At 52.3% G+C, this 140,094-nt stretch overlaps 7 protein-coding genes and 1 long non-coding RNA gene across 23 annotated transcripts in view; 4 read left to right on the top strand and 4 right to left on the bottom strand.

The window, feature by feature from the left end:
- Positions 1-37,851: 37,851 nt before the first annotated feature.
- On the bottom strand, positions 37,852-40,483 carry NAIF1 (nuclear apoptosis inducing factor 1; the record flags this gene model as incomplete). The annotated part of the gene is made up of 2 exons (XM_079706832.1): positions 37,852-38,324; positions 39,973-40,483. The coding sequence occupies 2 exons, from the start codon at positions 40,481-40,483 to the stop codon at positions 37,852-37,854; spliced, it is 984 nt and encodes a 327-aa protein (XP_079562958.1).
- Positions 40,484-41,677: 1,194 nt separating this feature from the next.
- Positions 41,678-72,121, top strand: SLC25A25 (solute carrier family 25 member 25; the record flags this gene model as incomplete). 6 transcript variants are annotated; one of them, XM_079706573.1, is made up of 11 exons in its annotated part: positions 41,678-41,932; positions 65,860-65,986; positions 66,079-66,166; positions 66,846-66,881; positions 67,143-67,254; positions 68,470-68,628; positions 70,246-70,398; positions 70,739-70,846; positions 70,946-71,113; positions 71,675-71,825; positions 71,937-72,121. In XM_079706573.1, 11 exons carry the CDS (start codon positions 41,678-41,680, stop codon positions 72,119-72,121), a joined length of 1,542 nt encoding a protein of 513 aa, XP_079562699.1. The 6 variants fall into 6 exon arrangements, with proteins under 6 accessions (XP_079562699.1, XP_079562698.1, XP_079562700.1 ...); XM_079706572.1 differs by lacking the exon at positions 66,846-66,881 and adding an exon at positions 63,467-63,553; XM_079706575.1 differs by lacking the exon at positions 41,678-41,932 and adding an exon at positions 56,848-57,066.
- A 9,836-nt stretch (positions 72,122-81,957) lies between these two features.
- Positions 81,958-86,889, bottom strand: PTGES2 (prostaglandin E synthase 2; the record flags this gene model as incomplete). The annotated part of the gene is made up of 7 exons (XM_079706028.1): positions 81,958-82,603; positions 83,069-83,186; positions 83,516-83,716; positions 83,985-84,134; positions 84,506-84,564; positions 85,249-85,446; positions 86,620-86,889. 7 exons carry the CDS (start codon positions 86,887-86,889, stop codon positions 82,481-82,483), a joined length of 1,119 nt encoding a protein of 372 aa, XP_079562154.1. The 3' UTR covers positions 81,958-82,480.
- Positions 86,890-93,417: 6,528 nt separating this feature from the next.
- LCN2 (lipocalin 2) lies at positions 93,418-97,207 on the top strand (the record flags this gene model as incomplete). Its single annotated transcript, XM_079706235.1, has 7 exons — positions 93,418-93,555; positions 94,088-94,224; positions 95,414-95,493; positions 95,689-95,808; positions 96,045-96,146; positions 96,893-96,922; positions 97,035-97,207. 6 exons carry the CDS (start codon positions 93,418-93,420, stop codon positions 96,913-96,915), a joined length of 600 nt encoding a protein of 199 aa, XP_079562361.1. The 3' UTR covers positions 96,916-96,922; positions 97,035-97,207.
- On the bottom strand, positions 95,835-100,473 carry LOC307054504. Its single transcript, XR_013810941.1, has 3 exons — positions 100,336-100,473; positions 99,702-99,849; positions 95,835-96,157 (listed from the first exon to the last, which is right to left on the bottom strand). It is a non-coding gene; the product is annotated as an uncharacterized lncRNA (long non-coding RNA).
- A 274-nt stretch (positions 100,474-100,747) lies between these two features.
- Positions 100,748-104,588, top strand: BBLN (bublin coiled coil protein). The gene is made up of 2 exons (XM_079705713.1): positions 100,748-100,878; positions 103,705-104,588. The coding sequence occupies exons 1-2, from the start codon at positions 100,800-100,802 to the stop codon at positions 103,875-103,877; spliced, it is 252 nt and encodes an 83-aa protein (XP_079561839.1). The 5' UTR covers positions 100,748-100,799; the 3' UTR covers positions 103,878-104,588.
- Positions 104,589-105,270: 682 nt separating this feature from the next.
- On the bottom strand, positions 105,271-119,315 carry CIZ1 (CDKN1A interacting zinc finger protein 1). Of its 2 annotated transcripts, none has more exons than XM_079705711.1 (14): positions 119,246-119,315; positions 117,162-117,388; positions 114,693-114,786; positions 114,404-114,512; positions 113,257-113,903; positions 112,952-113,073; positions 112,124-112,321; positions 111,239-111,363; positions 108,809-108,896; positions 108,251-108,364; positions 107,893-108,042; positions 106,326-106,395; positions 105,981-106,102; positions 105,271-105,611 (listed from the first exon to the last, which is right to left on the bottom strand). In XM_079705711.1, exons 1-14 carry the CDS (start codon positions 119,298-119,300, stop codon positions 105,396-105,398), a joined length of 2,337 nt encoding a protein of 778 aa, XP_079561837.1. In that variant the 5' UTR covers positions 119,301-119,315; the 3' UTR covers positions 105,271-105,395. The 2 variants fall into 2 exon arrangements, with proteins under 2 accessions (XP_079561837.1, XP_079561838.1); XM_079705712.1 differs by having other exon boundaries at positions 114,693-114,771.
- Positions 119,316-130,854: 11,539 nt separating this feature from the next.
- The window catches only part of DNM1 (dynamin 1), a gene marked incomplete at both ends in the record, with an annotated part of 45,955 nt that continues 36,715 nt past the window's right edge, over positions 130,855-140,094 (top strand). For all 10 annotated transcript variants that reach the window (XM_079705991.1, XM_079705992.1, XM_079705984.1 and 7 more), the window contains one exon: positions 130,855-131,015. In XM_079705991.1, the coding sequence (XP_079562117.1) occupies positions 130,855-131,015 (161 nt within the window). The remainder of the gene's footprint in view (positions 131,016-140,094) is intronic.

Here is a 140,094-nt window from a genome sequence, read left to right as displayed (position 1 = left end):
GGGGCAGGGGGAGGAGCCTCCGGGGGTGGGCGGGGCTAGACCCTGCTTAGTCGATTTTCCTCTTGCAAAATGGAAGTTGTTTTATTTATTATAAAATATAAATGCAAACGTGTGGTTGTTAAAAACCGTTACGCAAATGCAGAAAAGTTTAAAGAAAAAAGTCTACTTCACTTCTGATCCCATCACCCAGGAAATACACACAGCAAGCAAACGCCTTTTTTTTTCCCCAGAAAGAAAATCAGACTGTGTATACCTTTGCAACCTGCCCGCCCCCTTTTTAAAATTTATCATTGTATCAAGAGCGCACTTTATTTTCTTCCAGTTTTATTATATAATTGACATACAGCATTGTATAAGCTTAAGGTGTAAAGCATAATATTTGAATTACATACATCGTGGAATGATTGGGGAATTCCCTGGTGGTCTAGTGGTTAGGATTCCGAACCGATCCCTGGTCCGGGAACTAGGATCCTCCCCAGCCAAGCCACGGGGCGCGGCCAAAAAAATAAAATAAAATATACATTTTTTTAAAAGAAATATTATCACAATAAGCTTAGTGAACATCCAGCATCCCTATAGTTACAAAATTAAAGAAATAGAAAAATTTTTTCCTTGTGATGAGAACTCAGGATTTGCTCTCTTAACTTTCATATATACTATACAGCAGTATTAATTATATTTATCATGTTGTACATTACGTCCCTAGTGCTTATTTAAAACCGGAAGGAGGGCATCTTTTCTAAAAAAAATAGCTTTACTGAGTAATTGACATGCAATAAACTACACATATTTAAAGTGTATGATATAAATTTCAACATATGTATACGAGTCCATCACCACATTCAAGGTGATGAACGTATACTCCCCCCCAAAAAAACTTTCCTTGTGCCACTTTGTAATTCCTCCGGCCACTTCCCAGACTCCCCCCTCAACACACACTCCAGCAACCACTGATCCTGCTTTTTGTCATTGCAGATTAGTTTGCATCTTGTAGTATTTTATATAAATGGAATCATACAGTATGTACTCCTTTTTATCCGACTTCTAAATAATTAGCATAATTATCTTCAGATGCATCCATGTTGTATGGGTTCATTTCTTTTTATTGCTAAGTAATATTCCATTGTGTGGCTACACCACAGTTTTCTTATCCATTCATCCGTTGATGGACATTTGAGTTGTTTCCAGTTTGGACCTATTACAAATAAAGCTGTTGTAAACATTTATATATGAGTTTTTGTATGGACCTACACTATTATTTATCTTGGGTATATACCTTAGAATGGAATGGCTGAATCATGTGATAAGTGTATGTTTAACTTTTTAAGAAACTAGCAGGGTGGGACTTCCCTGGTGGTGCAGTGGTTAAGAACCCACCTGCGAATGCAGGGGACATGGGTTCGAACCCTGGTCCAGGAAGATCCCACATGCCATGGAGCAACTAAGCCCATGTGCCACAGCTACTGAGCCCATGTGCCACAACTACTGAAGCCTGGGCACACTAGAGCCTTAGATCCTGTGCTCTGCAGCAAGAGAAGCCACCGCAATGAGAAGCCCGTGCGCCACAACTAGAAAAAGCCCACGTGCAGCAACGAACACCAACGCAGCCAAAATTAAATAAATTTATTTAAAAATAAAAAGAAACTACCAGAGTGTTTTCTAAAATAGTTATACCATTTTACACCCCCACCAGAAGTATATATGATTTCCCGTGACTCTACATCTTTGCCAATATTTGATATGGTGAGTCTTTTTAATTTTAGCTATTCTAATAGGTGTGTAGTAATATCTTGTCATGGCTTTAATTTGTGTTTCCCTGGTGACTATGGAGAAGAGCATATTTTCATGTGCTTATTCAAGGCCATCTTTGTACACCTTTATTGTCATTTTTTCCCTCTCATTTTATTACAATGAAGTTAAACAGTACAGAAAAGTCACATGACCTTGGTGGGTCCTACATTGTTATTTTTATTTATTTATTTTATTTATTTATTTTGGCGTTGGGTCCTCGTTGCGGTGCACGAGCTTGCAGGCTCTAGAGCGCAGGCTCAGTAGCACGGGCTTAGTTGCTCTGCAGCATGTGGGATCTTCACGGACCAGGGCTCGAGCCCGTGTCCCCTGAATTGGCAGGCAGATTCTTAACCACTGCGCCACCAGGGAAGTCCCAGTACATTGTCATTTTTAATCACCATGTGGGAACACAATATTGGATCCATCCTTTTATTTCATCGAGACACTATTGATGGACATCTAGGTTGGCTTTGATTTTTCGCTATTCTCCTTAACGCTGTGATGCACAACCTAGATGTTCATTTCCTTCTGCATTTGTTCATTTCCTTCATGCGACATCATGGGTAAAAGGGATGTACTTTTTTTTTTTTTTTTTTTTTTTTGCGGTACGCGGGCCTCTCACTGTTGTGGCCTCTCCTGTTGCGGAGCACAGGCTCCGGACGCGCAGGCTCAGCGGCCACGGCTCACGCGCCCAGCTGCTCCGCAGCATGTGGGACCCTCCCGGACCAGGGCACGAATCCGTGTCCCCTGCATCGGCAGGTGGACTCTCAACCACTGCGCCACCAGGGAAGCCCGGGATGTACATTTTTAAGGCTTTTGAAACACATTGACAAAAAGCTCCCCTGGAAACCTGCACCCACTACAGCCCTGTTGGCAGTGTGAGGGAAACAGTCTTGCTTCCAGTTCATGCGGAAACCTCCAGAGCCATGACTTGCAGGGTTTGAGGAAGTCTTTCAAGTATGACCCCTTGACTTTTGGCCAACAGCCAGTTATAAGGGTGAATTGGCCACAGGACTCCCTTGGAGCAGCCTTGGAAAATCACTAAGATGGTCTGGGGAGGGTGAGACCATTCAGGGAGGGTTGGGAAAGAAGGGAGGAGCTGGGGTCAGGCCTGGGGGTGAGCCCTGCAATATTCATTTCTTACCGGTGACCTTGGGTCAGCCACTTGACCTTTCTAACCACAGTTTTCTCAGATGTGGAGCAAAACAAATACGACTTACCCCCAAGTATGTGAAAGCTCAGTTACAAACTCAAACACATTCCACAAAGGTGTGCTGTTAAGAGCCTTTGTCTCCTCTCTAGAAATGTAGGGAGCACCCACTCCCTCCTGGGTTCCTACCTGGGGGCAACTGCTTTGGCCACACCTCGGGGCTTGTGGGATCTTAGTTCTCCAACCAGGAATCAAACCCAGGCCCCAGCAGTGAAAACGCCGAGTCCTAACCACTGGACTGCCAGGGAATTTCCACAATGTCCACATTCCAATCCTGTGATTAGTGTGAATACATTAGGTTACCTGGCAAAGTGGAATTAAGGTTGCAAATGGAATTGAAGTTGCTAATCAGCTGACCTTAAAATAGGGAGATTATCCTGGATTATCTGAGTGTTATTACATCCAATGTAATTATAAGGATCCTTCAGTGAGAAAGAGTGAGACGGAAGGAAAAAACAGAGATGGCAGCATGAGAAGGACTCAGCCCTACACAGCTGACTTTGAAGATGGAGGAAGGGGCCATGAACCAAGGAATGCAGGAAACTTCTAGAAGCTGGAACCATCTCCTAGAGCCTCCAGAAGGAATTCAGCCCTGCTGACACCTTGATTTTAGCCCAGTGAGACCCATTTTGGACTTCTAACCTCTATAATTGTAAGGTAATAAATTTGTGTTTATTTTAAGCTACTAAGTGATAATTTGTTACAGCAGCCGTAGGAAACTAATATAGGACAGGTGGGTCCCCATGGGCTGCAGGAATGACCGGGGAAGAGATCGGAGCACCCGCACTCCCCGAATTCCTGGCGGAGGGACAGCACCAGTGAATGTGGGGCAGCAGGCTCTCGGGCGTCCTCTGGGCAACACTGAACAGTGCCCTTCACTTTGGTGCAAGTTCATGTCAGGGAGAGATAACCGCAAGCAGAGGGCCTTGAGTGCCAGGCTGTGGGCTTTCTGGAGGCAGTGGGGAGCCCTTGAGGTTTTCAAGCAGGGCAGGGAGGTGATGAGAACTTGCTTTTGGCAAAAGCACTGGGCGTGGAGTCGAGAACTGGGTTCCCAGCGTTGCCTCCCTGGGTGACCTTGGGGACAAGTCACTGATGCTTTCTGGATTTGGACTCCAATTTCTGAAAACATTAGGGCTATTTCTGGGGTCCTTCCCAGTCAAGGGACACACCTGACCCAGACTAGTCAGGGCCTTTGGGGATGAAAGAGAATTTTCTGGCCTGATACCCCAGAGGGTGGAGAAAGTTAAAATTAATAATAATAACAACAACATTTATTGTGCCCTAACTGTGGGTTAAGAAATTTACAAGATGTTATCTCGTTTAATCTTTTCACCATCAGTCAATGGCTCCCTAGTGTTCTTAGTTTAAAGGTCAACACTGGTCCATAAGGAGAGTGTGATCCTGTTAACCCCTTGGGTCTTATCTGAGTCCTCTCTTCCCTTCACTCTCTGCACTCGAGTTCTTTCAGTCCCAGAAATGAATGTGACATGCCCCTCCCACCTCAGGGCCTTTGCACAAGGCGTTCCAGCCACCAGGAATGCAGTTACCCTGCTCTCCACTCTTTTAGCAGCTTCATCCTATGGTCTCAACTCAATGGCTGTCTCGTTGCCCACCCTCTAGCTAAATCAGGTTCCTGCGTACTTGCACTTGATTTCAGATGACATATTCCCCACATACAAGAACATAAAAATAGATACCTATGCAGTTACCTGGTCTGGCTCTGCCTCCCATTAGACCATGGGGACCAAGAGACCAGGATGCTTCTTTAGGATGTTTTCAGAAGGAAAAGAGAGAGAGAGAGAGAGAGAGAGAGAGGGAAACATTTAGTGAAGGAATAAAGAACAGTACCCAAAGACTGGTATTGTTATCATCCACATTTTTTCTTTCTTTTTTTAAAATATTTATTTATTTATATATTTGGCTTCACCAGGTCTTAGTTGCAGCACGAGGGATCTTCAGTTGCAGCATGCAGGATCTTTAGTTGTGGCATGAGGACCCTTAGTTGTGGCATGTGGGATCTAGTTCCCTGACCAGGATTGAACCTGGGCCCCCTGCACTGGGAGTGCAGAGTCTTAACCACTGGACCACCAGGGAAGTCCCCACATTTTTTCAAAAGCACTTATGGGCTCCGAAAAGATCAGAGGTTTGTCCAAAGTCACAGGCAAACCTGGAAAGCTCCTCTCTTTGCAGGAGGTGGGGACTGGGGCTGGGGGCCTTCTGAGACAGAGGATCTCAGTGAGCAGGGGGTCAAGGCTGGAGGAACTTGAGCCTACCCATGAAGCCCGTCTGTTGGGGAAGTGCCTTCAGGGGCTGCACTGAAAGAGGATGTGCTGAGCACAGCTGCCCCAGCAGAAGAGGAAGGAACTGAGGTGGGGCTGGGCTGGGGCCCCAGACCCTGCTCCCTGCAGCTGCAACAGAATCTTCCCCACGGTCTGGCACCTCACCGCCCTCCCCCCACCACTTCTGTAACACTTTCACGCACTCATGCTTCCTAATGATGCTGTTTAAGTGGCTTTTCAAGCTTGGATAAGGGTTGGGGGCCTGACCCACTTACCCACTGTGAATAGGAACACAAACTGGTACAACCATTCTGGAGGGCAGTTTAACCATATCTGTGAAAACTTTTCAAATGCATACCCTTTGACCTAGCCATTCTGCTTCTGGGAATTTATCCTAAAGACACTCTAGAGACTTCCCTGGTGGCGCAGTGGTTAAGAATCCGCCTGCCAAAGCAGGGGACACGGGTTCAAGCCCTGGTCCGGGAAGATCCCACATGCCGCGGAGCAACCAAGCCCGTGCGCCACAACTACTGAGCCTGTGCTCTAGAGCTCGCGAGCCACAACTACTGAGCCCGTGTGCCACAACTACTGAAGCCCGCGCACCTAGAGCCCGTGCTCTACAGCAAAAGAAGCCACCGCAATGAGAAGCCTGCACACCACAAGGAAGAGTAGCCCCTGCTCGCCACAACTAGAGAAAGCCTGCGCGCCGCAACAAAGACCCAACGCGGCCAAAAATAAAAATTAATTAATTAATTAAGAAAAAAAAAAGAAATGTCACAAAAAAGAATGAGCTGATCTATATGAACCGACCTAGGAGGATGTTCACGATATATATATGTATTGTTAAGATTTTTTAAAAGTTGCAGAACAATCCATGTTTCTATCATCTATTGCTCAGTTACCACTCTGAAAGGGGGCAGTTCTTTAGCCCCATGAGGCATCAGCAGGGCTCACTCATGTGGATGCCTTCAACTGGGAGCTTAGCTGGGCTGGAACTTCCAAGGTGGCCTCTCATCCTCCAGCGCCTCTCTCCACGTATCTGCTAATCATTCTTCAGTCTAGACTGAGCTTTCTTGCAGCATGGCAGCTGGATCCCAAGAATGAGTATTTCAAAAGCACAAGCCTCAAAGTGCAAGCCCTCATCAAGCTCTTGCTTGCACCATGCTTGCTAATGTCCCTTGGACCTGATCATGATGTCACATGATCAGATCCAAATTCGACATGAGAGGGGCCTACCCTAGGGCATGGATGCTGGAAGGCAAGATGCTTTGGGGGCCATTACAATAACAATCTAGCACCATGTACGTAATTAGATAATATTTTAAGAAACTCTGCATGTTCTTAATAAGATACCATCTTACATATGTATTGTTTAACATGTACAGATATGTATATATGTTTATATGTTTGTTTACACATTGATCTAAGTCTGAAAGACAATTTAATAAACTGCTAATAGTGGTTAAGTTTCAAGAGTAGAAATTGGTGAGTAGAGGGAGACCTTTCAGTTTTTATTTTATAATTTTCTTCAGGATTTGAATACTTTAAAAGTGAGATGTGTTATTTTTGCAGTAAAAATTTTTCATAATGTACAATGAAAACCTTTGCATGTCATTAGATGAAAATTTTCAGCACCAGTTTTGATAACATCACGTTCATTTCCCTAATGCAGGACATTTAGGCTGTTTCCAATTTTTCTGCCGTCGCAGGCACATTCTGAAGAACGTCCTCTGAGCCAAATCTTTTCACAAGTCCTAAATTGTTATCTCAGGATAAGTTCTAAGAAAAGGAACTGCTGAGTTGAAGGTTAGGAACATTGTAAGGATGTAATTATACATTAAGCCAGATTGTCCTGCCAACCGGCAGACAGACTCTCCCAGCCCATCAGCAGGCTAGGGGAATGTACATTGTGGTCCAGTCTGGTGTCCACCCTCATAAGAACCCAGTGCCCATTTCACAGATGGAAGAACTGTGACCCAGAAAGAGGAAGCAACCTGCCCAAAGCCAACACAGCAATATGCAGCCTTGGGGGTGGGGCGCCAGCCCAGCTGGGATTTCTTTGCTCCCCACCTAGCCTCTGATGTCCCATCCCAGGCCCTGTCTCCCCTTCTGCTCAGGGCAAAGTCTACCGGCTCCTGAAGGTGAGTGATCTGGGCCCTGCTCACCTGCCTGCTCCCTCCTCCCTCATGACCTCCCGCCCTCACCTTCTCCTTCCACCCAGATTAATCTGCTTTCACTTCCCCGAAGGAATAAAATGCTTCCTGGTCTCCAAACCTTCGTACAGGCTGACTCCTCTGCTTAGAATACCCCCCTCACCACACTCCCACCCCCCGCCACTTCCTCCTGGAAGCCTTCCCTGATCACCTGAGAGGAAGTTCAGTAATGAAGTCACATGCACACTGCTGGATTTTCCATTCATTCATGCCTGCTTGAATTCATTTATTCACCCAGTGCTTACTGGAGGCTAGTTTGTGCCAGGCACCAGGCTGGACAGAGGGGATGTGGGGTGAACGGACCCTCCCTGCCCTGCAGAGCTCAATCTCAGTCGGGGTTGGGGGAGGGGAGAGAATCGGGGATGGGACACACAATGCCAGGCCACACGTGAACAGTGCTGGGCTGGACATGGGCCATACACTCATGGCAGCCCAAACTTCCTCCAGCTCGAATATTATAAACATCCATTTAAAGGGGGAAAACCTCAAGAGCCCCAGAGGTGACAGATTATTTCAGTTATTCTCTTCCCTAAATATCTATGAACTTGATAACTGTACTAGCTCACATTTATCGCGCCCTTGCTCTGTGCCCCTGACATGTATTAACTCACCGAGTTCTTACCACCACCTGTGAGATAGGGATTGTTATTGTCCCCATTATACAGAAGAGAAAACTGAGGCTCAGAGACATCAGTTGTTTGCCCATAATCACCCAGCTGGGAGAACCAGGCTTTGGACATACACAGTCAGGGTCCTGAGTCCTGTATTCTTGGACCCTACACCACACAGCTACAAATCAAGCACAAAACAAACTACAAGAACAACAGCATTCAAGCTACTGGACAAACTGAGTGTGACAGATGATGATGTTTTGTGGAAATGAGGTTGCCCCTCCACCGTGTTGAGTTCAGCCCTTGTGCTCCCCAGGGGCCCTGGCCTGCCCGCTAGATTTTCCTTTCCAAACCACAGGGAAATTGTCAGCTTTTTGTCCTTCACTCGGCATAACAGCAACTTTTTTCTTTTTTTTTTTTTTTTAGCTGCGTTGGGTCTTCGTTGCTGCACGCAGGCTTTCTCTAGTTGTGGCGAGTGGGGGCTACTCTTCGTTGCGGTGCGCGGGCTTCGCATTGCGGTGGCTTCTCTTGTTGCAGAGCATGGGCTCTAGGCGCCCGGGCTTCAGTAGTTGTGGCACGTGGACTTCAGTAGTTGTGGCTTGCGGGCTTCAGTAGTTGTGGCTTGCGGGCTTCAGTAATTGTGGCACGCGGGCTTCAGTAGTTGTGGCACGTGGGCTTCAGTAGTTGTCGCTTGCGGGCTCTAGAGTGCAGGCTCAGTAGTTGTGGCACACGGGCTTAGTTGCTCCGCAGCATGTAGGATCTTCCCGGCCCAGGGCTCGAATCCATGTCCCCTGCATTGGCAGGTGGATTCTTAACCACTGTGCCACCAGGGAAGCCCAAAGCTGGAACTATTTGAGCAACAAAATAAATAACAGTATTGGATTACAACTCAAAGTATAAAAGAAGTATACAAGTCCATACTGATATAAGAAATTGATTGAATAAAGAATAAATGGGAGAGAAGGGACAAATCATCCTTACAGAAGAATTCCAACTAATTTACCATACTCCTCCAGCAGGTGGAGTTTAATTCCCCACTCCTTGAGTATGGGCTGGATTTCGTGACTCACTTCCAAAGAATAGAGTACGAGGAAAGAACGGTACCCTTACAGTGGGGAAACATATCAGAAGCCAGTTTAACCAAGAGAACCAAGAGATGAAGGTTAATCTCCTAGGTGATGTCACATGGGGATCATGAGTCCCCCTAATATAATGTAATGAGGAGGGCACTGTATCTACTTCTGCGGTTTCCTACTCCCAAATCCATAACCCCAACATAATCAAAGGAAAAACAAAGACAAACTCGAATTGAGAGACATTCTACGAAATACTTGGCCAGATCCCCTCAAAACTCAAGGTCATGAAAAGCAAGGAAAGACAGAGGAAACAGACCAGGAGAAATCAAGCAGACTTGACAAAATGCAGTGTGGTATCCTGGATTGGACCCTGGAACAGATCCTGTTCATCAGTGTGAATAGGAGCGAAATCTGAATAAAGGCTGGAATTTTGTTTATAACAATGTACCAAAGCAGATTTCTCTTGACAAACATTCCATGGTAAATTAAGATGATAACGTTAGGGGAAACTGGGTGAGGGATTTACAGAAACCTTCTGTGTAACCTTGGCAGGTTTTTTTTGTAAATTTCACATTATTCCAAAAATTTTAAAGTTTAATAAGAAAATGGGAGTTCCCTGGTGGTCCAGTGGTTAGGACTCTGCACTTTCACTGCCAAGGGCCTGGGTTCGATCCCTGGTCAGGGAACTAGATCCCACATGCTGCAACTAAATTTCCCACACGTGGCAACGAGGATCCGAGTACCGCAACTAAGACCTGGCGCAGCCAAATAAATAAATGTTAAAAAAAGAAAAGAAAAAAAGTGATGGGATGTCACTTCTGAGACTAGGTTATAGAAAGACACAGGCTTGCGGACTTCCCTGGTGGTCCAGTGGTTAAGAATACACCTTCCAGTGCAGGGAACGCGGGTTCAATACCTGGTCAGGGAACTAAGATCCCACATGCCGTGGGGCAACTAAGCCTGTGCTCCGCAACTACTGAGCCCACATGCTCTGGAGCCCATGCAACAAAACAAGGAGCCTGCATGCCACAGCAGAGGATCCCGCGTGCCGCAACTAAGACCCAATGCAGCCAAAAATAAAATAAATAAATAAATATTTAAAAAAATAAAAAGAAAGAAAGACAGAGGCTTCCGTCTTGCTTGCCCTCTCTTGCTTTCTTACTTGCTGGCCCTGATGAAACCACCTGCCATGTTGTGCCGTCCTATGGAGAAGCACACATGACAAGGGACTGAGGGAGGCCCTGGCCAACAGAACACAAGGAACTGAATGCTGCCCATAAGCAGGTGAGTGAGCTCGGAAGCAAATCCTCCTCCAACTGAGCCTTGAGGTGGACCCCCAGCCCCTGCTGATTGCAGTTTTGTAAGGGACCTTGAGTCAAAGATTCCTGACCCACAGAAACTCTGGGATAGTAAATGTTTCTTGTTTTAAGATGTTGCATTTGGGGGGGGGTGATAAGTTACATAGCAGTAGGTAACTAATACAGCTCCCCCCTCTTCTCCGTTATTTTCTCCTTGTCCCTGACATAGCTCTACTTGGCTCAGACACAAGCAGGAATGCTACCACAGGCCAGGCTCCAGCCTCCCCCCCTAGTCCAGTATGGAGGCTGGTGATTTTACTGGATTAGTGAAATAAAAATTAATAACTTGAAAATGCGCAGGGACCACAGTTTGAAAGATACCACTCCGCTGCTTCAGTCCTCTGATATTCTCTCACTGTTCTTCAAGCAGAATCCAAAATCCTTACTGTGGCCTGCAAGGCCCTTGGGGTGTCCCCTACCCACTCTCTGAGCTCACTTTCTATGTTTCCCCCTTGTTTCCTAGGCCCTTGATCACCAGCTTCCCTGTCCCTGTCCATGCCTGCCTCAGGACATTTGCACATCCGTGTTCTCTGCCTGGTATGTCTTTCCCCACAACTTCCCATGGCTTCCATTCAAATGTCACCAACTAGGAGAGACGGACCATGATTGTCCATCTCCCTGTCCCCTGCGTCTCCTGGCACCCTGAACCACATCTCCCTACGTTCCTTGCTTCATAGCACTGATCACTCTCTGAAATTATCTTGCTTATTTATGTGCGTGTTTTCTGTGGGTTTTTTTGTTTTGTTTTCATGAGTGTGCTGGTTAAGAGCCTTGGACTCTGGTTGGAACCCTGCCTCCACCACATCCAAGCTCTGCCTTTGAACAAGTTATCTAGCCTCTCTGGGTCTCAGCTGCCTCGTTGGAGTAACGATAAAAGGACCGTTGGAGGAATTTAAAGAATATGTAAAATGCCTGGCCTGTGCCTGGCACATCGCAAGTGCCCTGCATATAGGTATCCCTCGCTTTTTGAAAGTTCGCTCTACACCACTTTGCTTTGACAAAAGACCTACATTAGTACTTGCTTTCCCTAACTGAAAGAAATCCAAAGAGGATTTTCGTTTTCACAAAAAAGACAAAAGAGAAAATAAAAAATAGCATTCAGTGTTTGTTTTGCAGCAAGCCGCTATAGAGGCAGCACGCACCCCATGCAGCAACAGTGGCACCGCCAAGCTCCTTACCCGAGAAATACACTCAGCACCTCAGCGTCAAGCCACCAAAGATTTGAACTGTGTCTGTGAGCATCTGTGCTTTGTCTCGGTTTATTTTGTGCATCCATTAGCAAGACGTGTCCTAAAGTAATTGCTTCTTTGCTTTATGCCATTTCAGCTTATGAAAGGTTTCATAGGAACACTCTACTTTCTGATAACCTCTTATGTTTGCTATTATTTTTATTGTTATTACTATTCTCTGTCTCCTACCACCCCTGAGCATAAGCTCTATGAGGGAAAGGACTTAGTTTGGAGTTTTGCTCACTACTCTATCCTTAACACAGAGTCTGGCACACAGTAGAGGGATGAATGAATGAATGAATGAATGAAGTGGAGTAAGGACGAGGAAGGAACACTGGGTTTGGAGTCAGCAGACCTGCTTTCACTCTCTTCTCAGCCTCACCCTTAGGAGCTGTGTGACCTTGGGTGAGCGATGTCCCCTCTCTGAGCCTCAGTTTGCCCATCTGGGGCTCCTCAGAGACTTGCGGGGAGGGTCCCTCCCACACACATTCCTGCGGGGCGGGCCCTCAGCACAGGGCCTGGTGTGCGGGCAGGGAACAGGGAACAGGAGCCACATGCTTCTTGACCTTGGCGAGCCTGGTGTTGCCGGCTTGCAGATACGTGCGGATGCACATGGCAGTTTGCAAACAATTCCTGGGGCTCCATGACCCCGGGTTCACCCTCAAACAGCCCCACCCTAGGTGATGGGCCCTGCCCCTGGGAGGGGAGGCAGGAGGGGGCACCAGGTCAGAAGGCTGTGCTCCTGAGTGATGGACCGGACCACACCGGACAGGCTGGGCCCCCCTCAGCGAAGAGGTAAAGTTCTAGAATGTGGCGCATCAGCACTTCCTTCCTCTGGGTGGCCGGTAGCATCTGGGGGCAGCAGGAGGGCCTTGCCCTGATATTCCTGTGGCTGAGGTTCTCGGATGGGACAGCACGATGAAAGTTGACAGTCCTCTTGGGCGGCCGAAGGGTAGATGGTCCTGAGGTCACGCACTTGGAGCCACAGCCAGAGGATAACTGAGTTCTGGCTAAAAGGAATGTGGGCAGGGCTTCCCTGGTGGCACAGTGGTTGAGAGTCTGCCTGCCGATGCAGGGGACACAGGTTCGTGCCCCGGTCCGGGAAGATCCCACATGCCGCGGAGCAGCTGGGCCCGTGAGCCATGGCCACTGAGCCTGCGCGTCTGGAGCCTGTGCTCCGCAACGGGAGAGGCCACAACAGTGAGAGGCCCGCATACCGCAAAAAAAAAAAAAAAAAAAGGAATGTGGTCAGAAGTGACTGAGCATCATTTCCAGATCTGACCCACGAAAAATTCTCCCACTTCATCCTCTGCCCTCTCTTTCCCCGTGAGCCAGCTGGATGTCTGTGCTCAGGGCCGCCTGGGAAGCCACGTGTGAAAACACAGAGCCCCGTGAGCCAGCCAGGTCCCCTGACAGCTACGTGAAGCAAAATCCTTCCTACCCATCCCTCACTGCTGCTGATTGAACTTTACAAAACTAAGAAATTAACTCCTAATCTGTTCAACACTGAGATTTCAAGCGTTATTTGTTATTGAAGCCAATTTACTCTAATATGTTTTCCTACCAGGCTCATTTTAGGCAAATCTTTAAAAATATATTGGTTTTCCACCAGTTTACCAAACTAAGATGGTTACATCATAAAACGTTCAAACATGACGTAAATAATGAGTGAAGGTCTCCTGTGCACCCTCCCTGCTTTTGCAATGAGAGAGAACACCACTATTAGTAGTTTGGATAAATGCCTCCAGATTTTTTGGCTGTGCAATGACAGCATATTTCTATACAAAAAGCATCACATGATACATATTGCTCTGCAAGATTTCCTTTCACTTAGCGGCATACCTTGGATATCTTTCCATGTTTGGACACAGGAATCCACCTCATTCTTTTTAACATTGGTCTAGCCTTCCGTAACACGTGTACACGAAAATGGATCTAATGGGGCCCTGTGTCAAGTTATTTACTGCTGTATAACAAACTACCCCAAAACTCAGCACCTTAGAAAAACAAACATTTAGGGACTTCCCTGGCGGTCCAGTGGTTAAGACACTGCATTTCCACCGCAGGGGGCACGGGTTCATCCCTGGTCAGGGAACTAAGATCCCAGTGTGGCCAAAAAAAAAAAAGAAAAAACAAACATTACTAACTCAGAGGTCCTGGGGGTCAGGAATCCGGGAGTGGCTCAGCTGGATGGTTCTGGTTCCGGGTCGCTGGGGAGTCAAGCTGCCGTCTTCTGTAGGGACTGGAGAATCGGCTTATAGGCTCACTCCTGTGATTGCTGCAGGCGTCCGTTTCTTGCTGGCTGGGCCTGGAGACTTCAGTTCTCCCCATAGGCTGTCTGAGTGTCCCCATGATGTGACAGCTGCTTGCCCCCGAGTGAGTAAGGAGAGAGCCCGAGATGGAAGCCACAGTCTTTTACAACCTCACCTTGGAAGTGGTTATAATACTGCAAGGGCCGGCCACTCTGCCATCTCTGTGACTCAGAGCAACTCTGGCATGTGGGAGGGGCTTCCCAAGGTGGAACCCCAGGAATCCAGGTGCTCTGAGGCTATATGGGAGATGGAACATGGAGATACCCCCCTTCTCTCCATCCCAAATCCTGCTGCCGCGAACCTCCTTGCTTGTTTCCCCTTGCACGCCTGTGGAAGGGAAGCTTTCCATCGGGTAAGATCCGCTGGGCAATTTACACGTATTAACTCACCAAGTTCTCCCCACACGGCAGTTAGGCAGATACTGTCATTGTGCCCATTTCACAGATGAAGGATTCGATGTTCACAGGGGTCCCTCAGCTCGGTCCCATGAGGATTCCCAGCACCCTCGGGAACAGAAGAGTCTTGGGATGAGGTTTCTAGATGGGCTCTTTTGATGCAAGAAGAGGGTCAATGGAGCTGAACAGTGAAGACGACCGTGAACCACAGTACATCAGTCTCACCCCTCGACCTGCTGTAGGTAAATGATGGTGGGAGCAAAGCCGCCACCCCCATCATACAGATGAGGAAACTGAGGCTCAGAGAGGCAGAGACTTGCCTCTGGCTGCACAGCTGGTCAGTGACAGACCCAAGGGTCACACCTATGTCCCCTGACTCCTAGACCCTCCTCCTAGATTCCCACCAGGTGCCGTGCACCACACAGAACACACATCAACCCCTCCAGTCTCTAAAGAAGAACTATGAGGTCAGTTTTACTCTTCCTCCCATTTGACAGAAGAGGAGAATGAGGCTCCGAGACACGAGGTGTGAAAATGCTGCAAAAGCTGCAGGCAGGCCATGGCCATGTGCAGGCTGGGGGCTGCCGGGGTCTGTGCGAAGGGCCAGAGGAGAGAGGAAGGAAAGAGGAGGCAGGGCTTCGCATGAGAGATTAGCTCCTGAGCCACTGTTATCGACAATTCATATCTTTGAGGCAGAACCGGAAACAGGATGTACGTTTCCCTTTAAGAGGCTGGTGCCCCAGATGGATGTATACCATCAGATACACAGAAACACCGTGGGAGAGCCAGTGCTGCTAAGGGTTAGAGCACAGGCTCTGGAGTCAGACAGGCTCCTGGCTGTGTGACTGCAGATGCCTGTCTTGACCTCTCTGGGCCTCTGTTAGGAGGGCTGGTGAGACACTCAGTAAATAGTGACAAGGGCTCTTCTCAGTGTTGGGAGGTGGGAGCAATTTCTTTGCCAAAAGAGGAGGCAAAGCCGAAGGACTGCTTGGCCGGTTTTATTCCCCTCCCCATCGTGAGAACCACCAGCAGCCCTGTGCCCCGGAGACCTTGAACAAGCACACCATTGCCTAAAAAGAGTGAGCTTGCTACAGCATCCAGAGAAGCCCCTGGTCTCCGCCCACAGTGTCCCTCCACATTGGTGCCCCCAGGCTCCTCCCGTGGAACCCCAGGCCTGAGGCCAGCCTGGCCCTTCTGCTGATCCAGGAACTCACTGCTACGTTCATGTGACAAGTTTGTTGAGCCCCTCCAGGAACCAGGCCCTGCCCTGCCCTGCCAGAGTCCACCTCTTAGGGCTCTCCCTGGGCCCCATAAATGGTGCCTGCATTTAGAAGCTGCAATCCAAGCTCTCAGTGGGGTCCTGAGTATCAGGGTAACAGTAAGGGAGAGACCAGGTTCCAGAGAAGGACACTGGACTGGGGGTTAAAGGCCCAGGTCTAGACCCAACTTGGCTTTGTCTTGCTGTGTGATTTTGAGCAAACCCCTGTCTCTCTCTGGGTCTTACAAATGAAGGGACCATAGATGGAGCACTTTCAAACTAATCAAAACAGAGGTAACATACTCAGGAGTCAGTCAGCCCCTAATTTTTTTTTTTTTATTGAAGTATAGTTGATTTACAATGTTGTGTTAGCTTCAGGTGTACAGCAAAGTGATTCAGATATATAGATATAGATAGATATATAGGTATTCTTTTTCAGATTCTTTTCCATTATAGGCTATTACAAGATATTGACTATAATTCCCTGTGCTATACAGTAGGTCCTTGTTGTTTATCTATTTTACATATAGTCGTGTGTATCTGTTAATCCCAAACTCCTAATTTATCCCTCCCCCTGCTTTCCCCTTTGGTAACCATAAGTGTGTTTTCTGTGTCTGTGAGTCTCTTTCTGTTTTGGAAATAAGTTCTTTTTTTTTTTTTTTTTTTTAGATTCCACATATAAGTGATATCATATGATATTTATCTTTCTATGTCTGGCTTACTTCACTTAGTATGATAATTTCACATTCTAACATCTTTAAAATCAAGATGAATCTTTTCACAATCAGTGGTGCACCTGACAGCTATAATTGGCAGTGTTTTTTTCTTGATGGTGCATAAGTAATGGTGCGTGTCACAGTTGGTGATGTCTTAGATTCATTGAAGTATGGCATTATTTTGATAAAATAACAATTATTTTAAATAAAAAAAGCTAATTGGAACAGCTGCTGTTTATTGCACTCCTAGTGTAGGTCAAGAACTGGGCTTCCTGCCCGTGTGCTTACTTAGTATTCTAAACAATTCTGGAGTATTATCACATTTTTTAGGTGAAGAATTTGGGCCTCAGAGAGGCTAAGTGACTTCCTTAATGTCACCCAGCCAGTAAGTGATAGATACAAGATATATATATATCTGAATCACTGTGCTGTACACCTGAAACTAACATGATATTTTAAATCAACTATACTTCAATTTTTGAACATGTGAATAAATGGGCATCTTAGAATTGATGCAATTCTGTCTGGGCGTGGGAAGCAAAACCAACCTGTGCTAAAAGGAAGATAACAACATGCATCGGTTTCCTGTCTGCCCCTCCCTCGTCTCCCCACCCCACCCCACCCCAGAAGCAACCACTTTTGAGTCTTTGAGCTCGTTTTTTTCCTAGCACTTACACGTCTCATATTTCTAAGTAATAAGCACATACCGCTGTCTTTTGATACATTCTTTTAGCCATTATTTACTACCTACCCTGATTACCTGTCTGCCCTGCACTACCTACACTACCTGTTATGATAAAGGAGGAATTAGCTCTCCTGCATCACCACCACCCCATTTCCTGTCCTCCCTCATCTACTGTGGAAGTACATTGCAATTTGCGGTTAAATCACTAGTCACGCTTCAGATTTATACACTTCTCTATGCAACTCACTGAATATATTTAATACGTCAATTTAAAAAAATCACTCTTCAGGGCTTCCCTGGTGGCACAGTGGTTGAGAGTCCGCTTGCCGATGCAGGGGACACGGGTTCGTGCCCCGGTCCGGGAAGATCCCACATGCTGTGGAGCAGCTGGGCCTGTGAGCCATGGCTGCTGAGCTTGCACGTCCGGAGCCTGTGCTCCGCAACGGGAGAGGCCACAACAGTGAGAGGCCCGTGTACCACAAAAAAAAAAAAAAAAAAAAATCACTCTTCAGTGTTTACATGATTTTTTTACTCTAAACATTATTCATAGCTAAGCACTGCTTTACTTTCTTACTGTTTTTCCTGAAGTTAATAATTACTTTTGGGGACTTCCCTGGTGGTCCAGTGGTTAAGACTCCGTGCTCCCAATGCAGGGGGCCTGGGTTTGATTCCAGGTCGGGGAACTACAGTTAGAGTTGCCGCAACTGAGAGTTCGCATGCTGCAACAAAGGGTCCGTGTGTCACAACTAAAAAAAAATCCCACATGCCGGAACTAAGACACTGTACAGTCAAAATAAATAAATTTTTATAATTACTTTTTATTACAGATTTATTGAGATATAATTGATAAACAATAAACTGCACATTTAAAAGGTACAAGTTTCAATATGTGACCACCCGTGAAATCATCACCACAATCCAGACAGTGACTAGATCTGTTCCCCCCATGAGTTCCTCACTCCCCTTGGTAATCCTGTTTTTCCCATCCTCCCTGACGCCCCACCCTGTTAGGCAAACACTGATCTACTTTCTGTCACTATAGATTAGTTTGCATTTTCTGGGATTTTATAAAATGGAATCACACAGTATGGATACTTTTTTGTCTGCCTCCGTCACTCAGCCTCACTATCTTGAGATTCATCCATGTTGTTGCTATGAAGGTCAATGATTCATTCCTTTTTTTATTGCCTAGTATTGTGGGACGGACACACCACATGGCCATTTGAGCCGTTTTTGCCTATGGTGAAGAAAGCTGTTATGAACATTCCCGAACAAGTCTTTAGGTGGACATAAATTTTCATTCCTTTTGTGTAAATAACTAAGAGTGGATTTGCTGGGTGTGCAGTAAGTGTAGGTTTAACTTTACAAGAACTGCAAAATTGTTTTCTAAAGTGGTTTTTCCATTTTCCATTCCTACAGCAGGATATGAGACTTCCAGTGGCTCCCTCACCAGCACTTGGGATTATTGGCCTTTTTAAATTTAGCCATTCCAGTGGGCAAACAGGTTTCAGTTTGTACTTCCCTTCTGACTAATGATGTTGAGTTATCTTTTTATATGTTTATTGGCTATTCATATATCTTCTTTTGTGAAGTAACTTTTCAAATATTTTGCCCATTTTTCAGTTGAGCTGATTGTCTTATTATTGAGTTGTAGACATTGTTTTGTATATTCTGGATACAAGTCCTTTGTCAGAGGTGTGTAGTGCAAATATTTTTCTCTCAGTCTATGGCTTGCCTCTTTATGCCCTTTTTTTTTCTTTTTTTTTTTGTGGTACGCAGGCCTCTCACTGTTGTGGCCTCTCCTGTTGTGGAGCACAGGCTCAGCGGCCATGGTTCACGGGCCCAGCCGCTCCGCGGCATGTGGGATCTTCCCGGACCGGGGCACGAACCTGCGTCCCCCGCATCGGCAGGTGGACTCTCAACCACTGCGCCACCAGGGAAGCCCTCTTTATTCTCTTAATGACAACTTTTGAAGGGCAAAGTTTTTAAATTTTAAAAGTCTAATTTATCAAGTTTATTTATTTATTTGGCTGCGCTGGGTCTTAGTTGTGGCATGAGGGATCTTTGTTGCCACGTGCGGGATCTTTTAGTTGTGGCATGTGAACTCTTAGTTGCTGCATGCAGGATCTAGTTCCCTGACTGGGGATCGAACCCAGGCCCCCTGCATTGGGAGTGCGGAGTCTTAGCCACTGGACCACCAAGGAAGTCCAAGTTTTTCTTTTATAATTTGTGTTTTTCGTGTCTTTTCTTTAAAAAATCAATGGCTTAAAAAAAAATCTCTTTACTGTAGTTTTAGGAGGGAGACAAATTAGGCATGTACAATTAATCCACCATCTTACCAAGGAACTTCTCTTAGCTCATTTTCTTCGATGGGAAGTTCTCTCCCACCCTGTTCTGCATTCCCTTCCATTGCAAGAGGTCAGACAGATATGGTAGAAGGAGCAAACAGATCTACTTTTCACACATGGCTCCAGCCACTCACAGTTCTGTAGCCTTGGGAAAGTCATTTAATCTCCTTGGGCCTCTGTTTCCCAATCCAGGGAGAAAGGGAAACATCTTGACCTCAGGGGCAGGTGGCAAGGTCAGACAAGAAGAGGGATGTCACGGGGCTTGGGGCTCTGCAGGTAAGCCAGTGGCCTTCTGGGCAGCTGGTGGAGGACTTTCAGCCACCTCAGACCTTTAGTGTTAGGGGTCAGATGTGGCAGGCTCTCACGTCCCCACTGCGTGGGAGCAAGACTGGGGCCATAAAGGGAAGGGGAGCCAGAACCACACAGCTTGCCCAGGCGAGGCAGGGCTGCGGACTTCTGTTCCTAGGTTCTCTCCACACCCAGATCTGCCTCTGGGCTAGACGGGCTGGTAGAACTGGCCATGGCTTCTCCCTGGGGAGGCGGAAGAGCCTGTTCCCCTCCAGGATAAGACACGCCTGAGGCCTCCCTCCAGCCTCACCCATCCCCACCCTCCAGCATGGGACTTCCTCTAGGCTGTGCCCAGGGCTGCTCCTGACTGTGGCTGTCTAGTGCCACCTACAGGAAACGCGGAGAACGACATGCCACAAGGCTTCCGGCCCCGATTCCCGACTGGGAAGGCGCCGTGGATAGAGCGCTCCCCTATGGCCTCCCAGAGCTCTGCACCCTACAGGGGTCTCTAGCACTAAGTAAAATATGACACACTTCCTTATCACTTAGAAATTTTATTTTTATACTTATTGAATGCATTTTTTAAAAATAAATTTATTTATTTAATTTTGGCTGTGTTGGGTTCTTCGTTTCTGTGCGAGGACTTTCTCTAGTTGCGGGGAGCCGGGGCCACTCTTCCTCGCGGTGCGCAGGCCTCTCACTGTCGTGGCCTCTCTTGTTGTGGAGCACAAGCTCAAGGCGCTCAGGCTCAGTAGTTGTGGCTCACAGGCCCAGTTGCTCCGCAGCATATGGGATCCTCCCAGATGAGGGCTCGAACCCGTGTCCCCTGCACTGGCAGGCAGATTCTCAACCACTGCGCCACCAGGGAAGCCCCAAAAGCATTCTTTTAAACAGATATTTTAATCATATATCACTATTGGGTGTACATAAAAAGGAAGCTATGATCAAAATAATTTAGTGAAGATATTCCTGAAACTTTTGTACACACAGAATCTGAAATTTTTTTTAGATTTTATTTATTTATTTATTTTTGTTGAAGTATAGTTAATTTAGAATCTAACTTTTCTATGTCACTTTTTTATTGGGAGTCAGAGGTCTGTGTTGTCCCAGGCAATATTGTCCTGTATCATCAAGAGCATGGATGATGCAGCTTTTCTTCAGAGTGTGCCACTCTTGTCTCGGGGATGTCCTTCCAAGCTGCAAGTTTTGATGCACACGTGCAGGTATTGGAGAAGATGTCTCAGTTGCTACCTGGTCACTGCAGTTATAAAATATTTCCTGGGGCTTCCCTGGTGGTGCAGTGGTTGAGAGTCCGCCTGCCGATGCATGGGACACGGGTTCGTGCCGCGGTCCGGGAAGACCCCACATGGCATGGAGCGGCTGGGCCCGTGAGCCATGGCCACTGAGCCTGCGCATCCGGAGCCTGTGCTCCGCAACGGGAGAGGCCACAACAGTGAGAGGCCCGTGTACCGCAAAAAAAAAAAAAAAAAAAAAATTTCTTGATTTCAGTGATATTAAAATGTGGGGTGAAAACACATCTTAGAATGGATGATATAGGGCTTAGCACTACTTGTTCAATAGAGTAACTGGGGTGTCTAATCTCTACCTGGCCCGTGTAAAAGGCAGGAGACACAGTCCCAAACAAGACTGTATCATCCCTGCTCTCAGGGAGCTCCCAGGGCCACAGGGAGACAGGCATCAAACAAATAATCACAGACATCGTTGTTTACTGACCACAGCTGTGCGATGACAGAGATCAACAGCAGGAGTGACTGTGTCTGGGGTCAGGGAAGGCTGACCCCGAGGAAGTGGCATCTGAGCTCTGATGAATGAGTAGAACCAAGCAGGGGAGAGAGGCTGAAGACAGGCAAGGCAGAGGTGAGAGCATATGTAAAGGCCCTGGGGTCAGCGGGGAGGAGTTTAGGGGCTCCACTGTGACCGGAGTGTGATGCATGAGGTGGGGGGCACCGGGAGAGTGGCAGGTGGAGCTGGAGAGGAGGGAAGGGGCAGATCATGAGGGCCTTTTCCCAAAGCAAATTGAGGAGCCATTGCAGGGTTTTAATTTGAGACAGAAACTGAGGTACGTGAATGAAATAATGCCCTTTGCAGCAGCATGGATGGACCTAGAGATGATCACACTCAGTGAAGTAAGTCGGACAGAGAAAGACAAACATCATATGATAGCACTTATATGTGAATCTAAAAAAATGATGCAAATGAACTTATTTACAAAACAGAAATAGACTCACAGACATAGAAAAGAAACTTATGGTTACCAAAGGGGAAAAGTGGGGGGTGGGATAAATTAGGACTTTGGGATTAAAATATATACACTGTTATATATAAAATATATAACCAACAAGGACCTTCTGTATAGCACAGGGAATTCTACCCAATATCTTGTAATGACCTATAGTGGAAAATAATCCAAAAAAGGATAGATAGATAGATAGATAAACTGAGTCACTGTGCTGCACACCCGAAACTAACACAGCATTGTAAATCAACTATATTTCAACAAAAAATTTTAAAAAAGAGAAAAAGAAACTGAGGTATGAAGAGGCTAAATAATATGCCACATCACAGAAAATGATGGAGACAGAAATGGAACTCAAGTCTGGAAGGTTTCCACACCCATGCTTTCAGTCCTCGCTGGAGGGGCCAGAGGGGACTGACTACTTGATCCACCTCTTCCCTATCCAGCAGAGGAGACTGGGCGCTCAGAAGGGGAAAAGACTGGGCCAAGTGGCAGAGGAGGAGACAGGCGCTAATCTAGAACCCTGGTCTCCTGGCTCCCAGCTCCCTTCTCCCGCCCGGCTCCAGCAAGTCCTGGCCTGCCTTGACCAAGACCCCACCTCCCTGTGTCCCAGAGAAACTACTGGTATTTGGAGCAAAGCGCTGTCCTTTCTTAGGTCCCAGGTAGCTGTGTCAGCCAAGTGTCCCCTGTTCCTAGTCTGTACTGGTGGTGGCTGGTTCGAACCTCCGAGGCCAGGCCAGGCTCAGGGTGGACCCAGACCCCTGATGCAGTCGGGCGAGACCTATACTGCACTTTCCTCTGGCCACCCTGCTGGGGACCCGTCAAATTTTAGCCTCACTGACCTCCCAGTCCCTCTGAGCCTTCCACCCAGGGCTCTGAGCTCACAGGGCATAGTATCAAGATCCTGGGGAGGCCAGCCAGGCATGTCTGCAGCCCCCTCCTGTCAGCACAAACCCAGGACCAAAGATCCTGGAACAGACAAATTACTGCTATTGTTTATTTACTTTTGCAGGAAGAATTCCTAGAACAGAACTCGCTGAGTCATAGGAGCCCATATTTAAAGATTTTGATGAACTATCAGCAAATAGTCCTTTTAGGATTTTGCACCAATTTCCACTCCTTCTAACAGAGTATCAGGAGTGTTCCCGCGACTCCCCATCACCAATGCCTGAGGACCCTCCTTTTATTTTTGCCAGTCGGATGGGCCGGCACCTCTTACTGCTGTTTGAATTTGCACTGTTGGTCATTGAAGACAGGTTCTCAGACTCAATGTGTATGAAAGTAATCTAAGGCATTTGTAACAAAAATGAAAAGGCATGCACAGACCGGGAGAAAATATTTGCAAAAATATAGCTGACAAAGGACTTGTATCTAGATAAAGAACTCTCAACACTTATTAATAAGAGGAGAATTTAAATAGAATAGTCACCTCATCAAAGAAGATCTACAGATGGAAAATAACAACACCATTAGTCTTAAGGAAATGCAAATTAAAACCACAATGAGCTACTACTTCCCACCTACTAGAATGGTTAAAATTAAAACCCCAGCAAGGGCTTCCCTGGTGGCGCAGTGGTTGAGGGTCCGCCTGCCGATGCAGGGGACACGGGTTCGTGACCCGGTCCGGGAGGATCCCACATGCCGCGGAGCGGCTGGGCCCGTGAGCCATGGCCACTGAGCCTGCGCGTCCGGAGCCTGTGCTCCGCAACGGGAGAGGCCACAACAGTGAGAGGCCCGCGTACCGCAAAAAAAACAACAACAACAACAACCAGTTTGGCAGTTTCTTAAAATGTTAACCATACACCAGCCATATAATCCAGCCATCCACTCCTAGTATTTATTCAAGGGAATGTAAGCATTGGTACCCACAAAGACTTGTACACAAGGTTCACAGCAGCTTGATCTCTCATAGCTAAATATTGGAACAACTGAAAGGTCCATCAGTATGTGATTGAATAGATAAGCAAATTACAGGGTTTCCCTGGTGGCGCAGTGGTTAAGAATCCGCCTGCCAATGCAAGGGTCACGGGTTTGAGACCTGGTCTGAGAAGATCCCACATGCAGCAGAGCAACTAAGCCTGTGCTGCACCACAACTACTGAAGCCTGTGCGCCTAGAGCCTGTTCTCCACAACAAGAGAAGCCACTGCAAGAAGCCCGTGCACCGCAACGAAGAGTAGCCCCCGCTCACCGCAACTAGAGAAAGCCCTCACGCAGCAACAAAGACCCAACACAGCCAAAAATAAATAAAATAAATAAATTATAAAAAAACGACAAATTACAGTGTATCCTACGTAGCAATAAAAAGTGAACTACTGCATTGATAAACACACCAACATGGGTGCTTCTCAAAATAATTAGGCTTAGTGAAGAAAGCCAGTTAAAAGAACAGTACACGCTGCATGATTTCATTTAGGTAAAATTCTGGAAAATGCAAACTCATCTATAGTGACAGAAAGGAGACCCATGATTGTTTGGGGAGAGGGAGCAGGGAGGGAAGGATGATTTTAAAGGAGAACCAAGAATCTGCAGGATCCAGGAATCTGCATTTTAAACAGATTCCAGGCAATTTCAATGCACATCAAACTCTGAGAAGCAATGTTGCAGTGAAATCCTTCTGCCACCTACACCCCATGTCACCAAGACCTCTCCTGATGGAAGGAGTGGTTTAAGCAGAGGCTCCTCTGTGAGGACCCGCTGCATACCCGGGTAGGGTATTATGTATCATGGCGCCAGTCATTTTACAGATAAGGAAACTGAGGTCTTGAGAAATAAACTGCAGCATAGGTAAAGGTCTTTTGGTTACAAGTAGCAGAAATCACCCGAGTTAGTTACTGCAGAAAGTGGAAGGGGCTGTAAAAATACGGGGTCCCGCAGGCAGTGGGAAGGGGGACTTGCGCAGGGGTGTCAGGGCGGGGAAACTTATGGTACCGTGGTCACTTACATTGAACTCTCCCAGCCCCGCCTCCCCTCCCCTTCCTCTCCCTCCTCTGAGCAACAATTTCTTTTTTTAAAAATTTTTTGGCCGTGCCACGAGGCATGCAGGATCTCAGTTCCCCCACCAGGGATGGAACCATGCCCCCTACAATGGAAGCACACAGCCCTAACCACTGGACTGCCAGGGAATTCCCTGGGCAACCTTTTCTACTTCTTGGAGTGTGAGGTGGAAGAAAGTTCAAACAGCCACAAAAACTGAGCAGGTTTCTGGATCCCAATTCCAAATTTGGGGGAAAGAAAGCCAATTGGCCCAGTTTGGACCAGGTATCCTCTCCTCGTCCAATCAGCTGTGGCCAGGTTGGTGGAATCACGTGATTCAAACGTAGAGGGAGGAGGGTGGAAAAAGGAGGGACAGAGGCCGCCAGTGTTCTCCACCTTGAGGTTTAGTCAGAGTCAAGTGGGAGCTTGCTGAAAATCCACATGCCTACTCCCACTCCAACACCGCCAGTACCTGTTTCGGTTGGTCTGAGGTGGGGCTCAGAAATGTGCATTAACAGCCCAGATGATCCTAAAGGTAAATCTTCTCAGGTTAGAGCATGAGAAACAACTAGTCTAGGCCAGTACTCTGAAGATACTTTGACCTGGAATCTGAATCATAGACCCTTAGGGTTGGCAAAAGCATTAGGACTCTTTCAGCTGCTAATGACAGCTTAAAATGACTGGAGATTTGCAGGTGCTGTAGCTGGTACATCCAGGAGGGTAGATCTAGCTTCAGAAATTGCTGGATTCTTGATACAACCACTATGGAAAACAGTATGGAAGTTCCTTAAAAAACTAAAAATAGAACTACCATATGACCCAGCAATCCCACTACTGGGCATATACCCTGAGAAAACCATAATTCAAAAAAGGACATGTACCACAATGTTCATTGCAGCATTATTTACAATAGCCAGGACATGGAACCAACCTAAATATCCATCGACAGATGAATGGATAAAGAAGATGTGACACATATATACAATAGAATATTACTCAGCCATAAAAAGAAATGAAATTGAGTTATTTGTAGTGAGGTGGATGGACCTAGAGTCTGTCATACAGAGTGAAGTAAGTCAGAAAGAGAAAAACAAATACTGTATGCTAATGCATATATATGGAATCTAAAAAAAAAGAAAGAAAGAAAAAAAAAGGTACTGATGAACCTAGTTGCAGAGCAGGAATAAAGAGGTAGACATAGAAAATGGACTTGAGGACATGGGGTTGGAGGGAGAAGCTGGGACGAAGTGAGAGTAGCATCGACATATATACACTACGGAATGTAAAATAGTTGGCTGGTGGGAAGCAGCAGCATAGCACAGGGAGATCAGCTGGGTGCTTTGCGATGACCTAGAGGGGTGGGATAGGGAGGATGGGAGGGAGGCTCAAGAGGGAGGGGACATAGGGACATGTGTATGCATACGGCTGATTCGTTTTGTTGTGCAACAGAAACTAAGACAGTATTGCAAAGCAATTATACTCCAATAAGGATCTATTAAAAAAGAGAAAAGAAATTGCTGGATTCAAGTACTCAAACCCCAGCTGAAATCTTTCTTAGATTTCAGCTGCTTAGCCTTTCCTTGGTTGGCTTCATTATTAGGTGGGTTTAGGTTAGGTGACCTTCCCAGAGCCTCGGGTTTTCATCCCACCAGCTTGGAAACAGCAATGGAAAGAGCAAAAGTCCCAGGGCAGGCTCCCATAGGTCCAATTGGGTCACATACTCACCCTTAACCAATCACTGTGGACAGAAGAATGCTGTTCCTCTCATGGACCAGTCCTGCACCACATCCTTACCACTGCAGCCAGAATTGAGATCTCTCCCTCAAACTGAATGGACTGAGACTGGAGGAGGGATGGTTCCTCAAAGAAAAACCAGAGTGCCACAGCCAGGAGGAGCCCTGGGTGTTGAGCAGGCACTAAAAACAGCCATAGGAGATCATGGAGGCCTTTTGGCCCAAACTCGCACCTGGACAGGACCCTGTTGGAGGCCTGGCTGGAAACAGTGCTTCTGCCAGCCTCAGCCCTGGTGGGCATTCCCTTCAGTGGCCAGTCCCCGCTTGTGCTTGGTTCCTGACAGGCAGGTGGCACGTGACTATCACCGCCACATGTGTCATGACTGACTCAGCTCGGAACCAAGTAAAGAGCCCAGGCCAGATCCTCCCACTGAATCAGGCCCAGCCTGGGCAAAGGAGGGGTATCCAGGAGGGACCACCTTCCTAGGAACCATTCCAGCTAGGATGGCCCACACCCATCATATGGATGGGGAGACTGAGGCGCAAGAGAAAGAGGGATCTGGTGCCCAGACCTCCTGCCTACCAACCTCTGCCTTCCTCTGGCTCCTCCTGAGGGGTACAGACCAGCCCCCAAAGGGTAACGTACAGCTTGCAACCTGACATCCATGGCTTGACTTTAGCCCACAGGTGTGTTTCATTCGCCTTGCACAGGGTTTACAAGTATTTAGTAGTTGAAATATTTAAACTGGGAGATTTCTCATAAAAGCCCAGATTTCTGGCTGCTTTTGTAAAATGGGACTACCTGGAAGGTCGGGCCCACATTCCTGCCTGTCAGGATTGCCTAAAGCCTAGAGTACAGCCTCTATCTAGCTAACCTCCTGCAGATGCAGGCAGGAACCTGTTATCTGAGCCAAGGGATTCTTATCTGAGTGGCTGTAGGCTGTAGGCCTCAGGGTCAGCAGAATCCTTGGCGATGTGCTGTCAGGAGTCCTCAGGAAGGCCCCTTCCTGCCTCTTCCTCTCTTCATCTCCATTACCTTTTACAGGCCAGGCCCTGTGTGGAGCTCCCGTGTACAGACAGCCCCTGCATCACTACTCTATTTATCTCATTTAATCCTCTCATCAGCTCTCAGCAGAAGGGGGCTGCACGGGAGGGGAAACCCCACAGCCCAGTGGGGAGGTGTGACCTGCCCAAAGTCACAACACTCAGGTGGGGCAGGGCCACTCAGGGTGGGGTTCCTGACACATCTGTCACAGGTCCAGGGTCCAGGCCACAGCTCCAGAAGGCTGATTCATGCTCAGCCTCTCATGAGAGGCCTCCTCATAAGGAGGAGGCTGTGTAGCCAGACACACCTGGGATAGACTCGCAGCTCTGCCTTTTACAAACGATGTGCCACCAGGTGAGTCCTGGCTTTAGTCTCTTCATCTATCAAATGGGGAAATGCAAAACATCTTATGGGAATGCTGTTGACATTTAATTCAACCAACACCGCAATAAAAAGTGGATTAGGGGGCTCCCTGGTGGCGCAGTGGTTGAGAGTCCACCTGCCGATGCAGGGACGCGGGTTCGTGCCCCGGTCTGGGAGGATCCCACATGCCGCAGAGTGGCTGGGCCCGTGAGCCATGGCTGCTGAGCCTGCGCGTCCGGAGCCTGTGCTCCGCAACGGGAGAAGCCACAACAGTGAGAGGCCCGCGTACCGCAAAAAAAAAAAAAAAGTGGATTAGGGAATTCCCTGGTGCCCCAGTAGTTAAGAATCTGCCTGCTAATGCAGGGGACATGGGTTTGTGCCCTGGTCCAGGAAGATCCCTCTTGGTGTGGAGCAACTAAGCCCGTGTGCCACAACTACTGAGCCTGCGCTCTAGAGCCTGTGCTCCGCAACAGGAGAAGCCACTGCAGTAAGAAGCCCATGCATCACAACGAAGAGTAGTCCCCACTCTCCACAACTAGAGAGAAAGCCTGCAAGCAGCAATGAAGACCCAGCGCAGCCAAAACATAAATAAATAGATAGATAAATAAATAAATAAATAAAATTACTTTTTAAAATGTGGATTAAATAGATATCCAGGGACTGTGCCATGTTCTTGACAAGAAACTATGAATAAGACAGATGTTATTGCCGTAGGACAGTTGTTCTTTCTTATTTTTATTTTTTGGTTGTTCCGGGCAGCTTGCAGGATCTTAGTTCCCCAACCAGGGATTGAACACAGGCCATGGCAGTGAAAGTGCCAAGTCCTAACCAATGGACTGCCAGGAAATCCCCAGGACAGCTGTTTTTAACTGGGCGTGATTTTGCTCTCCCCACCATGGGACACTTGGCAATGTCTGGATACATTTCTGATTGTCACGACTGGAGGGGGGGACATGCTACTGGTATCCAGTGTACAGAGGTCAGGATGCCGCTAAATACCTTACAGCGCATAAGGCAGCCTCCCACAACACGGAATCATCCAGCCCAACATGACAATTGTGTTGAGCTTGAGAAACCCTCCTCTAGCAGGACCCAAACATTTAAAAGTGTGAAAGAATTAAAATTAAAATTAAAAAAGGGGGGAGGGGGCTTCCCTGGTGGCGCAGTGGTTGAGAGTCCGCCTGCCGATGCAGGGGACATGGGTTCGTGCCCCGGTCCAGGAAGATCCCACATGCCATTGAGCGGCTGGGCCCGTGAGCCATGGCCGCTGAGCCTGCGCATCCGGAGCCTGTGCTCCGCAACGGGACAGGCCACAACAGTGAAAGGCCCACGTACCACCAAAAAAAAAAAAAATAAAGGGGGGGGGAGGGATAAATTGGGAGATTGGGATTGACATATACACACTACTATACATAAAATAGGTAACTAATAAGAACCTACAGCACAGGGAACTCTACTCAATACTCTGCAGTGACCTATATGGGAAAATAATCTAAAAAAGAGTGGATATATGTATATGTATAACTGATTCACTTTGCTGTACACCTGAAACTAACACAACATTGTAAATCAACTAGACTCCAATAAAAATTAATCTTAAAAAACCCATAAAATTAAATTAAAAAATAAAAGTGCCATTACAGCACAGTGTGAGGGAGGAAACACGGGGTGTGACCGAATAATGCTCCCTGACGCCCAAGCTGGATGGGAAGGATGAATAGGAATTAGGAAAGGGATGAGCAAGAAAGTTGTTCTGAGCAAGAGGAACAGCAAAGACAAAGGTGTGGAGGGTAGAAAGAGCCCAGCATTTTTGAGGAAGTAAATTTTCTTTTGTTTCTGCCCCCGACCATACCCCCAGTTTTATTGAGATATAAATGACAAGGAAGTAAACTTTCAGTGTGGCTGGAAAGGAGTCCAAGGGAGGAAGCAGCATCAGACCATGTCTGTAGGTTACGTTCAAGAGCTTATACTTCAATTCGGGAGTTAAGGAAAGTCATTGAAGGGATAGAACAGGGAGAAGCCTGGTTAGATTTGCTTCAAAAGACCATCCTCAGAAAGGCTTGGAGGCAGGGAGGCCAGTGAAGAGGCTGCTGTGGGTAACCCAGGTGAGAGAGAAGGCAGGGCTGGATTTGGGAAGAGAGAGACAGATTGGACAGATTTTATTTTTGGTTCTTTTTGCAGTACGCGGGCCTCTCACTGTTGTGGCCTCTCCCGTTGCGGAGCACAGGCTCCAGACGCGCAGGCTCAGCGGCCATGGCCCACGGGCCCAGCCGCCCCGCGGCATGTGGGATCTTCCCGGACCGGGGCACGAACCCGTGTCCCCTGCATCAGCAGGCGGACTCTCAACCACTGCGCCACCAGGGAAGCCCCAGATTGGGCAGATTTAAGGAACGTCCGGAGGACTCTTAACAGATAGTGGATGTGAGGGGTGAGGGAGTAGGAGGAGCCAAGGATGTCACCTGGGCAACCAGGGGAGGGCGGTGCCATTCGCAGAGCTGGGCTATAGCTGGGAAAGAAGTCGACAAGGTCGCTGAAGCCAAGAGGCTCCCAGTGAGAGGTCAGTTGGAAAACAAGCAAGTCCACGTGGGATGAGAGTTAGGGAGCCAATGGCAGGGGCTATGGGAGTGCACAGCAGTGGGGAGCCTCCCTGGGGTGGGGAAGTGTCTCTTGAGCTAGTGACACCCAGGCTGAGCCCTGAGGGCTGCCCAGGAAGAGGCGGGCAGAGAGGGTGACCGTCCTGAGTCAGCAGAGAACCAGTACATTGCAGCTCAGCCTCTAGGCCTCTGTCGCTGGACAGGCCATTCTGAGAACCACGTACCCCTTTGTAAATACCACACCAAGTTTAGCTCATCGTCTCTAACCAAGAGAGTGAGTTTGTCCCTGCCTGTTCCTCTCAACAGCCACCTTGCCACCCTCCAAGGCCCTAACCGATTGTCTAGAATTTCTCCAGGGGTCAGGAAGTCTTTTCAGTGAGACTTCCCGGTGGGTCTGCACAGATGGTCCCCACCTTGGCCCCGGACTCCTTTCTAATGTATAAAGATTTCCAGAGTAAAAAGAGTCAAAGTGACCCAGGTCTTGCCAACGTTTTTCTCCTTCTATTTTCTCCTTCTAATATCTTGACTCAAAGCTACAGGAATTGGAATAACTTCAATACGTTCCCTTGCGCTTATTTCCAACGATGGCCACCATCAGGTCCTCCTCTCCCTGTATCAGTAGCCACACCCCCATCAAGAGGTGGAGTCTAGGTACTTCCCTGGTGGTCCAGTGGCTAAGACTCCACGCTCCCAATGCAGAGGGCCTGGGTTCGATCTCTGGTCCGGGAACTAGACCCTGCATGCCGCAACTAAAAAGATCCCGCATGCCACAACGAAGATCCCACATGCGGCAGATGAAGACCCCACATGCCGCAACTAAGACTTGGCCCAGCCAAATAAATAAATAAATAAATAAATTTTTTTTTTTTAAAAGAGAGAGATGGAGTCTATTCCTTCATTTCCCCGAATCTGGGCCAGCCTAGGATTGCATGACCAAGAGAATATTACAAACTGAAGCTGTGCCAGATCTAAGCCTAACCTTTAAGAGGACCAGCAGTTTCCACTTCTTCATTCTCGGAACCCCCAAGCACCATGCTGTGAAGGAGCCCAAGCAGCTGCATGGAGAGGCCCAGGTAGAGGAGAACTGAGGTGCCTACCCCACCCCTGGCCCCAGATGACAGATTCAGCAGAGTGCCTAGCCCTCATATAGCATCAGCTTACAAGACATGAGAGGGAGCCATCTTGAAAGTGGATGGGCCCCCAGGTCCAGTAGAACTGCCCCAGCCGACACTGACAAGACAGTGACAAGCTGTTCTCTCTGAGCCCTGCTCATCCTGAAAAATCATGGGCAAATAAATGATTATTGTTTTATAAGATTTTTTTTTTTTTTGCGGTACGTGGGCCTCTCCCGTTGCAGAGCACAGGCTCCAGACGCGCAGGCTCCGGACGCGCAGGCTCAGCGGCCATGGCCCACGGGCCCAGGTGCTTCGCGGCATGTGGGATCTTCCCAGACCGGGGGCACGAACCTGTGTCCGCTGCATTGGCAGGCAGACTGATTATTGTTTTAAGCCTCTAAGTTTTAGGGTGATTTGTTACACAGCAATAGCTCACTGAAGCAGTTACCATTATTTAGCACCTACTATGTGCCAGGCACTGTGCTAAGTATTCTGTGGGCATTAACTTGTTAACTTCTCACATCAACCTCGTTAGAGAGGGATTTTTAGATATGGAAGCCAAGGCTTAGGGAAAGTAAATGACCTCATGCCAGGGCACACAGCCAGTAAGAAGCAGGCTGACTCCAAAGACCTGGGACACACTTGTGAGGAGTTTAGCTCCTGGCCACAAACCAATGTGTGAGCTTTCAGGCCCAATCACAGGCCATTTCAAAGGCTTTATGTGGAAGGCCTCATGTGCTCTTATGCAAAGCTGCATTCCTAGCCCAGGAGCTTCCATTCTGAGGCCTCAGTTGCCTCAGCCAAGACCTTCATATCAGGAGGAGTGGGGAAACACTTTGCTCTGACTCCGTACTTTTTCATTCCTGGCCCTTCCTGCTCTCATTCTCCCAATACACACACAAGTCCGTAAAGCAGGGGCTTCCCTCAACAGTGAAATGATTCCTCATCTGCAACACATCTGACCCTGCCCAGCACTGTCCCATGGGGAAAAATGCAACACTGAGAGACCTGGCACTTTCTCCTCTTGCTTATATCATCATAGTAAGTGATTAAAAACTTGACTGTTGGGCTTCCCTGGTGGCGTAGTGGTTGAGAATCTGCCTGCCAATGCCGGGGACACGGGTTCGAGCCCTGGTCCGGGAAGATCCCACATGCCGTGGAGCAACTAAGCCTGTGCACCACAACTACTGAGCCTGCGCTCTAGAGCCCGTGAGCCACACCTACTGAGCCCGTGTGCCACAACTACTGAGCCTGCATGCCTAGAGCCTGTGCTCTGCAACGAGAGGCCACTGCAGTGAGAAGCCCGCGCACCACAACGAAGAGTAGCCCCCGCTCACCGCAACTAGAGAAAGCCCACGTGCAGCAATGAAGACCCAACACAGCCAAAAATAAAATAAAACAATAAATAAATAAATTTAAAACAAACAAAAAACTTGACTCTTACTCTCATTTGGGCTTGTTGTCTACTGTGACACACGGCATCCCAGCTCTTTTTTTTGTTTTTGGCTGCGCTGCACGGCTTGCAGGATCTTAGTTCCCCGACCAGGGATTGAACCCCGGCCCTTGGCTGAGAAAGCACCGAGTCCTAACCACTGGACCGCCAGGGAATTCCTGCATCTCAGCTCTGACAACTTGTTCAACCCACCTCTTTCAGAGCCCTTGTAGCCAGAGCCTCCTGTGTGCAGCCCTTCCCCTGCACTGGCCTTGGTTCCCATGTCCCACTCTACCTTCAATCCTTCCTACTCTCTGCTCCCTGTGCATCTTTTGTAATCTGCCCCAGCCACTTTTGACAGAGCTCCCATTGTGATGTCAAGAAAAGACGCACAGGGACTTCCCTGGTGGTCCAGTGGTTAGGGCTCCGAGCTTCCACTGCAGGAGGCATTGGTTCGATCCTTGGTCAGGGAACTAAGATCCCGCATGCCACACAGTGCAGTCAAAGAAAAAGAAGGAAAGAGAGAGAGAGAGAGAAGGAAGGAAGGAAGGAAGGGAGGAAGGAAGAAAGAGAAAGAAAGAAAGAAAGAAAGAAAGAGAGATACACTAGTTAGCCTATGGGGTACCAGATACTGTAATAACAACAGCAGCAGCCGGTATTTATTGGGCACATGCTATGTCCTCCTCGGTTCATGCTAAGTGTTTTACGTACAAGATTTCATGAAATGAGTTAGTACACACAGTACTTAGAACAGTATATGGACATAGTCAGTGCTCAATAAATTATAACACCTCATAACACTCCTGTCAAGTAGGGACTATTATTCATCATCCCCAATTTATTATTTTTTTTCCTCCACAACGTGCCTTTTTTTTTTTTTTTTTTTTTTTTTTGCGGTACGCAGGCCTCTCACTGCTGTGGCCTCTCCCGTTGAGGAGTACAGGCTCCGGATGCGCAGGCTCAGCGGCCATGGCTCACGGGCCTAGCTGCTCCGCAGCATGTGGGATCTTCCCAGACCGGGGCACGAACCCGTGTCCCCTGCATCGGCAGGCGGACTCTCAACCACTGCACCACCAGTGAAGAACCCCTCAATTTATTATTTTTTTAAGTTTTTTTTTTTAGCTTTTTTTTTTTTGGCTGGGCTGCACTGCATGCAGGATCTTAGTTTCCCGACTAGGGATTGAACCCATGCCCCCTGCAGTGGAAGTGCAGAGTCTTAACCACTGGACCACCAGGGAAGTCCTCATCATCCCCATTTTAGAACTGAGAAAACTGAGGCCCAGAAAACTTCAGAGATGCGGTGAATAAGGGGGGAGCTGATCTCGGGCCCAAACCTGCCTGATCACAGGGTCTCTCCACGCAGAAGCACTGAGACTTCCATCAAAAATGTAAAAAGTTTTGGGACTTTCCTGGTGGTCCAATGGTTAAGACTCCATGCTTCCACCGCACGGGGTGTGGGTTCATCCCTGGTTGGGGAACTAAGATTCCACATGTCACGCTAGTGAAGCCCACGTGCCTAGAGCCCATGCTCCGCAACAAGAGAAGCCACTGCAATGAGAAGCACATGCACCGCAACGAAGAGTAGCCCCTGCTCACCGCAACCAGAGAAACCCCGGGCACAGCAACAAAGACCCAATGCAGCCAAAAATAAAAATTTAAAAATAAATTTAAAAAAAAGAACAGCTGTTAAAGAGATGGGCCACCCCAGGGTATAAGATAGCTGTGCGACTTTAGGCAAATTGTTCAACCTCTCTGATCCTCAGTGACCTTATCTGTCAACTGAGAACAGCATTAGTACCTAATTCATGGGGCTGTTGCAAGAAGTCAATAAGGTAATGCCTATAACGCCTGGGCTCGGTAACTGTCAGTTTTTATTATCACTAAATATTGGAGAGAGTGATAACTGTCCAGAAAGGCTGGGCTCCCTCCAGAATGAAGGCCAATCTCAAGTGAGAATCTCTGTTTAGCAGGACCGCTCAACTGTGGAAGAGAAACTCCTGAGAACCAGCCCTCCCTGGGCCATTATCCTGATTCCATCTGAGTTTGTCTTCCAGTCTCTGAGCCTAAGTTCTTAACCTTCAGAAAATATCAGAATCATCCAGAGAACCTGTTTACCATGCATATTCTTAGAGCTCTCCCTCCAGGAGTCTCTTCTAGGTTTTAGATGAGGCCAGGGATTGGTTATATTAAAAACACCCCATGTAATTCTCATCCAGAGTCTGAGACACTGCCCTAAACCAGGGATAGGCAGCCTTTTGTGGAAAGGGCCAGAGAGTAAATACTTCTGGCTTGTGGGCCAGATGCTCTGTCACAACTACTTAACTTTGCTATTGTAGCAGAAAAACAGCCAGACATTAAGCAGAAGAAGGGGTATGGCTGTGTTCCAGTAAAACTTTATTTACAAAGACAGGTGGGGGGGCCGGATTTGACCTGTGAGCCTCTGCTCTCTGCCAGCCCCTATCTCTTCTATATATAACCAATGAAGACACAGGCATGTATATCAAAAAAAGTGGTATTTCTTTAATTTAAAATTATGATCTGGAAAGAACCAGTCAGTTGAAGCGATCCAAGCTTCTTCTTTATACCCAGTTGGAACAGACACAATACTGGCTCAGATTGCCAACCCCAGAGAAAAACCAAACCAAGCTGCAAACCCTCAGGAAGTCCCCGAAGCTACCCTGATGGGGCCATCAGGCTCCATGGAGGGAGGGCACCCAGGCTGCCAGGGGCTGCTGCTTTCCAGCCACACTGAGAAGACCTCTCCTTCTGCAACCCAACTCCCTCACCAGCCTGATTCCTCTCCACTGCTCTGTAGCTGGCACTGCACATGTCCCCCGCAGACAGGATGGTGGTAAAGCAGTCACCTCCCAACCACCTTTGGGGGCATCTTCCCATAATTGCAGCAGTGGAGCTGAGCAATTCTTAACGTGCCCAGAAGGGCAGCACCTTTGTTGTTTAGCTGAGATCTGGAGCCTTGAGTTTTTTTTTTTTTTGCGGTATGCGGGCCTCTCACTGTTGTGGCCTCTCCTGTTGCGGAGCACAGGCTCCGGATGCACAGGCTCAGCGGCCATGGCTCACGGGCCCGGCCGCTCCGCGGCACGTGGGATCTTCCCGGACCAGGGCACGAACCCGTGTCCCCTGCATCGGCAGGTGGACTCTCAACCACCGCGCCACCAGGGAAGCCCTGGAGCCTTGAGCTTTAACCATCAGTCACGTGTGGCCAAGGCCTCGGCAGCAAAATGGCACACTTGGGAAATGATCGGGAAAGATGCAAGGGTCTCGGTAATCGATGGCGATTCTGAAAATGAAACAGACAAATGCCATCTGGGTAAAGTCCTTACAAATGGGGAGGAAGCATCAAGTCAGAACAGTGAACACCACCTCCTTCGGCACTCCGAGGTCGGTCTGCTCTTCCCCGAGCACAGAAGTCCAAGGTCCCACTTCTTAGGTCAGTTTCAATTCTCCCACTGCATACATTCAGGGCCAATCAGGCCTTCAGAGTCACCTAACCAGTCAGTGGGAATCTCACAAGAACACAAGGCGCTGAATACTGTGAGAACGGAGTCCAGGGTGTGATGCTGAGCAGGCTGTTTTCTGCACTGAGTTTTGGAAATGCACAGTCAGTAGAGAGGAAAGGAGGAAGGGCGTGGCCAGAGTTGCCCTCGGAAGCCTTCCCAGAGGGGTTCATGAACAGAATAAATACAACTGGCTTGCAGCAAGCCTTCTGGAAGAAGCCAACAGGTCGCCTCAGACCCACTGCAGTGGGGCAATAAGTAAAATTTACAGCACCCAAAGCCTGATGCTTGACCTGAGTCAAAAGCTGTTGGGACAAACCACCAAAGGGCTGCCCGGGGACGCAGTGGAAGACCAGATGGCGACCAAGCTGTCCCCACCACACACAGAATTCCTGAGCCCGACGGGCTGCAGCCTGGGTGTACGGCAGGGGCAGCCCAGGGCACTAACAGGGCCCCTGCTGTGCCCGGGTGCAGTGGGGTGGGGGGACAGCACGGTACTAACTAGAGTCCCCTGAGAACTGAGGCACAGTGAGAAGGAGAAAAGGGTGGGGTTTCCTCCTCAGGCCCAGCTGTCACTCTGCCTCCCAAGGGGAGGAAGAAGATATTTTTGTGCTACTGCCAGCACCACTGATGTTATCTTACTCCAAAGGATGGCACCTGGGTGGGGGGCGGGTATTTCCGCACAGACCCCCAAGCTGTGAGATGGTCCCCAGTGAGGGCCGACAGTTGTTCTAGTCCAAGTCTGGGTCATGTCACAAGCCCTGGCTCATGACAATATGGGTCCCATCACCAGCACCTGACCCCCACCTATCCAATCTTCAGGTTCTTAGCAGGACAGCTCAAGGGGTAGGGGGAAGAGAGTTTGGGTCCCAGGAACCCAACAAATTCTTTTTCCCAGTCTGCTTCATTTCTAGGAAACCGTGGACCCCTAAATGTCTATCAAACTGGGAGCCGTCCACATGGCCAGGCCTAGACTGAGGCCAACCACACAACCCACTTACAAGACCACGTGGTGTCATCCATTCACAGCAGAAGGCTGGCTCGACCCCTGCCCTCACTGGATGATGCTGTCTGGCTGCCCATTCTGGGCCACCTGTCCAGGGTCAGAGGCAGTGGTGGGGCTGGGCATGTTGCTCTGCAGGTAGCGGCGGAAATCTTTGATCATGGGCCGGAGGACCTGGATGAGGACACTCAGGGCCGCCTGGGTGCCCTCCATGGCCTGAGCCTGGCGCTCTTGGGCACAGGCCTGCACCTCCTGGGAGCGACGGATCATCTGTAGCAAGTCATTCTGCTGCTCCAGGTGCTGGGCAATCTCCTTCACATGCAGGTTGGTAACCCGCTGCTCCTGGATCAGCTTGGCTGAGTTGAGGGCTATGCGGCTCTTGAGCGCCTGCGGCTTGACTGAGGTGTCAGCATGCTGGGCCATCATCTCCACGGGGGCCTCCGCTGGCAGGGGTGGGGGGGCCTCGGCCGTGCAGTACTCTACCACTCCCTCCTCCAGCGTGTGATAGGCGGTCTCTGCGGGGACTGTGGGGAAGAAAGAGCAAAGGCAGTGGCAGGTCACCTTCTAGAAAGAGTGAGGCTGGCCATGTGGGGTGGGGAGGAGGCCATTAAGCCCTCCCCTGGCTTTATAGCCTTTCATATATAAATCTAGAATCTAAGGGGTTTAGAATCTTAATCTACTTAATAACCAAAGGGCCAGCCCCAGAGCTGGCAAAAGCAAAGATGCTAATAGTAAGACCAGCAAAAAATGTAGAGCGCCTACTATGTGCTAACCCTTTGCACTCTTTAGCTCCATGAATCCTCATAATGACACCAAGAGGTAGATACTGTCACATTCATTTTCAGAGAGGAGGTAGACTCAGAAACATGGAATGACTTGCCTAAGGTCAGCGGATTCATCAGGTCCAGGAAGAAATGCAGGTCTCCCCCAGTCAGAGTCTGATGTGTTCATAATCACCCCCACTGAGCTGCTTCTGGCTAATAAAGGCAGAGCCACATGCTCCCCGAAGTGCCCCACTGGTCCAGCCTCCTTCAGTGCTTTCTTGACTTCCATGTCTTTTATGGCTAAGCAGAAAAGGAGGTGGGAGTGGGAAGGCAGTAGCTAAAGTGCCCAATAAATGCCTCCCTGTCTCCTTGACCACCGTGGTCAATGGAATACCTAAAGGTCCTTCCTCTTCCAGAATAGCAACTGATTTAGACCAGTGTTTGATTCCCTTTCCCACCTCCATATCCTTGAGAAATATGACACTGTGGGGTTACGGCACTCACACACACACACACCCAATTCCCCCAAGCCCCATTGAGAATCACTGATCGAAACAGTTCCCAGCCCATCACAAAGAGCACTTAACAGTCATTGGTGCAAACCTTTATCTGAACTAAAAAGTCCAACCAACCAGTTTCGATGTCATTCATAGCCGAGAAACTTTGAAGCCATTCTAGCTGGGCTGTTTGGGCCTCCAAGCACGTGGGAAAGGTCAGTCTTCTCCACCCTTTAATGCCAACATCCACTGTGTGCCCCCAACCCCACCAGGAAGCCCCCTTTCTCTTCTGAGTCCTTAGGTTCTCCCAAATGACAGTGCAGTTATTCATATATTCGTCTTATCTGTCTTACTAGAATATAACCGGCCTATCTCTTAGACACCTTGGTAATCCCAGTGCCGAGCCCAGCGTTTGGCACAGAATTGCCCTAATGGTTGATGAGTGAACAGAAGGGTAGATTAACACCTGGAACCATGAGGTTCCTCAGCAGTGCCTGATGAATGTCCACCACACTGAACACCAGAATGTCTTTGTCCAGAATCGATGTCCACCTACCTATTTATTCAACAAATATGTCCTGACTGCCTACTAGGTGCTAGGCCCTGTGTTAAGTCCTGTGGAGATATAAACATGGTCTCTGTCTTCAAGAACCACACAGTTCAGTCATGGACATAAATGGTGGCAAAACAGTGGAGAGCAAGCCAGCCCGTCAGAAGTCCAGACTGCGTGCTGAGGAAGTCCCAGAGAGAACAGGATCACTTCTGTCTGGGGATCTCTTGGAAGGCCTCAGGGTCTTCCAAGACTCCCATCTGACCTTTGACCCTTGGCAGCCAACCTTCCCTGGGCTGCCCCAGCTCTTGCTGGCCCTTCCCATTTAGGCACGCCAGACTGGGTGGGAGAGGTCACTCACTCTGTGTCAGGGTGACCGTGGCTGCGGCTGCAGTAGCCGTGGGTCCAAGGGCCACGGGGTGGATCTCTGTGGTACTGGGCAGGCTGATGATGGTGGCCTCACCCAGCAGGTTGCAGATGCGCTGTTGCATGGGGGTGAGCAGTACGGGGGCTACAGCTGGGCCACCAGCGCCACTGCCACCACCTGTCCCAGGCCCACCAGCTCCGTCTTCCTCAGTGGGCCCTGGGGCCTCGCCACCCTCCACAGCCGCCCGGACCTGGGCAACCTTGCGACGGACCTCGGTCTTGAGGTCAGACCACTTCTTCTTGACCTCAGGCAGCTCCCTGCGGCAGGTGGCCACGGCGTTGACCCTTCTCAGGATGCCATGCCATGCCGCGCTCTTGGCAGCCAGAGGGACCCCAGCGTTGAAGTGGTTCACCAGCAGGTGCTTCTTCAGTTCCAACTCCTCCACGATGATCTCCACCTCTCGCTCAGAAAAGTTCATCTTCCTTTTCTTGGCTGGGACGGCCATGGTCTCTCCCCACCTTGCTTTTTAAAGAAACTATAATCCCCTAACTGCCCCAATTCCCCTTCTCGCCTTCCTCGGCCTTGCTCCTCACCCACCCCCCCTACAGGGGATAGGCCGGCCTTGTCCAAGGCCAAGTACCAGGCCTTTGGTAACCCCCCTTGCTACGCAAAGTGCGTAGGGCCCAGCCCCGACCGGCCCAGCTGCTGCCAGCCAGCTGCGTAATGGCTTCCTGAATCTGCCTCTTCCGCCGGGATGTGCGGAGATCCGCCCACTTCCCCTCTTCCCGCCTCGCAGCCCTTCTCCAGGGGGACCCGCCCTCCCGGTTGGTCGCGACTCAGATATCACGTCGATCACTAGCTCTTTCGATCTGTCGCTCAGCTAAAGAGCATGCCTACTTACTGGAATTGGCCTGATCATTGGTCTAAAGGTGTGTCTGTCGCTACAGAGCGCTCCACCCAACCTAGCCTTTACTCACTTCCATTGGAAAGTTGTCCTGTCGTTCAATCATCAGTATTACGACTTTTACGCCGTTAAATTAAGCTATTTTATTGGTGGTTTTAGGGAGTTAGATTACCAAAACCCGGCTTCCTGAGGATTCCTAGTGCTTTCGGTCTTGAGCCGTTAGCCAGTTAATTTTCAGTTCCACCCAATGGCGCAAACTCTGCCTTGCAACCGCAGCTCACAATTGCTCCTCACGCAAATCCTACTGCCCACCGGAGAGTGCGATCTCTCCTTACACGACGGCCCCTCCCATCCTTACGATTTCGCCGTCTAAACAGCGTTTCTCAATGGAAATAGGACGCGGGGCCTTCCGCCTGCCAATCACATGACTTATGCCTATCGCACAGTGATTTCCTCTCTCCGGCCCGGCTCAGCCAATCCCCGCCTCCCTCAGTTTGAATGGCCCCAGGCTGAGCCGGGATCGCCCCGCCCTCTCCATTGATTCGGGTAGTCAAGGGCTGCATGGGCAGTCCTCGGTGGGAGGTTCCGCCCCTCCGGGTGGCCCTCCGGGTCTGTGACTGGTCGGCGTCGTGCCTGGGGGAAAGGCCATCCAGGAGGCGCGCGGCGGGGCGGGGCTCCCGGAAGCTGCCCATCCCGCCCGCTTGCCGGCACCTCGGAGCCCGCGCTAGTGGACTGAGGACACCGGCGTGTCTCCCGCGCTCTCCCCGCCGGCCCGTCACCCCTGCCTCGCGCCCGATGGTGAGCAGTGTGTTGTGCCGCTGCGTGGCTTCCCCGCCGCCGGACGCCGCCGCCACCGCCTCGTCGTCCGCCTCATCGCCGGCGTCCGTGGACCCTTGCGGCGGCGCCGTCTGCGGGGGCCCGGACCACCGGCTGCGCCTTTGGAGCCTTTTCCAGACTCTCGACGTCAACCGCGACGGCGGCCTGTGTGTCAACGACCTGGCCGTTGGACTTCGGCGCCTGGGACTGCACCGCACAGAGGGCGAGCTCCAGGTAGGCAACACGCACCGTCCGCATGGGCGGGGAGGGGACCCCTGCACTTCCGGGAGGTCCAGGTGACAGGTCTGGTCTGCACGACCGGCTTCTTTGGCAGTACGTTGGAGCTTGGCAGGCTTGGTGGACGGCCTCTCGGACCGGCTGGGACCTCCTGAGTGACAGACGGACACCCCATTTATGCCCTGTGGGGAGTAGAGCTCCTTCTTGGCCTCTGTGGGCGCTTGGGCCAGGGGGAAAGGCTCTCCCTGGGTACAGGTGGGCACCTTCTGCGCATTCTGATGGTAGAAAAGCCCCTTTTTGCTGGGGCTTTCCCCAAAGTAGAAGGTCAAGTCGCAGGAGTCCGGCTTATGTCACCTTCTGACCTCAGGACTAAGCTTGGATGCTCCCCTCTACCCATCGTTAATGGTTTCATCCATCCTCGTCCAGGAGCACCCCTCTCTCCCCTCTCGTTTCCATGCCCGTGATGGGCCCTGATCTGGTTCCTCTCAGAAGCATGTGGGAGTTGGAAAAAATGGGGACTGAGGTTTCAGGCAGATCGTGACATGTGGGTGGTGAGAACTGACAGTTCTCATGGGTTAGATTCATCCCCATTGACATGCCTATCCAGAAAATGGGATCGTGATCTCTTACAGGGTTGCAGATTAGAATGAAAGAATCTAGGGGAGGGCTTCCCTGGTGGCACAGTGGTTGAGAGTCCGCCTGCCGATGCAGGGGACACGGGTTCGTGCCCCGGTCCGGGAAGATCCCACATGCCACAGTGCGGCTAGGCCCATGAGCCATGGCCGCTGAGCCTGCACATCTGGAGCCTGTGCTCCACAAAGGGAGAGGCCACAACAGTGAAAGGCCCACGTACCGCAAAAAAAAAAAAAAAAAAAAAAAAAAAAGAATCTAGGGGAAAATTCGTCGTAAAAGTGAAAGTGTGGCCCACCTAAGAGGGGATTTTTTCCCCTTGTCCTGGAGTGGGCACCTGGCCAAGGGGGAAGCGGGGACAGAGATGTGCTGTCCTTTCTGTATAAAAACCTCAAGCAGAGGCTGGTTCTTCCCCTTCTGTCTCTCATGGTATGTTTTCCTACCTGACTTTGTAGCTGTAGCTGCCCTTTTCCAGTATTTTATTTATTGTGGCTTAGCCTGATTTATAACCTGGAGGAAGACTACTGAGTATTTTAAGTAAATTGTTTCTCTTCTAAGTTAGTTCCTTTGGTCCATTTGTACATACCGCAATTACAGAATCTCATAGCTAAGTGTGAAAAAATTTTTTGGTAAAACGCCAGTGAGTTAAACCAATTAGTTTGTTTAACTAGGTGTAGGTGTACATAAAATTTTTAATTTTACATTTTACATAAAATTTTACATAAAATTTTTAACTCATGTCCAGAATATCTTGGATCAACATCCAAGCTATGTAACCTACTTAGGATAAGCCTAGGAAGACCAAGGTTAACACTGTGCAAGGTAGAATCATTGGGTTAAGTCCAACAGGCTTAGAGACATGTTTTTTTTTTAAGTCTTTTCAAGTGAGTTTTACACAAAATGGTGTTGTGAGCTGGATATTTTCCAATCCAGAACTGATGAATAAGTCACTTGGAAAGATAGGATGGCTGAACTCAGAGGGTCTGTGTCTTATGGGCTTAGGGAGGTGTGGGCCTAGGAGAGCCCCTTTCTGCTTTTATGAACCTACCCACCTGGCATATGCCACCAGGAGCATCGAAGGTTCTTGGCTACGGGAGTGTATTCAGTGTTTATACCATGCTTTGTGCCTCACCTGGAGTCACAGTGTTTTTTCAGTTCATGGCACATCTGATATTGATCCTAATCCATTTTTTTGGCAGTAAATTTCTAAGGGCAAATAAGGAGAAGGTGATCATTTTTCTTTCCAGTATTGAAAGGAAACCTTTTAGATTAGCCAAAGGGAGCCTAGCCCGTCAGGGTCACATTGGCTCTAAAATGTTTAACTCTGTGGCTAAGTTCTACCATCTGAAACAATTCTTTTTTATCCTTTCGGTGTATGGCTTTAGTATGGACTACTTCTACTTTCAGCTTATGAATGTGAAATTATACAGCTTTGAGAGATTGGGAATGATCCATTTTATTTGTTTATTACCTGTGGCGGAGCACAGGCTAGTCTGTGGCGAATGGTTTAAGTATTAGAGAGAGAACCTGCCTTTTTGTGAATAGCTGGGCAACAGGAAGACACCCTGCCTCATGAACCCCATACTACTTCCTGTTGCAATAGTATCAGTATTAGCTACATGCAGGAAAAGTAGTGCTGCAGTTTTGCAGAAGTAGCAAAGGCAAAAGAGAATTTGGGGGGCCCTTCAGTTCAAAATGGGTTATCTGCCATGGGAATAGGCATTGAAAAACACAACATCAAACTTCGGTAGCTGCTTCATGTAACCCACAGGACCAGTCTGAGGTGCTAGGGTTTGCACGGGAATCAGCTGTGAGGGCTTATCAGTGGGTGATGGGTGAACCAAGGCCTTGTGACTACACACAAAGCCTCCCACTAGCTAACCACCACTGGGTCAAGTTTTCTTTAGAAAAGAACCAGCGATTTTTGGCATCTGCCTTTGTTTCAGAAGGAATTGGGACAGTCGAGAAAAATTTACTTAAAATGGCAGTGGGCAGAGAAACCAATGGCAGCCCGCCAGAGAAATTTTCTTTGTAAAGGGCATGTGAGCAAGAAGCCTGTCCTGGGACAAAAGAAGGGAAGAGTTTATTAATGACAGAAAAAAGATGATGACAACAGTAGCAACTTTAGGAGATGAGACTTCAGCTAGAGCTAATTATAGCATTGCCTATTTAAGGCATTTTCATGTGACCAAACAAAATCTCTGTCTGAAAACAAATTTAAAACATAGGTTAGAACTCAGGCAGCCAATTAGGGAGAGAACACAAGCTGTGTTACATGTCTTCAGTTGTTCCTTCAGCTGAGGCTTGTGGGGCTCTCCTAAGGGGCTGGTGTTTGATGCAGGTGAGGATTCTAGAAGATGGAGGGGTTGAGGTTGCATATGTGCCATCTAGTTTGAGCCTCACAAACTGGGCTTTGGGGAGAACTTGAGGAACAATCCTTTTAGAACCACACCTGTTATTCCCAAAATAGATTTCAGGATTATCCAGAGATTATCCTGTCAAAAATGAGAATCTGCCCTGCCCTAAATCTCTCCTTGACCAGAGCAGTGTATAGGAGGCAGTCTCTGTTGACCTGAAATAATCGAATGGAAGGTCATTAATATCAAGTTGGTATTGCTTAATCAGACAACTGTTGAACTCTATACCTTTTCAGTGTTTGGCCATTTGTGGGGCAGGTATTTGCATAAGTAGCTGGATTTAGGTAAGACAGTCTACAGAAAAAGAGCCTTTTCCGTAGAAAAGGGGCAGACATAATTTGGTATAATAGAATGACACATTAGAAAAAGAAAAATGCTCTTTGCAGACTGGATTGAGTTCACATATTAAACTGATTGTGTTGTATTATAAAATTCCTGGCTTGGAGAAATTATCAAGTCAACTAGAGGATATTTTTAAAAATTAGTTGATATCTGGACTTCCCTGGTGGTCCAGTGGGTAAGACTCCATGCTCCCAATGCAGGGGGCCCGGGTTCGATCCTTGGTCAGGGAACTAGATCCCGCATGCATGCCACAACTAAAAGATCCCGCATACTGCAACTAAGAAGTCTGCATGCCACAACTAAGAATCCCACATGCTGCAACGAGGATCCCACATGCCGCAACTAAGACCCGGCGCAACCAAAATAACTAATAAATAAATATTTTTCAAAAAATTAATTGATATCTGGAAAAGTGGAGCCAAGTACCCTGATCCTAAGACTGAGTAATAAATAAGAATATACCAGAGTGGGCCTGATCTGGACCTTCAGTGGATGAATTCCTTTGATCTTCAAAGAGCCATCAATTGTTGAAGCCTCACAGAAACCACGGGGGAATGAGAAGAACAAATATTTTGCTGGTATTCATTTCTAGCCCAGCTGAGTACACAGCCGCAGGGTGAATTCAGTGAACAAAACTGTACTCAGAGAGGACTAGTCTCATTAAACTAAATCTGAGCAGACTTTTCATTTGTTAACCATTTCTTCTACCAGTGTGAATTTCGCAGAACCGAAGAATTTAGTCTCAGACAGGTCACTGGCCATCATAGGCCAGCCTCCCACCCAGTGTGGGAGGCATTCCTCCTGTGGCATCCTTCACAGAGGGTCACCCAGCCCATTCCTTTGTGGACCTAGTCGGGGCCCTTGTGAGTTCTTTCTTAGATCAGACTGAAGTCCAGTCTGCTTGCATCTGCTACCCATTTGCCCCAAGGGTACCTTCAGGAACAGCCCAGAAACGTGATCCAAGGGTCCTTGAAAACAGCTGTCTTATCTGAAAACAGCTATCCTCCTGTAATCTCTGCTGCTGCTCAAAGCAGTAGATTTCACCATGCACTTCTTCCAAGGTATGCTGTCCACACTCCATGGCCCCTTCCCTGAGGCAGTGTGCCCTGGAGTTAAGACTACAGATTTTCCCTGGAAACATTACACGAAGTGAAGGAAGCCAGTCACAAAAGACCATATATATTACATGATCCATTTTCTATGAAAGTCCAGAATAGGGAAAGCTGTAGAGACAGAAAGTAGATTAATGGTTGCCTAGGCCTGGGAGCGGAGGGGAACGGAGAGCTAGGAAGGGGATAACTAATAATAGGTCTGGGGTTTCTTTTTGGGGGGGGGCGTTCTTTTTTTTTTTTTTTTTCCCAGCCGTGTTGGGTCTTTGATGCTACGCGCGGGCTTTCTCTAGTTGCGGCGAGCAGGGGGCTGCCCTTCATCGCGGTGCGTGGGCTTCTCATCGCGGTGGCTTCTCTTGTTGCGGAGCATGGGTTCTAGGCCCACGGGCTTCAGTAGTTGCAGCACGCGGGCTTCAGTAGTTGTGGCACACAGGCTTAGTTGCTCCGCAGCATGTGGGATCTTCCCGGACCAGGGCTTGAATCCGTGTCCCCTGCATTGGCAGGCGGATTCTTAACCACTGTGCCACCAGGGAAGCCCAAGGGTTCTTTTTGAGGTGATGAAAATGGTCTAAAATTGACCACGGTGGTGGTTGCACATATCTATGAATATACTAAAAGCCATCAAATTGTACACTCAAATGGGTGATTTGTATGGTATGCAAATTATATCTCAATTAGACTTCTTTAAATAACCCAGTACCGTCTTTGTGGTATAATGTTAACCTGGGTTCAAGTATTGTCTGTGCTGCTTGTGAGCTATGTGACCTTGAGCAAGTTACCCAACCTCTCCAAGTCTTATCAGTGCCTCCTTATCTTGGTAGTAGGAATACCTACTTCAGTGGGTTTTTGTGGGATTGAATTAGAAGAAGTACAAAGAACCTGGGACAGGGTTCGATACAAAGTGACATTTTCCCCCATCGAGCCTGAAAATAAGATGCCCACAGTTGGTCGTATGCTCTACGTATTTTCTTAGGTTGCTAAGGTGAAAAGTGGGCTAGAAAGAAGGAGAAGGTCTGGGGGATGTGGGTAATAAAGGGTGTGTCAGTAATAAAGGGTGTGTAGCACCCAGGGAGAGCACAGTCTGCTGTCAGCTGACAGGGCTGCGGAAAGCCTGGGCCCTGTAGCTTTTAGGAAGATTAAAATAGAAAAAGAAAAGAAAAGAAAAAGAAACCCCAGTGGCAGGGGATTTCTAAGAAGTGGTCAAGTCACTCTACACCCAATGATGTCTTTGGCCCAAATGTTTCCCTGGATGGAAATGGGCCCCCTTGAGCACCGCTCTTGTCAGCCTGTTGCCCGTTTCATGAGCCATAGATGGTCTTTTCTCAAATATAGAGTTCACTTTGAGGTTGTGAAAATGGAAGCTTCAAGTAGAGCTTAATTAAAACCTTTGGAGATTATGTCACTCACCTCACTAGTGTGTAGAAGTGGGACTGAGGCTGGTTGAAAGCAAAGGCAGTGGCAGAACCCAGGATTTGGACTCTGCCCAATTTAGCTCAACATACACTGCCTCCTTCCTTCCGTCCCTGGAGGTACTTAACTAATCCTTAAAACTTTGAGGCCTGGGCTTCCCTGGTGGCACAGTGGTTAGGAGTCAGCCTGCCAATGCAGGGGACACGGGTTCCATCCCTGGCCTGGGAAGATCCCACATGCCGTGGAACAACTAAGCCCGTGCGCCACAACTACTGAGCCTGCGTGCCACAACTACTGACGCCTGCGTGCCTAGAGTCCGTGCTCCACAACAAAAGAAGCCACGACAATGAGAAGTCTGTGCACTTCAACGAAGAGTAGCCCCTGCTCACCGAAACTAGAAAAGCCCGCGCACAGCAACGAAGCCTCAACACAGCCAAAAGAAATAAAAAATAAAAATAAATAATAATAATAATAATAATAAAACTTTGAGGCCTTTATTTTCACAGTTTGTGACAAGGAAGTATCTGTGCCATGACACCAACTGAGCGTTTTAAGACCCCCATGGTGCTCAGGAAGCAGGGCCTGAAATGATAGATATGCTCTGGGCTATAAAAGACTCAACACAATACCTAAAAAAAGAATTTGTTGTCTTAAAGTGCGCCTTCCTTTAAAATAAATGAATAACAAAGGTAGGACAGAAGGAGCTTCTTATCTGCTTTAAACTCTTGGCTGGGAAGCTTGAAAAGGAGGTGAGTCATGGCTTATTTTCCCAGGGTCCAGGGGAAACTGGAGCCGGTGGCTGTCCCTGTTCCTGCTGCTGCTTTGTGAAGCTTTCCACATTCCATCTCCCCCTGGCCTCGTGCCTCCTTTCCTCCAGCCCTCCCTCCTCCTGGGCTGGAGTCTGATGTGACTCTTCTTACCAGACACAGGGAAAACCACCTCCATTGTGTGAGAAAACTCGCAAAAAAAAAAAAAAAAAAAAAAAAAAAAGAAATGCCAGTGATGAAAAAAAAGGGGCAGGGAATGGTTTAGATCACCCAGAATGAGCACAAAGTGTTGAATCCTTGTCTTTGGTCTGTAACAGTGAAGATTCCTGTTGGTTAAAACCAACTCGCTACTGTGCCCACCTTCGACCGTCCTGTTGGCCTTTCCCCACCGTCGTTTCTGGTTAAATGACTTGTCCAGGGTCTTACAGAAGCACTACAGGGAGAGATTACATTCTTATAAAAGCCTTCAGTGATGCATTTATGGACGTGGTTCACTTTTTTCCTTTATGTCTTGGATGTATTTTTTTTTTGCTCGAGTCTCTTCTTTAACCTATATAAGCAGTAAAAATAGGATCTAGTAAATAGTTCTACAGCTAAAAAAATGCCTTTTCTGAATTGTTCCGAAGTGCTGACGATATAAACCAGTCCTTCTTGCACAGATGCCCTTCACACCCTGAGCAGCTCTGATGTGTATTTGCTGAAGGCAGCTGTCCATCCGGTGGGCTTCAAGCCTGTGTCTGGGCTCTTCTCTCTGAGGTCCTCCCCCAGGACAGAGTAAGCAGCTGGTGACAGCTCCATTCTCACTCATTCAGATGATCTCAGTTTTAGAGTGTGATCCTGAAATCAGCTTTAAGAAACCACAAACATTTAGTGTTGCTTTAATAATAAATCTGCTAGTTTGCCTTTTCACGTGGGAGCAGAGAAAGAGCGAATAAGGAAGGCGTGGCTGCCACAAGCGGGCTGAACATGAACCAGTGGTTTGGCTCCCACGGGTCAATTTGGGGTTGGTTGGGAAATTCTGATCATTTAAGGTGATTGGATGTTTACATGCCAGCCTCGATACCATATTCTCCCCCTGCCCCCCTTGGCATCTATCTAATCTGAAAGGAGAATCAGACTCCTATAAGAGCAGAAAAAGAAGAGAAATTATGCTGTGTTTCTACATGGTCTCTTGTTTCTACAGATCTTTAATTTATGTGCTACATCTCAAAATCCTATACTTAAAATCAGGTTAATTTTGTACACCCCTAACTTTCTTTTATTTTTAAAAAATTTATTTATTTAATTTATTTATTATTTTCGGCTGCCTTTGGTCTTCGTTGCTGCACACGGGCTTTCTCTAGTTGTGGCGAGCGGGGGCTACTCTTCGTTGCGGTGCGTGGGCTTCTCATTGCAGTGGCTTCTCTGAAGCACGGGCTTCAGTAGTTGTGGCACGCAGGCTTCAGTAGTTGTGGCTCGCGGGCTCTAGAGCGCAGGCTCAGTGGTTGTGGCGCACGGGCTTAGTTGCTCAGCGGCATGTGGGATCTTCCCAGACCAGGACTCGAACCCCTGTTTCCTGCATTGGCAGGCGGATTCTTAACCACTGCGCCACCAGGGAAGCCCCTGACTTTCTTTTAGAGAAAAGAAAAAGGCATCTTTGTTAGCAGGCATTGACCTTGAACTTGGGACCTCAATGGAGACTGGCTTTTCACCAGGAATAAATAAGCGTCCAAGAGACTGTTTTCTCTGTGGGGCACTTCTCTTTTCCACAGTCACAGGAGTCCCCTTCAGGGAGTTTTGGCCAAAGCTAGATTTTCTGGTTTTACTTCCTAAAATGGAAATAGATTAGGGGATTTCACCTTTTTCATTACTGCAGTTTTGTCGTCTTCAGTGCCAAATGAGGCTGGTGCCTGGCTCCTCTTCATTATCTAATTGTGGGCTGAGTCGAGGGCATGAGGCTGTTTAATAGTCCTGCCTGACATCCTGAAACCCCTGCTGCTATGGGACAGCACAGGACAGCACCCAGGATCTAAGTGTTTAAATTCTCCGGTTGACTTATTTCAGAGGATAGTCACCTGCCACAGTGGTGCCTTTGAAATAACAAATCGTTACTACCAACGTATAAAGAGATCCTTCAAACTCTTTTGCTCCTGTACCATCCGAAAAGGATTTTATTATTTTTTTCTTTCTTTTTTTAAAAAATATTTATTTATTTATTTATTTGGCTGCGTCGGGTGTTCGTTGCGGCACACAGGATCTTTGTTGCGGCGCGTGGGCTTAGTTGCCCCACAGCATGTGGGATCTTAGTTCCCCGACCAGGGATCGGACGCGCGTCCCCTGCGTTGGAAGGCAGTTTCTCAACCACTGGACCATCAGGGAAGTCCCCGGAAAGGATTTTAAAAAACAGTGTACCCCGTTGCACATTAAGTTGACATCTAAACGTTTTTGTCATAAGTTTAATAGCTGCAGAGGATATAATTTCTGGCATACTGTGTATCTGCCTTTAAATGTTTTAGTTTGTCGGTTTTGGTTTTGATCAAAACCTTAGAGTTTTGCAGATTTGACTCATCCAATTTATGGAAAATGCCTTCCATATAACCTATTGGCCAAGCCAGTCTTCATTTTCAAATCAAGTCCATTTGGCTCTCTGTCACATAAAATCTGACTTCATTTTTCAGTTAAAAAGGAAAGTCTTAGTGGTCTTCCCTTTGACAACATCTCTTCTGAATGCTAATTGTAATTCTAAGATAGATAGATGGGTAGTAGGTAGTGAAACTTGTAAACAGCGGACATGGGGAGAGCTCTCTGCCCTGTTATAAGACGCCCTCAGGAATCTCCACTTGTCCTTCTGTGTGATGTCCCAGGGGCTTTTATACCCTGGGCAATTCATCAGGATAATTTGGAATGGGTTCCCGCCGGGGGTTCATTCCATTAGAATTTGTTTTCTCTGAAAAGTACGGGAGATCCTGTGACACAGTTTTATCCCCAAGTCTCTATTTTCTAGTTTGGAAGAGTGGGTTTTTTCTGCAGGTGATTACCCTCAGCTTAACCAGGTTCTGTGGATGTTTATAAATCTGCAGTTACTGGAGGGTTATACTTGCCAGCCCTGTCTCTGGATATGGGTGGTCCCTCATACCCAAGAAAGTTAAGTGAGGTGGAGTTGTATTATAGTAATAACAAAAGAAACTAATGATCTCTACCAGATACTGGTGGTTTAGGCGATGCTGTGGTGTAAGGAAAGAGATGTACTGCATTAACCCACAAGGAAATCAAAGGTGCTTTAAAATAAAAATATTGGCAAAGTATGCAAATTTTCATTGATCGCTGTCTTAGGTGCTGGTCAAGGGAGATTTTAGGATAAATAAGTCCTGGTCTCTTCCTCGCCTAGTTATTATTTCTTTTCTTCTGCTGACTTTGGGTTTAATTTTTTCTTTTCTGGTTTCTTGTGGTGGAAACTGAGGTCATTGATTTGATACCTCTCTTTTCTGATGTAGGTATTCCCTTCTAAGTCCTGCTCTGGCTGCATCCCACAAGTTTTGCTGTGTTGTGGTTTCACACCATTCAAAATACTTTCTAATTTCTCTTTTGATTTCTTCTTTGACACATGGATTATTTAGAATTGTGTTATTTCATCTCTAAATATTTAGGAATTTCCCAGATACCTTTCGGTCATTGATTTCTAGGTTAATTTCCACTGTGGTCAAAAAGCATTTTGTACAAGTTGAATCCTTTTAAATTTAATGAGGCTTGTTTCATGGGCCAGAATATGTTCTGTGTGTACTTGAAAAGAATGTGCTTTCTAGTCTTGTTCGGTGAAGTGTTTTATAAAGACCAGTTAGGTCAAGTTGGTAGATAGCTAGTGTTGTTCCAGTCTTCCATGTCCTCACTGATTTTCTGCCTCCTTGCTCCACCATTTACTGAGATGAGGGTGTTAAGATCGGACTATAATTGTGGATTTGTCTCCTTTTCCTTGCAGTTCTGTTGGGTTTTGCTTCCAGTATTTTGAAACTCTGTAATGTGGTCCAAAAACATTTAGGATTGTTATGTCCAGTCTTTTACTTTTAACCTACTTGTATCTTTATATTTAAAGTGTGTTTCTTATAGACAACGTATAGCTAGATCTTGCTTTTTTTTATCCAACCTGACAATCTCTACCTTTGAATTGAGATGTTTAAACCATTTACATCTATTGTTATTGGTTTGGTTGGGTGTAAATCTGCCTTCTCACTGTTTGTTTTCTATGTGCGCCATCTGTTCTGTGTTGCCTTTCTCTTTCTGCCTTCTTTTGGGTCACTTGAATATTATTTATGATTCCATTTTGTCTCTTTTGTTAGCTCACTAGCTATAACTCCCTCTCTGTTTAATGGTAGCTTTCGGAATTATAGTATATACATCTTTAACTTATCACAGCCTACCTCAACTGATATTATACAACTTTATAAATAGTTTAAGAATCTTAAACAGTATGCTTTCATTTCTTTCCTCCCAGCCTTTGTGCAATGGTTCTTATACATTTTTACTTCTACGTATGTTATAAACCCACAATATATTGTTTTATTTTTGCTTTAAACTGTCACTTATCTTTTTTTAAAATAAATTTATTTATTTATGGCTGCGTTGGGTCTTCGTTGCTGCGCGCGGGCTTTCTCTAGTTGCAGCGAGTGGGGGCTACTCTTCATTGTGGTGCACGGGCTTCTCATTGCGGTAGCTTCTCTCGTTGCAGAGCATGGGCTCTAGGCACGCGGGCTTCAGTAGTTGTGGCACGTGGGCTCAGTAGTTGTGGCTCACGGGCTCTAGAGCGCAGGCTCAGTAGTTGTGGCTCATGGGTTTAGTTGCTCCATGGCATGTGGGACCTTCCCAGACCAGGGATCGAACTCAAGTCCCCTGCATTGGCAGGCGGATTCTTAACCACTGCGGGAAGTCCCAACTGTCACTTATCTTTGAAAGAGATTTAAATAATAAGAAAAAAGTTCTTTCTGTCTACCCACACAATTACCATTTCTAGTGCTCTTCATTCCTTTCATTCCATTCTTCATCTGGTTATCATTTTTCTTCTATCTCTGAAGGACTCCTTTAACATTTCTTGTAATGCAGATCTGCTGGTGGTAAATTCTTTCAGCTTTTGTATGTCTGAAAAGTGTTTATTTTGCCTTCCTTTTGGAAGGTATTTTTCTAGGTATAAAATTCTGGATTAACAGTTTCTGATGGAAAGCCCCCTGTCATTCTTGTTTTTGTTCTTCTGTAATGGGTCTTTTTCTTAAGGTGCTTTTAAAATTTTCCTTTTTATCACTGGGTTTCAGAAATTTAATTTGTTTTTTCAGAAATTTAAGTTGTTACAGGCAGGAAGGTGAACTGGTTCCTGTTACTCCATCTTGGCTAGAACCCCCCGAGTTCATAACTCAGTTCCGTGGTACAGAGTAGTCCATTAAATGAAAAGCCAGTAAGCTACTCAATAAGGGATTTATCTCATGTTTGTAGATGGGGGCCTAAAACATCACCATCTCCCCCAACTCACCAGATTTTCAGTGCCTAAAAAAAGATTAATTTTCACTAAAGGATTACTCATTTATATAGGGAGTTTTGCTCTGGACTGGCTCTTCTTTAGTATTAAAGCTATTTATTTCTATGAACTCACAATCATTTTCTGTTTATTTAGTTATTTATTTATTCATGGCTGTGTTGGGTCTTTGTTGCTGCGTATGGGCTTTCTCTAGTTGCTACAAGCAGGGGCTACTCTTCGTTGCAGTGTGCGGGCTTCTCATTGCAGTGGCTTCTCTTGTTGTAGAGCATGGGCTTTAGGTGCCCGGGCTTCAGTAGTTGTGGCACACAGGCTCCGTAGTTGTGGCTCACGGGCTCTAGAGCGCAGGCTCAGTAGTTGTGGCACACTAGCTTAGTTGCTCCGTGGCATGTGGGATCTTCCCGGACCAGGGCTTGAACCCATGTCCCCTGCATTGGCAGGTGGATTCTTAACCAACGTGCCACCAGGGAAGACCCTGAACTCACAATCATTTTCTTTTCTTTTTCTTTCTTTCTTTTTTTTCTGCACCACACAGCATGTGGGATCTTGGTTTCCCCACCAGGCATCAAACCCATACCCCATGCAGTGGAAGCATGGAGTTTTAACCACTGGATCACCAGGGAAGTCCCTCACAATCATTTTCTAGATAAAATAGCTAATATGTGCAGTTCTAAGAGCTTTGTACATTATTTCATTTAGTCTTTAACCGACTCTGAAGTAATGATACGGTTCTGTTACTATCCTCATTTTGCACATGAGGCTATTAAAGCACAGAGAGGTAAAGTAACTTGACCAAGATCACACAGCCAGTAAGTGATGGCCAGGATTGAACCTGGGGTCTGGCTCCAAAGACTAGACATTTAATCAACACACAAAACTGCTTCCAGGTAAAGTTGTTCTGTCTATCCAGTGAGAAGGCAACTGATGCGGGTTCCTCAGCTTTCAAACAAGCATGTCGTCTTGCTTTCCCTTGTCATGTTTTCTTTGTAAATAACGGTTGTATGTATGCACACATGTGTGCCTGGTCATACATGCTCATGATTTGGTTTCACCAGATACAAGAGGATATTCAATGAAAATAAACCTCCCACCTATCTTTCTTCCTTCAAACCCCCAAGTTACCCCCCACCCCACCCCAAACCGTCTCTTCAATTTTAGTTTGTCTTTCCAGAGAGATTCTTCACGTACACAAGCTTAGAAGTAGATGGCAGCAAACTCTCCCCTTTCTTCTGCGCCTTTTTGCTCTTTTCATCTAACAAGATATTTTCAAGTCATTCCATAACAGTAGGTGTAGAGCTGCCTTACTCTTTCTGACAGCTGCCTAGGGCTCCATTGTGGTTGTGCATTAATTTACGACCTACTCCCCTTCTAAAGAATTTTACATTGTTGCCAAACCTGTGCTATTGTAAATCAGGCTGCAAAAAATATCCTTCTATTTTATCACACGTATGTATCCCATATATATCACATATGTATGTGTGATTTCCCACATGTGGACATCTATCTGCAGGATAAATCACTAAATTGGAATTGCTGTGTCAGAGCTTTTGTGCTTTTGATATGTTGGTAGCTGTGACTAAATTGCTCTCCAGAGAGATTATACTGATTTACACTCTCATAGCAGCGTATGAGGGTATATGTTTCTCCATACTCTCCCCAACACAGGCGATTAAGCTTTTTTCATGCTGTGTTTGTTTTCAAAATAATGGCTGTGAACACCGTATCAAAGGGTTACCTTTGTGAGGGATGACCCGGCACTGCATTTGTCTGCCAGTAAATTAAGAAACAAATGACCAAAGATTAATTCCCTTTTATTCATGATCATTTACTCATTTCAGTCCACAGACTTCGTCTGTGCCTGGTTCTGGGTACTAAGGGTAGAAAGATCTGTGACTTGGTCCCTGTCCCCAGAGCGAGACACAGAGAAGTGGCTATGATATGGTGTGCATTGTGTTACTACACACAGTTGCAGAGAATGGGATAATGGAACAAGGGAAAGTGTTGCTAGATGTCTTAGGAAGTGTTGCCAGGATCTCTTGATTGTGCTAAACTTGATGGGGAATGTCATCCCGGAAACAGCTAGGTGGAGAGAAGGAAGTTGGACTCTTGAGGACCAGCCAGCTCAAGGTGGATTCTGCGAGACTGGAAGCTCCTCTGGAGGTGACCGCGGGCACCTCCCTGCAGAACTGCCGGCTGCATGCAGGGAATCGGTCGGCTGTGATTGGAGGGATGTTGCTGGTGGCGATAATGAACTCGGTAGTGTCGGCAGAGGTGATTGGCCGCGCCCTGCTGCAGTGAGAATGCAGGCTGGATGCTCGGGTCCTCACTTGCGTGATGATCATTAGTTGAGCGAGGACAGCGGAATAATTGGGAGCTCGAAGTTGCTTCTGCCTCCGGGAGAGGTCTGTTGGGCTATCGCTTTTTCCTTTTTCCAAAAAGCCAAGCATTTGATCACCGTCCACCTGCAAAAGTGAGTTTTTATTGAAGAAGCTCCAGCTGCTCTCTCGTTGTCAGCGACCCGGCGGGGCTTTCAGAGTGAGCTGCTTCTCAGGCCAGGCACGACAGCAGTGCTAGCAAATTTGAGAAGGCAGGAAACAGCCACTGCATACAGAGCTGCCAGCCTTACAACTCCCCAGGCTAGTCGTCCAAGCAGCTGTGTAGCCAGAGACCCTTGGTATTGTGGTCACGTCCCTCCTCAAAAGTGAACGGTCACCGTCGGCGACGTGGGGAGGAAGCCGTGATGTTGCAGATGCTGTGGCATTTTCTGTCTAGCTTCTTCCCCAGGGCCAGGTGCCAAGGCTCCAGAGAGGGGAGCGGGAATGAAGTCAGAGGCACCCCGGCTCCGGCGCGGGGAGCCCAGATGCCAAGCTTTTTGGGGAAACAGGACGGAAGGGCTGAGGCCACGGAAAAGAGACCCACCATCTTGCTGGTGGTCGGACCCGCAGAGCAGTTTCCAAAGGTAATGGCAATGTCGAGAGGACCTCCTAGGTTAGGGGCTAGCCTAGGATCATTTTCCTGGAAAAAGCTGGAGTGTGGGGGAGGAAGAGAGGACTTATGAATGAATCCGTTTGGTACCGGGGGCCTGGGGAGAAGTGTTAGACAATGAAGAAGCCCAACTCCAATCCAGAATCTCTCTGTGGCCACTGCAAAAGCTTTATTACCCTATTGTGACCACTTCAGTGCGGCCATTTGAAGAAGGAAGGTTGAATGCAATGGAAGATTTACCTTAGGATTTGTCTCTTTGGCCCCAGAAAGCCATTTGAAAGGCAGGGACCAACAATTCACCGTGTCTTAGGTCTTAGCCTGTTTAAACAGCACAGGGAGAACAGAGCTCAGCGGCAACAGAGCAAACCTTCAAAGGTGAACCCGGCTGCCAGGAGCCGGGGAGGACCAGCCTGCCCTGCATCCCAAAGGTCAGACCCTCTGCCTTGGTGGGCAGGGGACCCGTCTTGCCTTTCTTTCTGGAAGAAAGGGAGCGATGAGGCAGAGTGGAGGCTGGAGTCTCAGTGCACGGAGGCCGGCGCTCCTGACGGGTCTGCAGGTCTGCTGAGCGCTGGGGCCTTCCGTCCATTTCGTGCCCTGAGCGTGGGTTATGTCATCTGATCCTCACAAGAACCAGGGTAAGTGGTAGCACCCCCATTTCACAGATGAGGAAACTGAGGTGCAGAAAGGTTAAGTAATTTGCCTGGGATTAAACAGTTAAGAAGGGGTACAGGTGAGATTTCATTTCAGTCTACCTGGAACTTTGCCATGTACTGCCCTCATCTTCCCTTAAGAAAGCCGTTTTTAATGGGACCAGTCGCGTTCTCAGGATTAGAACAGAAAGGCTATTTGGCTGTGATTTCTCCTGCCTGGGGTAGGAGAACCTTGTTCCCCTTCTGAGGCTTGGTTATTTTGAATCTTTTCTCCTTTCTCAGGATAAAAATCAACTGGAAAAAGGAAGGAGAATTTGCCCTGTGTGTGGCACACTGTAGAGTCCAAAAAAGGTTCTGCTGAATTGAACTACTGCATTTAAGAAATGGATGTTCATTTTTCCTTTGCTAAGTGGGAGGGACTTTTGATGCAACAACTTTTGCAGTGGTTTCAGGCTAAGCGTTGAGGAGAATCCTTAGTCTGTGATGGGCTCATCCAGGGCGACATAGGTCTCGGCATCTGTACTGTGCCTGAGATGTGACAGGTGTCGCTTTCTACCTTTTGATCATTTTACAGGAGCTCGGAAATGGCCGTGGCGTTATCTATTATGAGGAACTTTTATCTCCAGAACTGCTTGCCTTATGGCCAAGGGCTTAAGGGACTGGCTGGCTCCTTTTAAATTCACCTACTTTTGACTTTAATAATTAACTGCTCCACTTCCCAGACTCACACCGACTGGCAGCTCTTGCCAGCCCTCCCCCTGGGCTGGCCTGGCATCAGGACTGTTCTGAACGGCTTCTTTCCTGGCCTACAGAATCGGGAGCAAGGCAGGCTGAACCTGAGACCCACACCTCTCACTGACACTTCTCCCCAGAAGGGAGATGGATCAGCTGCCTGGGGGTGTGGGGAGCCCCAAGAGGGAGGTGCGTCAGCTGGTTTGGTTTGAAACAAGCAAGAAAGCACATCTGGGCGGTGTGGACCCTTTAAAGGCAGACAAACTAAGAACTGGAAGAGTGTTTCAGCAGCGTGCGTCCTTTTCCAGCACAGCTGCTCTTGAAGGTAGGGGTTGGAGGTTGGGATCGCGGGCCGGTGGGGCCTGGCTCGCCATTTCTCTCCGGCAGACGCTGCCACAGCCTCATGGAAACCTCGTAGAGACGTTCACTTTGGTTCTCAGCCTTCTCAGTTTCCCAGTGGCGCTACTTTGTTCGACTCTCATTTCTCTCTTAAATATGTCTGCTGGTGAGTCAGGTTCCGGCAAGCTTTTATTCTCGGAACTGTTCCAGTTTCCCCCTTTATCTTTGTCTTACAGTCGATCTGCAGTTGGAGAAGAAAGCCATTAGTCTGGAGTGGGAGGTGCCCTGAGCGGCATTCAAGCTTCCAAATCCTGAGGGGCCGTCTTCTCAGAAGCTCAGAGAATTTTGCTCATTGTGTGTCTAATTGCCAAGTGCAGGCAGGTTTCATTGGAAACCGGCTCCACTGGGCTGTCATGGCAACCCGATCATCAAATGACACTACGGCTACAGCAGCAAATGAGGCTCAAGGGCCTTACGGGTGGGTGGGGCTAGAATAGCTGGATGCTGGCAATATATTAATATTTTTGGCTTGGTCTGAGTCATTGGCGGGGGTGGGGGGGGAGGCGGGGCGGTGGAAATACTGTATGAGCTAATGCCACACTCCCAGAGGTACTCTACCTGCCCTGTTCTTACTCATGGTATTCCGGCACTTACGGGGATCTTTGGCATGAAACAGTGGTAGAACAAGGAAAGCTGGTGGGGTGAGGGCATGCGCAGATCTGAGGGTGAGAAGATGCTTGTGAGAGGAACTGCTACTTAGCAGATTAAGGGAAATCGAATGCTACTGAATTCTAAGGCATCTGGAGTGGCTGCCATTGTTTCTGAGTACTAGTTGTTACAGGAATGGACATTGGAAGAAAGGAAACAAAAGTAGATCTGGGTCACAAAATTAGAACAGGTAAAGATAGCAGAGAAGACGTGTCGATGCCAGGAGTGGGAGAGAGTACTTTACTCAGGCCTCCAGGAGCACCGGGACCTGGTGTGAAACATCAGGAACGGAGCACAAGCCCTACTTTATGAACTTTTTTTTTGGCCACGCCACGTGGCATGCGGGATCTCAGTTCCCCAGCCAGGGATAGAACCCGTGCCCCCTGCAGCGGAAGCGCGGAGTCCTATCCGCTGGACTGCCAGGGAAGTCCTGAGCCCTGCCATATTCTTCTTCCTTATTTGTATTTCTCACGTATGTGTTCAGAGCTGTAACAGATACATTTTTTTGTGTGGTTTTTTTTTTAGCTAAGGCTTACATTACTCCCCCGCATCTGCTGCCTTCCCATGTGAGGTACTGCTCACTGTAATTCTCAGGGTCAGGCTGACAAGTGTTCTTTGGAAGCTGAATTCTAAAATCTCTTTATGGCAGTGTCAGGCTTGGATGCTGTTTTAAGTGGCCATTGTAACAGGAGCCAGGCTCTGGTGAGCCTCCGCCAACTGGCTCTGGGGCCTGGGCAAACCAGGTGGCCTCTCCTGGTCTGTTTCTTCATCTCGGAGATTCAGAGATGATCCCAGGGCCCCTCTGGGGCCCAGTGTCTGTAATTCCAGGGAGAGAGCATTCGCCTTGGACACCAGGTGCCTGGAGATTGGCTCAACTGAGAAGTAGAGGTTTCTGTGTGACAACAGAGTTCTGCATGACCTATGCAACTCAGGAAGATGGGTGGTTTAAATAAATAAGCAAACGCCAGTTTATGTTTGTCCAATGAAGACATTCTGTTGGACTCAAACACAGTTGCAAAATAGAAATACGTTGGAGCCCTTAAAGATTAACATTGGGATACAATTAATGTAAGCGTTGTAAAATAGCATCTTGACAAGCACATGCAGGACTTTTCAGAGAACATTTCCTGGCCCTGTGATACCATTGGTCTGTAGAGTAATGAGCTCTGTTATAATCAAGGACATTCCATTCTGTTTATTCTAGAAGATAGTTGCCCTTGTTTGATAATGCTTTAATAATTGTTTCTTATATATTGAATGTTGATTTCACTTTCATTTGGTATTGTTTTCAAATCTCTTCTCAGATTTGTCTTGTAAATACATCATACGACTCAATGGTACCAAAAAAAAAAAACCCTCAGTGGTACAATTATGTTTACCAACATTATTTGAAAAACATAGTTTAGTAGGAAAGGAACATCTCCAATTGAACAACTTATTTATTCAGTCAAAATATTTGCCATTTTGTATTGGAAGGACTGCAGTTGTCATTGAAATGAGACACTTCAACAGATCTGTGTAATTTGTTTTCGTTTCGGAAGCAGTCATGAATAATTTTAAAAAGGAAGATCAGCATTTAAAATTCAGCTCTTTTATTTATAAATGTGACCTTCCTTTAAAATAAAAATAATAATACAGTATCTTTTTGAGTTGAGGTGGACAAAATACCCTGAGGACTCTGTTTGCTGGCACTTGGGAAACCAAACCTAAGGTCTTCATCAAGAGTGGTCATGTTTGTTTTTTGGGGTCTCAGAGGCCTGCCAAGCACGATTCATTCATTCATTCATTCAGAAACTGCTTGTGTCAGGCACCTCCGTGATCAAGGCAAGGGCTCATCCCAGGCAAGGAGGTACAAAGGCCCTGCCTTCAGGACCCCAGCAGTAGAGATACGATGTACGTAAAAATAGCCCTAAAGCAGAACATTCTGGATTGGGTAGCTTAAGAGACAGCTGAGTATCATGGATTTAGGTGGCGGCTGAGCAGGAATTTGCCTGAATAATCCTGAGCTGCCTCTGGATACCTCATCGGATCCTCCCTAGTGGATGGATGAAACAGCCCAAGACCTGTTTTTACAGACTCACCATCAGATCTCTTTTAGAAGGGCTGAAATATCATATAAGTTATTAAAATCTGTTTCATAATGATGTATATAAGCATCAACATCTTATTTTCAGAACCTTTTTCAAGTTCTTAACAAAAAGCTTTTTAGTGAATTTAAGAAGTTCCTTTTACTTTGGTGGATCCCCAAGTGATATCCATCTGTTTTTAATCCATCCCGGTCGCAAGGTTTCGTCTATATTAGGAAGTGGTGCACTGTAGATGGAACACAGCGAGACGGATTCCTTTTTCATCTCTGTGACGTGGGCTCTTCCTCTGCAGCATGAATCTGACATCTTCCTTGGGAAGGAATGAGGTGGAGGTGGCAGGATGGCCCTTAAATAAAGATCAGATCCTGACTCTCCAAGACCTGAAGTTTCCTCTCTTCCTCACCTAAAAGGGACATTCTAGGGCAGTGTTGCTCACTAGAACTTTCTGTGAGGATGGAAATAATGTGGAAATGAATTTTTAGTTTCATTGAATTTTAGTTTATTTAAAATTGAGGACTTCCCTGGCAGTCCAATGGTTAAGACTCCACGCTTCCAGTTCAGGGGGCGCGGGTTCGATCCCTGGTCGGGGAACTAAGATCCCACATGCTGCGTGGCATGGCAAAATAAAATAAAACACAAGTATTGAGCAGCACAGTTGTAGGCCAGAAAGCTCCGATGCACTGAACTTTAGAGTGTCCTGAATGAATGTGGGCTCTGAAGACCACATCCGTGGATCTTTTTTTTTTTTTTTTTTTTTTTTTTTTGCTGTACGCGGGCCTCTCACTGCTGTGGCCTCTCCCGTTGCGGAGCACAGGCTCCGGACACACAGGCTCCGCGGCCATGGCTCGCGGGCCCAGCCGCTCCGCGGCATGTGGGATCCTCCGGGATCGGGGCACGAACCCGTGTCCCCTGCATCGGCAGGCGGACTCTCAACCACTGCGCCACCAGGGAAGCCCCCATCCGTGGATCTTAAGTGAGGCCCAGGCTGACCCCAGATTGGTGCTGCTGAGGAGTGCCCCGGCACAATGACCTGTGGCCTAGAGTGTCCTCTTCCTGCCCCCATCATTTCAGCCTCTCGGTGCTGTGGGGTCCCCACGCAAAGCCTACAGGGGAGGGGGTGCTCATGTGCAGGGTGGCCTGGGGAAGGTCACTAGAGCCAGCCAGAGCTGTGCCTGGAAGGCCGTGTGGCCCAGGCAGCCGTCTGAGGGGCAGCTCTCCTGCAAGTGAAAGACCCCTCCCCACCCCCCGGGGGCTACTTCCAGGACTACTCCCCCCACCCCCTCCCTGCCACTGACTTCTACCCTCACAGTGCAACGGGGCCATTTCAGGCGAGCATTGATTCATTCTCTACCTCCACTTATTTTTCTGCTGGGAATGATTTACCAAGCAGAGAAACCACTGTACTGTGTGACGCGTTTGGGGACCTTGTGGAAAAACAGGCCAAAGGCTGTTGGTTTGGCGGGATTGGCAGCCAGAGGGCGAAGGTTTCTGGGGCAGATCCCAGGGCAGGACAGAATGCTCTGCCTGTCTCCGAAGGGTTAACCGGGGAGCAGGTGACGTCAGTCCTGATCTTTATCCCTCTGCACTCGGGCCACGCAGGCCTCCTTGCCGGGCTCTGTGCTCATTGGCTGTGGGCGGGAGGTACAGTGAGCAGACTTTTTTCAATTAAGTGAAAGGACAGGGTGGAGGCAGCCAATGACAGCGGCGTCCCAGCATACCTTGTGCAAGTGTGCTGGGCCGGGCAGCATTCTCCAGCCTCCACGCCGCCCGAAACAGCTCCACCAGCATGCTCTGCCTGTGCCTGTACGTGCCCCTCATCGGGGAGGCCCAGACCGAGTTCCAGTACTTCGAGTCCAAGGGGCTTCCCGCCGAGCTGAAGTCCATCTTCAAACTCAGTGTCTTTATCCCCTCCCAGGAGTTCTCCACCTACCGCCAGTGGAAGCAGGTCTGTACCGCGGAAGGCAGCGGGTGTTTCATCAGTGTTGGTTGAGTGAATGGATGAGCTGGTAGAGGGTCCGCATACCTCAAAGGTCCCCACCATTTCTAAGCGTGCCAGTTTTTTCCCCAGCTGTCGCATAACTATAGGCAGCTAAAGGGCTACGTACGTCACGGGAGTGACTGGCTCTCATGTGACTTCCAAGGAAGGCTGGAATTATAGGGAAGGCACTTGTGGGAGATGGAAAGGAATTTTCTTGCGGAGGGCGGGGCTCTAAGCAGTGCAGGGCCAGGAAGTGGGGGCACAGTCTAGCTGCTTTCTCTGAGCTGGGGGGCAGGAGGGGAGGGGAGTGGCCCCTCACTGGAGGCCCAGGAGTTGGAACCGTGGCTGCGGAGGCTGTGCCCTGGGTGAAACAAACCCACGGGCAGGGGTGAGGGAACCTTCCTAGGCGTCTCTTTGGAGCAGGAGGCAGCAGAAATCATTACTATTTTAAATATGGGGAAACAGCTACAGAGTCTGAGGGGGTCGCCTGCCTCCTAAAGGGACACCCCAACTTCTCCGTTAATCAGATCCTGTGCTGTCCTCCAGTGCTCACGATGGCAGTGAAGGTCAGATGGTATGCAGGGGGTGGTGATTTGCATATCCTAGGAAGGAGACCGGACTGAGGTAGAAGCAACGACTCAGAATATTTTGAAATCAGCTGCATGCGCATGTCCTTGAGTTGTCTGTATCACGGGCACCCACCCAGCAAGGCACATGGAGCGCGTTGGTGCCAGAGCAACCCAGATACCAACGAGCTCCGTGCCTGGTGTCCGCCTCCTCTCTAAATGACATGCGGATTCGACTTCCACTCCTCATAAATCTAGGGTGCTAACCTATATGTAATCTGTATTTTGGTGGAGAGCACAAATGTCTGCAGGAAGTTAACATAACTCCAGACAGCTGATAGAACGCGCGCCAGCCTCTGTCTCACATTCCAGCCACACCCTCCCTGCGTTGTTCTTTGGATCATGTTAGGTGACACAGTATCTGGAGAGGACCGGCTAGCCAACGGCCCATCAATTTCCAAACCCGCTGGCTCAGAAGACTTTGAAACCCACATTGGTTTGTGGATAGTGACTGTATTTCTTGCTGAGAGAATTGGGCAACACAGACTATAACCATTTTCCTTAGGAGATTTATGGTCCTAGTTTTGGGGTGTTGCTGGGTTGGAGTGACTCATGCATGTACCCCACCTTCTTGAGATTAACCTTTAGAATGGCAGCAGACTCTATAGAGCGGTGGCTCTGGAGTCCATCAGGCCTGGCTTGAATCCTGCCCACCACTTCCCTAGCTGTGTGACCTTGGATAAATTACTAAACCTCTGTGACCTTCTGTTTCCTTCTCTGGAAAATGGGGGAAATGATAGTACCCACCTCCTAGGTCTGTTTGTGAGGATTCAGTGGGTTACTAGAGGTAAAGCATTTAGCAGGACCCCGGGCACAAACCAAGTGCTTGTGCTTTTGTGGAAAAGTTCCAGTTGCTGAGCATCCAAAACAGACTGCAGCTGCTGAACAGAGCCCATCTCTAAGGACAGGCGCAGATTTTTGGAACCTCACTGCCAAGGAAAGGGTCTCTTAAAGCTTCCTTGGGTCACTGAACTATTCCTAGGTGGAGATGCCCTGCTTTTCAGTGCCTGGTTAAGGGAGCTGAGGTTGGTTATAGCATCTGGCTCCCCTGAGATCAGAGACAGGCAGCGCCATCAAGCACTGGCCCCAGAACAGTTCCCACTGCTCTTACCACTTCTCCATCCTCCAGAGTTCTCTCTGGCAGTATTTCTGCCAAGCAGGCATTGGCAGGGGCCAGCTCTGCCCTGTGCCTTTACCCTGGTCGCCCCCAATTGTTCTTGGGCCAGTGCCGCTTTTAGGGATCAAAAGCGCAAGCTGCAGAGTTTCTGATGGAATCTGGAGCTCCAGGGCCACCTCACATTTGGGCAGAGAGCATGTGGGGCTGAGGCCTGGCACCAGGGACAGTGCTACAGGGGAGCCGGGCAGCTGGCCTGGTGGGAGTACCAAGCCCACCGCCGCCGGCCTCTGTCAGAAGGGCTCCTCGTGCGGGCTCTTTTTCCTCTTTGCTCATGAGGGAAACACGGCGGGCTCTTGGCTGGGTTCTGGCCGGCCCTAGGGGATCCAGGTGGTGGCCCTGGGAGTGGAGGAGGGGAAGCGTCTCGGGTCATGGGGCCACCTCTGTTCACGGTCGAGCAGTTGTTTCCTGGGAACGGGACACCACGAGGGACAGGAAAAGCTGAAGGACAAAACCTTACTTTTGTTTTATAGAAAATTGTACAAGCTGGCGACAAAGACCTCGATGGGCAGCTAGACTTTGAAGAGTTTGTCCATTATCTCCAAGATCATGAGAAGAAACTGAGGCTGGTATTCAAGAGTTTGGACAAGAAGAATGATGGTGAGCGTTGCCCCTGGGGGCCAGCGACGGGCCCAGCGGTCCTGGGCCTCTCCGCAGGGCTGGCTCCCGGCTCACGGCCTTTGTTGTTCCAGGACGGATCGACGCTCAGGAGATCATGCAGTCCCTGCGGGACCTGGGAGTCAAGATATCTGAACAGCAGGCGGAAAAAATCCTCAAGAGGTGAGTGCGTAGCCAGCCCCTGCGTTTGGTTTAACAAAAGTGTGACGAAAGAAAGTTTCTTGGACTCACTCCCTCGTGCCGTTCACTGTATTGACCCTGTTTCCGCGAACTTTGGCTTCTGGTGGTTGGAAGGGATGAATAAGTAACCCCTCCCAGAGAGCAGCCGCTCCCCGGGTTCCTGGTCAGCTCCGGTGGTAGAATCACAGATCACCTGGCAGAGTGCCTGAGCGCCAGCCACCTGCTAAGAGAGAAGACTAGTGGGGGATTTCAGTAGGTGAAAGGCCAGCAAGGAACACCCTTCTCTGCCCGGTCGTGTAAGGGCAGGGCTCACGTGGCCACCCTCCACTGTGGGGAACTTCCTCTTAACACAGCGCTCAGATGTGCTGCCCCGAAAGGCATCCCGCAGGCCAGGGGTGGTCCTGGGGACTGGCATCGTTGCTGTGCTGGGAACTCGCACAGAACAGCCCTAGAGCCACTTCCTGTCCTCCCGAGCCTCCCCAAGTCCCAGGGGCCTGAAGCCGGCTGGTCAGGGACGGCAGCCTCTGCCCCTTGCTCCCCTCCGCGTGGAGGGTGCGTCCTCGTGCTGTGCCGTGGCATGTGCTTGCGTCACTAACCTCCGCTCAGAGCACTTATTTGTGTTGTTTCTCCTCTCTCCTCTGCATCTTTGTCTGTCTGTCAGAATACGAACGGGCCACTTCTGGGGCCCTGTCACCTAGTAAGTATCCGTGTCACTCTCGGGACCACCTCCCTCCTTGACCTCTGTGCCCGATCAGAACGAGGTTCTCGTGGGCCATTAAATCCCGTTTTTGTGCCAGGTGGGATGTGGAGCCACCTGGCCTTTTCTCCTCCGGGGCAGAGGCACCTTCTGTGGTTTCCTGGTGGCCACGCGCCTGCCCTCGGCTCCCCTAGAGGTGGGAAGTGCGGCTGACAGATGGGGCCTGTTTACAGCTGGGCGACCCACGTGTTTGTCTTGCAGCATGGACAAGAATGGCACGATGACCATCGACTGGAACGAGTGGCGAGACTATCACCTCCTGCATCCCGTGGAAAACATCCCTGAGATCATCCTGTACTGGAAGCATTCCACGGTGAGCCCCGTGCTCCCGGGGCCGGAAGGTGGTTTCTTCCTCGTCCGTTCATAGGGTCCCCTTCGCCCAGCATTAGCCCCCATCCTGGTGAGGGTTCCCAGCCCACCTCCCCTTCAGTGGCAGGGCTGTCTACTTCTCTGCCAGCCCTCCACATGCTCCCTCCATCTCCCTCATGCCGGCCAACCTGAACGGCCCGCCCATGCCCCAAACACGGGGCTCCCTCTGCTAGAAACCATGCCCTCCTGTCCCCATGTGCTGCCTGTTCTTCAAGGTCCACTGTAAGCACCCTCTCCCTGAGCCTCCTTGTTCTCCCAAAGCCTCCTGAGGGCTGCTCTGTAGAGATCCAGTAGCAGAGCTGTTCAGTTTCTCCCCCCGGCCACCCCAGTTTTTGTGTCATTTCTCTCTATGGCCAGAGAATACCTCCCCACTGCTCTTCCACCCCCGGTCAGAAACACACAGAGCCCTGCACCCCCACTGGTAGTGGCCCCATTGACCCCTTGCCCGCCAGCCCCCTTCATGCACGAGCATCCCCTTCTGCTGGTCCTGGCTGAGTATCCCCTGGTGGCAGTCTTATCCATCCCGGACCGTCGACCCCAGAAGAGGAGACCACAGGTGCTCCTCCTCCTCTGTCTCCCGAGGTGCCCTCAGGGGACGCCTGGCATCTTCGTTGGGCGAAATTAGGTGGACGCTCTGTGGGTAGGAGCCGCTGCCCCGTGGGTCTGGCCTGCAGCCCCGGGGTTGGAACAGAGCTGGCTCTGCCTGCCGAGCCGGGAGGCCGCCTGGGGGAGAGGGCGTTACACAGGCAGCACAGCCCTCTCGTGTTTGCAGATGTCTTGCATAATGTTTTGCCAACGTGATCCGGTTGCACATCGGGTTTCAGAAGAATTTTTATCCCTGACTTGATCCTTCCAGTACAGCCAACCTGGTGATCCTCAGCTGAAGTGCCTTTGTAAGCTGTTCTTGCAGGAGCCCCTGGCAGTGTCCCGAAGGGCTGTCCGCGTGGTTTTCTACCTGCGTTCTTCCAGCTGCGCTCTCAGTTCTAACCTGGGCCTCTCCAAGGCCACAGACAGCTCAGAGCTTTGCTGCCTCCACATGGCGAAGGGGTAGGGGGGTCCATTCTAGGCGGCAGAAGGCTGTGGACCTCGCTGTCTGCCGGCAGTTGTGCCACAGGCATCGGGAGCCTGCTAGGTTTATCTTTGTTGGTCTTCCTCACAGATCTTTGATGTGGGTGAGAATCTGACGGTCCCCGACGAGTTCACGGTGGAGGAGAGGCAGACGGGGATGTGGTGGAGACACCTGGTGGCTGGCGGTGGGGCGGGGGCCGTATCGAGAACCTGCACGGCCCCCCTGGACAGACTCAAGGTGCTCATGCAGGTACGCAGGAAAACAGGCCCCACGCCACCTGGTTTCCACCTTGGGTTTCTTTGGTGGGTTGGTTTCCCCTCCCTTATCTGGGGCCCTGCTTTGGGCCTATACTTTTCTAACCCAGTAAATCAGATTGGAATTATTTCTCAGACAAGGGGTGACATTAGATCTTGGCCTAGGTGGCCTTTTGCACATTAGATCCTGGCCTAGGTGGCCTGATCTAATTTTATCTGAGGCCCTTAAGCCAGGAGTCACATTACAGGGCCATCCTGGGGGGCAGATGACCCCAGTGAGAACTGGGGTGTGGCAGGAGCCTGTTTCCTTAGGCGCATCTCCCGTAGGCCACCACGTGGTGGGTAGTGTGAGCAGATCCTCACCTGGCCTGGACACCATTCCCTTGGCTGGGCACCCAGCTCCACGTCCACAGGGCAGGTTCAGCTCATGCTGATCCCAAGTCAGGAGCAAGGTTGTGAAATCGAGCTGCCAGAGGACACACCAGTGTCTTTTGAACAGTGGCCAGTCACCCCCTTGTCCCCTGACCTGCGTTCTGGCACTTTTTGTGCCAGGAACCCTGCTCGGAAAAGGTGTCATCCTTTCCTTACCCCCTCAGCGCCTCCTGGGCCTGCCTTGGTTTGAGGTCTATGGATGGAAGAATGAGAACTCCCTTCTGGTGCTGAATCAGGGAGGCCAGTGGTTCGGGGAGACGAGCTCTGGGCCTGGGACCCGACCCGGGGTCCCACCGTCCCAGCTGGGTGACCTCAGGCGAGTCATTTCACCCCCAGGACTTCTATTCCTCTGGAAACTAAGGGGTTCGAACAAATTGCCTCATCAGTTTGTTTTTCTTAGCCGAATCCTCAGGCATGCTGTAGAGATTAAAAGCTGTCCTTGGGTGAAATGACAAAACGCCAGGGATGTGCTTTAAATTAATGGGGGTGGGGGAGGGGAGCAGGGGGAGGGGTCATCAGTTGGCTGGTTTGATGATGGTTGAAGCTCATTATGGGTTCATGGAAGCTCATTATGTAACCCTCTATACTTTTATATATGTTTGAAAATTTTCCATAATAAAAAGCTCAATTTTTTTTTTTTTTAATTTATTTTTTGGCTGCGTTGGGTCTTCGCTGCTACACGCGGGCTTTCTCTAGTTGCAGTGAGCAGGGGCTACTCTTCGTTGTGGTGCGCGGGCTTCTCATTGCGGTGGCTTCTCTTGTTGCGGAGCCCGTGTTCTAGGCGCGCGGGCTTCAGTAGTTGTAGCACGCAGGCTCAGTAGTTGTGGCTCACGGGCTTAGTTGCTCCGCGGCATGTGGGATCTTCCCGGACCAGGGCTGGAACCCATGTCCCCTGCCTTGGCAGGCAGATTCTTAACCACTGTGCCACCAGGGAAGTCCAAAAAGCTCAACTTTTTTAAAAGTAGTCCTCGTGGAGGTGTTTAGCATGGGGTTGGCACCAGCAGGTGCACAGCAGAATCTAGTGGGACCTAGAGCAGCCACATTAGACTCTCAGGGTACCGAGCTGGCCTCAGAGTACCACGAGGGCGGAGCCTGCCTGCCGACCTCGATCTTGGCTCTTTGTCAGGCAACAGTGGCCCTGTGGCTGCTGAGCTCCTGACCGCTTGTCCTTCCCCCCCAGGTCCACGCCTCCCGCAGCAACAACATGTGCATCGTGGGTGGCTTCACCCAGATGATTCGAGAAGGAGGGGCCAAATCACTCTGGCGCGGCAATGGCATCAACGTCCTCAAAATTGCCCCCGAGTCGGCCATCAAGTTCATGGCCTATGAACAGGTGAGGACCCAGCTCCCCAAGGAGAGTCACCCATCAGCAGCTGCTTCCTGAGCTTCCTCTGGAATGAGGTCCTTGCCCTGTTGATTCCCTGGAACCTGGAACCAGTCCTTGTACCTGAGGGACAGCAGGGCCAGGTCGGGGGTGGGAAGGCCTGAGCCTGACCCCAGCTCTGCCACCAACCAGTTCCACTGGGGGCCAGTTCCTTCCATTTCTGGGCAGCATCAAAAGTGCCAGGGACAGCAGGTCTTGGCTAAAGCTGACAGGCTCCGGGAGGAAGGGCGGGGCAGGAGCAGGTATGCTGGTCTCTGGAGGGTATCAGTCTGTTTGCTCCCTGTTCCAGATCAAGCGTCTCATTGGGAGTGACCAGGAGACTCTGAGGATTCACGAGAGGCTTGTGGCAGGGTCCTTGGCAGGGGCCATTGCCCAGAGCAGCATCTACCCGATGGAGGTGAGGGCCACGTTGGTCCTGGGGCGGGCAGTGCGCGTGGAGGTGAGGGTGCGGAGTGGGCTGGGCTCACACTTCTGTCACTTCCGTTGGGCTCTGCAGGTCCTGAAGACCCGGATGGCCCTGCGCAAAACAGGCCAGTACTCAGGCATGCTGGACTGCGCCAGGAAGATCCTGGCCAGAGAGGGCATGGCCGCCTTCTACAAAGGCTATATTCCCAACATGCTGGGGATCATCCCCTACGCTGGGATAGACCTGGCCGTCTACGAGGTGAGGCCCTAGAGGACTCAGGCCCCTTGAGCAGCAGGAGAGATTCAGAAACCCCCTCCTGGCCATGTGTCACCCCTCCGCCCCGCTTTGTCTCCTTCCAGACTCATCTGTTCATTGCAGGGGTGTCCTGTCACACTGCCTGCCCCTGGCAGCCCCCAGGTTCTGTACCCCCAGGGGCTTGGCAGGCAGATATACCGAGCACGATGCCCTGGGGGCTCCCTGGGCCCCCAGCAGACTCTGGAGCACAGGAGTCCGGCTCTCGGGGGAGGGAAGGGAGGGGCTGCCCCTGCGGCATCCCTGCTCCCCATCCTATCCAGAAATCCCCAGTGACAGCAGAAACAAAGGTCAGGCAGGCCGGGAGCCCAGCCAGCCCCAGGCCGGCCCAGGCCAAGTGAATCAGGTTACAGTGGCCTCGCGGATCCCATGTGATGGGGCAACGCCTCCTGTGTGGATCCGATAACTGTCCCCTCAGCGCCCCCAGTCTCTCACTGCCTCACAAGCCCTTCCTTCCTGGGGCCTGCAGGCCCTTTGGCTCATCCCCGCCCCCCTCTGCCCTTTCAGACACTCAAGAATGCCTGGCTGCAGCGCTATGCAGTGAACAGCGCAGACCCCGGCGTGTTTGTGCTCCTGGCCTGTGGCACCATGTCCAGCACCTGTGGCCAGCTGGCCAGCTACCCACTGGCCCTGGTCAGGACCCGGATGCAGGCCCAAGGTAAGGCTGGTCTTAGGCCAGTCAGTCCCCAGGGGCCCATCTCCCCGGGCAGGTTGGGATGTAGGGAGGAGCCGGCGAAAGGCCCCTGACGGGCGACCTCGCTCCCTGCAGCCTCCATTGAGGGCGCCCCAGAGGTGACCATGAGCAGCCTCTTCAAACAGATCCTGCGGACCGAGGGGGCCTTCGGCCTGTACCGGGGGCTGGCCCCCAACTTCATGAAGGTGATTCCGGCTGTGAGCATCAGCTACGTGGTGTACGAGAACCTAAAGATCACCCTGGGCGTGCAGTCGCGGTGACGGGAGGGAGGCCATCCCGCCCGCGGACTCGCTGATCCTGGGCCTGCAGCCCCGGGATGTGTAGCCATCTCATTCTGTGAATGTGCCAACACTAAGCTGACTTAAGCCAAGCTGTGAAAACCCTGGGATGCACCTGCAGGGGTGGGGGCAGAGCCAGCAGGCCCGCTGGGTCTGTCCTGCTGACCCTGGCTGACCCTCGTGTCCATTCCAGGGGAGACCTGTGGGTGTTCCTCAGGGTCCAAGGCTCAGCAGGACACAGGCTCGCGTGCGTGGGGACAGGACATTTCCCGTGCTGCCTGCCGAATAGCTGGGCTGGGAGGCTGGCTTAGTTCTTCCATCGCGTCCTCGCAGCCAGACCATTGGCGCGGGGGGCCTTCGGGCCTGCTGAGCGTCCTCCCCGGGCCCACCTTGCTTCCTTCCTTGCTGCTGTTTTAAATGGTAGGAGGAGGGCCCGCAGCTCACTCCCCCCGCCACGCTGCTCCTCTCCGCCCAGTCCATGGGGAAGGGTGGTTCTACCTGACCTAAGCCCGACTTCCCAACCGGCAGCGCAGCCACTGGCAGGGAAGAGGGAGGAGTCTGGCTTCTGAGCTGCCCCGCAGACGGGCACCTGGATGCCCGTGTGCATGACGAGGGCAAGGCTGCCTGGCGTCCTGGCGCGTGGCTTCGTGGGTCCTGGGACCCAGAGGGCCTCTGTTCCCTGCTGCTCGGGGGCTCATGGGGCTCTGAGCGGGCCCCAGCCTCCGGCAGGATGGACACCAGCTCAGAACTAACTCCCTCTCCCCTCCCGCTGGCATGAGGGCAGTGGGCGTTGTGTTGAAGCAGGAAGGGCAGTTTCTGCCCTGAGTCTGCACGCCCTGGTGAGAGGAGGAAAAGGTGTTCAAGGCCTTAATTATGTATTGTTGCAAAAAGGGTTTTTGTTCAGAAAGACAAGCTGGACAAATGTACAAGTTCTGCTCTTCCAGGGGGAAGACAAAGAGAGCCAATGGCTTGGCTGACCGCGTTAAAGTCTGTTTCTGACGCCCCGGGGATTCGTGTCCAATCCCAACTGGGGCAAAGTGGGACCAGCCTCACATTCCACCGATGCAACGTATCACACTGCTTGGAGCCTATTTATTTTGTATTTATTTGAACAGAGTTATGTCCTACTATTTTTATAGATGTGTTTAATTAATAGCCTGTCATTTTCAATTTCCTTTTTTATTCATATTTATGTTCCTGGTTGACTGCACCTTCCCAACACCTGTGAGGTGGGGTGGGAGGGGGAAGGAGGGGGCCGTGGGAGTGACCCTTGTCGCTGCTGCACCATGTCTGTCCAAAGAAATTCCTTCCGGAACTGGTGACAGAAGAAAGGCAAGAAGGCAGAAGGGCCCTGATCACGGAGAGACGGTCCTTTGGCAGGTCAGGGCGGGGCCAGCACCCAGGAAGCCTTAGGATCTGAGGGTTTGATCAGGGGCCAGGAAGAGGGGAAAATCTCAACCCTGTTCAAGATGGAAGTCCCAATCATTTCTTGGACTGGGAGGGATTTCTTTATTCACCCTTTTTGAAAGACAAGGCAGTGAGGTGCCTATCACTGTGAGTTTGGGGTGGGGGCCAGAGGAGACGGCGGCCGGCTCCCCACCCATACCTGTGAAGCGGGCTCCCTCTGTCCTGGGCCCCCCGCTACCCCTGCTCAGTAATGCTGGTCAGCGTGCAACTGCACAGCCACACTTCCATTCACCAGAACGGCCTGATGAGGACAATTTAAATAGGATGCAAAGATCAATGCAAGATTTATTGTTATATATAAATAGAGTTATAACTGGAATTGGTGACAAAGCAAATTAAGAAAGAATTGGAAGTTGTCATTTAAAACAGCCTTCTAATAAAGTTTCAGAGCTGATGATGGAGCCATGGTTTTCCTGACTTGGGCTTGCGTGGCATGGGGCTGTTTACATGTTAGAATACAAATCCCTTTTTCTCGTGAGAGAACATGAGAAAGCTACCCCTCAGAGTAGCTACCCGCTTTGGGCTTCTGGAGGCACCCCCTCTTTAGAATGGATGTTCATTGGATTTGGGGTGCTCTGACAGGTCTCCAGTGCCCCAGGAGATAGTGAGTCTGGTCCTTCCTCAGCCCTCACCTGGTTCAGCCCGTGTTGAGCAGAGCTGATCCCTGTCTCCTGCTTGAAGCACCTCCAGACACCACTGTGCCTCTCTTCAGTTCACTGGCTGCTCCTCCCCAGCCTCAGATTTGGTTCCTGCCCATCCTTCTGACTTAGAGGTGCTGGAGGGGCCCCCTGGACATTCTTCATTCGCTTTCTGGGAAAAGGGAATGTGTCTGCAGTTGTACCTCTAGCACCTAAGGCAGTGCCCAGTGCACAGAGTGCTCAATGAAATGTTCATTAAGTAACCAACTCGACACCCCAGTCCCCATCCCCCCACTGACAGCCCTTGGTAACACTAGCTGGTGGGGGACTGTATGAAGCAGCCTGGGGAACGTGCCAGGGGGCCCTGGCATTCAGAGGCTGTAGGGAGACACCGAAGTGTGCCCTTGCGTGAAACGCATATACCACTTGTGCTGGGTTGAACAGTGTCTCCCCCAAATTCTTGTCCACTGGGAAGCTCAGATGTTGCTCGATTTGGAAGTAGGGTTTTTGCAGATGTAATCAAGTCAAGATGGGGTCATCCTGGGTGAGGCTGGGCCCAAGTCCAATGACTGGTGTCTATAAAAGAGGGAAATCTGGACAGGCAAGAGAGCACCACGCAGGGAGAAGGCCACGTGAGGACAGAGGCAGAGGTTGGAGTGATGCATCGACATGTCAAAAAATGCCAAGGATTGGGACTTCCCTGGTGGTCCAGTGGTTAAGACTCCATGCTTCCACTGCAGTGGGTGCGGGTTCGAGCCCTGGTCGGGGAACTAAGATCCCGCAAGCCTCGGGTGCGGCCAAAAAAAAAAAGGATTGCAGGCAGCCACCTGAAGCGAGGGGAGAGGCAGGAACCATTTCTCCCTCAGACCCTCCAGAAGGAACCAACCCTGCTGGCACCTGGATTTCTGGCTTGTGGCCTCCTGAACCGTGAGACAATTCATTTCTATTGTTTTCGGCTATCCAAGCTCATGGTGATTTGTTACGGCAGCCGTAGGAAACTAATATTGCCACTTGCGTCAGCCTGTTACCAGGGTAACGGGCATAAACCATTTCCCAACCATTGGTTGCGTCTTGTCAAGTTGGTCGTCCCCCACGCCGCCCCCGTCCTGGCTTCTCCTTGGGACGGTGGCCGGGTCCCAGGTTCCCAGGTCCTCAGTTCCTTCCAGCTGGGAGTGGGGCTTCTCCAGCACAGAAGTTAATTTTGGGAGGTGCTCTGAGGTCGGTGACACTTGATGTGTCACCAAGCCAACCTCCCTCCTTTGTTCCTTCATCCCTCCTTCCAGTCTTTAATTGAATGTCACTTTCTTACAGAGGCTGTCGCTGGCCATCCTATTTCCAATGGCAGTCCTGTTCCACCCCGTTTGTTTTTCTCCCTTGCACTTCTCCCCGCTAACTAGAGGGTGGGTGTACTTGCTGGCTTTCTCACTGCTGTTCCCAGTAGGTGCCCGGCACCCACTACATGCTTAATGAATAGTTACTAATCAGATAAGACCCATCCAAATGTTCTATGGTGTGGGAAGCAGAATTATACCCCCTCCCAAAGACAGCCACGTCCTAATCCCCACCACCTGTGAATTAGGTGGCATGGCAAAGGCTAATTAAGGTCACAGATGGAATTAAGGTTGCGAATCAGCTGACCTTAAAATAGGGAGAGTAGCCTGGATTATCCAGGGGGCCAATGTAGTCACAAGATCCTTCCATGTGGGAGACAGAGGCAGGGAGAGAGGCGGGGAGACAGGCGAGGACTCAGCCCGAGGTCGCTGGCTTTGAAGATGGAGGAAGGAGCCCCGAGTCAAGGAATGCTGCGGCCTCTAGAAACTGGAAAAGGCAAAGACCAAGTCCTGGAGAGCCTGCGGAAGGAATGCTCCCCTGCTGACAACCCTGATTTTAGCCCAGCGAGACGCATTTCAGACCTCCGTCCCAACCTCCAGATGAGCCTGGGAGGGCTGCTGGAAAGTTGAAATGACAGGAAACGGAAATGGCGGGTCCTTAATAGAGAGTTTTACCTCGCACCTCCCCTGCCGCATCCTGGATTCCAAACTCACAGAGTGATTTCCCCTAAATGCTTTTCATTCCAGTCCCCCCTCCCTCCTTCCCCGGGTGAGGAGGCCTGGGATCCCCGGCACGGGATGGGGGTGGGGGCAGCTCTCACCGTGGGATCTGGCCCATCCTCTTCGTGCTTCCTTTCTGAAGCCAGACCTCATCTCTTAGTCATGGGAGCGCCATCGCTGAGTGCCAGCTGGGACTCTGCACACACAGGGCACAAGTGCTGCTGCCGCCATGTCCCCATTTTACAGAGGCAGAAACTGAGACTCCAGGAGGGGAAGGGACTTGCCCAGGGCCTCACCGTGAGCAGGTGACACGGCCTCGAAGGCAGGTCAGAGGACCCCCACTCGTGCTGCATGCTTGGGGGTGAAGATGCCATGGGCTCTGCTGGGGCCCCTGCCCCCAGAGCAGGCCCGGCAGCCTGGAAGCACGCCATGACCCACCTGCAGGGACCTTCACTGAGGGGCAGGTGCTCCTTGCCTCACCTCAGGTAGGTGACACCTGGCGTCTGGCCGCTCTCCTGGCCAGGCCACAGAGAACCAGGGAAAAGTGGGGCAGGCCTGTGCTTCAATCCTGGCACCTGGCAGCGTGATCTTGGGCAAATCTCATGCCTCTCTGAGCCTCAGTTTCCTCACAAGCAAGATGGGCACAATATTTACCTTACAGCTCAGAGCTGGGACTCCTCCGGTTCATACAAAGGGCAAATGTTGGGAATTCCCTGGCGGTCCAGTGGTTAGGACTTCTCACTCTCAATGCTGAGGGCCCGGGTTCGATCCCTGTTCAGGGAACTAAGATCCCACAAGCCACAGCGTCCCCCCACCCCCGAGAAAAGGGCACATGTTGAGCCAGGATTCAAACCAGTTTTGCTGACTGAAGCCCTGTTCTCAACCTCAGCTCTGGCCGGGCTGCCCCCAGTCCCCATGTCGCTGGTCTGGGCGGGTTGGAATGTAGGGGAAGGGTGAGAAGAGGAACAGCCTGCCTGCCGGGCCCCTCTGCCCAGGCGTGGACCTTGGTCCCTGCCCTCCAGGGTCAAGAAGCAGGAGCAGACCAGCGAGTCCCAGTTATAGTGGCTGGAGAGGCTGGACGGCGCTGGGTGGGAAGGCCAGCGGGAGGGGAGTGATGCAGGAGTGCAGGAAGGAAACAAGAAGGCCAGAGGCCCACCCCAGCCCACAGGGGCCAGGCAAGCCTAGGCCTCTCCTGCTGTCAGCGTCCCATAACACAGAGGCTGGCGGGGGAGTGGCACAAAGGAATAGTCTCTTCGGGCCATTTGCTATCGCCGCTCAGCACGGTCCCTGTGGCCGAGGACCAAACATTATCTCCCCATGGCAGTTGTGAAAGTTCCATGAGCTGGCTCCACCCACGCCTGCCAGGGTGGGGGCTCCCTGCTGCACCAAACAGCCCAACCCCTGCCCCTCATTTTAGGGAGGAGGAAACTGACACAGGGCAAGGGACTTGCCCCGGGTCACCTGGCTCCCTGTAGCCGCTTCTCTTCCCTGACTACACTGGTCTGTACCATTTGTATTAGTGTCCTATGGCTGCTGCTACAAATCATCACAAACGTGGCATCTTAAAACAACACATGGACTTCCCTGGTGGCGCAGTGGTTAAGAATCCGTCCCCTAATGCAGGGGACATGGGTTCGAGCCCTGGTCCGGGAGGATCCCACATGCCGCGGAGCAACTAAGTCCGTGTGCCACAGCTACTGAGCCTGCACTCTAGAGCCCACGTGCTGCAACTACTGAAGCCCACGTGCCACAACTACTGAAACCCATGTGCCTAGAGCCCATGCTCTGCAACGAGAGAAGCCACCGCAATGAGAGAAGCCACCGCAATGAGAAGCCCGCGCACCACAACAAAGAGTAGCCCCCCGTCGCTGCAACCAGAGAAAGCCCGTGCGTAGCAACGAAGACCCAACACAGCCATAAATAAATAAGTAAGTAAGTAAGTAAATAAATAAATAAATAAAACACAAAAGCACGACTTCCCTGAGTCCTTTACTGAGCCTGCGCGTTTGGAGCCTGTGCTCCGCAACAAGAGAGGCCGCGACAGTGAGACGCCCGCGCATTGCGATGAAGAGTGGCCCCCGATTGCCACAACTAGAGAAAGCCCTTGCGCAGAAACAAAGACCCAACACAGCCATAAATAAATAAGTAAATAAATAAATAAAATATAAATAAAAAATACTGTACATAAAATGTTTATAATATAAAATATTTTGTGTGTATATATACATATATATATACACACACATATACACACTATATGCAGACTACATAAAAAATAACTAGAAGGCTATTCTCCAAAAAAAAAAAAATTTTTTTTTTGGCTGCACCGCCGCGCAGCTTGTGGGATCTTAGTTCCCCGACCAGGGATCGAACCTGTGCCCCCTCCATTGAGAGCGTGGAGTCTTAACCACTGGACTGCCAGGGAAGTCCCAAAACTTTTTAAATTTTTGATATTTAAATTTTTAAATCTCAGTGATGGGTCTGTGAATAATTGGTATCATCTTTTTGCTTATCCGCAAGCTCTATTTACGCACAATGAACAATTACTTGCATAATCAAAATGAAAATTTTAAATTTAATAATCTAACAAAAAAAGTGAACCAGAATCCGAATCCTTAAAGCTCCTGCTGCGGGTTGCTCTCCCGAGGGAGCCCTCCCTGACTCCCAGGGAGGAGGGATCTCGCCATTCTCACGACTCTCTTCCCTTCTTACTTCCTGGAGCACTTGGCCGTGAACTCCAGGAGCCCAGCAGGAAACAGCAGGGAGTGTGTTCTGGGAAGAGACAGCAGACCCCACCAGCTGCAGAAAAACACCCCTCACACATCAACAATGCACATCGACTTTGTGCAACCTTTCCATCCCTGATTTCAACAACCCCATGAAGGGTAACTGACCTCCGAGAGTTTGCCCATGGATGGGCAAGGATGGGGCTTGCCCAAGGTCACAGCAAACAATTGCAGAGTTCCCACCTCAGGCCTTCTGCTGCTACCAATGCCCACAGGCACAAGCCATGACCTAAGCATTACCAAGATGCGGCAAGGGTTCCTAGCTTGCGGGCTTTTCCCCTGAAAGGTGTGACTTTTCCTACCTACCCATCTTCAGCACTTTGCATGCTAAACCCATTTTACAGATGAGCAAATAGAGTCCCTGGAAAATGAAGATGGCCCAAAGGTGCGATCCCAGAATTGGCCACAAGGTGGCAGCACCAGGTCTTGTTGCCGTCCCCTACAGGGCTTTTGCATCCTCTACCGCCCTCTGCTGGTTATCGGAAAAGGTAACTGAGGCAAGGTTGTCACCTCTGGGGGAAATACTCCATGACAGAAGCAGGACTCAGTGCCCCGTGGTGGCCTTGCGTTGACTGGCCATTCTCCAGCCCGTCACAGGGAATGGGTCTAGTTAGCACAGTCCTTTTCATCAAGGTGACTTTTCATCAAGGTGACCATTTAGTGGAGGTGGGTGAAGAGGGTGTGGGCAGGCTCCTCTCTGCCTGCCACAGCCCCAGGGATAAAGCCCCAGTCAGGAGTCAGGCCCCTATCCCCGGCATGGCTCTGCCATCAACCATATCCTCCTCTGAGAAATGCAAAGACAGAAGAAAACATCTCTGTGAAAACAAGGAGAGAGGGGTGGTGATGAGTAGCTGGGGTCTGGCCTGCCCCTGGTGCCTCCTTAGCCGGACCAGGCCTCAAGAGGAAGCCGAGGCTGGGAGACACGATCACTGGATTTAGCAGCAGCACAAAGGGCAGGGAGCACAGGGTGGGGCTGTGGGATGTGAGACCCTCCCCGGGCCACGGGGCCATGGACTGAAGGTGGACGCCTCATCCCAAGCAGGTCACATCAAATGCTCCCTTTGGGGAATTTGGGATTGAGAAAGAGAAAGGCGAGTCGGCCTCCTTGAGCAGCTGGAAAAGCACCAAGTAACCCCGGGGGGTGACAAGGAAAAGGCTGTCTGTGAAGAGCAGGCAAAGTGGGGAGGGGGGCAGGGATGCAGCCCCGAGGCGCTCTTGGCCTAGTTCCTGCCCTGCTGAGGGAGACTCTGGAGTCCACAGGCCATCACAGGTCCCTGGAGCAAAGGCGCCTTGGGACTTAAAGGCTGATCAATGAAGGGGGAACTGCATCCTGGACACAGTGGTGACTCGGGAGACCTCAACACCTGTTGGCCCCATGGAGGCAGCTTCCACGGCTCCTCATCCCACAGACTGGTGTGGCCTCAGGCCTCAGCTTCTCTCCTTCCTCCCAGAGGAAGGAGCACTCTGCAGCCATGAAGACCCAGCCAGTGTGACACGGTGACAAGGACAGATGCTCGCCATGGGAACAAAAACAAGCAGGTGGCAGACAGCCCTGCAGAAGCCGAGGCCACTGCTCCCAAAATGACACTGTCTGCCTCCAGAGTGCTTGTTGCTTCTACCTTATTTGAATGTTTGCTAATACAAAAACCATGAATTTTTTTTTTTTTTTTTTTTTGGCCACGCCGTGCAACTTGTGAGATCTTAGTTCCCCGACCAGGAATCGAACCTGTGCCCCCTGCATTAGGAGCACGGAGTCTTAACCACTGGACTGCCAGGGAAGTCCCCAAAGACCATGAATTGTTTTTATGTTTTAAAAAAATTAACAGGGCTTCCCTGGTGGCACAGTGGTTAAGAATCCACCTGCCAATGCAGGGGACACGGGTTTGAGCCCTGGTCCGGGAAGATCCCACATGCCGTGGAACAACTAAGCCCGTACGCCACAACTACTGAGCCTGTGCTCTAGAGCCCACGAGCCACAGCTATTGAGCCCGCGTGCCACAACTGTTGAACCCCGCGGGCCTAGAGTCCATGCTCTGCAACAAGAGAAGCCACCGCAATGAGAAGCCTGCGCATCACAACGAAGAGTGGTCCCCGCTCGCCGCAACTAGAGAAAAGCTCGCGCACAGCAACGAAGACCCAACGCAGCCAAAAATAAAGATAAAATAATTTTTTTAAAAAAATTAACAAAGAAAAAATTTAAACTCTCCTGAGAGGCTCTGAGAGGGTTGCCCAGTCACTGTACAATAGGGAGGGCCCGGGAGGTAGAATTCAGCTCACTGGCTGCCTGTTGGGCCTCTGCAGGGCCACCTCGGCCGACCAGTGTGCCCCTCATCTGCTGAAACTAGGGGAACAGGGGCCCCACAGCCCTGCCTCGTTCCCAGAGCTGCTTCTCTCTATATACACCTGTCCCAGCGTCCCCCACCACCACCACCGTGAAGTGCCAGGCCTGGGATTTGAAGCCCTGGGTAGCTGTGTGCTGCCAGAGGGGCCCCTGGAAGGCACTGTGTCCTCTGGACCCTCATCTCCTGGTCTCCAGAGCAGGACTGGAAGAACCCTGGCCCCTGCTGCGCCAGACACCCTGCTGCACAGTTGACCTGTAACCTGTCATCAAGCCCTCACAACTTCCCCTTGAGGTGGGGACCACCATTGTGCCCATCTGACAGATGAGGAGACTCGGGCCGAGAGGGGTGCCCCTGCCCCACAGTCAGTGGGGAGAACTGGACCTGCACCCTGGGCCATCTCTGCACCTCCCTGCTGCACATCCCATGGCCGTGTCCCAGGGGTTATGGGACACAAAGCCCACTGAGCCTTTCACCCAGGTCTGACACTTAGTAAGCACTGGACAAATGGTATTTACTGGCCGCGGACCTCCACTATGGTGCCGCCACGCGGGGAGCAGCAAACCTTTTCTTTATTGTGAACATGACACACAGTCCTGGGGACACCTGGGAAGAGCAGGAACCAGGGGGAGCCAGGGATGGGGCCTCCCCAAACCGGACGGTCCCTACTTCCCTTGCCCAGGGCAGGAGCCCAACCTGATTCCCACCCATGGGCCGTAAACAGGGCAGCCTTGAGAACCCCAGAGAAGGCTAAAGAGCAGGGAGGCCCGGGAGGGGGTCCAGCTGGTGAGGGAGGTAGCCTTCCATGCCCCGGGGGGCGGGGGTACATTTGTGAATGCAAACTGAGCCTGGGCTTTGTCCCCCAGCGCCCCAGGGCTCCAGGAGACGTCCAGTGTTAGAAGCGAGGGGGCAGTTAGGGTGGGGTGGGCAAGAGGTCGAATGATCCTGTCCCCTGCTGCACTGTTATCACAGCATCAGCAGGTGCTGGCCCAGCGGCCCTGGTCCCCCACAGCCGGTGTCTTCCATTGTTCCCTCCCTCCTCCTGGCAGGGATGCTCAGTTCACTGGGGGGCCTCAGCGATGGCCTTCTCCACCCGCAGGTACCAGGGCTGGATGTGAGTGTGACGCATCAGGTCGTCGAAGGCCTCCAGACCCTCCATCACACGCAGCACACCGTACACTGCCTGGGGGGGTGGGCAGGTACGGAGGGGGTGTCCACGCCTGCCCCGCTCTCTGCCCGCTGTGTGCCCTGGGCCCATGACCTCCCCTTTCTGGGAGCCCCATGACCCACTAACAGGCCAATTTTGCACGCAGGGCTTTGAATGAAGTGTGTGGGTTGGCTGTAGGATTCAGGAAGAGGGGACCCCACCACTCGCTCCAAGACCAGAGCCTTGCAATCAATATATTCCACCCTGGCTGTAGGACTGCTTCAAGGATTGGCATTGAAGTCAGGCCAACAAGACACTGTCCCAGGAATTTTGCTGGGCAGAACCCTGGAGCACTGGTTTTCCTTAAGCCCTTGACAACCGGTGGAGGCAGATGCCTCTGGGATGGAGGAGCTGTGAGATGAAGGTATTGCCTGCCTGGGTCTCCCCCACCCCAAGGACAGACCCTTTGGTCTGTGCACCCTCTGACACCACCACACTCACCAGATCAGCCAGGTTCGGCTTCTGGCCCCCCATGAAGGGCCGGTCTTTGCCCACAGCTGCCACCCACTTGTTGGCAGCCTTGTAGAGATCCTCACGCACGTCATCCTGGAGGTGGTGCCTAGGTAGGAATGGGGGAAGTCCATCAGGGGAACTCCGAAACCTGGCACAGGTGGGCAGAGTGAGAAGGCCCAGGGGCCAAGGCTACTTCGGGGGATGGAGCGGGACAAGAGACCCAACCATGGAGAGGGAAACAGAGGAAGATACAAGGCAGGGACCCAGCTCTGGACTCCCAGGCCAGCCCTGCTTCCCCTGGGTTGGGGGAGGCAATCAGGGGTTCTGGGTTTGAGTCTCAGCTTGGCTAATGCTGGGGACTTGGGGATGGCAGGCCCCCAGGTGCATGCGCCCATGAGCGCATGCGCGCACACGCACACACGTGTGCACCGTCACCTGCTCTTGAGCCGCTTGCTGATGAGGTACATGGCGGCCGCGCCCATGTACTTGGCCATGGCGCCCTCCACGGTCCCGAAATTGCCCTCCTTGACAATGTAGTCAAAGGAGGCCAAGGCTTCGGTCGGCGTGCGGTACACGTTGGGGGAGATGAGGTGCACCAGCCAGTCGTCCGCCCACTGCCGCCACTTCATCTCCTCCCTGCGGGCAAGCGGGGACAGAAGGCGGGCCAGGTGGGCTCCCTGAGCCAGGGCCCGGGAGGCGCGGGAGCAGATGCACTATCTACACAGCCCAGCGTACGGACGGGAGCAGGAGGTCCTCAAGGAGAGGCAGTCACGCCCGGGGCTCAGCCCCAGCCCTCGTGGTCTCCCATGCTGCTCCCCGCTCACGGCATCTCACGCAGCCTGGTCCCCTCTGGGGAAGACCGGCCCCTCCCCACATCCCCAGGGCCGGCCCCGGCCCCACTCACGTCCTGGCCTCCTTCCCACCATACATCCGCTGGGCCTCCTCCTCATCCAGCATGAGCCAGTACTTGTTGCAGAATTCGGTCACCTCCTTGCCCTGGTCGTTCACAGCCTTCATGGGTGGATAGTAGGTGATGATGTCTTCGAGGGGCTGCCTTTGGGAGATATCCAGAGCCTCACCCTGACTCCCTCTTCCTCCAGGAGACTAAGCCCTCACCTCCTCGGGATGAATATCTACCCCAGCCTGATCCAGCCCCGGGACTGACCCACACAAGCTTTCCCACCCTCTTGTGGGTGACACAGGAGGTCCTGCAGCAAGAGGGACTTGGGGCAGATACCAGAAGCACTTCCCCAACAGAGGGAGATGCGCGGAAGAAGGGCGAGTCTCAGAGTGATGCCCGTGGCCCATTCTGGAAATCTAAGCAGCAGCTCCACCCCACTCCCATACAGGAACCTAGGGGAGGCCTCCCTGAGACAGGAGACGGGATGAGATGCAGTGCCAGCCTGGGCCTCAGGGGCTCCTTACCCCGACACCAGGTAGGTCTTGAGGGCACTGATGATGACAGAGGAGTCGTTCAGTTGTCGCTGGAGAAGAGGATGGTTTAGATCAAGATTGTGGGGGGCGGGGGGGTTACTGGCGGACTGGCCGCTGGCAGGATCACCAGGGGCTCCTAATCCTGACACCCAAGCACTCTGCAGAAGCTGGTCGGGTGGAACCTGGGCATTGTTTGTCTGTCCCTGGAGGTTCACCCCTAAAATCGATGGCCACTGAGCTTTCCCTTCCCCCAGGACCACTCCCCGCCCTCAGGGAAGCCTGTCCTGAGTAAGGGAGACCCAAGTGGGGCTAATGGGGAGAAGAATGTGGGGAGGACCCAGGATCTGAGCCCTGCCCACTCACCCGCTTGGCCTCCTGGGCACTGAGGGGCCAGGAAGACTCAGAAGCTACGTACTAGGAACCAAGCCCTACACCCTGGAGAGTATGGTTCTCTGTTGATTAATGAAGCAAACCCAGAGGGGCTAAGTGACTGGCCCCAAGTCACACAGCCAGTGAGTGACAGAGCCCCACCTTGAACCCAGACCGCCCTGACTTCAGAACCCATGTTGTTAAGCTCTGTGGTCCTCTGTCTCCCTTGAACTCACGGGTTCATAATCCTCAGCCGAGGCCCGGAGAGCCCAAGTTCCTTCCAGGGCTGCAGAGCAGGGCCCAACTCAGGGGTATTCCAGAACAAGCCTGGACAATGGGGCAGGGGGGAGCTCCCCAAGGCTCACCAAGCTGTCTCCTTCCTGGGCCAACAGGATGGGCACCTTCCTGTAGGAGGAGAACTTGATCTCGGCCCTGCGCACAGGGTTCACCTCCACCACCTGGTAGGGCAGGGCGTGGAAGTCGAGGAAGGCACGGACCTTGCTGCAGAAGGGACACGTTTTGTACTGGTACAGAGTCAGCTGCAGGCGGCTGGACAGGGAGAGCTGGATGAGGAGCAGAGGGGGGCGCTTCTGAGGCCTGGTGCCCAGGCCCCGCCCCCAGGTCCAGGCCCCACCCCCAAGCAAAAGTTTCCCAGGAGAGTTTTCTAGGATGATCTGAGAACGTCAGGAGAAATGGGGGACGGGTGACAGGGAGAAAGGGAGGTGAAGGGAGGTGCGGAGCAGGCTCCTGCAGTGGACAGCCAAGCGCCCATCCAGTGGGCTCCCCAGGTAGAAAGTCTGTTCTGTGTAGGAGGAATCTTCTCATCTACAGACATCTCTCCTCTCCTTTCTGTCCCAAGGGAACTTCAGACACCGCCAGGTGTGCCTCCCCAGATGCAACTGTTTCAACTTGGGAGCGCCCACCCCGACCCCTTCAAGGAGTGTGGAGGCAGAGTCCAGTGTTTCCGAGCCGGGTCTACCTCAAATCTACAAGAGGGGAGCGTTATATCTGGGCCATTGGCCTGCATAGGGCAGGAGAGCCTCACGTGAGCTTGCAGCATATTCATGTTTGAAAGCCACAGCTGCAGTACCGTTCCCCCATTGTTCAGAGATGAGAGACCGAGGCTGGGCCATGGAGATGGGCGGGCAGGGAGACACAGAATTCCACTCCCCATCTACCGTTCCTGTTCCCATGGGTTCAGGAAAGGGGCGCCTGTGGGTGTGTGTGTGTGTGGGGGGGTGCTGGTGCTGTATACAAAGCATCGCAAGGGCAGCTGGGCCACCACCGGGCTTGGGGGACATACCCTTGTTCCTCCGTGTCTCAGGGCCTGGAGTCTAAGGGTTATCAGTTCCGTAAAAATACTAATAACAGTACTAATAAATACACAACCTCGGGATTTGGAGACAGTGGGAGGGACGCGACAAAATGTTTGTAAAGCCACCCACTGTACAAGAGGCTTTCCCTTTTCAGTGATCTCCAAATCTTTCCATCAAAAAGTCTTAGAACACGTTAGAAAAACGACTTTGAAACAACGAGAATTCTAGTCAGCAGGCATCAGTAGCGCCCCATTTCACAGATGAGGAAGCTGAGGGCTCGAGGGCTTAAAACCAAGTCACTGGTCCAAGGTCAAGAGCGGACGGAGGAGGCGATTCCTGACACCGCCGGTTCCCAGTAGTCCCGAAGTTCGGCGCTGACCCGAGCGCCCCTACCCAAGGCTTGGTCCGACCCGGGCTTACCTGCGTGGCTGAGAAGTCGGCACGGAGGTTCTGGGCGCGCAGGTGCCACCGTGCAGTGTGGTACAGCCCCAGGGCTCCTCCCAGGGCCAGCGCCGCCGCCCCCAGGAGCCGTGGGCCCCCCTTGCGGGTGGTGGCCCCGGGGCCTGGGCCTCCCGCCGCCCCGGTTAAGCCGGCCCGGCTCTGCGCGGGGAGTCCCAGCGCGGGGCGACCGCCCAGCCTCCAGGTCAGAGCGCGCCCTCCCGGCCACAGCGCCCGCACAGCGTGGGCCATGTTTGCTCCGCCGGCGCAGCGGGAGGGCGCGAGAAACAAAGATGGCCCGGGCTTAGGCTCCTCTTAAAGGAGCAGGTCTCCGGCGCCCCGCAGGTTGCCAGGGGTGACAGTGATGCCGAGTGGGGAGGGCCAGCTCTCGTAGGACTGCGCGTGAATACTCGGAGCCCAGTTCCACACATCCGTCAGAGCCGAAGAAACACACCTAGGGATGTCTGCTAAATGCCCCGGCTTCTAAAGTGTAGATGTAACTGGTCTCGGTGGTGACCCGGAGACGAACGCAGGAACTCGGCCACGTAGCTCGCCATGTGGCCGTCAGCGTCATCCGTAATACGCACCCAATCGAAAGAGAGTGAACCCTTCAGACTATCAGGGAAAGCGTCACGACATCGTGTCCATGAGAGCCGCAGAAACCGCCCAGCCCGACCCACAGTAGGTGGGCGTCCTCGAATCGGGCTTTTTCTGCCCTCCCGCACCGCTGCACCGTTTCTTCTGTGGCTCGAACCATAAAATTTTCCATACACACAGGCGGGGTCCTTAGAAACCACGTGTCTCAGATTTATTTCGCCCACCCGAAGGCGCCGAGTCGCCGACCCGCAGGTCCCCAGCGGCAGGATAGGGCGGAGTGGGGATTCCAAGCCCTCCCGCCCCTCTGTCGGGCTCCTTCGCCCAAACTGAGGGCCCGAGGCTCAACTACCTAGGCTTCTCGGCGGGCAGCCCTGGGATGGCCCCTCCCGGCGGCCGGGAGAGGGGTGGGGCCCGAGGAGTGGACGGGGATCTGAAGGCTGGACAGATTGTGGGCGGGGCGAGGCGGAGTCTGAAGGCCAGGCGGGCACAAAGCTCCGCTCCCGGGATGAGGCGCAAGAGCTGGGCTGCGACTGGGACCAGGCTCTGAGTGGGGCGGGACGTGGGGCGGAGTCTGACAGCGGGTGGGGGCGGGGCCCGGGCGCGTTCAGCTGTGGCATTCAGCCCAGCTGGTCCCGAGTTCCACCCACCGCCTCCACCTTCCGCCCCGCGCCGGCTTTCTGTGCTTCAATCACTGTGTCCCATCTTCGCGCTGCCCTTGCGGCGCCCAAGCCTACAGTGTCGGGCCCCAACGGGGACCTGGGCATGCCGGTGGAGGCGGGCCCGGAAGGCGAGGACGAGGGCTTCGGGGAAGCAGGTGACCCACGGGGGCTGCTGAGGCGACTTCTGCTTTCTCGGAGGTGACCTCCTGGGAATGGCAATCGGGGCCGGAATAGGGACCGGGAAGGAACCGCAGAGCCCTCCCATCCCCCCGCCCCAGGGTGGTTCCGGAGCAGCAAGCGCCCTCCGGGGGTTTGGGACGAGCACCTGCGAGCGGGTCCCTGGAAACCGCAGCCTTCGAGAACTGTGGGCGACAGGCCCCGTTTTACAGATGGGGAAACTGAGGCCGTTTCAGGTCACTCGCCCTTTGCGATTGGGATTTGCTCCAGACACTTCTTTCAGCCCCCGTGGAGATGGAGACTCCTAAGGGGCCGGGGCCGGGAGTGGACCGTCGTGGCTTGGCAAGAGGGGCTATCAGGGTGGGCGTGCCGGCCTGCTGAGTCAGCAACCCCAGGCACCTTTGCTGGTGTGGCCTGGAGCCCTGGCGAATGTGACTTGCTTACAGAGCAGCACTGCAGGGGGTGGGGGTAGGGGGGAAGGAGAGAGAACCATCAGCTCCCTTCTCCCCTTCTGCAGCCTCAGTTTCCCCATCTGTAAAATAAGAATAATGGTTAGTGTCTCCTGCAATGAAATCTGTCAGGATTAAATGGGGAAATGAATGGGGAGAGTCTGGAGGCTAGTGAGGCCGGGGTGTTTTAGAGACCCCTATTTTTTGCCCACCTGGCAGCTTGCTCCATCTTTGCCAAATACAGGAAGGAAACCCAATAACCCAATCCTCCACCAAAATACTTGGCAAATTCTCACTTTGTCTTCCTGGCCAGGATTGGGCAGGACGTAAGGGCAGGCCCGCGTGTCTTGGCCTGCCAGCCGGTGCTCACTGCCCTGGGTCCCTATACGGCCTCTTCTTTAGTTCATTCCAGCCAGGAACCTTCTGTCTGTGGCTGAGCTGGATGGATCTCTAGGCCCAAGTCTGAGCAAACCCTAGGGATAGCTGTGCTGTTCCCTGTTGCTGTGGGACATCTGGGGACAGGTGGCCAAGACCCAGGGTTCTCACACGGAAGAGAAGACAGAGCCTCTGTCCAGGCATAGCCCAGATCGTGCCAGCGCAGGAGCCCCATTCCAGGCTGTAGCTTCTGTGACCTCCCATTGGTATCTGACCCTACTAGCCAGTCTCTTGGACACATGTCCCTCTGTGAGTCCGTGACCTCACCCTCCTTGTTTTCCTTCACCCTCTCTTCTGCGGCCCTGCCTCTTTTTTTTTTTTTTTTTTAATAAATAAATTTATTTATTTATTTTTGCTGCATGTGGGCTTTCTCTAGTTGTGGCAAGCAGGGGCTACTCTTCCTTGCGGTGCACAGGCTACTCATTGCAGTGGCTTCTCATGTTGCAGAGCATGGGCTCTAGGTGCATGGGCTTCAGTAGTTGTGGCTTGCGGGCTTCAGTAATTGTGGCTCACAGGCTCTAGACCACAGGCTCAGTAGTTGTGGCACACGGGCTTAGTTGCTCCGCAGCATGTGGGATCTTCCCGGACCAGGGCTCAAACCCGTGTCCCCTGCATTGGCAGACAGATTCTTAACCACTGCGCCACCAGGGAAGCCCTAGCCCTGCCTCTTAAGAATTGGGTTCTTCAGGGTTCATTCTTGGACCCACTAGGCCCCATACACGTGGCCTCGGCCACCTCTTCCCTCCCCTGGTTTCTGTTACCATCTGTGTCGTGAATGCCCAGCCTATGGTTTCAGGTCAACCCTATCCTGGGTTTACAACTGCCTCTGGGTCAGCCGGGATGTCCCCCAGGCACCCCACCCTTATCCTGGCATAACCACCCAATTGGCTCTCTTTCCCACCTAACCACTTTCTCCTTTTCTGCTCCTGCCTCCGTCGTCAAGGGAGAACCCAAGAGTCCTGCCAACCTCTTCACCCTCCACGACTGCCCAGCCCCTGCTCTGCCACTCCTCCTGACCCCAGCACTCGCCCCTCTCTAACACCCCAGTGGGTTCTACCCAAATGTCCCACTGCCTCTTCATCCCATCCAAAACTTACTGAAGAGATGAATCTCAAAATAATTGTGCTGAATGAAAGAGGCCAGGCAATAAAGCATATGTACTATTTGGTTCCACTGATATACAACTAGAAAATGCAAACTAATTTATGGGGAGAAAGCAGCCTGGGGGTTGCCTGGGGGTGGGGTAGGGGGTGTGTGATGAAGAGGAGCAGGAGGGAAGGGGCGTGAGGGGTTTTTGGGGGGCGATGAATATGTTCACTGTCTTGATTGTGGTGGTGGCTCCATGGGTATTTATATATGTCATAACAAATTGCTCGAAAACTACAATGAAAGCGGTATGTCAGGACTTCAGAGGGCTTCCCTGGTGGCCTAGTGATTAAGAATCCGCCTGCCAATGCACAGGTTCGAGCCCTGGTCCGGGAAGATCCCACATGCCACTGAGCGACTAAGCCCGTGCGCCACAACTACTGAGCCTGCCCTCTAGAGCCCGTGCACCACAACTACTGAGCCCGCGTGCCACAACTACGGAAGCCCACGCACCTAGAGTCCATGCTCCGCAACAAGAGAAGCCACTGCAAGGAGAGGCCCGCGCACCGCAATGAAGAGTAGCCTCTGCTCGCCGCAACTAGAGAAAGCCCATGTGCAGCAACGAAGACCCAACGCAGCCAAATAAATAAATAAAAAGATGAGGCAGAGGGAGATTATGCACAAAGGAGAAGGCGTTGTGAAGATAAGCAGAGACTGGAGTGGTGGGGCCACCAGCTGGCAAGTGCCGGCAGCCACCAGAAGCTGGAAGAGGCAAGGAATGGTCCCCTGGAGGCTCCAGAGGGCATGCGGCCTGCCCACACCTTGATCTTGGCACAGTGAATTTCTGATTTTGGACTTCTGGCCTTTAGAATGTGTTATTTTAAGCCAGCAAATGGTCATTTGTTTGTTTGTTTTTTGGCTGTGCTGCGTGGCTTGTGGGATCTCAGTTCCCCGACCAGGGATTGAACCCAGGCTGCAGCAGTGAAAGCCCAGAATCCTAACCTCTAGGCCACCAGGGAACTCTCAATGGTCATTTGTTACAGCAATTTGATGATTTGGGAAATTCTCAGCCTGTCTAGACTGCAGAAGATACTGAAACTATGAAATTCACTGTTAGGAAAGCATGCTCTGGAGAGAAGGCCCAGAGTGTGTCTGGGCAGGAGACCTCTGAGGTGGGGAAGAGGTGGCCCGCGACTGGGAGACCCAGCAGTGTGGGCAGGTGGCTGAATCAGTCCCTTTGGGCTGTTGTAACAGAATACCATAAACTACATGGCTTATAAACAACAGAAAATTTTGTTTTGTTTTTATTTATTATTTACTTATTTATTTTTGGCTGCATTGGGTCTCGTTGCTGCGCACGGGCTTTCTCTAGTTGCAGCGAGCAGGGGCTAATCTTTGTTGCGGTGCGCGGGCTTCTCATTGTGGTGGCTTCTCATGTTGTGGAGCACGGGCTCTAGGCACGCGGGCTTCAGTGGTTGTGGCACGCAGGCTTAGTAGCTGTGGCTCACGGGCTCTAGAGTGCAGGCTCAGTAGTTGTGGCGCACGGGCTTAGTTGCTTCGCGGCATGTGGGATGTTCCCGGACCAGGGCTCTAACCCGTGTCCCCTGCCTTGGCAGGTGGATTCTTAACCACTGTGCCAACAGGGAAGTCCCAACCCTGACTTTTAGAATCTAGAATATTCCCTGCAGTGGCTCCTTGGTGATCCAGGGTACTGTCCCTCTCCTACTTAAAATTCTTTGAGCCTCCATCCATGAGTTTCCCCAACGTCTAGGAGTCACCACAGACTCGAGGGTACCTTTTAAGGTCAAAGAGAATAGCAGGGGTAGAGGCCCTGGGGCTGCGAGCAGGGATGAAAGGGGTGGGGTGGGGGTGGCCACGAGTGCCTGCAGAGGGCACGGCCTTCAGTGGCAACATCCCTGAAGAGGCTTTGCTCATCTCTACTTCCTGTGCTTTCATCACCCGGACAGGCCGGCAGGTCAGGGCCTGAGAGGGCAGGGGTCCTGTGGCGGCCTCTCTGCCTCAGTAGGATGTGTCCTCCCCACCAGCTCAGGACCCCTCCAAAGCCCCTCCCCTCAGGGCTCGGCACCCCAGAGCCTAGGCTCGGGAAGCTGATTCCCAAGCAGCAGGCAGGCAGAGCCAGTGAGGTCCCCATCAGTCTCATGCGAGGCCAGCGGATCCTCAGTTCAACCACAGATCAGGTATCCAGACAGCCTTGGCCTCGTGGTAAGCTATCTGCGAGACACTGCCCAGGGCCTGGGACCCACCATTGCCTCCCAAGGACGGCCAGGCCCCCAGTGAGAAAACTACACCCCTCCAAGGACAAAGATGGGATCAGCCATGGCAGGGACAATTCTGGGGTCCCAGGCCCAGGGCACTGGGCTCCAAGGCTGTGGCCAGAGAGAGCAGATGGCCTCAAGGACCTCTCAAAGACAAGTCCAAGTCCCTGCATTCCCTGTGCCCCAAAGCACTTGGGGTCCGGAGCAGCTGGGTGGACAGCCCACCTTCAGGCCCCAGCCCCCAGCACCCCTCACCCAGCACAGATGCATGCCCCACGCTGCCCCCCACCAGCATGGCGCTGGGACCGCAACACCTGCTCTCTGCTTTGCCAAGTGTCCACGCGTGGGGCTCTAGTGCCCAGCTTGGGGTCTCATCCCCTGGGCCCACAGCAGGGACCAAGTCCTTTAGGGGTTGGCTAAGGTCCAAGGCATGGAGGAGGGGCGGGGCTCTTCCTTCAGCCTCTGGCCTGGTGTGCGGCCCCCGGGAGGGCCAGGATCTGGGCTCCGAGAACTCAGGGCACACACACCACACACACTGTCCTTCCTGGTCAGGAATGTTCCCTCTCAGCTGCCCCACCCTTCCCTGTCCCTTCTGAGAACCAGGCCACAGCACACAGGCTGCCGGGGTGAGCAATTGTCTGTGTTCCTCGGATGTGGGAAGGGGGTCTCACCACACAGACCCACCCTGGGCTGGGGCTGAGCAGGGGCCCCTGAAAGTCAGAGATGACAGCTTGTCCTGATCGGGGACCACCGACCATATACAGAGCCAACCAGAATGAAGGGAAGGGGCCCAGAGAGAGTGGAGGGAGGCCTCGTGCCTGCCAGACGTGCAGAGCTCTGGGCAATGTGCCCTCCCCACCTTCTGCCCCTGGTCTTGCACAATCCTGACCAGTGCGGAAAGGGGCAGAAATCTTGCCAGGTGTTTCAGCAGGAGTGCTGGCAATTGCCTCACCCTTCCTGGATTTGGCAAAATATGAATCACTCCACCCTGGAAGGGGCCATGAGCCAGGTGGACCATAAATAGGGTTGCCCAGGCAGCCTCCGCACTCACTTCCCCCCTCAGCTGCTGTAGGGAACGCCAGCCTGCTCAGCCCTGAAGCCATGCCCCTAGGTCTCCTGTGGCTGGGCCTCAGCCTGCTGGGGGCCCTGCACACCCAAGCCCAGGATTCCACCCCCAACCTGATCCCGGCCCCACCTCTGTTCAGGGTCCCGCTGCAGTCCAACTTCCAGCCTGACCAGGTAAGGGCCCTGGAGGGAGAGCTGCAGGGGGTGCCCAGGGAAGAGTGCAAGCAGAGGGGAAGAGAGGTGAAGAGTCCTAGCAAACAGGTAAAGGCAGGACGCCCAGGCTTCAGCTTAGCCTGCCCTGGCTCCCCCGATGGAAGCCACGCTCCATTGTCCCACACCGACCCCGACCTTGCTGACAAGAGGATCACCTGGGCAGACCTTCCCAGGTCCAGTCTCTCTCCCACAATTGCTGTAGTCCATGCGTGGTGGGAACACCTTCAGTTCCTCTGCATGAGGAGGAAACTGAGGCACAGGGAGGCCAGCTGGCCACCCTGCCCAGGGTCGCCCCCTCCCTGCCATCCTCAGGGCTCCCTCCTGGCCTGGCTGCCTCCAGCTCCCACTGGCTTCATCAGTGCAGGAACTGAATGCCCAGTCCCAGGCTCTGCTGCTTAGTTACGGGGGCTCCTGGTTCAGGGCCTTCAGGGACAGAGCAGTGGCGGGGGCCCTAGGGTCGTTTGTGGGCTCTGCCTATTACAGCCCCCTGTAGTTCCAGGGGAAGTGGTACGTCGTAGGCTTGGCAGGGAACGCATTTAAGAAGGAAGAACAAGGCGAGTTTAAGATGTTCGCCACCACCTACGAGCTGAAAGAAGATCACAGCTACAATGTCACCTCCACGCTGCTCAGGTGAGAGCCGCCACCTCCTTGGGGAAAGTGGGGGAGACTGGAGGGGCTGCTTGAGGGTCTAGCAGCAGACTGATGTCACAGTCAAGGGCTGACCGAAGGTGAGCGACAGTCATTCATCCTTCTGCTCAGCCCCAGATTCAGACATTTGTTCATTTCTTCCTTCATTAGATCAGCATTTATTGGTCACTTCAGAGCAGACACACAGAGAGTGCTGGGGATGGACACAGTCATTCAGGAAACAAGACAGAGAGAGCCTGGAACCCCCCCAGGGCTTCATCAAGGGCTTACAGGGAGGTAGCCTCTGGAACTGGGCCTTGAACGAGCCACCTGCCTCAGAAGGAGGCATGAGGCGTCCACGGCAGGGGCTGGTGACTCTGAGTCAAAGAGAAGCACTCCTTCAGGAAGCAGCCATCGTACAGCTGTCCTGAGCAGCAGCTGAGTGGCTTGGCAGGGGGGCAGCCCTCACACTGCCAGGGGCCTCAGGCACCAGCACAGAAGCGATCTGGTGAGGAGTGGGTCTGAGCAGGGTCCCTCTGGGGGTGGCGGAGAGAGAAATGGCAGGGTGCCAAGGATCGCCCAGCCCCTATGAGTTTCTGGCTCTGGCACCCAGGGGATTGAGGCTGGAGCATCTGTGGAGCAAGAAGCAGAAGAAGGATGGGTTTGGGGAGATCAGCTCTGGAATACCAGGAGACAGGGTGGGACTCAGGTCAGGGTTGGCCCAGGAGCTAGAGGAGTCCTTGGCAGGGAGCAGACTGGAACCTTGGAGGGTGACTCCCCCAGGAGAGGTGACAGACAGGGAAGCAGCAGAGGGTAGATAGGAGCAGGGGATAAATGCCTGGGGTTGGGTGTAGGGGGACAGTGTGTAGGGAAGGCCACCGAGGGGAGACAGCCCTGAAGAGGAAAGGACAGTGGGTCCTGGAGGGAGGGTCTGAGCAGGGTCAGATGTCCCAGGGCAGACCAGGCAGTGACAGACAGGGGTAGGCTCAGAGGGAAAGACCCAGGCCCATCTCAGCTGGGTGGGGTAGGGACCGCCTGCTGTGGTGGGGATGGACTGTCTTGGGCTGGGCCAGGCCAGGGGCATCAGAATCCCACCCCCTCCAGCTACGGCCCTGGCCCCCACCTTGTCCAGCCCAAGGAGTCCAAGCCTGTGTCCCCTCTGGTCTCACTCACCCATCTCTCCCTCCCACAGGGACGAGCGCTGTGACCACTGGATCAGAACTTTTGTCCCAAGTTCCCGGCCCGGCCAGTTCACCCTGGGCAATGTTAAGGGTGAGTTCTGAATGAGGCGGGCCCTGGGGCTGGGCTTCTGGGGGGGCAGGGTCCTCCAGGAAGGGGCACAGGCCTCCCTGCCCCTCCACACAGATGCTGTTCTGTGGGAAAAGCCCCTGCAGATGGGCCGGGGAGAAAGGAACGGCTCCCTCCTCCCAGCCTGGGCAGGCTGACCCCTCGCCGTCCTCCCCACAGGCTTCCCCGGGGTGCAGAGCTACACCGTGCGAGTGGCGACTACCAACTACAACCAGTTTGCCATAGTGTACTTCAAGAAGGTTTACAAGAACCAGGAGTACTTCAAGACCACCCTCTACGGTGGGTCTTCCCCACCGCCTCGGGGACCCGGCTCCGCGTCACACTGTCGGGGGAGAGGCCCATCCCAACCCAGCCCCCCAGGTCCTCTCGCAGTGTCAGCTCGCAGTCCCTGTGGGCGGCCAGGGAGGGAGGTCCTTCTGCAGACCCTCCGTGAGGAAGGGATCAGAGGTCTTGTTCACACATTCAACGATATTTATGGAGTATTTGCCGGCCACTCGCTGGCCATCTGGCCACAGGGAGGACCAAGGAGCTGACCCCTCAACTGAAGGAGAACTTCATCCACTTCGCCAAATCCCTGGGCCTCACCGATGAGTACATCCTCTTCCCTGTTCCAGTCGGTAATGGCCAGCTGGGGAGAGGAAAAGGGGATGTGGGGACGACCCAGGCCTGACGCTGCCCCACCAGGGAAAGGTGGGGAGGAGGGGCTCGGTACTCTACTGCAGTCACTGGAGCCCCTGGGAGCCACTTTGGGTTCAGGAAGACGCTGCCCCACCCAAGGATCCGTGGGGCACCCAGGGATCCGGGCCCCAAGGGTTCCTCCCTGACAGATGAGAATTTCAGGCCCAGGTCCAAATTTCCCCAGTCTCCCTGCCCCAGGCCACTTCCCCGACACCCCAGACCCTACCATCCTAGACCACTTCCTCCTCACACCCCCTGGTCCGGGGCCACTTTCCCCCTCGCCTTGAGGCCGGCTCACCACTGACTTGAAAAGTGCCCTTGTCTTCAGGTGGCCTGGACTGGGCAGGGGGCTCCAGCTAGGCCACTCAGGGAGCCACAGGCTCCCCAAAGCTGAAGGGCTGCCAGGGTCAGCAGGTAAACAGGCAGGAGGCCTGGGTGCCCGAGCAGATGTGTGGCCGGGCCTCACCTGCCTCCCCTGGAGAACGGGAGTCCCCCAGGTCTGCTCGTCCTCAGGCCCTTCTCCCAATCCCCTGCCCCAGCCCCCCAGCCCTGAAGGGAACCCCCAGATATGCCTTTGCTGGGCCAGGCTGGAGTCTGGGGTGCTCAGGGGCAGTGCAGGGGTCCCAGCGGGCAGGGGTCATACACACACACACCTGCCCATTCTGACAGACTCTCTCCCCCACAGACCAGTGCATCGATGACCAGTGAGGGTGCCGTGAGTATGGCTGGGGGAGGGGGCTGATGGGAGCCAGGGTGCAGGCCTGCCTTTGCCCCCCGCCACACCGCCCAGGACTGCTGTTGTCTCTACTTCCCCGTCTCCCTCTCAGGTGCCTCCTGTCTCTCTGCTCCCATCGCCCTCCTGTCAGCCTTTGCCCGGCTTGGTGCCCAGCTGTCCCCACCAGCCCAGACACCAGTGACAGGAGAGTCCAGAGACCCTTCTCGTGGCACTGCCCACCAGCTGCTCTCCGGAGCCCCACGTTGCCTGCTAAATAAACACATGCCCCGGTCCCCAATCTGTGCTCCTTGACCCCCGGGCCACCTGGCAGGAGGACAGGCAAAGGGTGGGCTCACATTAGCATCACTCCTGGGCCCCGCTGTGGTCCTCAGCAAGTGATGGCAGCTGCAGAACCCATGGCCAGCTTTGGCTGGACACTTCCTAGCTCTCCACCCACCCCCACCCCACCCCCAGGCCTGCCCCTGCCTTTGAGGGATGCCTGGTCCAACAGAAACACTGACGGGGCCACACCTCATTCCCACACTCGATCACCTGCAGTAGGTGCCACAGCAGAGGCCCAGCCAGGGCCGGGGAGCTGGATGGGGGCTGCGAGGGCTGAGGTGCTGTCACCCCCAACTCACCAGGACTCCTGTGGATGCTGGAAGACAGCAGCCAGGGCAGGAGGGGTGCACAGTGGGTGGGGCAGAGGCATGCCCAGCTTGAGGGTCGCCAGGGGTGGTCCCCTGCCCGTAAGGGACCGCCCCGCCCAGCCCCCTGTCGGCCCAGTGCTCACTCTCTTGCTCCCACTGGCGGGCGGCAGTGTCCACGCTGACCCCATTCAGCATCTCGTCCTCACCCACACCTCTCCTCTGTGATGACCTCCAGACCACCAGGGGCAGAGCCGGGGGCGGCAGGGAGGGGAATACGCTGCCAGGAATTCAGATTCCAGGAGACTCGAGGGCTGCAGACCTGTACCCTCTGCTTGGCTGGGCCCAACAAGCCCTTGTTCACCCACAGGCCACAGCTGGAGCCCCTCCCTGTCTGCACCACACACGGGAACCCCCTCCCTGGCCTCTTCTGCCGTTGCAAGGTCAGAGGTCAGAGAGGGTGCGGTTCTGAAGAAACCCAGGCTTCTCCACCCACAGACTTGCACACCTACCCCTTCACCCTTGGCTGGGGGAAGGGGAGACACTGGAGCTGTGATAATCCTGGATAATCTCTCTATCTCAAAGTCTCAATGTAATCAAGTCTGCAAAGGCCCCTTTCCCAAATAAGGTACCATTCACTGGTTCCAAGGACTAGGACCCAGATATCTTTGGGGACTGTTATGCAGCCTTCCACACTGGGCTTGCAGAGGAAGTGATGGCAGGGCTCGTGAGATGAGGAGTGAGAGGTGAACAGGGATGCCAGAGGCCGGGTAGCACCAAAGCACACCCCCTCCCCCCATCAGGGCTGGCTGGGGTAGTGGCTGTTTTGTCCTGTGGTCTGCTATGTGGACCTTGGCCACAGGAGTAGGGTGGGCAGAGTCCAGGTTCGCTTTGGCTTCTGGGAGTAGAGAAGGGGCCAGCCAGGTAGGGGCCTCACCACCTGTGCCGCCCAGCTCTCCATCCTCCCGCCCTCACTCAGCCACTTGGGGGATGAGGCTTTGGCCGGGCTCTCCTCTCCTCTCCTCCCGCCTGCCTCCCTCTGCCCACACTGCTAGCCCCAGGCCCCGGCACACACGCTCAAGCCCAGGAGAAAGGCCACTCCTTGAATGCTATGATGGGGTCCTGCTGGGGGCTGTGCAGCGTCCTGCAGACCCTGCCCAGTTCTCCGTGGAGTCTGACTTTCAACAGGACAAGCTAAGTGACTCCCCTGCCTGGACCCCACACCGGGACGGGCACCCCGGGGTCGGGGAGGGGGTACTCTCTGGGGCTGCGTTGTCTCCTCCGGAAAGAGAGGGGCTGAGCGGGGTCAACACTTGGCAGAGGTGTGAGCAGGGCTGAGAAAGGAGGGCTGGGCACCCGCCTTTGGCTGATCAGTGAGAGGCCTTCCCTGAGACCCTGACATTTCACTAAGACAGAAGAGCCCTGTGTCCTCTGATGGAAGCAGAAACACCTGTGTCTGTGTAGCATGCAAGTGTGCAGAGACACGGCAGAAACACAGGTCACATATGTGGACATGCTGACACAATCCAAACACGTTTATCCCTACAAGCATAGGACACCCAAAGAAAAGCACAGGCACATGTTTTCTCCCAGTTATGAAATCACACCTGAGATCACAGGACCCCACAGACAAGGGGAGAAACACAAAGACTCCCAGGCACAGAGGGACGGGCAACAGACCCTCAGAGAGACATACAGGTTCTCAGAAACATGCCGAGGCACGTACAGATACACACCACACAGACCTAGCAGTTGGATGCGAGTGCTCATGCATGCAGCCTGCATGGGGATACCTGATGCACGTGTCCACCCATCAGAGCGCCTGGCTACCCCCGGGCGCACTCCTATCACCCTCCCGAAGCCAAAGACTCATCCCTCTCCAGGAATGGTCCAGGTGCTATCTGCCACCTGTTCCATCTATGGGCCTAGTACCTTTTTTTTTTTTTTTTTTTGGCAGAAAATTTCAACTTTATTTGGCCAGTGTGTCCAGTTCCAGGTAGTGGGAAGAAATAATAGAAATACTGTGGTAGCCCCAGGTGGTGGGAAGTAAGTGGATGCCTGGCTGGAGGAGGGCAGCTGGGGGGATGGGAGGAAGGGTACCCACCCATTATAGTCAAGGAGGGTCAGCTGACCTGGGTGAGGGGTTTTCACTGCAATTCTTCCTGCACTGGTTCAGCGTGGGCCTCGCCTCCACTCAACCTGCTTCAGAGGAGAAGGTGGGGCTGCCGTCACCCAAGTCAGTGGTGGCTCACGTTCCTCAGTGAAACGGTAAGGCAGCTCCTGGGACAGAGAGGATCCCTTCCCATTGTCATCATCGGGGAACATAGCTCGGTCTGACCGCCACCCAGGGATGGCTTGCTCTCAGGAACTACCAGTGTGAGACCAGCACCAGGCTGCAGCAGCCATGTGGCCTCCTCCAGGAGGCCCAGCTACAGGAGTCCCAGTAAGTGAGCCCCTCTCCCCTGGATATGGGCCTCACTCAGCTGTATCCCTGGCCAAGATCACACGTCTGGTTCCAGCTCAGGAGCGACACTTTCCGGCTGGGTAACTTTGGGCAGGGCCTCCTTTCCCAGCTGGTAAAAAGGGTGGGGTATGATGGCAGCTGGGCAGACTATCCCGAAGCCTTCCTTGACTGACAGCCACAAGCTGCATTCTGCTGACCGTGACTCTCAAGTAGGCTGTGAACGGATATCTTCCCTACACATTGGGGGCCTTAGAAACAACTCGTCTCAGATTTCGCCCATGCAGAGGCGCCGGCTAGCTTACCCGCAGGTCCCCAGCAGCAGGATGGGGCAGAGTGGGGGGTCCCAGGCTGCCCTGCCCTTGTGCCGGGTTGCTCGACCTGAGGGCCGAGCCCCCGCCGTCTAAGATTCTCATGGGGTATCCCTTGGTGGTCCAACCCGGCCGCCGGGAGAGGGGCGGGCCCGGGGACCGGCGGAAGTGGGCGGAGCTCGACTGTGAAGCAGGGTGTGGGCGGGGCTCGAGTGTGGGGGCGGAGTCTTGCGGACGGGAGGGGACGGGGTTCTGGCGGCGGGGCAGGGCGGAGCTCTGGCCGCCGGGCTCCGCCTTGGGGGCGGGGTCCCGGCCTACTGGGCGCGTTCCGTCGCGGCGTTCCGCCCTTCCGGCCCCGAGTTCCATCCACCGCTTCCTTCTTCCGCCCCGCGCCGGTTGTCGGCGCGACCGTCGCCGCGTTCAGTCGTCGCGCTGCGCTAGCGGCTGCCGAGCCCACAATGTCGGGCCCCAACGGGGACCTGGGCATGCCGGTGGAGGGGGGCGCGGAAGGCGAGGACGACGGCTTCGAGGAAGCAGGTGACCCAGGGGGGCTGCTGAAACCACTTTGCTTTCTCCGGGGTGCCCTCCTGGGAAGGGGAATCGGGGCCGGAATAGGGACCGGGAAGGAACCGCAGAGCCCTCCCATCCCCCCGCCCCAGGGTGGTTCCGGAGCAGCAAGCGCCCTCCGGGGGTTTGGAACGAGCACCTGCGAGCGGGTCCCTGGAAACCGCAGCCTTCGAGAACTGTGGGCGACAGGCCCCGTTTTACAGATGGGGAAACTGAGGCCGCTTCAGGTCACTCGCCCTTTGCGATTGGGATTTGCTCCAGACACTTCTTTCAGCCCCTGTGGAGATGGAGACTCCTAAGGGGCCGGGGCTGGGAGTGGACCGTCGTGGCTTGGCAAGAGGGGCTATCAGGGTGGGCGTGCCGGCCTGCTGAGTCAGCAGCCCAGGCACCTTTGCTGGTGTGGCCTGGAGCCCTGGCGAATGTGACTTGCTTATAGAGCAGCCTGTTGCCTACACAGCAGTGCAGGGGGTGGGGGTAGGGGGGAAGGAGAGAGAACCATCAGCTCCCTTCTCCCCTCTGGAGCCTCAGTTTCCCCATCTGTAAAATAACAATAATGGTAATGTCTCCCGCATTGAGATGTATCAGGATTAAGTGAGAAAGTGAATGGAAAATAGCAGGCTCCAAACATGCAAGTGTTCTGTAAGTGGTTATTATTCCCTTTAGTGTAATAAAATTTAGTTTATTAACTTAGAGGGCAGGACTTAGTAAATGTGGGGTAAGTATGGAGTCTGCTTTTGGTTTTGTTTTGGGTAACAGCTTTATTGAGCTATAATTCACACACTGTACAATTTACCCATTTAAACTGTACGATTCAGTGGATTTTAGGATATTCACAGAGTTGTGCAACCATCACCACAATAGTTTTAGAACACTTCATCACTCAAGGTCTGCATTTAATAAAGAGGTAGAGGAAGTGGGGTAAGTGGTGGGCTGCCCGGTTTGCCTGGGGCACTGCTGGTGAACAAAGGCCAGGTGTGGTATCACGCTGGCAGCTGTGCTGGGGGCATCTAGAAGGGCCTCCCAGGAGTCACACTGAGTGGAAGTTGGCAGATTCACAGGACTTAGGGCATTGGGGAGGAGGGTGTCCCCAGTGGAGGGCAAAAACTTGGAACCGGGGGGTACCCGTGACACTTGACGCAGACAAAGCCTAGCCCCAGTAGCGGAGAGAGCTGCCTCCCCCATCTTTCTCCCCACTTGTGTCTCTTGACCGGAATGTGAAATGTTGATAATCGCGACCATCTACTAAGTGCTTGCTGTGGCCAGACCCTGAGTTCTTGATATATGTATTTGAATCTTCACAGTAACCCAGTTCTTACTCCCTTTTTCCAGAAAGGCATAGTAACTTGCTGGGATGGGGTGGAGCTGGGACTGAAACCCAAGTGCCCCTGCTCCCCACGTCTGAATCTTGGCTCTGCCACCAACCATCTGGAGGACCCTAGGCAGGTCTCTTCCTTCTTGGGCCTCGGTTTCCCCATTTGTACCACAAGGGAGCTGGACTCCAGGATACAGCAGAGGCTTTCCAGGACCATGTCCTCTGTGAGTTAGGACAGCTCTGGGCAATGGGTACCCTTCCCCCAGAACGCAGACACATTTGCACCCTTATCCCAGACACTCTCCTCTAGCCCTGGTCGTTTCCACACACCGCCAGCCGCTTCCCCTTTGTCCCAGGCTGGCAGCTGAGTGTATCTGAGTCATGGGCTGGCTCAGAACTGGGTCCCGCAGTGGGCACAGGCCCAGACCTTGGGTCCTAGGGGACATTGTGTGGCTGAGGCAGGTCAGGAGCGTCTGTGGAGGAGGGAGTGGTGGTTTCTGGTGGAGACCAGGGAAGGGTTCTTGGAAGAGGAGGCATTTGGAGCTGGTCCTTGAGCGGCTGAGGCATTCTGGGTGGCAGGGACAGTTAAGGAAAGGCAGAAAGCCTGGAAAGTTAGGCTTCATTCATTCATCCATTCATTCATTCAACAGATGCTTACTGTGTGACACCGGGGGCACTGGGGAAACAGCAGTGAACACAAGACCATTCCACCTCTCACACAGCGCTCACTAGAGTCTGGTGGGGGAGACAGACTAGCACACAGTCCCAGCGGCCGAGCTGGAGGTGGGGCCCGTGCAGGTGTGAGACGGCAAGGGGATCAGGAGGAGAGGCCCGATCAGGCTGGGGCATGGGAGGGCTCCCTGTGGCAACATCCACGCTGACACCTGAAGGATGAGTGGGGCTCATCCAGGAGGAGAGGAGGGAAGGAAGACAGGAGGAGGACCCAGCACATTCCAGGCAGAGGCCACAGCATGTTCAAGGGGCCTGAGGTGGGCAAAGGCAGGTGTGAGAGAGGAAAGGAAAAGGCAGGGGAGGTGGGGCTAGAGAAGGGAGCAGGGCCTTGGAGTCTGCTGGGAGCTAGGGCAGGGGGAGCCAGAACGGGCTGGAGAGTAGAGCCCGCCTGGGGACAGAGGCCTTGATCGCCTGGCTCAGGAGCATGGGCTCTGGCCTCTAGGCAGCTGATGCAGGAAGTAGAGAGGAGACCTGGCACCTGGCAGGAATTCCCAGGCAGGACACTGTCTGGCTAACCTCCCTGTGACCAACCTAACCCTAGAAAAAGCTGGTACACTAAGATATTTCTCCAAAGCCTTTCCTCTTTTGATATCCACCCATTTTCCAGTTGGTGACAGTGAGGCTCAGGAAGGAGTAGGGACTTGCCCAAAACTCTTTAGAGGCTGGGGGACAGTGGCGGGGGGGGAGGGCGGGGTGTGCCTTTGATCCCTGAGGAGATATGGGACCTTGACTCTCTTTCCCCTTCCTCCCAGAATACGCTGCCATCAACTCCATGTTGGACCAGATCAACTCCTGTCTGGACCACCTGGAGGAGAAGAATGACCACCTCCATGCCCGCCTCCAGGAGCTGCTTGAATCCAACCGGCAGACGCGCCTTGAGTTCCAGCAGCAGCTCGGGGAGGCCCCCAGCGATGCCAGCCCCTAGGCTCTGGGAGCCCCTGGCCAGGCTCTGGCCTGAGCACTCACTACCTGGCTTAGATACCTTCTCAAGGGCTGGCCTACAGATTTTCCGGGGCGGGGCAGGGGTGGTGTCTGCCGGCCTAGGCCACTCTTCTGGTACTTCCCTCGGTGTACCTAGGCCCGCCCCACCTCCCGGCACCCCCTCCTCAGGGCTTCCTCCCCACTGCTGGCCAGGTGTGGGCCAGCGATCCACCCACCTTGCCTGCCTGCCCAACTCCTGGACGCTCCCTACACTGCCCAGGCCTTGAGCGTCCACATTAAACTGGTCTGAACACCACTGCGCCTCCTCTCTCCTCTGTATCCCGGGATGAGGACCCCAGTGGCGCCAGAGGTAAACAGGGCAGTGGAGGCATCCCAGGCATAGATCACACACTGGCTCATAGGCATGGTGGTGGGGCCGGGCTTCTTGGCCTTCTTGTATTTCTGGACACAGAGGTGCAGGTGAAGTCAGGGCTTCCTCCCCACCCGGTGTGCTCCTGGCCAGCGGCTGCTTCCCAGCCCAGCTGAGACAGCATCGGCCATGCTGTGTGACCCTGTGTGATATGCTCAGCTTCTCTGGGTTCTAGGGCCTTTCACTAAGACAACCAACACCAAGACATGCTGTGCAATATGTATAAAATAGATAACTAATAAGAACCTGCTGTATAAAAATAAATAAAATTCAAAAAAAAAAAAAGACATGCTGTGCAACCTTGGGTTCCACCCTCTTTCTCCTGGCCTCAGTCTCTCCAGCTGGCCAATAATAGGGCTGGTCTGGTTATCTTGTCTCTAAGGGTCTTTCCAAATGGGGAAGTGGAACTAAAGAGCCACCTCAGCCTGGGCCCCATTCACTAATGATTCATCATAAGGTCTCCTGACAAGAAGGGTGGGGTCCCCGCTAATGAACATGAACTTGGAACCAGAGGGCCTGAGCAGCGAGGGCCCCCACTCCTGCCCTTCAACTTCTGTAGGGTCCAGCTGGGAGAGGCCAGGTCAGAGTTCAGGCTCGGGGTCAAATCCTGGCCACTCACCAGATACATGATTTTCAGCAGGCACTTGACCTTGCTAGGCCTCAGTTTCTTCATCTGGGATAATGGGATAATTTGGGGATAACAAGACCTACCTCCTAGGGACATTGTGAAGATTAAATGAGATCTTACTTGAAGGTAGCACTTTGCGAGCCTGGGTACGTTATTAAAGGGGAAACTGAGGCTCAGGAGGTGAAACACCTTGTAATGCCAGAGTCCCTGGTTAGGGAGCCTGTCTTCAGCTTTCCAGTTCTGCCACCACACTACCCACAGGGGCTGGGTGCTGACAGAGCTAGCTGGGCGCCCCCTGTCCCTGTCCACCCAGACGGAAGTGCTGCTGGGGACTATACAGCCAAACTACCTTCTTTTATTGGATTTTGAGTAAAAACACCAACCATGTCACAGTCTCCACACAGACTCCTAAAATGCGTAGCAGATCTAGACCCAGACGGGGCAGCTGTGGGCCGCCCCCTCCATCAGGTTTTGAGGCGGCTTGAGCGCCGGGGTAGTGGGTGCTGAGCGGGTTGGGCTGTCACCTTGCTGGGGGTTTTGGTTGTGTCCTGGGTGCTGGACTGCGTGGGTATGCGGCTGCCGGAGGTGAACAGAGCAGTCAGGGCGTTCCGGGCGTTGATTGCACACTGGCGGCTCAGGGGCCTGGTGGTGGGGCTGGGGTTCTTGGCCTTCTTATATTTCTGGACACAGAGAGTGCAGGTGAGGCCAGGCTTCCTCCCCACCTGGTGTGCTCCTGGCCACAGGCTGTTTCCCCAGCCCAGGTGAGACAGCGTCAGACATGCTGTGTGACCCTGTGTGATGTGCTCAGCCCCTCTGGGCCAGGGCTCTAGAGCTAACAGCCCAGCCCTCAGCACCCACCAGAACAACTGCAGAAAGACATTGGCCCCAACGTGGCTCTGATTCCCTTTGTGGGCAGAGCCTCTCACTGGGGGCTGTACCCAGGGGCTGAGGCCAAGCACAGGAGGGAGGTGGCCACTGGCTGTCCCCGTCAGCTAGGACACAGTCTGACTCCCTGGGCAGGGCAGAGCCGGGCAGGGGGCCTGACTCACCTGCAGGTTCTCAAAGTGGGCCAGGGACTTGCAGTGGGAGAGCTGCGCCCCTGAGTTGCTGTGGTAGAATTTGTGGCAGATGCGGCAGATGTAGCCCATCACGGGCACCAGGAAGTCCACACCTGTGGGACAGCAGGGTCTGTGCACTCACATGCCTCACCAGCCAGGTGTCCCCCCTTCTCTAGGGGCCCATTTGCCACACCCCCCACCCTCCAGATGGGAAAAGAAAAGAGGACGAGGGGACAGGCTGCCTGGCCAGGATGCTGTGGCTGGGATCTGGGGGGTCGCCTGGAGGCAACCTGAGGGCCACAGCTCCTGCAGGTGGGGTCAGGGCTGGGGTCTTACCGTATGCCGTGTTGGGGCTGTAGGTCTCCGAGCCTTTCCACTCCTCTATGGATATATCTCTGGATCTCACCTGGAAACACACGGGTGTGGGCCTCCATTGGTTCTGGCTTCCCCTAGCCTCCTCCTAAATGCAGGCGGGGACTGGAACACCCCCACGCTCTTCAATCAAGGAACCCACCCTTGATTTCCAGGAGGTTGTGGGTGGCATGCTCTGAGCCTTTGCACATGCTGATCCTGCCCCCCGAGTGCCTTTCCCGATCTGTACTGTCCAGGTTCAGCTCAATCCGTCCCCTCCTCCAGGAAGCCCTCCTGCTCCCACACTGGCCATAATCCATGCCAGGTACGCCCAACACATCACACGTGTCATTTCACTGAATCCTCATCACAACTTTCTATGGTTTGCCCATTTTACATAAGAGGAAACTGAGGCCCAGGCACATTCACTCACTTGCCCAGGGTCATACAGCAGGTTTATGGAGGTGCAGGGTAGTGAGCCCTGGTGAGCCCCCAGCCCTGGTTACACTCTGCTGTGAGCCCCCCGCCAGCTCCCTAATGCTGCAGCGACCACAGTCTTAGGGGGTAGGTTTCAAGTGATCAAGGATCCCTTGTCTCACTGGCTGGACATGAGCCCCTTCCAGACAAGGCCATGCCTAGCAGTGCCTTGCAAACAAATCTGGCTTTTAAGAGTAACGACCACCCCCTGGGCTGTGACCCTTCCTTACAGTCTGAGTTGGGACTATTTTAAGCAGAGGAACAGGCTTATGGAGGCCAAGGGGCTTGCCCAGGGTCATGCCACTGCTGACCGCTGAGTAGCAAAGCTGGCACCTCCCCCAACCTGCTTAGGGCTGGAGGCCACCCACGCAACCTTCCATCCACAGCCCCGCTATGCACCACCCCCTTTGGCTGCCCCCTCACCACCCTGGACTGGAACAGACAAGCTCTGTGAGGACAGGGGCCAGGACTTCATCCCCAAGTACCCCTGGTATCCAGCACCAGGGCCTAGCCCAGAATAGATGCTCTGGAAACACTTGGATGCTCTGGAAAAGCTCCTCCAGCTCCTCGCTCATGGGAAGCAGCAGAGCTGGGGTATTTTGAGCACGGGCTCTGCAGTCTCGCCTCCTGGCACCCAAGTGGGTGAGATTCTGCCAGGAAAGTGCTTGGTACACGCGTGGCATATAGTAAGTGCTCAAAAAATGTTGACTGCTCTCGCCATCCTCCTCATCATCATCTTTCACTGACTTTTCCTGTATGCACCACATAGCTCCCCTCTCCATGCCTTTATGATGCTGTTCTCTTGCCCTAGGATGCCCTTTCTCTTCCACAAGTAAAAACTGCAGCCAGGCTTTGAAGACCTTGACTATTTCACCTGCCACCCTACAGGCGTCATGATGTATATTTACATATCGTCATATTGAATAGAGTTCCTATTGATACTAAATCGTGGCAGGCCTTAGTGCCCAAAGATGCCAGTACAGTGCCTCCTGGCCCCTGGGAGGTGGGGTGAGGTCTCTCCTGGGCTGGGAGTCCAGCCTCCAGCCTCCGTTCCACACCACCTCCCCGCAAGCACCTGCTTGCAGAATTCCTCCTCAACCTCGATCTCTTCTTCATCATCGTCGTCCTCCTCCTCTTCTTCATCGCCCTCAAAGCAGCCCACGGCGTCCACCGTGATGAAGTGGTCCTCATCTTGGCTGGCAATCTCCTTCTCGAGCGTCTTCAGCTTCCCAGGGAGTGGGTGAAGGCTCAAGTCAGCTCTGGGCAGCCAGGGTACGACATCCTCCCCACACCATCCTCCCCACACCCCCAGAGAACTCCAGTCCCTCCGGACCTGCTATGAATTTGGACTGGAATACACCTCAACTTGCTGTGTGGCCTTGGCCAAGACTCTACTTCTCTGGGCCCATGTCCTCTGAGGGAGCTGGGGTTACCTCCTTGGCTTTGTCCTTATGCCCCTGAGACTTCACATGTTCCACAAACTTGCGGGGGGTCTTGAAGTAGCGGTTGCAAACAGTGCAGAAAGGCCGCAGGGATTGTTTGGCAATCTGGGGACAGGAAGGCAGGCCAAGTGGGCGGCGGGCAGCATCCCCAGGTGCAGCCAGGCAGGGCCCAGCCTCGCCTCCCACTTGCAGGCCCACCACTTCTGTAATCAGCTGACTGTGCTTCACAGAACACAGGCAAACACATCCCATCCCTGTGCTATAAGGAAGGATGACAGATGGTACCAGAGACAGGACCGTCGGAAGACCGGGAGAAAGGGCAGGCACCTGAGGACCCCACGAGCCCCGAGGCTGAATGCAAGGTGAGATGGTGCCTTGCCCACATTGGACAGATGGGGAAACTGAAGCCCAAAGAGGAAACATGACTGACTCGTCATGAGTTACGGCCACGCAGTGACAAAGGCTGACGTTTACTTTCTGCTCCCAACCTGGGCTCCCTCCTCCCCAGCCCTGGGCTTGGGCGCCTTTGCAGCAGGTGGGCCCTCAAACCTTGTGGTCCTGCGTCCTCCGGTGCTGGATCAGGTCCCCCATGTAGTAGAGCTGGCAGGTGTTGCACCAGCGCCTGGGTGGAGGCTCTCTGAATGATGACAATCAAAACAAGTACAGTGTGACACCGCATTCTTGTTGGAAAGACAGCAGCTCTTCCAGACGCTCCATAAACGGAATGCAATTGCAACAGAATCGTTTTTTGGAAACTTAACAAAATGGTCCTGAGGCTCATCTGGAAGAATACTTAAATAGGAATAAGAGAGAAAACTTGGGAGGAAATGAGATTCAGAAGCATCTGGGATACCAGGAGGCCACCAGGACGGTGGCAGAACTGAGGCTACCTGGCCTTGAGAACTCCTCTTGTCCTTCAGTTTAGATGCCCTCTCTTCCTCAGAGCTGTTCTTGCCCCTCCCCCCATTTCTGGACCCGTCCCAATCCCGGTTAGCCAGGCTCCCCTCTGAGACCCCAAAGTGCCACTGCTACAGCATTTTCCACCATGGATTGGGAGGACCTGATCCCTTCTCTGCCCGCCCCTGGACTGCGAGCTCTGGGAAGCCAGGACACCACCCCAGCATCCCCGGGGCCTGGCATGGGATCAGCCCAGAGTTTCTGACTGTGTCAGAAGGACACACAGCCTATCGGAAGGACTGCCACGTTCTGTACAGGGCCAAGTCAAGATTCAAGGGCAGACATCATCAGAAGACAGTGTAATCAGAATCCCCTCCACCTGAAGCTTGTTTATAGCTTGGGCTACATCCCTGCAGTTTTCTTCTGTCACAAGATCTTTTTTTTTTAATTAATTAATTAATTAGTTTGTTTCTTTAATTTCTTTGGCTGTGTTGGGTCTTCGTTGCTGCATGCGGGCTTCCTCTAGTTGTGGCGAGCGGGGGCTACTCTTCGTTGCAGTGCGCGGGCTTCTCATTGCGGTGGCTTCTCTCGTTGCGAAGCATGGGCTCTAGGCACGCGGGCTTCAGTAGTTGTGGCACGTGGGCTCAGTAGTTGTGGCGCATGGGCTTAGTTGCTCTGCGACATGTGGGATCTTCCCAGGCCAGGGTTCAAACCTGTGTTCCTTGCATTGGCAGGCAGATTCTTAACCACTGAGCCACCAGGGAAGCCCAAGATCTATTTTTATATTGAATATAATCAAACTCATTCTGCAAATGCTATTTTGGATCCTGTTCTAACTTGACATTGCATCACACATATGTTTCCACATTATCAGAAATTCCCTAGAATTAGTTCTACCACCAAGAACTAATTCCCTAGAATTAGTTCTACCACCAAGTGGATAAGACGTAAACTGATCTGACTAATCCCCTAGTTTTGGATAGATCATTTCCAACTAAATTTTTTCACCGTTGCATTAACTCTGCAAGGAACAACTCTGTGAGTCACCTTTCTCCTGTGTTTATGATGATTTGGCCTAAGTATAACTCCTAGATCAGCAAGCAAAGGGAGCCTTAAGGCTGGAGAACATCCTACAAAGCCACAGGGAAGCTCTTCTCTTAGTGAGAACTGGCTAACAGAGACACAGAAGCCTTTGGAGAGAGCGCTCCCCGTCACGCAGGAGATGCAAGCTGAAGCTACCCGAGGGCCCTTCCTGTCCCCTCACCCCATGCAGGGAGCTTCCAGCTGTGACCCTCTATAAATGCTCATGGCACAGTCCCCGACCATTGACCCAAGGCCTATCTAGCCTCTGAAAGGGTCTGATTTGGCCTCCATAGGACTTGTTTCATCTTGTTTTAATTCTGAACTAGCTGTTAACATTTTGAAATCGGGAGATTCACATACAAATCTAGGTTTCTAGATGCCTCTGAAAAACCAGGAGGTCTGGAGCTGAGTGGCAGCTGTCCTGTGAGACACAGCCCATATCCCCCAGGATGTCCTGAGCCAGCACCATCCTGTTTCTTTCACTGATGATGCCTCCCAGCCCCTGCAGGCCTCAGTGATTGCCCACAGAGCACCCCAAGAGCCAGTCCCAGACTCTGGGAGGGCTGACATTTCTGATGGACCAAGCCCCCATGACAAAGAAAGGGGGTGACCCAGGAAAGCTCAAGCCACAAGATGAGCAGATCCTGACCTTCAGGCCCCTGTGGTTGGGGTCAGCACATATGCCAGGGGAGCAGGGGTCTGTGCCACAACCCACTTCCCTCCCACATAGATGGTCACACTGTTCCTGCCTGGATGTAACCTTAAGAGACTGTCTAGCTCATGAGTTCCTGCATTACACCCCTCGTGAGGCCATTTTATAGATACGGAAAACTGAGGTCCAAGGCCACACAGTTAGTGGTGTGACGAGGTGTCTCGGGGAGGGCAATGTTTAACCCAAAGGCAGACCTTGTGGATGGTAGATTCAGGGTCCCTCTCTGCTGGGGCTGGCTTGCGAGACTGCCTACCCCCCCTACAGTGGCTCTGAGATCCCCCACTCACTCGTCCTCTTGCTCCAGGACGTCCCGGGGCACCGGCAGCAGGGACAGGAGGCAGGCTTGGCTCATGTGCTGGATCTCTCCGAGCCGCTGCTGGTGCTGGGCCCCCGACATGTGGTCCTGGAACTCCTGCAGCAGGCGGGAGGGAGGAAGGGGCGTGAGGAGTGAGCCCCAGAACGGTGGGCAAGAGTGGGGCCCAGGGAAGAGGCCTCCAACCTTAGCTTCATGGTCACCCCACCTCCGCTGGGAGGCCGTTTCTCTTACAACCCTGTGTGGGCCAAAGGATGGTGAACGGAGGCACGGAGTGAGCACACGCCAGCCAGAGTCTCTGCTCCCCCGGAGACTGAGCGCCTCCAAGGTGAGGAGCCGTCTGATCAAATTCCAGGTCCCCGTGACTCTGCTCAGGGGAGGCACAGAGGGACGAAGGTAACAACAGCGATAGTAGTAATCATACCAGTATGATGGTGTTATCAATGCGGCACTCGCTCTGGGCCGGGCCTGGGGCTTATGACTTCAGTGTCAAGTTGCTGAATCCCCAGAACTTCCCAGTGAGGTGGGTTCTATTTTTTTTTTTTTTCTAGAGGTGGGTTCTAAATGTTTCCTCCTCTGACACATGCGGAAACCGAGGCACAAAGCGTGGAATTCACCTTCTGAAACCCACACGGCCGGTCAGGGCTGATTTGAACCAGGTCCACCCAACTCTAAAATCCTGCCCCCTTGGCTGGTCAGGAAATGTTTTGTGAGCAAATGTACAGCTGCTGGGGGTGGGGCTTGAGGGCCCACGTGGCCACAGAGGCAGCCATGGGAAGGGCAGGCTAGGCATCACATACAGACCCCAAACCCTCCGCCCGCCCACGTGACCTCCCCACCCACCCACTGGGGGCGGTACCTGCTGGCTGCTGCAGCCGGCCTTGCAGATGTAGCAGAAGAACTGAAGGGCCTGCTTAGAGGGCGTGCTGGCCGCCGCAGGGGTGGCAGAGGTAGAGTCGCCGGACCAGGGCCCAGGTGTGAGGGGCACGGTGCTGAAGGCCCGGCTGTCACTGCTCTGCAGGATGGTGACCTTCAGGGAGCCCCCGGCACCCCACACCTGCACCGGAAGCAGAAGCAGAGCTACCACCAGCTGGGCGCTTACAGTGGGCCAGCCCCATGCTGAACATCTAGGAGCCCTCCTGACAGCCCACTTTACAAGTGGGGAAACTGAGGCTCTGAGCTGTTAGGTGATTGCCCAAGCTCGCTCAGCCAGGAAGCACCACAGTCAGGATTCAAACCCAGGTCCACCTCACTCTAAAGTCTACCCACCCCACCCCTCACATGACAGATGGAGATGCATGAAGAAGGGAGGGGGTGTGGCCAGAAGGCAGGGCTGGGCCCCCGAGCCCCAGGCACAGGCTTCCATGCTGCGCCCTCTCCGCTGGAGCAATGTTACCTGTGGGGGGCTCTGCGGGCTCTAGTTTTGGGGCAAGCCGGCTGGAAGGGACCCTTATCACTAAAAGTACCTCCAGATCATCAGAGCAAAGGCATGTGAAGGCACCACATGAGAGTTTGCTGAACCACTGTCACTGAACCACTGTCAAACCCAGTCTGGTCTGCCCATGAACCCAGGTGGAGGGCTGCTGTCACATTTCACAGGAGGGGAAACTCGAGGGGGCGCTGAAGCAGAGGGAGGCCCTCCCACCCCTGGGGGCACCGCGTGGCCCTCATCAGCATCTCTACCCACCCCCAGCATCTCTCTTGCTCTTTTTTCACATTCTCCCACATCCAGGCCACTGGTCAACTCTTCCTGGCTCTCCTCCAGGCCAACCTGGGCGCCCACTGGCTCCGGCGAGGCCTCCTCCAGGCCTGAAATGACAGACGTGCTCTGCTTCCCCAGGGTCCATCTCCCACCTGGGCCCTGAGGGACCCAGGCCCAACCCTCAGTCCCAGGCAGCACCCAGTCAGGGTTGGACAGTGCCAGAGTAGGACTGAAGGGTTCAGGCAGAGCTGTCCCATCACCAGGCCGGCTGGGAGCCACTGCTCACTTACCTGCTCCAGCTTCCACTGTATCGGGTGGCGTCTCCTGCACTGCAGAGTGAACCGGAACTGGGGCTTTCTCCAGTCCTGGCACCGACACCTGTGGCTGAGTCTGAGGCTGTCTCTGGTTTGGCTCCAGTGGCTGCACTGGCAACTGCACTGGAGGTTGCTCCAGTGGCAGCTCCAGCGGCTGGACCCTCGGCTGCGCTTCTGTCTGGACCTGTGGATATGTCTGCGTCTGTGCCTGCTTCTGCGGCAGTGGCTGCTTCTGCAGCAGTGGCTGCACCTGCCTTGGGGACTGTGAATGTGCCTGTGGCTGCACCTGTTTCTGCGGCTCTGCCTCCTTCTGCAGCTGCAGCTGCTCCTGTTGTGGTACTAAGTGCTCTGGAGAGGTTTGTGTCTGTGCCTGCTTCTGCAGCTTTGGCTGCACCTGGGCCTTCAATGGTAGCATCTGTGGCTGAGTCTGTGGCTGAGTCTGTGGCTGCACCTGGGCTTGGATCTGCAGAACTCGTGGCTGAAATCGTGGCATCACTCGAGCTTCCAGTGGCTCAGGCAGCAGCTCGGTCGTCTGTGTCTGCTTTGGTGCCATCACCCGGGCCTGTGGCTGGACCTTTGCCTGCAGCTGCCCTGGGGTCCCCTTCTCTGTGGGCTCCTCTGAGCTAGGAAGGATCAAAAGAAGATCAAATTCAATTGGCCCCAGGGGCTCCCAAGAAAGGCCATGACCTAGGCTCCAGTACTAGCTATGCCACGTACAAAGCTAGGGATTTGGACAAGCCCCCTCGGCTCTCTGGGTCCCAGTTTCACCTAAATAAATTGGATCACTTGCTCCCACCTCCCACAACTTGCTAATATGTATCCGAGGTCCTGTAAGCCTGCCTACCCTCTGCCCACACTCTGAGGTTCCAGGTTCACATCTTCACCCCTCCAAGCTGGCCACCTCACCTGCCTCCAGGTGGTTCAGTCACAGTGAAGATGCCAGAGTCCGTCTGGCTGAGGGCCTTCCCAGGTAAGGTGAAGAACTAGGTTTGACATTCCTCCAAGCCAGAAACCGAGGCCCTTTCCTTGAAGGATCTCACCCCACCTACCCCCTACCCTCTGCCTTTGCAGGAATCAGGGTACAGGGTACCTGGGCCCTGGGCAGGTTTTCAGCATCAGTTACCTCTTTGACCTTTTAGCTGGTGGCTCAGACGCCACACAAGACTCAGGCTCAGGTGCTGCAGTGCGTTTCTCCTCAGTGATGCCATCTGGGCAGTGGGGAGATTCTTGGTCTGGAATGGAGGGCAAGTGAATGACTGCCGTGCTGGATATAGCACGTACGAGCTCCAGGAGATGGGGCCTGGGCTCACCCCCCCACCCACCCTGCAAGACCCCTGCCTCCATGACCACCCCTGCACCCCACTGCCCTAACCCGCGTCCCCTCTAAAGGGCCAGCAACCTCCCTCTCTCACCTTCAGGTGTGTCTGTTCGAGGCTCTGCGGCTTCCTCAGACCCCTCTGGGGGGTCCGACTTGTCCTCCACAGGCATCGTCTGAGAAGAAGAATCCTGCTTCCTTTCAGAAACCATTTATGATACCTGCCAACCACCCCAGTAAATACTCCCTTGCCCAAGAGCGGCTGCAACACATTCCCCAAGGGATGACGGGGCCTGGCCCCAGAGAAGATCCTAAACACCCCAGGAATTCTGTCCAGGGTGTTCCATCTAGCTGCCTGCCGGTTAAGTAAATGCAGGTTTGGGGGATGCAATGCCTTCACGTGGTCCACGGTGCTGCCTCCTGATTCCCCACCCCATTCTCCACAAAGCAGCCAGAAGGATCCTTCTCTCTCTCTTTTTTTTTTGTTGGTCACCCCGCTTGGCTTGCGGGATCTTAGCTCCCGGACCAGGGATCAAACCCAGGCCACGGCAGTGAAAGCGCTGGACCACCAGGGAATTCCTGAGGGACCCTTCTCAAACCAGATCATGTCTCTCATCTCTGTCAGGCTGCAACCCTCCCATGATTTCCCGTAGCCCTGGATGACTCCTTCCTTACCCCAAGCCTGAAACTACCCACCCGCCCCACCCCCCTGCACAATCTGGCCCCTACCCCATGCCCACCCCTCCAGCCTCAGCTCTCCCCACGCTCCCCCTCCCCCTCTCTAGGTCCACACTGGCCTTCTCTGTTTCCCCAAAGCCCCAGGCCTTCGCCCAGAGCCTCAAAGTCACTTCTTGCAGGAAGCCTTCCTAACCCATAGTACAGGCCCCCAGGGGCCCCAGGCTTCCTTTATGTGGCATTTTTCATAGTCATAATTCATTGGCTGGAGCATTATTTGCATTAAGGTCTCACCACTACCACCACCCCCTCCCCAGCCCAAGATCTCCAGGAGAGCATCTCCAGATGCCTTCTCTGCACCAGTGAGTCCTCCGCAGGACTTAACAGATATTTGTGAAATGAACACACAGCTCCACATGGTTCCAGGACACCCCAGGAAGCCTCAGGAATCCACATGCAGCTTCCCTCCCTCCTACTAAGCCCGAGGAACCAGGGATGAGTGGAAACATGCACCACATCAGGACTCCACACCCTTCAGAAACTACCCAGCTCTCACTGTGCACGACATGGGCACTGGCCTGTGAGTCAGGAGGGCTGGACTCTGGGTCTGTCGTGACAGTTGTGCAGTCCAGGGCAACCTCCACCCTACTGCCTCGGTTTTCCCATATGTAAAATGGGGGCAAGGAGGTAAACACTAGGCCAGATTGTGTTAGGGCAAGCCCGACCGTAAAGTCTGAGGCCGCCTGGACCCCTCTCTGGAGGGAAATGCCTCACCTCCAGATGTGGGCTGGCGCCAGAGCAGCCAGAAAAGGAGGGTGTTCCACCCCTCCACCGCCGGATGCTCTCAGGAGTGTGGTGTGTGTGAGGAGCTGCCAGGACGTTCGGGGACGGGACAGACTCAGGGGGGATATTATTCCCTTTGAAAATCTCTCAGAGTCTTCCTGCTTTTGTCAGGGAAAGGCCTGTAGAGGCTCAGAACCTTCAGCTGGCAACAGTGTAGAGTTTAGGATTTTATAACATTGTTTTACCCCCAATCACTTTTCTTTTACTTCTATGTATGGCAATTAATTTAGCTTTTTTTTAAAATTTCAGACAGTGATATAATGTTTCCTTTTTAACTAAATGTAACAGAGAAGCAGCTACTTCATTTAAAGCTGTGCTATCCCAGACAGTAGCTACTAGCCACATGTGCCTGGCTTTTGAGCCCTGGAAATGTTGGAAGCCGAATTGAGACGTAAGCATAAAATATACACCGGAATTTAAAGACTTAGTACAAATAAATAAATAAATAAATAAATAAGGAATGTAAAATGCCGTGTTCATTTTTTATATTGATTACAGGTTGAAATGATAATTTTTAAAATATATTAAGTTGAATAAAATATGCGAGTAAAATTAATTTCACCTGTTTTTTTTTACTTTTTTACTGTGATTAGTAGAAAATTTTAAATTACATGTATGGCTCACATTTTATTTCCACTGGGCAGAGCTGATTTAAAGAAAATTGGTAGAATACACCTAAAATGAATACAATGTTATATGTCAGTTACATATCAGTTTTTTCAAAAAGAGAGAAATATTAATAAATAATATTAGTAATATTAGTAAATAATATAAATAGTAATTAAAAAGGGAATAAATAATAGTACTGGTGGTGTTTGGATATAGTAAAAATCACATCGGGGTTCAGGAATATTTAAAGTTTGGGAAACACTAAGCAAGTCTAACTCCTGCCCCCTTCCCCATTTTACAGATGAGGAAACTGACGTACAAAGAGGGGTATGACCTGCCCAAAGGCCAATGTGAGCCAGAGAGGGCAGAGCTGGGTTGATCCCCAGATACACCCTCTCCCATTCCCATCCTTGCCTGCTCCAGTCCAGATACCACTCACCTTGCGACTGGGGGTTGTAGAGGAGGTCCGGGCCTGTTTCTGGGTATTCCGCCCTGAAAGGTTGAGCTGGGAGGGGTTTATGGGGACCCCAACAGGAGGAGGGCCCAGCAGGGACTGCCGAGTGGCCTGGGGAAAGAATTGCTGTAGATTTGGGGTGGCCAGCTGAGGGGGTGTGAGGCTGGGAGCTGTCAGGTTTGGGGTTGCCAGGTTGTAGCCACGGAGGTTACCTGTGTGTGAAGAGAGGGGAGAAGAGGGATTACAACTGTGGTTGGGTGGTAGAGGCTAGGGTCAGGGGTCAGTCCCCCAAAGCATCATCACAGTTAACTTCCAAGGGGACCCTCCCCACCCAAGGGCAGCCAGAGGGGAGAGATGAGGGCCGAAGACGCAGTCCCACCTGGAGCACTGGTGGAGAGGGGGCTTTAGGGCTAGCGTTTTCTGCTCCAGCTGGGGAGGGAAGGGGGCCTTTTCCCACCCCAAATGCCTCCCTGGTCAGTGGCTTAAGCACCCCCAGCAACTCCGCTCACCCTCAGGCATGCTTTAGTGTACACCTTAAGGTATGTGAAAGATTCAGCACAGGACCCAAAGGGAGAACCAGCAAGATGACTATGACTGGTCCCTGGAATAATAAGATACTCTCCTACCAATAGCAGCTACCCTTCATCAAAAGTTTCCTGGGAAGCAGGCACTTGCTAAGCACTTTCTATGCATGGCCTCAGTCACCCCGCCCAGCCACCATCAGAGTAAGTACTATCCTCTCGACTGATGACAAAATAGAGACACAAAGCGAAGGAGTGGCTTGTCCAGGGTCTCTGGGAGCGGCACTGCTGTCCACAGCCGGCTACCAGAGAGGATTCTGGGCGTCCTCCTGACTCCTCCCTCTCTTTACCCTCCCCCATCCAAGCCAACACCAAATTCTATTAACACTGACTCCTACTCCTCTTCGCAGTCTAGCCTGACCCCCCTTCAAATCTCCACTCCTACTACCCCCCTTCCTCCAAAGCCACTTCATCCCCTGTGTGAATTTCAGCCACGGTTTTTGCACGGGATAGCAGCAAACAGTGATCTTTCAAAAACCACATTCTGACTTCGCCCCTCCCCCTGCCTAAACCCTTCCATAGCTCCCTGATACTCAGGAATGAAGCCCATTCCTCACCGTGCAAGGTCCAGTCCTGCGCTCCTCCCCGACCTCCTTTCTCGCAATTCTCCCCACACACGTGCCCACTTTATTCCAGCTACATGCTCCCATGCATCCCTCAAACAAGCCTGGCCTCTGCCTGCCTCTGGGTCTTTGCACATGCTGTTTCTTCTGTCTGGACTGTTCTACATCCCAATCATCCTTCATTCCTCCCTTTAGGTGATTCTCCTTTGGGAGACCCTCTCTGTATCCCCAGAGGCCCCAGCTTCCCTGTTCTAGGACCACCTGCACAATTTCCTTGTCTGCTTCCCATTGCCCACCACCTAACCACCCTGCGAACTCCTTAAGGGCAGGTACCTCATCTGACTCAGAGGTCCAGCACTGGGAATTGTGTGACCCAATAAAGGACAGTTTAAATCCCTGACCCAGTGCTGGGATGGGAGGCACAGGGGTTAAGGGCATGCATGGGTCAGATGTGCTGGGAGAACTGGTTCAAATGCAGACTCCATAGTACAAGATCTGTGACCTTGAGCAAATCAGTTTCCCCTTCTTAGCCTCAGTTCCCTCATCTGTAAAATGGGGATAGTAATAGTGCTTGACTCACAATGTTTTATGAGGATTCAATGAGATATACAAGTGTGCCTGGTATTTACTAAGGGTTTAATTAACATTAACTTAAAACAAATACATACACACATATGTGCAGAGAGAACGCTAACCAGCTCTTAAAGACAGTAAGATAAAAGGTGGTACACTCTAAAAGAAAAATAGACAAAGCACGTGGACAAGTCACAAAAAGAATTACAAATGTTTAACAGACAAATATAAAATATTCAACCGCACTAGCACTCCAAGAAATGTAAACTAAAACATTAATGATATAGCTTTTGCCAAGCAAATTAGTAGATTAGATGTATATATACATATATATATATAAAGAGTATAATACCCAATGTTGCCATGGGCATGGTGAGACCGGCACTGTCATACGTGGCTGGTGGCATTGCAAACTGGTCCAGTCCTTTGGGAAAGCAATTTGGCAATACTTATCAAGAGCCATAAAATATCCATCCCCCCTGACCCAGTCATTCTACTTTTGGGAATCCATTCTAAGAGAATATTCTCAAACATGATATTCATTCCATTATTTAAAGCAAAAAAAAAAAAAAGAAAAAAAGAAAAGAAAAGAAGTAGAAGAAAACAGCTGAGAAAGTTTAGGGACACAAGGGCACACACCTCCAGTAGAATATTAAACAGCTGTTCAAAAACAATCTTTACAGAGACTTTCAAATCATTTGGGAAATGATCATGCCACTATATTCAGTGAAAAAGAAACAAGATACAGCCTTTCACTTATATCAATAACCACAGTCATACACAAGTCCCCAAGTCTGTGCCTAGAAAAAAAGGGGAGGAAATACACCAACATTTTAAAGGGTGGTTTTTTCTTTAGGAGTGAATCTGCATATGACAATTTGGGTTTTCTTATACTCCTCTAAAAATATTTCTTTCACTCTTCTTTGGAGAGTATGACTTTTTAAATGAGTAAGAAAAAGTGAAAAAATATATATACATTGTGGGTCCCTGTGGGTGGTTTTATCTCTCTACCCATCCATCTATCATTTATAAGCCAGCTCTCAGGACCATCCACACCCATGTGGCCCCAGGAGGGCTGAAGAGTGATGACCATCACATCTTCTGACCTGACTGCATACCCTGCTGGGAGGCAGGATAGCCTGGTGTCTCAGAACACAGCTCTGTAGTAAGACCACTAATCAACACCTGGGCCTCAGTTTCTTCATCTGTAAAATGGGATCATGAGTGTATCTCCCCTTAGGTTTGTCAGCAGAGTCAAGGAATCGGGTTCGTCAGGGCCTCAGCACACTGCCCAGCCCTGAGGAACCAGCCAGCAAGCCACAGCTACCGTGCGGGAGAGGCTGGGTCTGAAGATGAGCTGGCCCCACGTCTCTGGACCCCTGGATTACTCCTGCAGGGGCTAAGGTATCAGGAGCAGCTTCTTGTAAGGAAGAGATGCAAGACTGCTTTCCACATGGGGAAACTCAGGTAAGGACACAGGCTTAACGCAGAGGGCTAGAGACACCCACTCAGAGACCCAGGGGGTCAGGAGGCCCAGGTCTCTGTCTAGCTCAGCCACTGCTGATGCTATGTGACCCAGGGCAAATGACTTCCCTTCTCTGGACCTCGGCATCCTCATCTGTCAAACAGGATGCAGAGGAGGGCGGTCAAAATAGATCTTGCTATCCATCATATCATCTAATCTGAATGTCAGCAAACTGTGCTGAGTAGCACCCACAGAGCTAACACCATGGCCAAGGGTACACCTCTGTGATCAGACAGACCTGCATTCAGCTGAGCAACTTAGGGACTTCCACCTCCTGGAGCCTCAGTGTCCTCATCTGTGAACCAGGACGCTGACACAGCTCCCTCTCAGGGTTACTGTGTGGATTTGATGAGATTCAGTGCCGTGGGGCTGCTGGGGATCTCCCGCTAAGATGGAGCGAGACAGGGCCCGCAGTCATACCTTGCAACTGCTGCAGAAGCAAAGCTCTCTGAAGCACAGAGCCGTTGAGGAGGGAGGCTGAGTTGGTGCCCTGGAGATTCAGGAGCTGCTGCTGTGGCTGCTGCTGGGGGAGCCCCCTGTGTGTTGAGAGCGGTGTCAGAGGGCTCTGGGGAGAGTCAAACCCTCCCTCTTCCCTGAGACCCCTCACCTCCATTCTCTGCCCCCCTCTACTGCAGACAGAGCATCCCCTTAGGGTGGGAACTGACGACCTCCAGGACTCAGACATCTCTCAGGGCATCTCTCAGGATGCCCCTGAGAGAAAGGGCTGGGAGGAGGTCTCCAAGGCATGGGTCAGAGGGGCAGGTCTAGAGCCGCCCACCCCTCCAGTGGGGAGCTTACCTGCTGACGGCCATGGGCAGTGGGGCCTGTGGTGGGGACTGCTGGAGCAGCTGCTGGAGCTGCAGCAACTGCTGCTGCTGGAGCTGCTGGAGCTGCTGCTGCTGCTGCTGGTTGAACATGGCGGCTGCGGGAAGGGAGGAAGTCAGGCCGGGTCCCCGTCGCCCACCCCCAGCCCGCGGCCCCCACACGCTGCCGACCGAGCTTCACAGCTACCCTCCCGGTCCTGCCCAGAGCGTGCCACGCGTGCGCCCCATCCTCTCCATACACCTCCAATTCCACCAGCAGCAGAGTTCAACCACCCTCCCGCCAATTTCCCCCAAATCTTCCCAATAGTCTCTCCTCCAAATGCCCAACCGCACCCTCCATCCCTCCGACTCCCTCCGCTCCGCAGCTCCAGGACGAGCGTCCGACACAAATACACCTCCCACCCCACCCTTCAGCCTTTCTCTGCGCCAATCACGTAGCGAAGCCAGCCCCTGTCCACTCACACCCCTCTGATACTCCCACCCTGTCCCTTGTGCACATGTTCTGTCAATAACGTCAGCGCCGCCCCACCCCCACCTTTCCCTTTCTTCCACGAACAAAGTAGGAGGAAGGCTTCCCTCCACCCTAATCCCCCCCATTCCGCTGACCCCTTCCTCTACAGACAGAGCCAGCATCACACGTCAAAGCCGGTGTCCCCACCTGCCAACGAAGCCCTCGGCCTCCATTCAAGTGGCCCCTAAGGCTTCCGCCGTCCCCCCAGCCGCGCTCGGCCCGCGCACTTCGCCTCCCAGCGCGGCTTTGGCCTCAGGAACCACACAGCCTCCTCCCCGCACCCCCTCCGCAGTCGCGTAGCCCCCACCGTGGGGGGCGGGCGGGCCGGCCGCGCGCTCCGGATCGCGGCTCCCGGGGGTCCCCGCAGCTCCCGGGGTCCCCGCGGCTCCGTAACGGCCTGTCCGCTCCGAAGGCCTGTCTGCGGGGCGGGGCAGGGCAGCGCCCTCTGGGGGACGGGAGGTCCGGGTGCCCACGGCCGCCAAGGCCGTGCACCCTTCGCGCTGCAGGGGCGGCACCTGCTCGCCCAGCTGCTGGGCGGCGGTGGGAGTGGTTCCGAGCTGCTAGGGGACCCTGGGCAGCGCAGGCCCTCTGCCCTGCGTCCTCCGCCTCGGTAAGGGGCGGCTCTGAGCCCCAGGTCCGTCTGTCGCCCAGAGGGGTCTCTCGTCTGGCAGGGACATCGCGGGCGACTTTGAGGAGGGCCATCCCCAGCAGACCTTGCCGCGGCCGCCACTGTCCCGCGATCCGGAGACCCCGCGCGGGGCTGGGGTGGGAGGGGGCGTGCAGCCGCCGGCTGTACATTCGGGGACCGAGACCCAGCGAGAGGACGACCGGCACAACGGGGCAGAAGAATTAGCCCTGGAAGGGGTGGGGAGATCGGTTTGAAAGTGTTTTTTTGTTTGTTTGTTTGTTTGCTTCTCCGGTTTGGCTGGGGAGCGGGTGAGGAGGGCAGAGTTTAATGGTAAAAAACGGCGCTCATCCTGTCCCTGAACGGTCCTGCCCGCAAGGACCCTTTAATTTCGACTCTGTCCCGCGTCCCGGTGCACCTCTCCTCGGACCCCACACAAGCACTGAGGCAAACAATCCGCAGTTAGTAAGAGCAATCCCCTTTGCTTTTTCTGTTGCTCAGAACCGACCACAGCTGTAACAGCCCTAGGCAATGCGCTCACTTTGCATTAGGCGCCGACTGTGTGCCACACGGCGCACAGTGGCGCTAGGGACGCGCAGACCTAAGGTCGGCCCAGAGGAGACCCGAGTGTCCACCAGTTACTGCAGTCATGTGACTGCAGTCATGTGACTTTAGCGCTGCCCTAAAGCTAGGGACCAGCTCTACTACAGCCCCAGGTGGCAGCACAGGTGCCTAACTCTGCCTGGACTTAGAGGCACGAACGCGGCTTGGAGTGGCCGGAGGGCGGGGCGGGGTCGGGCTCAGGGGACTTTGCGCCTTTGAGTGGAAGGGAAGCCCGGACAATGCGGGCTTTGAAGGCGGGCCTGAAGAGTTGGGCTTTACCCATGAAGGGCAGGGAGTGCTAGGGAAGAGTGTGACAGCATCATATCCGCCCAGATTAGATCACTGGGCTCTGGTGAGAACCAAGACAGAGGCAATGGGAACGGAGGGGTGGGTTGAGTCAAGATCGCCTAAGCTGGCAACCAATAGATCTGGGTGCTAGCCTTGGAGAGGCCCGGTGTTGAATTGGGGCTCCACTGCCTTCTGGCTAGGCGACCTGGCTGATGCAGGAGTCCTCTCTGAGCCTGTTTCTTCGTCTGTAAAATGAGTACCCCCTCCCGGGGTTTTGTGTGTGTCTGTGTCTGTGTGTCTGTGTATGATATTACATAATGTTTAGCACTGGCACCTGGCACAGGGGAGCTTAGCAAATTGCCAAAGTAAAAAAAAAAAAAAACACAACAACTAAAAATAATGCTCATGCTGGTGAAGGTAGGGAAGGCAGCGGTGGCTTCCTGTGCTAATTCGTCTTTCTGGAAAGCAATCTGAAAATTCTCTATCAAGACTCTTGAACGTGTTCTGACCCTTGACCTGGTCCCCACTTGTAGGACTCTAGCCCAAGAAAATAATCAGAAACAAGCCTTTTAAAAGATAGCAGGGTGCTTCCCTGGTGGCTCAGTGGTTGAGAGTCCGCCTGCCGATGCAGGGGACACGGGTTTGTTCCCCGGTCCGGGAAGATCCCACATGCCGTGGAGTGGCCGGGCCCGTGAGCCATGGCCGCTGAGCCTGTGCGTCTGGAGCCTGTGCTCCGCAACGGGAGAGGCCACAACAGTGAGAGGCCCACAAGCCGCAAAAAAAAAAAAAAAAAAAGACAGCAGGTTTTGGGCTTCCCTGGTGGCACAGTGGTTAAGAATCCACCTGCCAATGCAGGGACACAGGGTCGAGCCCTGGTCCGGGAAGATACCACATGCCACAAAGCAACTAAGCCCATGTGCCACAACTACTGAGCCTGTGCTCTAGAGCCCGCGAGCCACAACTACTGAGCCCATGCGCCACAACTACTGAGGCTGCACACCTAGAGCCCGTGCTCCGCGACAAGAGAAGCCACTGCAATGAAGAGCCCATGCACTGCAACAAAGAATAGCCCCTGCTTGCCGCAAGTAGAGAAAGCCCACGCACGTGCAGCAACAAAAACCCAATGCAGCCAAAAATAAATAAATTAAATAAATTTATTTTTTAAGAAGACAGCAGGTTTCTGTGATAACCTATATGAGAAAAGCATCTAGAAAAGAATGAATATATGTATATGTATAATTGAATCACTTTGCTGTATACCTGAAACTAACACAACATTAAAAATCAACTTACTCCAATAAAATTAAAGTATACTTTTTTTAAAAAGCCAGCAGGTCGCTCACAGAAACATTATTTATAATAGCTGTCTGGAAAATAATCAACCTGGAGAACAGCTAAATAAATCATGGTGTTTGCCTCTTAAGGAACAACACACAGCCTTCAGAAAGTATGTCTTCAAAGGATATTTAAACACTCATGATATGATATGAATTGAACTCAGTAGGTTACAAAAGTGCATACACATTATGACCCCAATTTTGGAAAGAATAAATGTGTGTAGTGGGCTCATGGGTGGGAGGCTGGGGGACATTCACTTTCTCTCCTTTTTTACTAATTTGCTGTGACCATTTGGATGACTTTATCATGGGGAGGGAGTGGACTTTTTTTTTTTTAATGTATATGACCTTGTGCTGCCTCCTTGAAGACCAGACTAGATTGTGGATGGAAACGCTCTGGGGACACTGTTTGGGGCTAGACTCATGTTAATTGCTTTTAATCAGTCCCTTACAGGCAAAGCCCCCAATGAAGTATGTTCAGAGGGAGAAGAGAGGCCCCATCTCTCTGCGTCCCAAATGAAGTCTGACGATGTAGCATCACCTGGAGGCTTCATTCCTGCCTCCACTTTGAGATGCACCTTTATCATGAAATAGACTCATACTCATGTGGCTCTATGTCCAGACCTATTTGATCCAGGAATCTACTTGTCTCTTCCCGTGATGATATCACATAGTGTGATTGTTATAGTTTGGGAATATATTTTAATGCCTAACAACATGAGCCCATGATACTGTTATGTTTTTTTTTTAATTTCTTGCCAATTCCCAATCATGTAAATTTTGGGGGGTAAGTTACAGAATGATTTTTGTCAAACCTTCTCCCTCCCCCACCCATGCCAAAATCCCATCAGAATTTCGACTGGTGTTGCATGAAATGTGTTTAAGTTGGAGAAACACAGCCAACTTTATCCCAAGTTTTTCAGTTTAAGAATGAGGTAAACATCTCCATCTATTCAAGCACTGCGTTATGTTATGGTTTTGCAGGCTTCTTGATCTAGCATCTGCACAGTTTCTATAGTGGCTATTGTCGCTATTTTCCCAGTACACTTTGTAACCAGCTATTGATTATGGTGTCCTTATCCTGTAACCTGCTACTTCCTCCTCTTATTTCTGCCCTCAGTAACGTCATGTGCCCTTTGACAGTAGAAAGCAGCTGCTGAGTTGTCCCCATGTCCTTGGGACACCAGCTCAGAGCCCTGTACATCATGGTTGCTTGGGGAAGGTTGATTAATGAGCAAACAAATGAACGAATGACTCTAGGATGCAGTTTCCTGCTTCCATCCTTGGGTTGGTGTTCATCACAGCAGCTCTTCCCTTCTTGACATCTATGTCCATCACCGCACAGCAGCAAGTCCCATCAAGGCACCCAGCACAGCACACCAACGCAGGCTCACAGAGTATGCCCACAACCAGACGCCCAGCTCAGAAACCCCAGGAATAGTCCATGCTTAGCGACAGCTCCCGGCCAGACTAGAGCAGAGAAAAATATAACGCCATATGGTTATCATGTGGCCTCCCCAGTATCTGTCATCCACCTGTGCCTTTACCTATTATTAAGCAGGATGAGGGGAACAGAGAACAGAGGTGGGAGGGCACGGTGGGCACAGCCTTGTTCCTGCCCCTACCTTCCAGAGTGACCTGGGGCAGGACCCCTCCCGGCTTAGGATCTGGCCATCTCTGCTGGACAGGACTGGCTTATGTGTACTAGGGTCTCCCCACCGCTTACCAGGTTCAGTGGCTGCCTTCTGTCCCCAAAGGAACTCAATTCCCCTTACAATGCTCCCCCCTCCTCTCACTCGTCACCAGGCCAATCCCTGTCCAGTCTTCCCAGCTCAGTTCAAACATCGCCTCTTCAGGAGGCCTTTCCTGATTGCCAGATATACCTTCAAAGCCCTCTGTCCACATGGGGAATAATTGGGTAATCTGGGGCCCCCTGGGGCCTGGGATTTCCACAAGCTGAGCCATCCAGGGATAGAGCTGGCCCCCAGTCCACACCTCCAGACCTAGCTCTGTCTGTCTCCCACAAATCCTGGCATGTTTATGATCCCTTATCCTTCCCACCAAGAGGTGACATGCTTTGCTACCTTCATGAGGCTGAAGTTTCTTCAGACAGTACAACGGTAATGATGTTTATAATTATAGTAATCGTAGCTCTAATGATTCACTGTTTTAGGCACAGTTTTCATGTTTTACCTGAATTATTACATCACTGAATCCTCCTCACACAACCCTATGAGTTAGGTAATAGTCTTATCCCCTTTTACAGATGCAGAAACTGAGGGCCAGGGAGGTGAACTGACTTGCCCAAGGTCATTGGGTTAGACAGTGGTAGGGGTGGGATTTGAACAGCAGGCGATCTAGCCTTGGAGCTGCGCCCTTGATCCTCAGCATACAAGGGATCTAGGCTTATGTTGTTGTTCCAGGCTTATGGGGAGCTCCTCATTGTAAGATGGGGCAGTGCACGCACAGATGCCTGGACCATCGGTGCCCCAAAGCCCCTGGGAAATCTTGGTGCCCATCCTCCAGCCACACAGAGGAGGGTACCCTGTGTGCCCCAGCCTGGCCCAGATGCTTCTTCAGCAGTGACCTTGCCCCAGACACGGCCAGGTGTCTTGGCTTCATGCACCTGGTCTGCTTAGTTTGTCTTCTTCTCACAGTGGATCCGCATTCTAGCAGGACAAGTCCTGCATCTTATTAACCTCTCATCCCGCTATGTCTTGCTTGAGGTCTGGCATGAAGTGGCCACTGATTAATACCTGCTGAAGAATAAATGAATGAATGAATCCAAAGGGCCAGACCCTGAGCAGACTTAGTGACTAAATATAATGGCTTGACCCAGGAACTATAGGGTCAAGGCTGCACAATAAGGCCATTGCACAATTTAATACAATCAGCATCTATTGAGCACTTGCTGTATGCCCAACAAAAACCCCATCAGAAGGGACTAGGGTTTTATTTCATGTGCATTAAAAGTGTATAGGTTGCGGGCTTCCCTGGTGGCGCAGTGGTTGAGGGTCCGCCTGCCGATGCAGGGGACACGGGTTTGTGCCCTGGTCCGGGAGGATCCTACATGCCGCGGAGCGGCTGGACCCGTGAGCCATGGCTGCTGAGCCTGCGCGTCCGGAGCCTGTGCTCCGCAACGGGAGAGGCCGCAACAGTGAGAGGCCCGCGTACCACACACAAAAAAAAAAAACAAAAAAAAGTGTATACATAGAAGCCCTGGATCTCACCTACCTCCAATTCACATCTTCACTCCATCACTTTCTGGCTTTGTGACCTCAGCCACAGTCCTCTTTGTGCCTCAGTTGCCTCATCTGTCAAGGGGAACTAATAAGAACTTCTCCCTCCTGAGGGTTGAATCTCTCAGCACAGTAACCTGGCCCAGGGGGAAATGCCCAGTGAGTGTTCCTGCTACTGATCTGCAAGCATAGCTGGTGGTTACAACTTCAGGGGCTCCAGAGAGAATTCTCCCTCGTTTGCGCTCAAAGTAGAGGGTCAAAGCCATTTCTAAGACTCTCATTTAACTCATTGGCCTTCTGGACCCCCAACTTCACAGCACCCGGGAGAACCATCTGCAGTATCCCTCCTTCGGTCCTCACCAAGCCCTGTGGGAACAAGGACAGGGTAGACTTCGGGTTCGTTTCCTTTCTGATTCCATACCTTTGCTTATGCTGATTCCTCTGCCCAGAACATCAGCACTTCTCTATTCACACTCCCCTCCAAGTGACATTTTATCCATCCATTCTTCAAGCCCAGCACAGTCATTTCTAGCAGACCAGGGAACAAAACCAGAGCACTGCCAAACAGTGGGAAACTATGCAGCCGTGAACAAGGAATGTGACCAAACTGTTCTTACGCTGAAAGACGTCAAAGACATACTGTTGCTAAAAAAAGCAAGTTGCATATAATAATATGTATTAGAGCTCCAACTTTGATGTGCACCGGAATCTCCAGGGGCCCTTGGTTCTTGCTGAATGCAGGTTGTGATCCAGTAGGTCATGAGTGAAGCCTGAGAGTCTGCATTTCTGACAAACTCGGGGTGATGCCCAGGCTGCTGGTCTGGCATGGGTGATACAGCAGTACAGGATTTACAGTATGATCCCATTTCTATAAAAACAAAATGAAACAAAATGAATGTATATGGGATAAGCCAGAGAATAAACTCTAAGCTATAAGGAGTGGTTGTTTCTGGGTGGGAGAATGACCAGAAGCTTTCAAACACTGTGTAAAGTCTGATTTTTACAATAAGTTTCCCTATTGTAATTAGGAAAAACAACCCAACCATGATGGTGCTCTTCTAGGCGGACATCTGTAACCTGCACCCTCTTTCCAAATTAATGGCTCCAATTCAGGCTTCATCTCTGCCCTCTCTGGCTCTCAGAGCATAATAATGGGCTGGCTTGGAGCAGCTGCACAGGACGTGCGTTGTGTTTGACTGATGCTCCAGCTATCTGGAGGGCTGTGATCATCATCAGCAGTTTAATAAGGGTCTCCTAAGTGCCAGACCAGGGCCATGCTCTTCGCAGGCATTCCCACATTGGATAACTGAGGCTCAAAGATGTGCAGGGACCTGGATCACACAGCTCGTCTGAGACCCAGGCCCAGCTCCTGGGATGGTATCTGCTTATTCCCCTCTGCTTGCCTGGAAAATTCCTCCCCTAGATGTCTACATGAGTTGCTCCCTCACTTCCTTCAGGCCTCTGCTCAAATTTTTACCTCACCAGAGTCCGCCTCTGACCACTCTATACAATACAGCAACACTACGCCCTCCTCCAACTTCCCCAGCTTTCTTGCTTTCCAAAGCACTCATCACCATCTGACAGTCATATTTATTGGCTTATTTGTGCTTTGTCCTTCTTTTTCCACTAGACTATAAGCCACATGTGGGTAAGGGCTTTATCCATTTTGCTCATTGCTTTATCACTGGGGTCTAGCATAGTTCCTGGCTTAATGAATATGCATTAAATGGGTGAATGCACAACAGCCTCCAATTCACAGGCCACTGATCTCCCAGCAGTGTCCCCACTCTGTTCACAGACAGAGTGACCTGCTGATCCCCAGTAGCACAGGGTAGGCTGGCCTTTCTTTCCAGCCTTGTGGGGAGTCCAAATTAGGTTCCTTAAATGCAGAGGTGGATGTCTAGGCCTGGGGCCCCATGGTCTCTCCATGTGAAAAGGATAAACAGGGTAGGGTTGTAGAAGTCCTGGATTCAAATCCCACTGTTTTACCACCACCCTGATGGTTTGGGGAAAAGACTGTCACAAGAAGTCCCAACTGTCCCAAGAAGGCCCTTCCAAGTGTCAGGGCCTTTGTACTTGCTGTTCATTTGGCCTGGCTGGCTCCTTCTCAACATTTAGGTCTCTTCTCAAATGTCATCTCCTCAGAGAACACCCCTAACCTCCCAGGCTAAAGAGGACTCTGCACCCACACAGGTACCTCTCTTCACACCCCATGTTTATTTCTCCCATCACTATTAGTATAAACTCTTTTCACTTTTACTGTTTCATTTATCTGTTTATTCATTTACTGTCTGTCTCCACTGTAAGATCTATGAGGGAAGATCTTGTTCTTGTTCTTGTTTACTGTTGTATCTCCAACTGTCTGTCTTGTTTACTGTTGTATCTCCAGTGCCTAGAACAGGGTCTGTCTTACAGTAGGTGCTCAGTAAATATTTGTTGAATTAATGTTCTATATCTTCTCCTTCTTGAAACAGGGAAACTGAGGCCCAAAGGCGGAAAGGGAAATGCCAGAGATAAATTAGTCACAACCTAGAGTAGAAGGCAGTGAGGGCAAGTGGAACTGAAGGTCAGGAGACTATGACCTTGGAGGAGGCCCATGTCTCCAAGCCTCAGTTTCCTCATCTGTACGCTGGAGTGAGGCAGTCATGACCACTATCCGAGGGGCCTGGTACTAACGGTACCTAGTACCTAGGAGACCTTGACCATTTCCAGGAATGATATCTGCGGTGCAGCATCGGCGCCTCCCCCAGACACAGCTCGAGCGCCCCAAAATCCGCAGAAGGAGAAAACTACAGTCCCCATAGTGCCACGGGCAGCGCCTGCGCATGACTGCCGGCCCGGAGGGCTGCGGGCGCCCTCTAGCGGCACTCTGGCACAGCGCTCCGCTCCGATCCCCGAGGGGAGGGGGGCCCGCGGCGCAGGCAGTCTGAGCGCGCGGCTGCAGCGGCGGAGCCAAAGCCGGGAGCCCAAGCGGCCGCCGGATCGCAGCCCGTGGGGCCAGCCGCAACCATGGGCAACCGTGGCATGGAGGATCTAATCCCGCTGGTCAACCGGCTGCAGGATGCCTTCTCCGCCATCGGCCAGAACGCGGACCTCGACCTGCCGCAGATCGCCGTGGTGGGCGGCCAGAGCGCCGGCAAGAGCTCGGTGCTCGAGAATTTCGTAGGCAGGTAGGAGCGGCGCGCCCCTGAACTCGGACTCCCCGCCGCCCGGGTCCTCCGGTCCTCGCCACCCGGCCCCGACGGCAGACCCTGGCGCTGCACCGCGGAAGGCGCGCCCCCCCGCCTCCAGCCAGAAGGAGGCGGCCCACCCCCTCCACGAGAGCCCCTCAGGGGCGCAGCGCCCCCGGCTTGTCCGCAAACGTCAAGCCAGCGACCACGGGATCACGCCCCCCTCCTCCGCCCCATCCTTTGGGGAAGACAGCGAGACCCTGGCAAAGGGCTGTCCCCCCAACCCCCCTTGGGTACTGAGGGGCCTGCATTACTCAGCTCCTCCCTTCGGCTCTGGGGGTCTCTTGAGGCGGGCAGCATCCCTGGGGCAGTGCCCCCAACCCCAGGCCCTACGGAGGACAGCTCCCTCCTCTCATGGGAATTCCCGGACCGTGGCAGGGGACCCCCCCCCCCACCATAGCCCCTGGGAGAGGAGATAGCCCCGTGGGCATCGGAGGGCAGACGCAGCCTCCCGCCGTCACACACACACCTCTGCGGCTCCAGCCGCCATCCGTGCGCAGCGCGGAAGAGGGGGCCGGCGCGGGTTGCAGGATGAGGAAGAGGACGGGGTGGGGGAGAAACCGCTTCTGATCCTTTACTGAGCAGCCGGCCCCTCGCCCCGCCGCCGCCCCTGGGTGGGGGCACCTGTCAATGTCGTTCTCCCCTTGGCCTGGCAGAGGGATTGTAATGGAGGGAGAAGGCGGCGGAGGGCAGAGATGACTAAGACAGGGAGGCAGGATGGCGGGGAGGGGGGAGCCATTTGCACAACCTAATCCCCCTCCTGTCTCTGATCCCACGAGGCGCTGGGAGGGCCGGGTGGCAAGGAGTCGGGGGCAGCCACAAAGACAAAGGGTGTCCTGGGTTTAGGGAGGCAGGCAGGGTCGTGACCCCCACCCCAGGGTCCCCCAAGAAAGGGGAGGCGGAAATGGCTTGTTCGGGTGCTGAGGAGGAGAGAGAGAGGATGGCGCTCTCGGCCCGGTGCTGGAGACCGAGGGGGGCTGGGCAGACTGAGGGGGGGCGGGAGAATTGACACTGACTGGCCCACTGTGTCATCTCCCTCCCTCGCCTTCTTCAGAAACCCTAGCTTTGTGCCAATGACCTTCATGGCTAAAGAAGCGAACGACATGTGGGAGAGGGAGGCAGGTAGAGGCTTCTGCCCTCAGAGGGACAGCAATTCCGGGCCAGACATCCTGGGTCTAAGCCAGCTTCTGCTGTGAAACCTCAGGCGAGTCACTGCCCTCTCAGAGCCTCAGTTTCCCAATCTCTAATATGGACAGTTGGACCGGGTGGTTGTTCCTGCCCCACAAATGACCTGGGAAGCCCAGTGTCAACCCCAGGGATGAGAGGGAAGGATCCTGCCTGGAGCTATGAATCTGGGGTGGGGGGTGGCGGCCAGACCCATCTGGTCAACAGAGGGGGACGCCGTCTGTCTCCCAGGGACGGGCTCCCAAAGAACTCCCCTCCTAGTCACGTGACCGCCCAGAGCAGCAGAGGCACAGGCAAGAGACACACAGATGGTCCCCCTCCCTATGCCTGGCTGTCAGAGTGAGGGGGTGGGAGGACCCTGGAGACAATAAAGCCCCGGGGTCTTGGTGCTTTATATAGCGCTCGTGGACATCCAGAACTTTCCAGTATACAAACTATAGGCCTGCCTTTCATCCATTGGACATCTGCTGAACGCCTGCTCTGTGCCTGCTGCATGCTCTGGGCAGGGGGCACAGAGGGGAAGGTGACCTCAGCTCCCACATGCTGGGCCCTTCCCATGTGCCCCATGCCATGCAATATGGGATGGGTCACAACAGCCCCATGAGGCAGGTACCATGATGCCCATCCTGCAGGTGAGAAAACTGAGACACTGAGGTTAGAGGCCATGTCCAAGGTCACAGGGCCAGGAAGGACAGCATCTATTAGACTCCAATCTGGAGCCTGCACAGCTTCTAAGAGCCCAGCTCTGCACTGAGCAAAGGGACGTGCAGGGGTGTGGGTCCCCATTTTCCCCATCTGAGTGATGGGCAGACTGACAGCTGCTGCCTTGCCTTCCTGAGACAGTGGCCGTGGGGCTCCAGTGAGTTCACGGGTGTAAGAGCCCCCTGTTGTAAACACGTGGGAGGGAGGTGTTGATTGTCAGTTAGGTTTGGGGCCTGCATGTGCCAGTACAGACCAGGCCCCTGCCCTTTCGGAGTTCACTGTCCAGCAGAGAGAGGTGCCAGTAAGTAGACAGCACAGCAGGCCAGCCTGGTCACAGCTGACTTCGGCAACTGTTTGCTTGTTGAATGGTGGAGTGAGATGTGGATTCTGCCCCAGGAGGCCTGGGCCCTCTCGAAACCCAATACCATTTGACTGTGGCCCTGCAGGAGGATGCACGGGGTGTGCAGACGCAGGTCAGGGGCAGAGCAGGGGTCACGGGGCCTGAGGCGGAGGAGTGAGCAGGGAAACATTACTTGATCCTCATGAAAGCTAGAAAGGAGGCCGGTGTTGGAGTGCAGTCGGGAAACTGAGGTTCACCGGGGCCCCCAGCCAGCCCTGCCTGGTCTGTCATGGGTCCCAACCTGTCTACCTAGGACTAGGTCCCCAGACGCATAAGCATGGTAACAGTGGCTCTGCCTCCTGGGGCTTCCTGGGAGTCAACCCCCCATAGAGAGGAAGTGGAATATACAACAGAGGAAGCAAAGATTGCTCCAGGCCAGCCCGGGCTCCCGGGCAACGAGGAGGACCCTGTTGTCAGCTCTGCAATGGAGGTGACCCAAGCAGCTGCCCAGGACCCCGCTAGGATTGGTCTGGGTCTATGCTATTTCTTTGTCCCCCTTTTACAGAAGGGAAAACTGAGGCTGATTCATTGAGTCATTCAGCAGATATATGAAGAAGAAAACTGGGGAATGGGGTCAACGCTGGGAGGGAAAAGGGCCACTTTCCACAGGGAGGTCAGAGAAGGTCTCTAGGAGGTGGTGACATCTGAGAGGAGAACTGAGGGATGAGAAGCCACGTGACTATCTGGGGAGAGCATTCTAGGTGGAGGGAACAGCAAATGCAAAGGCCCTGGGGCAGTAATGAATTTGGTGTGTTTGAAGAACAGAAAGGAAGCACTGGGGCTGGTGTTTTGTAAGCAAGGCGGACACAGCATCGGGGAGTAGGCTGGGGCTAGATCTACAAGGCCCTCAGATTATGCTGAGGAGCTGGGTTTGTTTTCATTATTATCAGAAGCTTTTAAGTAATGGAGTGACTTGAGCTGATTCCAGCAAGTATGTGACTTGGGGAGGGGGGCAGGAGACAGATGAGGAGGCTGCTGCGGTGGGCAAAGGTGACAGGGCCTGGACCAGGGCTTTAGCAGAGAGAGGAGGAGACCTGTGGGGTTCAGGATGTATTTTGGAGGAAAGTCCCACAAAACCTGCTGGTGGATGGGACGTGGAAGGTGAGGAAAGAAGAATCCAAGATGACTTCCGCACCTTTGACCGCAGGTGGGTGTTGGCGCCATTAACAGAGTACGGGAGGAGCCAGGTGGGGGGCTGGGGGTAAAATCAGGAGTTTGGTTTTGAACTCTTTGAGTCTGACATGTCAGGTGGGCAGTGTGGTGATGCAGGTGTGGTGATACAAGCTCAGGGGGAAGGCTGGCTGGAAATATAAAGTTGGAAGAGATGGGATGTAAACCCGTGAGCATAGATGAGATCATCTTGGGGGTAAGTGCAGACAGAGGAGTGTGCGTGGGCCCCAGGACACCCCAGCATTTTGTGAACAGATGTCTGGTGCCCTAGGTTTCCCTTTGTCTGCCCCCAGCTGCGTGCCCCCTCACCACACAATACCCATCCGGCGTCAAGTCTGGTGTCCTGGGATAGGCTTCCAGCCTCCGATGCCCCTGGCCTTGCTCACTTTGGTGCCCAGGCATGCTGACATTTGGGCAGTGCCCACCTTCACTCCCGTTTGGCCCTTGGGGAGGCCAAGGCCAGTGGGAGGGTGGTAGAGGGGCTGAGCGCTCAGGCTCTGGAAACAGACCTGGGTTTGTAGCTTACCTCTGCCACTTACAAGCTGGGCAACATTGGGCATGTTTCTTAAACCCTGCCCGGCTGCTATTTCCTCATCTGTAAAATGGGGATAATAATAGCACCTCCGTCATGGGATTGTGGCGAGTGTTGACGTCATACCCGTGAAGCACTCAAGGGTAAGGTCTGGCACAGAGGATGCACCCATTCCTGCCTGGGCATAGGTACCAGCTGGGAGGAGGCCAGGGTGAGGGTAGAGGTGGGAGAATCTCCTCTAGCTAGGGTAGCGAAGGGAGCCTGGGGAGGGAGCCTCTGCCCAGAGCCCACGGGGCAGCCTGGGGGTAGTGTGTTGGGTTTCCCTGGTGACTCTGCCTACCCCTGCTCAGGCTCCCTGCCTCCTACCAGTCCCGTTGCCCCTTCCTCTGCATTCACGTCCCAGCACAGACTTGTGCTGATCTCTGGCCTCAGAGAGCCCCTCTCTTGGTCAGCCCCAGCCCACTCCCCACTACTAAGATCTGTCGCTTCCTCTGAACACTTCGGGCTACATCTTAGTGGTCCCATTTCCCAGGTTTGGAGACTGAGGCCAAAGATGATTAGGGGATAATTGAGACATCAAAAGTAGAAAGTCGCTGACTGGAGGGGGCAGAGAGAACTGACATCTCCTTGGCATTTGCAGCATGCCAGGCCCTAAGGATACAGCTCTGAAGAAGCCAGACCCACCCCTATTCTGGGGGAGGGCGGGCTGCGGGGGAGGGGGCTCACAGCTGAGCAGGACAGACAGACGCTACATCACACAAAGAGCTCTTTTGTTGTGTGTTGGAAAAAGGGTACCAGGAGCCTCGATATTGAAGGGAGGGGAGTCGTCAGGGGGCCAGGGAAGGCATTTGAGCACTTAAGTCTGGGCCTGAGCAAAAATAGGACTTGGTCAGGCAAAGGAGTGAACACACTCCAGGTGCAGGGTCCCACCTGAGCAAAGGCCCGAGGTGGGAGGGAGCCCAGTGGGTCTGAGAACCCAGACGAAAGGCAGTGAGGAGCAGAGGTCACAGTGAGACCAGGAGGGTCGGGGAGGCGCTGCCGGCCCTTCGGCCATCCCCACCCAGAGAGCCCGCGATGCTGCCGGGCAGCCACACTCTGCTCCCCCTCTGCCTGCTCAGAGCGCGCACCTGCCACGCGCCCACAGCCAGACCCGCGAGCCCAGCCCCGCCAGAGGACGTCTTCCCCAAACCCCCGCCCCACCCAGTGGCCCCAAGGAGCTGGGAATGAAAGGTGACTCTGGCAGACGGCAGCTGATCCCGGCGCCAGGAGAATCGAGTTTCCCAGGCCTTGGCTGGGGTCGGAGGGTCGGAACCTGGCGGGCGGGTGAGGAGGGGCGGGGCGGGAGCGGAGGCAGCCAGTCACGGACGTGGTGTTATCAGCCCTGGAACAAGAGCAGAAGTGGAGCCCACGTGCCGTATGTCTAAATATTCCTGTTATAAATCAAGCTAAGGAATTGCTAAATACAATACATTCTGCCCTCCCACCTTGACAAACACACCTTCAAAGCAACCTGGCAGGCTGGTGTTGAATATAGAATTTCAGACTCCTCCGAGCTCTGTGATGGGATGGGAAGCGTCTCTCTCCAGGCTGCCCTCATATTCCAGCTCCATCCCCCGTCCCCTTAGCCACCCCCCCGGGGTTGCCTCCCCGAAGCGAGGGCCGCCCCCAGGCCGGGCAGAAGCTAGAGGTAGGCTTGTGACCCCTAGGAGGGGCGCACAGGCTCCAGTTGGGCACCTTCCCTTGGTCCTTGGGAAACCCATGCTTCATGGGGATGGTGAGGCCGGAGATCTCAACTGGGATGGGGTGCAAGGTCAGGGCCCCGATTCCCCAAGTCCAAGGGCAGCGCTGATTATTGTCTTCTTGGAACCAACAAGCTGTCAGTAGGAGGAGCATCGTCCCAAGTTTTCAGATGGTGAAATGGCACAGAGAGGGTAGGGGACCTGCCTGAAGTCACACAGCGGTGGATCAGAGGCAGAACAGGAACCAGCACAGGTCCCCTGCCTCCATGTGAATGTCCACCATCTTCACCCCACCCATGTGCCTCCATCTCCATACACCTCAGCTTCTCCTCCTCTGCTCTCTCTGGGTGTCTCTCGGGCACTCTTACCCCCTCCCTGGACTGAAATCTGGCTAGGGAATATGAACTGTTTGCAGCAGTGAGCTCCAGCAACTTGGAATTACTACAGGCAACAGGAAAAAGCGGAATATTGGCCTTGGAAGGTGTTTGAGACAGTCACCTAAATGGCATCTTCCCAGTGCCCTGGCCAGAGGCCCCGGGATCAGCTCCCCCCTCCTCTCTCATCCTCTCCATCCATTCAGTCTACAAGCCCTGTGTACTCTGCCCCAGTCCACCCCGCTCTCTCCACCTTGGCCACCGCCACCTTTGTCTTAGCACCTGGGGCAGCTGCCTCTCTTGCCATTCTCCGTCTGACAGCACAGAACTCTCTATGGCTTCCCAATCTGATCCCCTCTGCTTGAAGCCCTCCTTAGCCCCCCTACCCTCCAACCAGAGCCCTAGCTCCTGAGTTGGGACCCTGAGGCCTGCCTTACCCAGCCTGGCTTCCCCTCCAGCCGCTCCCTCCTGGGCCACCTGGGTCTCTTGCAGTTCATGGGAAAATGGGCCATCCCTCTCCCTCACTATCCTGAGTGCCGTTGCGTGTGCTGTTCTCTCTGCCGGGAAGGCTCTTCACCACACCTCCGTCTTCTTCCTTCACTGGCTCAACCTCCAAGGCTCACATCAGCCAACACCTCCTCCAGGATGCCTTCCCTGATCACCCTCCAGCCCATGACCTCCGTGTGTATGGTAGGGCTCAGTTTTTCCAGAATGAGGGACCATAGAGGGAGAAAGAGGCCCATGGCCTTGGGCTGAGAGCTCCCTGCAGAGGAGTTCCAACCGAGGTTACTATAAACATTTTATCTGTTTATTACTGCATCACTCTTTTATCACTGGTCTTAGCACAGGGAAACAAGGCCACCAGCCAGGATGGGGAGAAACATCTCAGCAGGTGAATGCAATGCTCTCTAGCACACACAGGCATCTAGCACATGATGGGCAGTCAGGTGGCTCATGGCATCACCAATAGGCACTCTGTTAGATCCTTCTACAGCCAGGATCTCAAGGCATCCCCTCAACAACCCTAGGAGGGAGCTGCTGGATTGTGTCCCATTTCACTGATGAGGAAACTGAGGTTAGGAGCAGAGAAATAATTTAGTGGTGGAGCTGAGATTCCTTCACAGCAAGCTGCTGTTGATAAGAAATAAGGATCCAGATGTAGCTCTGTATTGAGCGACTTGGGAAAAGTTTGTGCTGAGCTGTTAGGTAGCAAAGCCACTACCCAAGTGTGGCTCAGAGCCCCGGGCACAAGTAGGCACATGAGGGGCACCTGACTTCATCTCTCTGAGCCTCAGTTTCTTCCCCTTTATGTTGGGGAAACTGGACAGGCCAACCTCACACAGCCATTCGAGAATCAAACAAGAGGATGCAGATTTCTTAAACAGCTTTATCAAGGTATAATTTACATGCCATACAATTCACCCATTTTTAGTGCACACTTCAATGGTTTTTAGCATATTTACAGACTTGTGCAACCATCATCACAATCTAATTTTAGAACACTTCCATCACCCCCAAAAGAAACCTCGTGATGATGCAGATTTTAGAGCCCCCGGCAGAGTCCTTGGCCAGCAGTCAACAATGCATCAGTGTTTGCCATGACTATTATTATAAGTGATAAAATGTTTACAACGGTGAGCCCCAGGTGTTGTGGTGTTGGTTGCTTTTTATTTTTGCAACATTTTATTTATTTATTTATTTTTCTGACTCAATAGCTGGAAACAGCAATTTCTTTTTTTTTTGAATTTTATTTTATTTATTTTTTATACAGCAGGTTCTTATTAGTTATCCATTTTATGCATATTAGTGTATATATGTCAATCCCAATCTCCCAATTCATCCCACCACCACCACCACCCACCCCCGCCACTTTCCCCCCTTGGTGTCCATACGTTTGTTCTCTGCATCTGTGTTTCTATTTCTGCCCTGCAAACCAGTTCATCTGTACCATTTTTCTAGGTTCCATATATATGTGTTAATATATGATACTTGTTTTTCTCTTTCTGACTTACTTCACTTGTATGACAGTCTCTAGATCCATCCAAGTCTCTACAAATGACCCAATTTCATTCCTTTTTATGGCTGAGTAATATTCCATTGTACATATGTGCCACATCTTCTTTATCCATTCGTCTGTCGATGGGCATTTAAGTTGCTTCCATGACCTGGCTATTGTAAATAGTGCTTCAATGAACATTGGGGTGCATGTGTCTTTTTGAATTGTGGTTTTCTCTGGGTATATGCCCAGTAGTGGGATTGCTGGGTCATATGGTAGTTCTATTTTTAGTTTTTTAAGGAACCTCCGTTCTCCATAGTGATTGTATCAATTTTCATTCCCACCAACAGTGCAGGAGGGTCCCCTTTTCTCCACACCCTCTCCAGCATTTGTTGTTTGTAGATTTTCTGATGATGCCCATTCTAACTGGTGTGAGGTGATACCTCATTGTAGTTTTGATTTGCATTTCTCTAATAATGAGTGATGTTGAGCAGTTTTTCATGTGCTTCTTGGCCATCTCAACATTTTATTTTGTGAAATTTTTCAATTTTATTTTAATTTTTTAAATTCATTTTTATTGGAGTATAGTTGATTTACAATGTTGTGTTAGTTTCTGCTGTACAGCAAAGTGAGTCACTTATACATATACGTGTATCCACTCTTTTTTTAGATTCTATTCCCATATAGGTCATTATAGAGTACTGAGTAAAGTTCCCTGTGCTATACAGTAGGTTCTTATTAGTTATCTATTTTATATATAGTAGTCGAAAGTTGTTTTTTGTTTTTTGTGGTATGCGGGCCTCTCACTGTTGTGGCCTCTCCCGTTGCAGAGCACAGGCTCCGGACGCGCAGGCTCAGCGGCCATGGCTCACTAGCCCAGCCGCTCCGTGGCATGTGGGAATCTCCCCGGACCGGGGCACG

Source organism: Hyperoodon ampullatus (assembly GCF_949752795.1).
Source record: "Hyperoodon ampullatus genome assembly, chromosome: 6".
Classification (NCBI taxonomy): domain Eukaryota; kingdom Metazoa; phylum Chordata; class Mammalia; order Artiodactyla; family Ziphiidae; genus Hyperoodon; species Hyperoodon ampullatus.
This window is presented reverse-complemented; position numbering and strand designations above follow the sequence as displayed.

Excerpts from the sequence above, each read along its gene's own strand:
- CIZ1 (XM_079705711.1), bottom strand. The coding sequence starts at position 119,300 with ATGCCACCAGCCACGTATGACAGTGCCGGTCTCACCATGCCCATGGCA. Across the intron at positions 113,074-113,256 it reads TACAGTGGAAGCTGGAGCAG|GCCTGGAGGAGGCCTCGCCG; the intron begins GTAAGTGAGCAG and ends CTGTCATTTCAG. Across the intron at positions 108,365-108,808 it reads GGAGGACGCAGGACCACAAG|ATTGCCAAACAATCCCTGCG; the intron begins GTTTGAGGGCCC and ends TCCTGTCCCCAG.
- BBLN (XM_079705713.1), top strand. The coding sequence starts at position 100,800 with ATGTCGGGCCCCAACGGGGACCTGGGCATGCCGGTGGAGGGGGGCGCG. Across the intron at positions 100,879-103,704 it reads CGACGGCTTCGAGGAAGCAG|AATACGCTGCCATCAACTCC; the intron begins GTGACCCAGGGG and ends CCTTCCTCCCAG.